Source organism: Mustela lutreola, chromosome 4 (genome assembly GCF_030435805.1).
Source record: "Mustela lutreola isolate mMusLut2 chromosome 4, mMusLut2.pri, whole genome shotgun sequence".
Lineage (NCBI taxonomy): Eukaryota > Metazoa > Chordata > Mammalia > Carnivora > Mustelidae > Mustela > Mustela lutreola.
Genome location: NC_081293.1, coordinates 169,345,647 through 169,489,825, shown reverse-complemented (window position 1 = coordinate 169,489,825; position 144,179 = coordinate 169,345,647). Strand labels below are relative to the sequence as shown.

At 38.2% G+C, this 144,179-nt stretch overlaps 1 protein-coding gene across 2 annotated transcripts; it reads right to left on the bottom strand.

Annotated features, from left to right (window-relative positions):
* Window positions 1–24,971: 24,971 nt before the first annotated feature.
* Window positions 24,972–137,635, bottom strand: MET (MET proto-oncogene, receptor tyrosine kinase). 2 transcript variants are annotated; one of them, XM_059171645.1, is made up of 21 exons: window positions 136,928–137,622; window positions 106,356–107,572; window positions 80,667–80,858; window positions 71,370–71,504; window positions 70,438–70,611; window positions 65,477–65,637; window positions 63,602–63,704; window positions 63,359–63,495; window positions 62,034–62,195; window positions 61,160–61,259; window positions 56,899–57,117; window positions 50,108–50,254; window positions 48,357–48,513; window positions 48,014–48,154; window positions 45,256–45,486; window positions 42,806–42,886; window positions 40,753–40,934; window positions 37,860–37,969; window positions 36,514–36,679; window positions 27,283–27,419; window positions 24,972–27,174 (listed from the first exon to the last, which is right to left on the bottom strand). In XM_059171645.1, exons 2-21 carry the CDS (start codon window positions 107,556–107,558, stop codon window positions 26,964–26,966), a joined length of 4,149 nt encoding a protein of 1,382 aa, XP_059027628.1. In that variant the 5' UTR covers window positions 107,559–107,572; window positions 136,928–137,622; the 3' UTR covers window positions 24,972–26,963. The 2 variants fall into 2 exon arrangements, with proteins under 2 accessions (XP_059027628.1, XP_059027630.1); XM_059171647.1 differs by lacking the exon at window positions 48,014–48,154 and having other exon boundaries at window positions 136,928–137,635.
* Window positions 137,636–144,179: the final 6,544 nt, after the last annotated feature.

The following is a 144,179-nucleotide window of genomic DNA, read 5'->3' as shown; positions in this document are numbered from 1 at the left end:
AGAGGAAAACGTTATGTGGGGAGATTCACCCAGGGAGAGCACCACGAAAGGACAGAAGCAGAGATGCAGTGGAAACAAAGGACCTCCAGGTCTCGAAGGCCACTGCCCTAAGCTCGGGAGAGGCAGGAAAGGATTCTGCTTAGTCTTGGAGCATATCCTCGCTGACACCTTGATTTTAGACTGTAGGAAAATTATTTCTGTAGTTTTAAGCCACCCAGTTTGTGGTACTTTATGGCAGCCCTATAAGAGTTAATACTGGGGCGCCTGGTTGGCTCAGTGGGTTAGAGCCTCTGCCTTCGGCTAGGGTCATGATCCTAGGGTTTGGGATTGAGCCCCACACTGGGCTCTCTGCTCAGTGGAGATCCTGTCTCCTCCTCTCTCTCTCTCTCTCTCTGCCTGCCTCTCTGCCTACTTGTGATCTCTGTCTGTCAAATAAATAAATAAAATCTTAAAAAAAAAAGGTAAATACTGAAGGATGCTGAGGTAATAAGTATTGTTACTATTAATTTACTACTAAAGAGTGGGGTTTTTTCCCCAGGCAGCTACTCACAGCTTTTTTAAACCTTTAGGTTGCCTTTATAAATAAAAGTCTTAGTAAATAGTTACTCTCAATAACACTATTATAATCTATTTTGTATCTGGCAAAAAGAATTTATTTAATGTAACAACTTCTTGCTGGTCAACCTTCAAGATTTCCATTTCTTACCTCTGACATTGCCACTTGTTTCTAGTTCAGGGATGAGGGGTCCCCGTGGACCATTCTAACCTACCATTCTGATTTTGTAGCATTTCCCACTCATTTCGTATGCTGTTCTGCAGGAGTCTGTTGGATATGGTGCTATTCCTCTCTGGTGTAGTTAAGAAAAAAAACCAAACACTGTGTTTTCATGCTGCTTCCTGCATTTCCATGGCAAAGCATTTCATTACTGTGGGTTTGCTCCCTAATTCTGACATTTTAGGAATTCTAGGTTTTTTGAGATTTTTCTCACACTTTCATTAAAAATGCAAATACAGGGTGGTCTCCTCCAGTCAGGTCTCACAGGAGGCACTGGAAGGAAAGCCAAGGCCCAGCTAGGAGCCTCCTAGAGTGTTTTTAATCTTTGATGCTTTTGTCACTCATTAACTCAGGAGCTCTCACTTGGCACTGCAAGATAAGCACAAAACAAAGACTACTTTTCTGTGTGGACTGAGCTCCTGGGAGTGTTGAGGCTGAATCCTAACTTTTTATCCAGAGTCACTTAGGGAGCCCTTGCTCTGACTCCTTCCTGTGCAAGTTTTAACCACCACTTTGTATGCAAAAATCAGGGCCCCCTCTTAGTCAAAAACAGACTGAATTTTGCTTCTAGTTCTCTCCTTCTCTTTTCAGCCTTCCTTGTCTGTCAAAATTTCCTGTTTCTTATCTTCCTGACCTCTCCAGGCAGCTGGTTTCTCTTTGGAAATCTGACAAATGAACAGTCATGAGAATTAATTTTTTCATGGAAGAAGCCTTCCTGGGTGCTTTTTAACAGGGATTTTATAAAGACAACATGGCTAAGTTTAGCGGTGGGTGGGATAGGCCTTAAGAGATAGGGGAAGATTGTTTTGTTTTCTTTTGAGCAACAGAGACCTTATAATACAGTTTAGAGGTACCTCTTATTTTATTAAGATGTTTCCAGGGGATAAAAACAAACAAAAAAGCTTATATTTATAGTGCACTTCTACTGTTCACACTGACGGGACTGCAACAGTTTGAGCCATTATTAGTGTTCACAGTATTTTCAGGCTCCACCAAAAGAACATCAAGCTTCTCTCTTTCTTTTGGCATCTGCTTGGTGGCTCTGTATTTCTAAGGACTATTAAAAGAACTGATTTGTGCATTTGGTTAAGGAATTCCAAAATAACCTAGAGCTCTCATAATAAGCAGACTGCTGGCAATTTTTTTTTTTAATCAAAGGAATTATAAGATGCATGACAAATACTCTGTTAACTGGCCATTTTCAAAGTGACAAATGGAGAGGAGAGGCACCGTGGTGACAAACAGTTCTCAAAACTTTGACTTCCAGCTTCTGAGCTCTGACTTAAATTATTATTATTATTATTATTATTATTTTATTTGACAGAGAGAGATCATAAGTAGGCAGAAAGGCAGACAGAGAGAGGCTGGGGGCGGGCGGGGGGCGGGGGAAGCAGGATCCCTGCTGAGCAGAGAGCCCAATGCAGGGTTCAATCCCAGGACCATGAGATCATGACCTGAGGGAAGGCAGAGACTTTAACCCACTGAGCCACTCAGGTGCCCTCTGACCTAAATTATTAAGCAGGGTTTCAGAATATAATATAGGTTTGAATTGTGTGGGTCCATTCGTATGTGGATATTTTATACTACAGTACTGTAAATCTATTTTCTCTTCCTATGATTTTCTTAATAACATTTCTCTAGCTAACTTTATTGTAAGAATATAGTATGTAATACATATCACATACGAAATAGTGGGCGGATTGTTTGCATTATGTAAGGCTTTCAGTCAACAGTAGACTAATAGTAAATTATTTTTTTGTTTTGTTTTGTTTTCATTTAGAAAAAAAGAAACCAAACCACCCAGTGTGGAGTCCAGCATAGGACTTGAACTCATGACCCTGAGATCAAGACCTGAATTAAGATCAAGGGTGATATCAAGAGTCAGATGCTCAACCAACTGAGCTACCCAGGAGCCCCACTATTAGTAAAGATTTTAGGGAGTCAACTTATATATGGACTTTTGACTATTCAGGGTTTGGTGCCCCACCTTCCCCGCTCCTACGTTGTTCACCAGTTAACTGTATATAATTTTTATTCTTCCATCACTCCTTTCTGGTAAACGCTGAAGAGTAATAGTATACAACCTCTTTCACTGGTACTTTCAAAATAATGATTTGAAAACAGAACTCACTATTTATAACGCACGTTTACTGAGTCGCTGAATGAATTGTCTTCAGCTTCTTTATTTTTCTATATCAACAAATGTTTATTAGTGACATTTAATTATATCTCAGACAGAGTGCTGGAGATGCAAAGATAAAACACGGTTCCTGTGTTTGAGGAGTTGACAATATGGATCAAGCTAATACATAATTGCTACATAGCTTGCAAAGTAAAATAACAAAAGTATGTATTTGTTTAAGAGGCAGCACAGCAAAAAAAAGGACCAACGTGGATTTGTCAGATTGGAGAGGATCTGGCAGAAGAGAGGTCCTTGAGTTGGGTATTGAAGGAGGAGTATGAGCTCAACATGCAGATAGGAGGGGTAGAGCTGATGGAAAGGGATTGCTAGCAGAAGGAACAGTCTACTCCACAGCAACATAGCGAAAGTTGGACAAATATTTAAAAGTCATTTCGGAATGGCTGGCGCATCTGGGGAAGCTGCGAACTGTGATGCTCACAAAAGACTGAGGCCCAATCACAGGGGACTTTTCCCCTTTCCCCACCTTACTTAGGAGTCTGTAGAAAAGGCAGAATCTCTGAAGGCTATTAGCTGATATCTGTATAGTAGGAGACATGGATATTGGGTTTAAGAATGCTGACACTGGAGGGAGGTCGACCAATTAGGAGATCATTTAGTGTTATGGTAAAAATGATGAAAGCCTGAGGAAAGGTAGTCAACAGGGCAGGAGAAGACAATGTAGAACTAAGAGATGTTTAAAAGGAAGAATTCAATGACTACATGAGCCTTGGGAAACCCTGACCTTTAAAATGTGTGTGGAAGCAGATAATGAGAAGAATAAGCATATAGATAAGGCAGAAGGAACTGGCCAAGTAGCAAAAGTTGGACCAAGAAGAGGGTGGATTCCATGGTCCCTGAGCCTCAGTTTTGCATGAAGGCAGAGCAATAACGAGTACTGTTCATACATTTACTCACTTGACACGTACTTTTGGGTGTCTGTTGTGTGTCAGGCTCTATCTAGGTGCTAAGGATACAGGGATGAATGAGAAAAGTCCATCCTTGCCTTCCTAGAGCTTATAATGCAACAGAGAGGAGAGAGATAATACAGAAGTAAACACATAGATGAACAGGAGAATTTGAAATAGCAATAAATAATAAAAAGAAAAGAAAGCGGGATTATGTGATGAGCATGACTGAGGGAGTGAGTGCTATTTTTGACTAGGTGATCAAGCAAGGTCTCCCTGAGAATGATGATAAGGGGTCAGCCAAGAAAAGATCTGAGGCAGAGAATTCCAGGCAGAGCATACAGCTAGAGCAAGACTCTGCAGGGGAGACAAGCATAGAGGAAAGAAGGAAGGCTGGCGAAACAGTGGGTACTGTGCTAAAGTGGGTGAGTAGAAGGAGGTGGGCTGGAGAAGAAGCTGAGACTACATCAAGTAAACCTTAATGAACCCTGGTACACAACTTGGACTTTATTCTAAGTGCAATGAGAAACTCTTAAAGGATTTTAGATGTCAAAGGGACACGACCTAACTTATGTTTCTGAAAGTTCACTGTGTTGCTATGGAATCTTGGAGGTCCTTCGAGCAGTAGTCCAGATAAGAAATAATGGTGGCTTCGTCTTGGGCTTTGGCAGCACAGACAAATCAGATCGTGGATATATTTTGGAAATGGAGCTAATAGCATGAGCTGAAGGGTGATTTTGGTAAGTACCACTGGGGGGATGATGGTGATGCTCTTTTACTAAGATGGTGGAGGACTTGAGTAGGAGAGGTCAAGAGTCCTATTTATTTGCCTGTTAAACTTGAGATGCTTATCACATGAAGATGTCAAGTAAGTAGCTGCACATACGAGTTTGGAACTCAGGGAAAGATGTACATTTGGGAGTCTCTAGATGTATTTAAAACCACAGGATGGATGTTACTTTGGAAGGAGTGAGGCCACAAAAGAAACGAGGATCCAGGACTGAACCTGAAATAATTGAGGTTGAGCTGGGAAAAAGAATCCAACAAAGAACCCTGAGAAGGTGTTTTCTGTGACATAGGGAGAAAGCCGGGATGGCGTGGTGTTGAAGCCACAAGAAGAAAGCTAACCACTGAAGGAGGAGTGATCACCTGGGTCAAATGCTGTGGAGATGTGGTACAAAATAAGAGATTTAACCCCACTGGTGACTTTTATCAAAGGCGACCCAGCAGAGTGGACAGATGAGAATCTTGATTGGAGTGAATTGAGAGAAGGAAGTGTGGACACTGAGAGACACAGAGATTGTAAGGAAAAAGAGAAATGTAATGCGGCTAATATTTACTGAGCACTACCCTATGCTAGGCATTTCTGCATATATTATTTATAATTCTCACAACAACTCTAGAAGTTAGGTATTTTAATTTTCATTGTTTAGGTAGTTAAAAGATGAAAAGGAGGGCGCCTGGGTGGCTCAGTGGGTTGGGCCTCTGCCTTTGGCTCAGGTCATGATCTCAGGGTCCTAGAATTGAGTCCTGCATCTGGCTCTCTGCTCAGCAGGGAGCCTGCTTCCCCCCCCCCTCTCTCTGCCTGTCTCTCTGCCTACTTGCGATCCTTCTCTGTCAAATAAATAAATAAAAATCTTAAAAAAAAAAAAAGATGAAAAGGATGAGCAATTTCCCTAAAGCCACATAATAGAGCTGGAATTCAAGCATAGGTCCATCTTGATGCAAGTGGTATCTTATTCCATTGCCCCACATCTGCCCCTCAACGCAAAGTAGCGGATTGCCCCATCAATGTGATTTTCTAGAGCCTAAGAATTCCTTCTCCATTTCTGGCCAGAAATATTTTTCCTGAGGCTTAGAGTGTCCTTGAAATTTCACTAACAGGGATTAAAAAAAATCCATTCTTGAAAAATTTTCAAACTTATCTTATTAATTAAAATGTTAATAACTAAGGGAAAGGTAACATCCTACAGTTTAATGTGGATTCCTATTATTTTAAGTGCCATCTAGGGGTGCCAGGGTGGCTGAGTCATTAAGCCTCTGCCTTTGGCTTGGGTCATGATCCCAAGGTCCTGGGATTGAGCCCCTCATTGGTTTCTCTGCTCAGTGGGAAGCCTGTTTCTCCCTTTCCCACTCCCCCTGCTTATGTTCCCTCTCGCTGTCAAATACACATTAAAAAACATTTTTTTTTTTAAGTGCCGTCTATAAGCTCATGACATCCCAATTTTTCTCTTCAAAAACTTTCCCATGTATTCATACCTCCACCTTGAAAAAATCAACATATCCCAAATGGTCTGGACTTCCACAACCCCTCTTCCAATTTCCCACATATGAGTAAGGAAATGGTGACACCATCCAAACAGTTGTCTATTGCAGAAACCTACTAGTCATCATCTACTTCCCTCTTTGCTTAGTCCCCACATCAGACCCATCCAGCTATGCCGGTTCTGCCTTTAAAAGAGACTTGACATCTTTACATCTGTCTGCCCTTCTCCATGTTCAGCATCCTTACTGCTACTCCAACCAAAGTGGATCCCTCCTACTCCATCAGCTCACTATTACTGTCAATTTCCTTCTGACCCTTAACCCATGTTATGATCATTTGGTGTCGTTTTTTTGTTTATTTTTTTGTTTATGTCCCCTCTAGAATGTTGTAATTGATAAGGGCAGAAGCCTGTGTTGGGCCTGCAGCCCTGACTCTGAGCCTGCTTTGCATTCCACCTGCTACACTTTTGAGTTTCTGTCAAAAGGACATCATACTTAGTTTCAAAGTACAGCAATGGTGCAAGGTCAGTGCCAGGTGATTTGCCCAAGCATAAATATTTCTGTTAAAAAAGGACATCTGCTGGGGCGCCTGGGTGGCTCAGTGGGTTAGGCCACTGCCTTCGGCTCAGGTCCTGATCTCAGGGTCCTGGGATCCAGCCCCACATCAGGCTCTCTGCTCTGCAGGGAGCCTGCTTCCCCTTCTCCCTCTGCTGCCTCTCTGCCTACTTGTGATGTCTCTCTCTCTGTCAAATAAATTTTTAAAAATGTTAAAAAAGAAAAAGGTGGGGGGACATCTGCTTTAGAGTTTTACTTAGAATTCATCTTGCTCATCTCTGAGAACCAGGAAAAACCCCTGAAAACTGTAATGATTTATCACTTACTGAAACCTTTACGAAATAGGTAGAGCAGGTTTATTACCCTCATATTTGAGATGTTATCTGAGTCTTAGGAAGGAAAGAGCTCAAGGTTACCTATTTACAGAACATTGATTAAAATGTTCTTGGAGGAACCCTGCCTATGTTTGATTCCTGGTCTGGCTATTTATTAGCTATGTAATCTTGGGCACGTTCAGTAAGGTGCTGTGCTCCGTTTCCTCATTTAAAAAATGGGGATAATAAGAACACGTACCTCATCAGATGATTGTGAGAATCATATGTGTTACTCCATGTAAAGCACTTTTTGTAATATTTGGTATGTGGTAAGTTCCTAATAAATGATAGCTATTAAAAAGTGGCTGGGCCATCCCTGGGGCCCAGTTTTCTGGCTCTGACTCTAGTGGTCTTCCTTTCATTAAGTTAGATGAGCAAGTTGAAATAACTTTCTTTTGGAATGCCCTTTTAAGGAACATCTGAGGCCAAGGGTGTTTTGTTTGGGTCCTTATTTAACTCACAAGTGGATTGCAGAGCACAGATAGGAACTTAACAGTGCTCCATCTTATGAAACCCCTGAACAGAATGTAGCTTTGGCCGAGAGTGTGCTGAAGATCACAGTGTCAGCATAAAGAGTTGCTCTTTTTCATTTTCATTTTTTTTTTCCTAGAATTTCAGACCTGGAGCAGATATGGCCATGCCTTTTTGTTATGACATAGACTTGGACTTATTATGTATTATCTAAGAAGAAAGCTTTCAAATTTGGACACTTAGCCTGATACTTGAGGCTGCATCTATTCTTATTACCTTTTCTGTCTTTTTAGGACTGTATCATAGAATAAAAGGCTGGAATATTAGATTTTATATATATATATATATATATATATATATTTGGCCGCATTGTTCATAATGTGAAATGAAACAACCACCAAAAAAGCTTGAAATCAACCTTACAGCCTGTGAAGAGGGGAATGATTACATGAAATTTTAAACATCCATTTTACAGAATATTAGGCAATGAAAAAGACAGAGTTACAAGCTGGAGGAAATACCTGCGGCATATTGTTAAGTGAGGAAGATCCCATCTCAGGAGCACCTAAATGGCTCAGTTGGTTAAGCATCTGCCTTCAGCTCAGGTCATGATTCTAGGATCCTGGGATCCAGCCCCAAATTGGGTTCCCTGATCAATGGGATCATGCTTCTGTCTCTCCTTCTGCCTCTTCCTCAGCAGCTTCCCCTGACTATGCTTTCTCTCTCTCTCTGTTAAATAAATAAAATCTTAAAAGAAGAAGAAGAGAAATTTCATCTCAGATTATGTTCATAGCATGATCTTATTTTTTTTTTAAGAACCCTATAATTACTGTAAATGTATATCTTTCTATGAGTATGAAAGGCATGAAAATATGAGGGTGAGAATCTTCTGGAACAGGCTAGGACTGGCAGGGATTGTTAGCATATGCAAGAATGCAAGCTTTTTACAAAGTTACATCTTGACCTTAATTGGCACCAAGGAAGCATGCATTGATTATGAAATAAAAAGTCTAATAGGAACAGATTTTTAAAACTGTTTTTCTTTAACAGTGGCTGATTTTTACATTCACTCTCCCAAAGCCCATTGATTTTGAGGAAACCTATTGAAAAGATGTCTCCAGGCACGCAACGGTGAAGCTGTTTGTCCTGTTTAGTAATCAAACCTCTGACCGTGGTCTCAATAGCACAGAACTTCAACTGAACTAGTAGTGTTACACCCTGTTTACAACACAATCATAGCAAACACAGGATCAGCTTGCAAGTTAAACAAACATACACTGATAGAGGATCACATACTTCCTCAATTAACCATGATTGAATAATGTTAGCTTTTTTTTTTTTTTTTAATTTTTTTTATTTATTTATCAGAGAGAGAGAGGGGGAGAGAGCAAGCACAGGCAGACAGAATGGCAGGCAGAGGCAGAGGGAGAAGCAGGCTCCCTGCTGAGCAAGGAGCCCGATGTGGGACTCGATCCCAGGACGCTGGGATCATGACCTGAGCCGAAGGCAGCTGCTTAACCAACTGAGCCACCCAGGCGTCCCTAATGTTAGCTTTTTAATTCATAAAAATGATCATACTTGGATTTCACTATAGTGCGAAGCTGGAACTATAAAATCTGAACCTCAGATATAATAAAGGTAATTGCTTTTTTCCCACTGATATTCCGGGTTTTCTTTAAAATGTGGGTTTGATGTCATTTAAGCCATATCTGCTATTGTCACAACAGCTTATAGGTTTCAGATTAGTAAAGCCTTTGAAATATGACTCTGCTCAGCAGAAAGGAATCCGTAGCACTTGGCATAGAGATTATAATCTTTGGCCTTCCTGTGGCAAGATTTACAACTGTGACCTTAGGCTCTATTTCTTTTGGAGTTTAGTCACTTTAAGTTACCGGTGATGATTGCTTTGAGTTACTAGGTCAGCGTGAATTGCCTAATATAATGTCAGATTCGTGCTTCCCGAGGGCTGGGCAGTATTAGGGACATGTAACAAAGTGAATTTTAATGTCTGCAGAAGGCAGAGCTCTGATATATGAGCCACCTCAGTAACAATGAATTTCCACGGCAAGAGATTTTAACACCAGCTCCTAACGTCTTCCATACTACCCACCCTTTATTTCATGAAGTATTATGAGCTCACTTTTCATTAGGTGACATAGTCTGAGATTACCCAGTTAAAGAGACAAAAAGAAAAGAAAGAAAAGCGAGCTCTACCTCAGGGCCAGCCTTTTCCTGGAAATGTGAAAAAGAGGTGGTTGTATCAGGGATGACGGAACGCTGAAAATAATGCCCTCCCATCCTAGGAACTCATCACTACCTAGAAATTGAACCGAAGTCTTCCTCACACTGCAGTTTCAAAACGAATATTGTGTTTGTTTAAAATTCATATCTATATCCGAATGGCAGGCAGTGAAAGCAGTTTGAGAGTTTGGTTCTAGTTAGTCTGACGATGACTAGTTTTCAACGGGGGAAATCCCATAGGGTATTTAAAAGTGGACCTTTCTTTGGCGCTCTGCATTTAAAAACGTTGTCAACACTAGATGGCACTCTAGGGTTGCTTTTCTAGTATGTTCCTCCAGGTCCAATGTCCTTCACCATTAATTTTCCTTTAGAAAGAGCAAACATGCTCTTTAAACAAAGGTCCCTGTAGTTGCTCTGTAGTTCTGTTTTTATATTTATAGTCATGTAATCAATATGTTGGAAGAGTAATTAATTTTTAACCTCAATCCATGGGGAGATCAAATGTTAGTGGAGTTAATGGATAGAACAGGCTTCATTATTCTAAGGTAACACTAATGATAAGGCAGAGAAGAAAGCGGAGGGTTGTAAACAATTGTGCCATCAAACGCGATCATAAAGTCACAGTGCAATGTGATCACAGGAGCCTGACCTATCGCCCCTCGCCTTCAGAATATAGTAGTTTCTGCTTTTGTCCACTAGACTAAATTGAAATAGTCTCCTAACTAGTCTTTAAAAATATTTCCTCTTCCAGTCAGTGCTGTTGGAGTTATTACTCCAGATAATCATTCGGATTTTGTTGTTCCTCTGTTTCGAAAGCCTGTTGTCATTTCCCATTTCCTAGCACCTTCAAGGCCCTTTGTGATTTGAGTCCTTTACATTCCTGGAGCATGTCAGCTTCTTAGCTCTGGGGGTGCTAAGCAATTCTTTATCCATGCCATTTTTTGCATAGCTAGGTCCTATGTTTTTATAAGAGAGGTAGCAACCTAGTGCAGCTTCTATATGGCACCACATCCAGGGGCATGGAAGGTTCTGGATGGGCTCACAGGACCCACACTGACAGACTGGAAGCCAAAAAGGACAAAGAACTCACTCTCTTTTATCCTAATTATATCCTCCCATCACCCAACACTATCCTTGAATTTCTGAGCGTACTAACCATGGTCACGAGACAATAAGAAAGATATTATGTTGTAGGCAAGGGAGACTTGCAGCTGATTGTTGGCTCAGGTTCATCTTCAGTAGACACACGACTGTTTGTTCCCCAAGTATTATTATGTTTAAACTAACCTCTCTTGTTCCTTTACCAGTCTTGTACTTTCCTGACCTGACTCTGTCCAGTGAAGTATCCTCTTCCTGTCTATTCATCTGGGCCAATCCAATAGGTTCACAAAACCTTTTACAACCCTCTTCTAGCATAATGAATCTCTTTTTATACGCTGAATTCCCAAATTGCTTAATTTATATGCTTATTACAATAACTTACCACAGTTAAGATTTTTGACCTTCTTTTTCTCTTTTCTAATACACATATAAATAACGGAAAGATTTGTAAATCTCTGTATTTCCTACATTGCCTAACCAAGTGCCTCATCAAATAATTTCGATCCATAAATGTTGAATGTACTGAAATTAGATAGGATAAAACCTGATCAAGGAAAAAAAAAAACAACCTGATCAAGGGACCCAGAATGGATAGCTGTGTCAGGGATAGTTCATATTTTTTGGATTAATCATTAAAAAAAGAAGATTCTTGGGCGCCTGGGTGGGTCAGTCTGTTGAGCATACAACTCTTTTTTTTTTTTTTTTTTAAAGATTTTATTTATTTATTTGACAGACAGAGATCACAAGTAGGCAGAGAGGCAGGCAGAGAGAGAGGAGGAAGCAGGCTCCCCGCTGAGCAGAGAGCCCGATGCGGGGCTCAATCCCAGGACCCTGAGATCATGACCCAAGCCGAAGGCAGCAGCTTAACCCACTGAGCCACCCAGGCGCCCGAGCATACAACTCTTAATTTCGGCTTACGTCATGATCTCAGGGTCCTGGGACTGAGCCCCGTGTCGGGCTCCATTCTCAGTGGGGTGTCTGCTTGAGGATTCTCTCTCTCTTTCTCCCTCCACCACTTCCCTAGTTCATGCTCTCTCTCTCGCTAAAATAAATAAAGAAAAAAAATTTTTTTTAAAGGAGACTCTTAAATGTTTTATTCCATAAAAAATACTAGTTGATAGTGGTATTGTAGATATGTGGTAAAAGAGATTATTAGTTGCCTATCTACATCCATTCTCCCCTTCATTAAAAGAACCCTGGCATTTAGCTGGGGATATTGGGGCCAAAACTAAGGCACTATACTTCTCAGTCACCCCTTGCATCTAGGGGTAGCTCTAAGTCTACATTCTGGCCACCTATAGCAGTGGAAGGGTTCTGCGGGCCTCTTAAAAAGGTTCTAAAAGGATGTTGACTCAGCCTTTCCTCCTTCTTTCTGTAATTCAGGAAGCCATCTAGACCACAGAGGTGACCAGGAGGATAGAAGCCATTCCCTGGGATGGCAGCCAGAAAGACGGGAGCCTGGGACCCTAACAACACCTTGTAGCTTCCATACCAGCCCCAACTGCCTGTCTTCCAACTTGTTTTGTGTAAAAGAAGGAAGCTCTTATCCCATTTAAGACACAATGGTTTGGGGGTTTTCCGAGCCCAGTCCTGATACCCACTCTAGCTTAACTGTGGATGATTACTTTTTTGTATTCAGGAACTTGCTTGAAGTATAATAATGATCATAGTAAAAGCAGGAATTAAGGTGTTTAAAGTGAGCAGGCAAATGCAGGATGCATATTTTTCCAATTTAAAATGAAAGAAGAAGGGGCGCCTGCGTGGCTCAGTGGGTTAAGCCGCTGCCTTCGGCTCAGGTCATGATCTCAGAGTCCTGGGATCGAGTCCCGCCTTGGGCTCTCTGCTCAGCAGAGAGCCTGCTTCCCTCTCTCTCTCTCTGCCTGCCTCTCCATCTACTTGTGATTTCTCTCTGTCAAATAAATAAATAAAATCTTTAAATTGAAAGAAGAGGGGTGCCTGGGTGGCTCAGTGAGTTAAAGCCTCTGCCTTCAGTTCAGGTCATGATCTCAGGGTCCTGGGATTGAGCCCCACATCGGGCTCTCTGCTCAGCGGGGAGCCTGCTCCCCCCCGCCCCCGCCTGCCTCTCTGCCTACTTGTGATCTCTGTCAAATAAATAAACAAAATCTTAAAAAAATAAAATGAAAGAAGAAACACTTGGATATAATTTGTGTAAACTTTTGAACAATTAGAATGACATGGAATTCTTCAGAAGGATAGAGACTCGTCATTGGGATTACTGTTTATGATACACATAAGAGAAAGCTTAGTGTATGACCTTTGCCTACTTCTTACATCACTTTGGATCTAGATAAATTGAGATAAAAGAAGAGCTAAGTTTTAATTCCTTTGGGTACACAGTGACTCCCTTCTTTTTAGAACCAGAGGTTGACTATATTTGAATAGTAGGGGTGAGTGAGCAAGAAAAGGGGCAGGAAAAAAAAAATGGAAGAAATCAACAATTGTTAAGTATCTTTAACCAACTAGTAGCAAAGCATACGTAATTTAAGTTTTCCATATGATAAGTTTGTATTTTATGATGATTTAAGTAACTTCTTCTCAATCTTACTTCCCTGCCCTCCACACATGTAGTGCCCTGTGGTTCCATCCTTGCTCTAACTTCTTTCCCTAGATGATCTCATCTGGCTCCATGGCTTTATACCACCAAATGTTGTTGGTTTGGTTCCTCCAAGCTTCAGATGTGCATATTCAAATGGCATTTCCAGTTCTTTGTCTAGAAGCCATCTTAAGTTGAAATGTCTGAAGCAGAACTCTTGGCTGACCTGTGGCTCGCCCAGCTTTCACACAATAGGTGGTGACACCGGCCGTCTATTTGTGTAAGCCAAAATCTAAGTGTCTAAGAGTTGCCTTTGTTCCCTTCCCTCCATATCCACAGAGTTCAAATGCATGTTTCATTCATTCTATCTGCAAAATGCATTTCAGATCTGTTTACCTATCTCTACCTCGACTGCTTCCATCCTACTTGGAGCTCACCATGATCTCATGTCAAATGTTACTCAATAGTCGCCTTGCTTCTCTCGCTTTGCTACAATCTATTTTCACTCAGCAGCTAGACTGATCTTTAAGAAACCTTGTTTAGGGGCTCCTGGGTGACTCAGTCAGATTAAGCGTCTGCCTTCAGCCCAGGTCATGATCTCAGGGTCCTGGGATCAGGCCCCACATCCAGCTTCCTGCTCATAGGGAAGTCTGCTTTTCTCTTTTATCTCCCCCAGCTTGTGCTTTTTCTCACTAGCTCTCTCTGTCCCTCTCAAATACATCAATAAAATATTAAAAAATAATAAAAATTAAAAAATCTTTTTAAATACCCTTTAGTTAAGCTTTCCACAGCTGTTAGAAATCTAGCTCGTTTGTTTATTTCTTACGTTTTCAACTTTGCTTGGTACCACGGTTCCCCACCCAGTCCAACAGATCACTGCCCTGTGGGTTTCCTGGGCCTCCAACAGGCCCTTTCCTGCCTCCGGAGACAGCCCTGGTGCCTGGTGATCTCACTGCCTCCGGGGCTCCGCACCAGCCCTGCACACTGGGGCTCATTCTCATCTTTCAGTCTCAGCTCACATTTTGCTTTCTTAGCAGGGTCTTTCCTGATTACCCTATGCCAAATAGCCATTTTAATCCTTACGTTTTATCCTATTTATTCCTTCCACAGCACTTCAAACAATTTGAAAATGATGTTTGTGTATCTATCTATACACCCGTCCTTTTTCTCTCTTTTCTTTTACTTCTTCCCTCCCTCTCTCCCTCCTTCTCTCCCTGCTTTTCCCTCTCTCCCTCCCTCTCTCTGTCTTTCTTCCTTTTTCCCTGTTTTGGAATAAATGCCCCATGGTGGCAACAATCTTGTCTAGTAGATTCCCTGCTGTGTTTTCCTTCCTTAGAACAGAGCCTATTATGTCAAAGTCTCTCACAAATATTTTAAAATTGAATAAAGGGGGACGCCTGGGTGGCTCAGTGGGTTAAGCGGCTGCCTTCGGCTCAGGTCATGATCCCAGCGTCCTGGGATCCAGTCCCACATCGGGCTCCTGGCTTGGCGGGGAGCCTGCTTCTCCCTCTGCCTCTGCCTGCCTCTCTGTCTGCCTGTGCTTGCTCTCGCTTCTCTCTCTATGACAAATAAATAAAATAAAATCTTTAAAAATAAATAAATAAAATTGAATAAAGGAAAATCCAAATTTTTCCTCTGGCAAATGGTGAGTCGTGGCAGAACGGGGATGGGAACCTGGCCCATTCTTGCTTCGAACCTTCATTCTTTCATTATAAGACCTCCTTATCAGTCAGTTAGGATTGGGTTTTTCTCTGCTATTAAAACAAGAACTGTTTTAGCTAAGTAAAATTGAAGCATTACAGTAATGATTCGTTAATTTGTGTTCCCCTCTACCCGATTTTAGTCAAACTCCACAGATGCTTTAATCATATATTTTTATTTGAATTGTTTAAATAATTATTCCAACTCTCACTTCTCTTTGCTATCGTTTGTTATTCTTTCTATGTATGAAAAACCATTTCCTTTTAAAAATAATGTTGTCCATACCCTTCTGAACTAGTTAATTTTCTTTCCAACATTTTCTTTTGGGCCATGTACATATGACCTAGCAGTAACTGCAATAATGCTGTTGTTTCAAAGGGTAGAGACCTTTTTTCTTATAAAAAAATTGAGTGTAAAAAAAAAAAAAAGGTCCCCTCATACAGTGTGGGAATGCCTGTTTTTCTTGGTAATATTTCATTTCCTTAGCAAGACTATTTTCTTCTGCTTTCCATTGTCAGCAGACGAAAAAGATACAATTAAATCAAGGAAACCTGGCAGGGCCGATTTTGGAAAATAAACTGAATTCAGTTTCTGATTTAAACAAAGAGTAATTTATTATGTTGGAAAAACACTGCCCTGATGAGATTGAAACTCAACTTATTTCATGTTAGCTCAGCACACCACTTCAGATCTGCATTTTTGTTTGTCTTTGTGAAGGGGCAGCAATTTCATCCCCAAAGTTTGAACTCCAAAGAGGACGCTGAGTTGTTTAAGGGTCAGCTAGCAAGGAGCACCCAGAACCCCCGAGCTGACTCCTGGGGCCAGATTCACGGACTTCTCCAGGTCTGAGCCCGCTGATTCTAAGTATGGATCTCTGCAAACAGTTCCAGCAATTATGCTGGAGCAAAGGAAGTGTTGGGGTTGGATAGAGGAAATTTTATTTCATACATCAGATGAATTCTAAGGAGATTTTTGAAATAAAAAAATATTTAGATGGATCTAATAACCATAATAATAGCTCTACTTGTATAAAACCTTATTATATTATTAAAGATTTACAGCTAGCATTGTGACTATAATTATCCTCATACTTTATAGGGAAGAACAATACAAGTTGAAAAGATTGAGTGACACTGAAAGTCACACAAGCAGTAGAGTCAGACTGGACTAGGGCCCCATTGTTCCTAACATCTAGGCTGGTACTACTAAAAAGCATGAAGAAAACCAGCATCTGTTTTCCCGGCTTTTGCTTTCATATATTTCTGGATTATGCCAAACTTTGGAGCAGTTTGGGGGGTACTTTTATTCTAGTGTCTTCCACATTGAATCTTCCTGTGGAGCAAGGTAGGTTATGAATGATGTTGAAGATGGTGATGATGATGATGATGATGATGATAAAGCCAAGCTCTCCAGAAATCCACTTATTGAGAGCTATGCATACACTGTTTCATTCCGTCCTCAAGCAATGTTATGAGGAAGTCACCACTTGCATTTCCACATTCTCCATGTGGAGACTGAGGCTAAGAAAGGTTGAGCAACTTGTCCAAAACCCCGCTGTTGAGTGGTGGCAATGATTCAAACCGACAGTGTCCGATCCCAAAGTATGTTCCCCTAACCTTTACACTATAGCACTAACCAGAAAGGGGGGAAAAGATGGGCCCACTGGGTCACTAGGCACTTCGTTATGGCTGGATTAAGTCAGTAATATGATGTCAGCTGATTCAGGTTTCCACATGTGGCTCCTTATGTAACGGACAAAATTAGGTTGGGTGTGCTCCTGCCAAAAAGACAGTTGGAGTGAAGCAAAATAACTTGCTACAGTAAACAACCCATCTCTGTGGTGTAAGTTTGCAACACGTTAAGTACAGTTCCAGTCACTTAAAACTTGTCTGTCAGCTGAAATTCTGAAAATGATCCCTTACAGAATGCTGTGTATCAGGAATGGGTGATTTATTTTTATTACCTTAGTTAAAATCCTGTATAATTTCCAAGCTGGTTAGGTTGGAATATTGCAAAAGAGAACTAGAATTTTAGAAAAGTATATTATTTTGCTGATTTTTTTAAGTATTTCGATTCTGCTTTGTTCCACAGAACTAAGCAAATCTGTTCCTTTTTTAAAATTGAAATAATTTTTTTGAAGATTTTATTTATTTATTTGACACACAGAGAAAGATCACAAGTAGGCAGAGAGGCAGGCAGAGAGAGAGAGGGAAGCAAGCAAGCTCCCCGCTGAGCAGAGAGGCCCATGCGGGACTCAATCCCAGGATCCTGAGATCATAACCTGAGCAGAGGCAGAGGCTTAATCCACCGAGCCACCCAGGCGCCCAGATCTGTTCCTTTAATTTTTGTATGAAAAGAACACAATTTCAATCTTCTATTTAGATAGAACTTGAGAAAATATTTAAATAATATCAGTTTGAAGGGACACCAAATTTTAAGTCAGGTTGGGTGAAGGCAGTGGCCCAAATGACTTAGTTTAGACCTGTTTGTATAGCTTATATCAGAAGGGGGCTATCTTTGGTGGAAGTTCAAAGTCACAAAGGTAGAGAGATAATCTCTCAGTTAGGAGATGAGGATGAACAACCATTTATTTGGTCCATAAAATGGAGGCTTTTGAAGGATGCCCTAAAAGTGTCTGGCTTAGTTTAGAACTGAAGCAAGGTGGAAATTTCTGGAAGAATATACAAGAAAGTGTTAACATTGTTTACTTTTGGGAAGCAAGGATGGAGGGTGTGAGAGAGTGGTCAGAAGCGATTTCCTGATTTCTACTTTATACCTTTTTGCCTAAAATTTTTTTCCATGAGGATATATACTATAAATAAAACAAAACAAGACATAACAACATAAAGAATTGATGCAAGGAACATCTAGGAATGGGTATAGGTTTTCAAGCTGGAGAACGATGTAATCAGATATATTATATAGTTTTGGCAGGCTGGTTTGGGATTAAAAGGAACAGTCAATATGGAGAGGACAGAATCGGGAGGCCAATTGTTAGAATTATCTTGGAATAAGATGTTGTGTAATGACTTTCTAAGCCAAATATAACTTGGAGACAATAATCTAAAGCCCACGTGGAGAATCTACTTCTTCCCATCATGGTATTTAAAATAAAATGATTCAAAGCAATCATAATTTTAAATTTGATACACCTGCACTAGAGGGGGTTTTATTTTCATTAACAGGTTAATTCTGTCAATAAAACAATTCGTAAATCAACATATCCCCAGAGGAAAAGTGGGAGATAGACGTATAAAAGAAAAAATGGTAAAGGATGCATATCTTTTTTCTGAATTGCAAATGAATAAAAAAGTAAGAGTAGCACATGGCACACTTTTGTGTGTAGCTTTTTTTTTTTTTTTATCCCTGTGAATCAACCACGCTTGGTGGTGACAGCCCTGATTTTTACCTTCTGTCATTTTAAGCATTTGTTTGCTAAACAAACAGCATTTCATTAGGCAAGACCAATTCCTGAGAGGATTACCTGAGCCCATTAGCCACCAGACAGTCATTAATTCCTGTGACGGGTCCTGGGATGAGATCATTACTATCATCACTATTATTTTTACCAATTAAGTTCATTTTCAGAAACAGTATCTGTGTAGTTTTAACAGTGGATATTTTCTTTCTGAAATATGTTTGGTTAGTATCTCTGGGACAGTGACTTCTTGCTTTCCCCACGTGTTTTCACAGACCCTTCGGCTACCACCGAAGATAATTTAAATTCTCCATGTTTTAATTCTCTAAGTCCAACAAAAAATTAGAAACAGCTTGCAAGAGTATTCTGATAGGATACTTGGGTTTCTCTGTAATTTTTCTTTATCGGGACTTCTGAAATAAAGTCTGCCGATCATATGACTGACTTCAGACATGTGTGGCAGGACTTCACAAAGGCTCTGAATTCAGCATTTCTTGTTTACAAGAACTGTTGCCCCTGATAAAGATGGGGGTTGTCTAGTACAGTTCTACAGCAGGAGAGGCCCAGTGACTATAATGGAAAGAACAGATGTCCCCGAGAACATAGGGGCAAACGTCAGTGACGGTTTCAGCTGGCAGAGAGCAGTCTGTCAATTACCACTTCCAATACTTTCAGAATTAGAGGCGGAAAGAAAACTCATAAGACAACTGTGAAAATTATAAACAACCAAGAAAGGTAAATGAAATGATGGTTCTTAAAAATTCTAGGCTGCCCAATAAAAGTAGGAACCGGTATTATAGGTCTCAGGGACCATGATGGGGAACACAAATGGCTTGGGGAGTCAGTGAAAAACAGTTCTGACATGTTTGGATGCCAAAGATTTTTAAAGTTGATCTCTTTTGGCCTGGTAAGATTTTATGCATTTTTGTCGTTCCAACCCAGAGGTCCAAGGATTAGTGGATGTTTTTGCCAGCCTGGAGTTCATGTGGTGAAAAGAATGTACGCATGTGACAGTGAAAAAGTGAACACATAAAGACAAAGGGCTTCTTTTCAAGAAAAGGATAAAAATTAGTTATCGTTGTAGTCTGGATCCAGAGCTTCAAGATAATGTTCAGTTAGAGCTAGTTTAGTTAAACATTCTGTTTATCCCTCCTAAATATGTCCAGTCCCATTTCAGAATTGCTCCTTTAACACTAACTGGTTTTCAGAATGCTTAGCCAGGTAGGGTTTTACTGCCCAGGAGAAAAGGACATGAGCCCTACTCTATATTAGTCTATAAGGGGAATTACCTCTTCAGTAAAAAAAAACAACAACAAAATAATAATAATAACAATAATAATAATAAAAGGATTAGGAGCCATTTGAATGTTTGGATGCTAATTTTATATGGGACTAATTAACTAATTCATATCAGTTTTTTGAAAACCTATACTTTTTATTGGTAAGAAGAGAAACATATTTATCAGAATAGATCAGAAGCACACAATGGAAAAAAGGAAGGCAAAATCCTTGTTTCCAGCATTTGTTAAATATTTGCCTTGAAGCCAACACAGTAACTACTCACATGACAGGATAGTAAGTTCCATTAATGATGGGCTTTTCATTACCATAGATATGCTTTTGCAATTTTCCTAGATTTCTGCTCCCAGGTCACATGGTAAGTCAATAGTAGTTATAAACCTCTCAGCATTGTGATCAATACCTTAGGCTGACGTAATCTAGACCTCTGGTATAATTTACAACAGAGGACAGTTTGGGCAAGCCTCTGTTTTATTACTTTCAATTCACCAACTGAAATATTTCACCGGTTTATGACTGAACTTATTTCCAATTTTTGATAGATAGGGAATTGAGATAGCCTTGAAGAAAAATGACAACTATGAAAAGGAAAACCATTTTATGGAATTATAAGCAATAAGCATTTATTACTTTGGGGCATAATGTCTGTGTACCTATCTCCTGAAATTGTCTAAATTGTATAGTTACCTTGTATGTCTAGTCATCCAGATGGATTACAATATTAATGAAGTATTCCTTATCTTCCAAACACTCATCATATAACTAAAACAATACTGTACTTAGCCCACTTTTTCCTGAATCTGAACAATCATTAACCATCCATTCGAGCAAACAAAGAACAGTAATAATCTCTAGACATGAATTGTGACTCCTGTCATTGTGCCTTTGTGAAACTTTCCTGTAGTTTAGACAGATTTTTTTTTTAATGTCTGTTGTATATTCTAGGTTCAAAGACTAAACAAGAAAAAAGGAAATTAGTCATTAGAGAAGTGATCAAATAAATAGCAGGGAATTTAAAGAAAGAAGAAGGGGTAGAGGTATTCTTCAGGTGTCTGGCATTAGGAGGAAAGGAGCTACCATTTTGTCACGATCTTGTCACCCTTCTCATCACCTGCCCCCACCCACCCCACACTGCCACATCAATTCTCAAGGATAAGGTGAAGTCACAGCTCTGCATCTACCGTTTAAAGCAGGTATGAGGTGTGTGGGGACAGGATTTGGAGTTAAATATCTATAAGGTCCTCCTTCAGGCTTAATTGCCCTTTTCAGTCAACCACAGGTTACCTTTACATGGGCTCTTATTGTCCGATACTGAAGAAAATAATATTACAATTAATGAGCAACTACAGTGTACTAGGTACCTTTCCATATTATTTTTTGTCTTTAAACAACTTCATGAAGGAAGTAGGGTTAGCTTATTTGAGAGATTTTCAGTATTTTGCCCAAGATAGGTCAGAGTTTGGTTTATTTGCCTAGAAGGCTTCACTTTGGAATGTTCAAACTGTGATTTCCTACTATATTACAAAGCTACAGCAATCAAAACAGTATGGTAGGGCGCCTGGGTGGCTCAGTGGGTTAAGTCGCTGCCTTCGGCTCAGGTCATGATCTCAGGGTCCTGGGATCGAGTCCCGCATCGGGCTCTCTGCTCAGCAGGGAGCCTGCTTCCCTCTCTCTCTCTCTGCCTGCCTCTCTCTCCGTTTACTTGTGATCTCTGTCAAATAAATAAAATCTTTAAAAAAATACCAGTATGGTATTGGATAAAAACAGACACATCAATCAGTGGAACAGAGTAGAGAGCTCAGAAATAAACCAATGCATATATGGTCAATTAATTTACAACAAAGGAGCCAAGAATATACAATGGGGAAAGGACAATTTTTTCAATAAATGGTGTTGAGAAAACCAAACAGCCACATGTAAAAGAAGGAAACTGACTACCATCTTACACCATACACAATAATTAACTCAAAATGAATTAAGACTTGAACATAAAATCTGAACCCATAAACTCCTAAAAGAAAACATAGGCAGTAAACTCTTTGATATAGGTTTGGCAATGATTTTTTGAGTCTTCATGCCTAAAGCAATGGCAACAAAAGCAAAAATAAGTGGGCCTACATTAAACTAAAAAGCTTCTGCACAGGGGTACCTAGGTGGCTCAGTTGATTGAGTATCTGGTCCTTGATTTCAGCTCAGGTCATGGTCTCAGGGTCTTGGGACTGAGCCCCATGTTGGGCTGTGTTGAGCATAGAGTCTGCTTGGGATTCTCTCTTTCTCTCTCTCTCTCCACCCTCCCCAGCTTGTGCATGCACAAGGACACACACTCTTTCTCTCTTTCAAAAACAAACAAGTAAACAAACAAGTTTCTGCACAGCAAAGGAAGCCACCAACAAAACAAAAAGTCAAGCTATAGAAAGAGAAAATATTTGCAAATCATTTATTTGATAAGGGGTTAATATCCAAAATATATAAAGAATTCAACCATTCAATAGCTCCCCCACCCCAAAAAATTAAAAAACGGCAGAGGATCTGAAAAGACATTTTCCCAAAGATAGATAGATGGCTAACAAGACACATGAAACGATGCTTAACATCACTAATAATCAGGGAAACAAAAATCAAAACCATAATGAGATATCACCTTACGCATTAGAACGGCTGTTCTCAAAAAGACAAAAAACAAGTGTTGATAAGGATATGGAGAAAAGGAAACCCTTGTGTGTTGTTGTTGGAAATGTAAATTGGAAAACAGTATGGAGGTTCTTCAAAAAATTAAAAATAGAACTACCTTTTGATTCAGTAACTTAACTTCTGGATATCTATCCAAAAGGGAAAAGAGCCTCTAATAACTCAAAAAAGATATATACATGTTCATTGCAGTATCACACACAAAAGCCAAGATATGGAAACCACTTTAGTGCCCATTCATAGATGAATGGATAAAGAAAATCTGGTATAGATATATAATGGACTATTATTCAGCTACAAAAAAAGCAAATGTTGCCATTTGCCACAACATGGGTGGACCTTGAGGGTATCATGCTAAGTGAAGTCAGACAGAGAATAAATACCATATTATCTTATTTATATGTGGAATCTCTAAAACAAACAAACAAATAAACAAAAAACCCCCAAAACTCACAGAAACAAAAGAACAACAACAAACACCCCCCCCCCCTGCTCATAGATTTGAAGAACAGATTCATGGTAGTCGCAGGTGGGAGATAAGATTGGGAGAAATGGGTGAAGGAGGTCCAAAGACACAAACTTTCACTTACAAGCTGTGATGGCTCTTCAAAATAGTTTACAGATCTGAGAAATGTATAGTTAACATATGTACCAGTTGTGTAATTTTGTCTCCATTAAATTCCTTGGGAGTGGGAATTCTTAGATCTCCATTACCTCGTACATGTGTTTGACATTTGTAGCTGCTCAATAAATTTTAGTTGAATTAAGCGAAATACTAATCAATTTCTTTCATATAATGCTAACTTGTTTTTTGAACCAAATTGGGTAGGTTAATAATGTAAGACGTTTGTGAACATTTGATGTGTTTTACAGGTTGTATGTTCCTTCTCTGTGTTTCTTTAAGGATGTAATCTGCTATGTAGGTCAAAAAGAACAAAAATATAATTGATGCCTACATGGTGGAGTGAAAAATCCTGTAATTAAAAATTCAGAGTGGGGCACCTGGATGGCTCAGTGGGTTAAGCCTCTGCCTTCAGCTCAGGTCATGATCTCAGCATCCTGAGATCAAGCCATGCATTGGGCTTTCTGCTCAGCAGGGAGCCCGCTCCCCTCATCCCCGCCTGCCTCTCTGTCTACTCGTGGTCTCTTTCTGTCCAATAAATAAATCTTAAAAAAAAAAAAAATTCAGAGTATCAGGGTGGCTCAGTCAGTTGGGTGTCTTACTCTTGATCCCAGGGTCGTGAATTCAAGCCCTGTGTTAGGCTCCACACTGGGCATGGAGCCTATTTAAAAAATAATAATAATAATAATAATAATCAGAGCATCAAGCAAAATTTGGTAAAGGAAGATCCTTTTATCCTTCTCCCTAGAAAGGTCCTACCCTCCCCAGGCACTGTTCACCAATATCATGCTACATCAGTAATAACAGCATCTGTGGTGGTTTAAAGTGATCAAGGACAGGAAAATCTGGCTTCAGTTCAGCACTTATTTCAGAATCTACTAAGTGCCAGGAGCATGGAGTCTGACTAAATTTCTTATAGAAGTGCATTTTTTGGCTGGGAGGGAGTTTGGCTGTGTACAAGGAGTGAATTCTCTCATAAAGGATCAGCCCCCATGTATGTTGCAGGCACCAGTTTAATTTTGGGTCTTTTGTGAAATCAGATTGCTCCAAAGTGCCACATGATTTTTAGATGACCGAAGTATCATATCTGAATTCCCTTACCATTCCAAGAATACTCACAGAGATAACCTGGAGGTATGTTCTCTAGTAGCTGGGGGCTCCTGAATGTTGTCAACCTATGTAGATAAAAGAGTAGTTTTAAGGGGCTAAGAAGGCCTCTTTCCTTCAACACCCAACTAGATATCTCTCAGCCGGCTACGGGTTTTTTTTTTTTTTTAAAGGAGAATCTTTTTTTTTTTAAATTTTATTTATTTATTTGACAGACATCACAAGTAGGCAGAGAGGCAGGCAGAGAGAGAAGAGGAAGCAGGCTCCCTGCTGAGCAGAGAGCCCGATGCAGGGCTCGATCCCAGGACCCCAGGACGATCCCAGGACCCCGGGACCACGACCTGAGCTGAAAGCAGAGGCTTTAACCCACTGAGCCACCCAGGCGCCCCCAGCTATGGCTTTTTAGCTTCATTGTTATACCTCTGGTCCAAGGCTGTAGCTTGCTGAAGAGCATCACGCTAATAGGAGTGCTCAAGCACTTGTTGAAAGACAGAGAAATGTGGGTGATTTGGCAACTTGCGGCAGACCATTCTTAGAAAGACAGATCTTCCTGAGATTCAAGGATGCAGATTCCTTTAGCTGCCCAGGAATTTACTAAGGTTCTCATATATAGATGATCTTGATGCCGCCAGATGAAATCAATCTTAGACTTCCTCTGTCATTATGTAAATGGAATAGATAATCAAGCATGACTAGCAATAACCAACTCTCAGTAACAAGATGATACATTATTTTAATTGTATGATTTATCAAAACAACAACTATTAACATACAAAGTACCATTCAGCTCGACTGCAGGTAAAGGCAGTGACAAGTATCTAATGCTTAGAAGAACCACTTACTCTCACAATCTGTCCAGATGCATTAACCTAAGGACATGTTTATAAATAGCAAACATGATTTTCACATTGCATCTTTCTCAAGCATATGTACAGGTGTGTCGTCTTGTTGATGGGTTGTTTCCACAAGCTCTTTCTGTTTTTGATGCATCACTCTCTGGATATTAGTAGAGGTATTTGTTTCTGCAGAGTTTTTTGTTACCCACCATTTGCAATATTTGTGCATCAGTATCACACTTTACTCTTCTGAAACAATATTTAAATTGGATATATCTCAACCGTACAATTCCTTGTGTCTTCTGGTAAAATCCACCTCTGTCAAGGAGTATGGGTTGTAATCGCTCTCTTGCAACATCAGCCCAGCTCTACTATTGGGCTTCAGTGTAACACACCCTCTTTAGAGCCTGCTGCTTTAACCCTTGGCTTCAAGTCCTGGTGATGTAATGAGGGTGGGGTGTACTGGCAATCAGCACATTTCCTTATCACTATTTACAGCCATTGAGAACTATGCTTTTAGTAATCCAAGCCTGACATACCTTTTCTGAAATGTTCACAGTGCAGTATATTTGTGACCTAACAAATGTTTTCTTATATCATTAAAAATAAAAATTTTTATAAAAATATAATACTTTAAAAGTCTACATTGACAAAAACAGAGTATCCTGTGCCACATGCACTATACAGTAGTAAGCACAAAATCCCACAGAACAAAACATTACAAAAGTCCTGCCCAGAATAACTGTTCATCCAGGTGAAATGGCCAGAACTCTCAGTTGCTTTTATTTCCCCATAAAATATGTTTTGCTTCACACAAAGCATGTCCTAATGAAAAACTGGACTCCCCGAAAGTTTTATTATCTCCAGTTGTTTGTGAGGTGGGGAGCTGCCACCTGAGAAAGAGGCTAATATTTCCAGTTCATTGACCCTTTCTCTGCCCTACATGAGCCATGATAGGAAACAATGAACCTTTTAGTTAGATGTATTCTGCTTTAACAACATGCTGAGTTACCTTTAAAAACACCTATTGCAAATCACTTGTTTTCTTTTCAGGGTCGTCATAAAAAAAAAAAAAAATAGACAAACGATCTAAATGTCCACAATCATCAGAACAGTATCATTCTCAGTTGATTTCTAAATGACAACTAAGTTTTTCATTGTGACTAAGCTATTTTATGAGAACCTTCTTAATGTCATCTATATACAATACATAAATGTCCCTATTAATTTATAAACACCTTTCATATCCTGCCATTTTGAAATGTTCACTGTGTTGTCTTTGGATATTTCTCCATTAAAAGGAATGTGATACAAAAATTTAAAAGGGAATGTTTGCCTAATGGGCAAATGACAACATCAGTAATAAAAAATACTAGTTACCATACAACTCATGAAAGTTCTTTGAAATACTTAAATCGCAAATGAATGGCTTGGTACTGAGGCCACATCTGTCCCGGACTTCACCATTTCTTCTGAATTTTCTGTGACCAAGAAGTCCTCAAAATTCATTGCCTCTGTTCCTCATATGGAATCATGTAGGATCCTGATTTTTAAAAATTTCGACCTGGAATTCAGGTTTTGGCCTGAAAGCACAGGAGCATCATCACAGCTGTGGGGTTTCTGTTGGTCACTGGCCCATGGTACAAAGCTTCTGGCTCTGATGCTCTGTCAGCTGAGAAATTTGCTAGAGTCCAGTCATTTTAAATAGCAATATAAAGTCCTATAATAGTGCAATCTTGGCAAAAGCAAAAATATCTGGTGCCCTTTCAATGGCCAGGCAGTGAAAAAAAAAAATTGAACAAAGTGTAGACTATTGTTTGGCAAGTTCTGTGATGCTTCTCAGAAGGGGGCTTGTGAGGTATCCATCTGTCATGTGTCCCCCTCGCCATCAATGATATCTTGTGATGACAACAGGGAAGGGTATGGAGCAACACATTTGACATTCACATAAGTAGCGTTCACATGGACGTAGTGCTCCCCAATAAAAGTAGAGAATATTGCTGATATCCTGGAGACCAGTTCAGAAAAAGATGGGCGCAGCTCAGCTTTAGGATGCCAGCACTTGAGCATCACTTCATATCTATTTCAAAAAGGAAGAAATGCTATGAGAGACATTGTAAAGGCAAGCGTTTTGGTAAAAGTCAAGAACATAGGAATGACAGAAGATTCTTTCAAAATTCCTACTTACAAGGGATCTGGGCAGTACTCGGGTTGTAGGAGCCTTCTGCCTTGCAACAAGTAAACTGTTATGTCAAAGGTATTGACATCAGGATAAGGTGGTGCTCCTCTTGTCATCAGTTCCCAGAGGAGCACGCCAAAGGACCACTAGTCAAACAATGGAAGGGAGAATCCAGGTGAGGACTGTGACCGTATGAACGTGAAAGGTGATTAGTAAGTCTTGATAACTTACTAAACTTGCCTTGATAACTTACTAAATTTACCTTAGTATATTCAATACTATTGGTTGTTGGTGCAAAAATTTCCTTAAAGGCAATTAGTAAGCTGTACATTTTATGATTACACCAGAATTAGATAAGGTTTAGATTATAAATAAATGCAAAGTTTTTAAAAAGAATATCTGAAGTCCACATGATGACTAAGATTTCATCTGTAGTTAGTACAGTACAGTTTCTAGGTTCTTAAAGGGTCAAAGCATTACCATGTTTCTATCCTTCTCCTTTCCAACAGTTTCACTACAAATTTACATTACTCATAAAAGAAGAAGATGAAGAAAGCTTTCCAAGATTTAAATTTGTTAAGCTTCTGAATGAATGTGAATACTCTTTTAAGAAATGTGACCATAAACAAAAAACCCAAGAAACAAAAAAGAGATGTAACCACATCTAACTGTTGATGTTAAAAGGCAAACTCTAAGTCAGTGTAAGTAGAAATCCATATTAAAAATCAGAAGTGATAAAATTGCTAGGCAAGAAGGTTCTCTATAAAACTCATTTCAATAAAATAAATGTAATTTAAAAATGTTAAAATACAAGATTGATATAAAACAGCTGTATTAGTACTTGGTAGGAATATTGTAGGGAGACAGAGAGGTTACGTGACGTGTTAGAAATTCCCCCAATAAATGTGAATTCATACCGATATAAACATTTAAGAGTTCCTAACTCTTGGGTCTTACTTGGTCTACTAAACTACACTAAGTATGCAATTTCTTGATTTAGAGCTACTCAGAATACACTAGGTCATGCATATTATCTCCTCCTGGACATGTGCCAAGGTGAGATGACACAAAGAGAGTACTTCGGCATGTGTCGGTCACCCCTGGCCAAAGACCCTGGAAATCAGCTCTTCCTTAGCAACATGTCTAGGTCACTCACAGACTAAGAACCATATGGGGGTTGAAATGAGGCCCTGAGATAAAGGAGGTTTGGAGGGAAAGGAGAACACAGACCAGATAGGCAGATCAGGAAAATCGAACATTGAAAGGCAAGTGCAGCTTCTAGCATTCAGCCAGGAGAATAAAGCATGTCTATCTGAACAATACCACAGTCTGAAAGAAACTAGGTAGATATTGTAGTTGCTGATACAAATCTCCATTAATGGTGATTTTGTTTGCCCAAGTGCAAGAACTCTTTAAGGCCACTGACTACCTTGATTTAAATAGAGAAAATACTCTTTCCCAGGTGGGAACTAGATAACTTTGCTGTCCCCTGAAGTCTCTCAAAATCTGAGTTTCCAAAGACTGAAAATCTTTATGAGTCACTTCTGACAACTTCACTGTGTTAACCTTTAAGTTCCAGAATTTGCATTAAAATTTAAATCAGTTTAACAGGTATCTACTGATAGTTGGTGCACAGGTAGGTTACTGTCCAAGTTACTAGATGGGCCTAAGGTTGATTTAACAGGGTTAAATCACTGTCACATATAACCAACTGTCATATAGAACAGTAAGACAGAATACCTAACACAGAGCAATAATAGAAAAGAGGTACAAATGCTGTGAAAAGTCGGAGATAATAGTGGGGTCCTGAGAAAGGCTTCAGAAAAAAGGCAACAATAAAGCAGATTTGGAAGAATGGGGAGCATTTGTTTTCCAAGTACATAGAATGTGAGGACAGGAAGAGTGTTCTGGATGGAGCGAATGGGCCCAGTGGTGAGAGAACAATAGGTCACTCTGCTTGATGTGTGGAGGGGAGGTACACCAGGGATGGATAAGGTTGAAACGGACCCTGTTGTGGGGTTTTCTGAATGCTGAAAGTGGGTTAAGATGAAATGGATGAGGCGTGCAGTTGAGCTCCCTGACCTACCTGTAAATACTACACTTTAGACAAATAGGAGAAGCCCATTCACATTAGAAGATTGCTGGAGGGAGTGTTCTGAACAAGAATAGGTGAGGGGTGCTACTGCATCTTGGCAACATGGAGTCCAATGAAACTAAACTACCAAATTAGGGTATATAAGCCAGGAACAGCCGTCATGTCCTTTAAGAAAAGATTATTTTATTTAATCCTTACAACAACCCTGTAATGTATTTGGTTTTGCAGATGCTTTAAGGATGAGGAAACCAAAGTTTTGAGAGGCTGATTACTTGTCTGTGATTAGGTCTCCTAACCTATAGCCTAGGATGTAGGTGGGTCTAGTGGCAAATTCACAAAAACGGGGGCAGAGCTGGGTAAATTCCTGAGGAATTACAGGATTGGGCACTGTCTGGGAATCAGAGGAGGGTTGGAAGAGTCAGGGGATAGGAGTGGTGAAAGAGAGAGGCAGCTTGCAGGGAAAGCACAGTACTGCCTACAATAGCTTGGGACTGACAAGGTAGTGAAGGAAGAGAATGAAGCTGACCTAGAAGAGAGAGAGGCTGGGGGTGAGGAAGGGAGAGAAAGAAGGAGAAACAAAGAAGGGGAAAGGGAGAAGGGGAGGAAGAAAGAGAGGGAGAGGTAAGTGCACTGTGCATTAGGAATGATGGAAAGAAGTCAGTTTTAGTTTCTAGACAGGAGAGCTCTGCCATTCATGTTTACTGTGTGGATGGACCAGCCCTTCTGAATATCTGAGCACTAGCAGTGGGCTTGTCTGAAGAATCTCTGCTTAACTTTATCAAAGGTGAAGATGGAAGAAGTTATTAGACATGAGAAACAAAGTCATAAAAAGTGATAAAAGTGACATAGCTGAGTGTGCAAGGAATGGAGACAGCCAGCTTTGAGGAATAAAGATTGGGTAAACTGAGATAGAACACATTTTGTAAAAAACCCACAACTGATTAAAAAATGGATAAATTCATAAAATTTTATCAACTGATAAACTGATAACATTTTCAATAAAATTTAAAACTTCTGCTCTTTGAAAGATACCAGTAAAAAAAATGAAAAGGCAAGGCACAGACTAGAAAAATATATTTGCAAAAACATGTATCTGATAACATGTGCCTGTAATCCAAAATATATAAGGAACTCTTAACAACTCGATAATAAAGAAACTGGGGAAAAAATCAAATACTTAAAAAAAATGGGGAAAGGACTTGAGCACACACTTCACTAAAGGAGACAGAAGGATGGTAAATTAGCACAAGAAAAGATGCGTAATGTTATTAGTCATTTGGGAAATATGAATTGAAAAGAAAATGAGACACCACTACAGCCTACTAGAATGGCTAAAACTCCCAAACTGACAATGCCAAGTGCAGGTGAGGATGCTGAACAACTACAACTCTTACATATTACTGTTAGGAATATAAAATGATATAGGTACTGTGGCAAACAGTAGACAGTTTCTTATAAAGTTAAATACACACTTATCTTACAACCCGGTAATCCTACTTTACCTGAAAGAAATAAACCTTCACACACAAAACCTTTAAGCAAATGTTTAGCAATAGTAACTATGTGTAAGAACTGCTTTAAACTGGAAAGAACGCAAATGTCCTTCAAACTGGTGAAGGGATAAACAAAATGTGGAATATCTGTACAATGGAATACCACTCAGAAGTAAAAAGGAATGACTTACTCTGTTGTGAAAAACGGTATGGAGATTCCTCAAAAAATTAAAAATAGAAATGACTGAAAAAAACACTACCATATGATCCAGCAATCTTCTGGGTACATATTCAAAGGAAATGAAATCAGCATCTTGAGATATTTTCACACACATGTTCATAGCTACATTATTCACCATAGCCCAGAGATGGAGGCAACCCTAATGCCTATCAACAGATGAATAAAGAATATGTGGTATATACATATAATCTAATATTCTTTAGCTTAAAAAAAATCCTGTCAGATGCTACATCAGTGGATCTTGAGAACATTATGCTAAATGAAATAAACCAGTCTCAAAAAGAACAATTACCACATGACTCCACTTGTATGAGGTATCTAAAGTAGTCAAGCTCTTAGAAACACATAGGCTGTCAGGAGGGGGGAAAGGGGAGTTATTCAATGGGTACAGAGTTTCAGTTTTGCAAGATGAAGAAGTTGTACAGATCAGTTGTACAACAACATGTATCTAGTTAACACTACAGCACCATACACTTAAAAATAGTTGAGATGGTCAATTTCCTCTTCTGTGTTATTTGACACAATTTAAAAAAAAGGGAGAACATCTAGACACACTGATACTACTGATACAACATGGATAACTCACATGGATTATGCTAAGTGAAAGGAGACAGATTCAAAGGCTATCTACTATATGACTCCATTTATAGGACACCTAGGAAAGGTAAAACTGTAGAGACACGAAACAGACCAGTGCTTTCTAGGCCCTAGGGATAGGCTAGGGGTTGACTACAAAGGGCACTGATAGAACAGTTCTATATCTTGGCTGTGGTGGTGATGTTCACACAACTGTAGGCATTCTTCAGAACTTGATGGACTATACATTAAAAAGTAGAGTTGGTATATTGCATAATGAGGATGCCTTTAATAGAAATAAAGAAGTGAAGAACTGATAGTTGGCAGGAAAGAACTGGACTTTGAACAGGGTAACTTTGTGATGCTGATGAAAACAATCCAGGAAGAGAGATTCAAAGGCAATTATAGAATGGTTGAAATGTTGAGGGAGGTTGATACATAAAGACCTCTCTCCACCCAAGGAAATTCCCGAGTGACAGTTGCATGTAGGATGTGAGAGAAAGAAGAGAAACCATCAAATCTGAAGAAAACATAACCCAGAAGCAAAAGGGAAACCAGATGGTACAGTGTCCCAGAAACCAGAGGAGGAGAACATTTTGGGAAGGAAGAGTTTGACACTGTTAAGTGCTGACATGGGGTGAAAGAGCTTGCTGATTGAACAACCGAGGAGTCAATACTGACGCTGATGGCTGCACTCTGTACAAGAATGGGTATGAGAAACTGCGGAGGGACACTTCTACCTGGTTTGAATGGGCTTCAAGAGAATTTCAGATTTTAGCTGAACTCCATTTGGACATTTGTGAGAAAGTGGACCTTTCCATAAGCAGGCAAGTTTTTGCTTATAGGAAGCTCTCTACGTACAAGCTTATCACATGCTTTTGAAAATGTTCCATGTCAACATTCAAAAGATTGTGCTATCTTGGAAATTAAAGCTAATACAAATTTGTCCATGCAGTCAATAACCATTTGCCAAAGCAGCACTGCACGTGGATTACTCTTGTTCCCCCTTTATGTAGTAGAATACAACATCTTTCAATGAGAGGGAAAGAGACATAGCACTTTGTATCTATAGAAGCCTCCATAAATTTCCAGTCAGGTATCAGAGTGACAGTTGCTGTTTGAGAAGTGCTGGCCTCTGTGTTGTGTGTACTTTTGTGGAGGTAGTAATGTGTGTGTGGGCTTGTCTAAAAGCTCAGAATCGCAACTCTTACCTTAAACATTTAAGATTTCATCAGATTCTTTTTTTTGTTTTGTCTTAAAATTTTTGCTGAGATGTTATTTATGTATTATAAAACTTGCCATTTTTTAGTGTGGGTCAATGATGTGTAGTGTACTTATTTGTGTGGCAATTGTCACAATTCGGTTTTTAAAAAATATTTTAAAAAAGATTTTATTTATTTATTTGATGGAGACATAGAGAACAAGCAGGGGTAGCAGCAGGCAGAGAGAGAAGCAGGCTTCCCGCTGAGCAGGGAGCCCGATGCGAGACTTGGTCCCAGGACACTGGGATCATGACCTGAGCTGAAGGCAGCTGCTTAACTGACAGAACCACCCAGGCACCCTAAAAGATTTATTTATTTTAGAGAGAGAGAGAGAGAGAGAAAGAACTTCAAGCAGGTTCCCCACTGAGCATGGAGTCTGAGGCCAGGCTGGATCTCATGACCCTGAGATCATTACCTGAGCCAAAAATCAAGAGTTGGCTGCTTACCAGACTGAGTCACCAAGACAGCCCCACGATTCAGTTTTTAGATGAATTCCAGTATCCCAGAAAGTTCCCCATGCGTGTTTTTAGTCAATCTTTGCTCTTGCCCTCAGACCCAGGCAACCCTTGATCTATATTTTTTGTCTGTCTAGATTTGCCTCTTTCTAGAAATTTCATATAAATTGAATCATTCAATATACAATCTTTTGAGTTTGTCTTCTTTTGCTGGACCTAATAGCTTTGAGGTTTATCCATGTTATAGCAGGCATTAGTTCCCTTATAGTACTGAATGGTATTATTCCATTGTGTGGAAATGACATGTTTTACTTATCCATTCACCAGCTGATGGACATTAGGATTGCTCCTTTTTTTTTTCTTATTATGAATACTACTATTATGAACATTCATGTTCAAGTCTTTGTGTGGGCACACGTTTCCATGTGCTTATTGCTAGCTATTCATATATCTCTTTGATAAAAGGTCTATTCAAATCTTTTGTCTATTTAAAAAATTTGAGTTATTTTGTCTTATTGAGTTGTAAGGGTCGGTCTGGTTCTTAATGGCAGACAAACAGTCCGGATGGAACGTATACTCTTTGAGGACAGGTTAATTCTCCCTACCTTATACCTTCACCTGCCACCATCACTAACATGTTCTGAGCCTACTTCTTTAGCACTCATTTCTTTGATCTCTTTCAGAATCTTTCAGGATCAAAATCCCAGGTGTTACACTCTAGCATGTACTATTACATTCTCTCATTAATCGTAGCCACTCCGAAGTCCCATCCCTCCACCAGGTCCTGCAACACATTTATTAAAAACAACTCCCAGTCACTCAACTTAGTCTTTAATGTCTTCCCCACTTCCTCAGGAACTGAAACTCTGCTTTCACTCGAAGACCACAGTGTCTTTGAAACCTGCTGACTCACTGGGAGGAGGGTAGATGACTTCTTGCTTCCCAATGCCACACTCAGATCTCTGTCCCCTGTCACCTCTTAACAGCTGCCAGCCCTTTCTCTTCTGAAGTCTATGCTCTCCATTATTATTATTTTTTGCCTACCTTGTTTGCTGATGTTGCCAGTTTACATTTTTTCCCTTTTCAATTCTTATCTTCAAGGACTGAAAATTCATATTTCTCTACCTCTATACATCACAGTCCTCTTGACTTACTACGAGCAAATAGAGTAAGAATACTCTCTATCCCATTCAACACCTAGGCTCCTCAACCCACTCTAGAACTCCAAATCATTCAAATCACTCAGTTTTCAAGGCTGTTTTTGTGTACTAAATAGCACTGGATCCTGATAAGAATACCCCATTTCTTCCTGAAACTTTCTCTTCCTCTGGCCCTCATGACAGCCTCTTCTAGGTCTCCTACCTCTCTGCTTTTCTCCTTCATTTCCTATGCATAGGTTCTCCTGAATAATTGTTTTTGGCCGCTAAAAAGTCTAGTTCTACCCGTGACCTCTGCTATGGAATTAACTGTGGACCCTCTACCCCCATTCATATATTGAAACTCTAATTCTCAGAGTGAGTGATGGTATTAGGAGGTGGGGACTCTGGGAGATAATTAATTTAGATGAAGGTGGAACCCTCCAGATGGCATTGGTGCCCTCATGAGAGGAGATACTGGAAGCTTACTCTTGCTCTTTCTCCTGCATGAGGACACAGTGCAAGCCAGGAAGCAGGCTTTCGCCAGAACCCGACCATGCTGGCACCGTGATCTCACACTTGTAGCCTCCAGAACTGTGAGAAATAAATGTCTATTGTTTAAGCTACCCAGTCTGTGGTATTTTGTTATGGCAGCCCGAGTTGAATAACATAACTAATTAGGCTGTACAAGCTGCAGAGCCACATTTCCAAATGCCTAATGGACATTTCTGCTTGGATATCTCACTCCCAAGTCAGACTCAGTAAGTTCAAGCCTCAACTGGTATTTTCCCCCCTCATCCAGCTTTTACTCCTTTGCTTCACATACGTGTTATTGCATTAGCATATAACTTTGCTAATTTTTGACTTTTATCAATTTCTTGCTATGTATTGTTGTTATTACCTCTGAGATGCTTTCCCTTCCATCTCTTTTCTGTTCTACATTTTCTGTATTATTTCAAGTTCTTTCTGAAATTTCATCTGCCTGCATCTACTCCTCTCAGAACACCTTACAGAATAAAGAAAGACTACAGTATTGTCTGATTACACTTTAATGTTTCCACATGGCCAGAGAAGAAATTCCAGACTCCCTAGTTCGCTTTCCAAGAACCATGATCTAGTATGAATATATTTTTCCCAGTTTATCCTTAGAACTTCCCCCTGTGCCTTCTATTTTTGTCAAATCATCCACTGCTTACTGTTTCCTTAGAACTTTAAAAATGCATATACTTTCCTGCCCCTTGGCCTCCCCTGGATTAGTAACGATTTCACTGCCCATTCTGTCCTCCTTTAAGGCCTATACCAAGCACCACCTCCTCTATGAGCTGGAGGGGAAGTAAGGAATCTGGCTGCCCACCAGAATCTCTCCCACCCTCAGGTCTCAGTGCATGCCTTTTGAAGCTTGTTCTATGCGAGGATGATCTTTGTAGATAAAAAAGGGCATGTTTCTAGATCTCTCTTTTTTTTAAAAGTAGACTGCCCGCCCAACATGAGGCCTGAACTTACCACCTGACCTTGAGCCAGCCAGGCACCAAGAAGGGCACATTTCTAGCTGGGTGCAGGAATAATGCCCTCACTGCTAGGCTTGTCTCAGGTATGGCTTTCAGAGTTCTCGAGGTGCATTTTAGCTGCTTTTGAGCGATGAGTGGCTGCACTAACCCCAAGTCTACTTTGTGTGACAGTTATTGACGGACATGCCTTCTCTTCCCTGCAGAGTCAAAGTTCCTGGAGTACAGACTTCAGGCCTGGTTCAGCTCTGGGCTTCCTAAGGACCTAGCATGGTGTGCTGCTAGACAAATGTTTTTTGATAAACGAATGGATTTATGAAAACAGACTATGGGTTAGACAATCAAGGTGATTTATACTTATGAAGAAACTGAAACAAAAGTTTTCCTTTTGTGAAAAAATAAAATAGCCATAAAACTACTAAGAATGTTGGGTATGATAGTAAAAGAGGAGAAGGCCAGGGATGATCAGTACATTACCACATCTGACTTGGTGGTAAACTTCTGAGTTTGCAGACTTTCTAAAGCCATCCACTTCACGGGCAGCTTGGCACCTGTTTTGTTGTGTACACTATAGTATTCTTTATCATACATGTCTCTGGCAAGACCAAAATCAGCAACCTTGACAGTGAATTTTTCATCCAGCCTATGGAAAGAACAAAAATTATTACTGGTGGCTGAAACAGGATAATTTACAGTGATGCTGAATATCTACAGGTCAGAACAATAGCTTCATATCTGAAATCCATAACTTTTGCAGAGTCATTAACACTAAATTACAACAGAATTCTTGAATGAAAATGCTCACCATTTTTATTACAAATTCAACAGGTCAAGGAAAGAGATCAATGAATGATGTGGTATAAGAAAATCCCTTTTGCTTTAATGGTGGTAAAGTTGGTCCTCCCCCTCCTAGTTTTCCTTGTTGCTAAATCAAGGATGCTAACTGACTCCCCCTAGCAATTGCAGATCTCTGCTTGTTATTTTACTAGTAATACTCAGCTTCTACGGGGGAGATATGACAGAGGACTTTTACTCTACTTTTTCTTTCTCAGATGGGTTAGGTTATTACATAAAACTCATATATCCCACCACTGTGTAACAGAGAAATAGGATACGTAGTAAATCCTCTAACAAAAACAGCAAGGCTCAACAAAAACCAATTTCCGCTATCTGAGGCTATGTATCCTTTGTTTAAGCTGGCTTTTATGTAGTTATATTGACCAAAACCAAGGTAGGAAATTAATAGCACAGCTCTCTCATTCACACATACCATAAGTCATGAATCAGTGCTATGTGAGGAAAGCACTGAATCCATTACAAACTGTTGATTGTTGAGTTATACAGCCCAGGCAGCCAGACACAAATAAAGCTCTTTGTATATTCATTCCCAAATACCATTTTTGGTATGGCTTCTGCAGGCTGACTTCAAATCCAGTCTTAGGAAGTTGCAATATGTTGGTATTTTTGTTACCAGCCCTCTCCTTTTCACTGTAAAATGCTGAAGATCAAATTCTCCCTCCCAAACACTAATGCAGTGTGAAACCACAACATTGGGGGCTACTGGTGGGAAGGGAAAAGAAAAGCAAAAGCACAGAACAGCTGTTTAAGACCCCCTCTGGAGAACTCCTTTTAAATTCTCCATTTGATAAAGCCTGAAAGCCCCGCCTACCTCCCCAGTGCTTACATATCAGATTTAAAACTATAACGGATATAAAGGACTTTTGCATAAGAACTGAAAACATCCTAACTAGTCTTCAACAGTGGGAAACAGATTCCTCTTTGTCACTTAATTTGGACCGTGGGCCAGAGATTCTTATACTTACATACAGTTTCTTGCAGCCAAGTCTCTGTGGACAAACTTTTTGCTTGCAAGATATTTCATGCCTTTGGCTACTTGAAGACCAAAGCCAATAAGATCTTTTACAGTTGGGTTCTGCAATCAAAGGGAATAGAAAACACATTTAGCCAAGTATCTGATGATCTAGCTATGATCTCAGAATTCTGAAATGTTTATAAAAATTATTTTGTTTCAACAGTAACTTGTGCCTTGTTGAGGGCAGCAATCGTTTATTAGATATTTATTATTTGCAAAGCACCAGGCTAGATGCTTTTGTGAATTTTGGCTAATCCTTATACACTTCTGTAGGATGGATTCCATTTTTCAGATGGGGAAATGAAGTGCTTTAAAGTTATTCTGGTATGGTGGGGCCAATAGATGGAAGACCACTGCCATTGAAAAGATAGCTAATAACTCACAATTCCCAAAGGAATGGGGCAAGCCATGCCAAGCAAGGCCACAGAAGAAAGCACCAGGGTTTGTCTAGGAAGCAGAGGGAGCAAGGGGAAAACACAGGCAAGAGGTTGTTTTGTGGTTTCTGAGGGAGGGTAAGCAGATTTAGGACTGGGTAGTTTGAATAATTTCAGCAGGTTCTGGGTTGTAGGGATTATCTGCAGTTGTCTGGTACCTGGCCCTGAACAGGTGGATAGTGTCTCAGAATGTGAGAGTTCTTTAAAGGAGGTGATTGGGGTATGGGCTCTGGATTGGTTGGTTTGCTTCTGAAAGAAGGAAGTTAAGTTGTTTACTATTTTTTGGAATTTGCTAGTTCTGGGAAAAGCAAGCCCTCCAAAGTCAGCAAGGGACCAGAAGTCAGAGCATTAGAGATATACAAGGTTAACCTAAAATTTGTTTGGAACCATAAAAGACCCCGAATAGCCAAAGCAATTTTGAAAAAGAAAAGCAAAGCTGGAGGCATCATGATTCCGGACTTCAAGCTCTATTACAAAGCTATAGTGATTGAGACAGCATGGTACTGGCACAAAAACAGACACATAGATCAATGGAACCGAATAGAAAACTCAGAAATGGACCCACAGCTGTATGGTCAACCAATCTGTGACAAAGCAGAAAAGAATACCCAATGGAAAAAAGACAGTCTCTTCAACAAATGGTGTTAGGAAAACCGGACAGCCACATGCAGAAGGATGAAACCGGACCACTTTCTTTCTTTTTTTTTTAGATTTTATTTATTTAACAGAGAGACACAGTGAGAGAGGGAACGCAAGCAGGGCGAGTGGGTGAGGGAGAAGCAGGTTTCCCACTGAGCACGGAGCTAGATGCAGGGCGCAATCCCAGGCCCCTGCCATTATGACCTGAACCATCCAGGTGCCCCTGAATCACCTTCTTATACTATACACAAAAATAAACTCAAAGATAAAACACCTAAATGTGAAATAGGAAACCATCAAAATCCTAGAGGAGAACATAGGCAGCGAGCTCTTTGACTTTGGCCACAGCAACTTCTTACTGATATGTCTCAGGAAGTAACAGAAACAAAAGAAAAATGAACTATTCGGACTTCATCAAGATAAAAAGCTACTATACAGCAAAGGAAACAATCAACAAAACTAAGAGGCAACCAATGGAATGGTAGAAGATATTTGCAAGTGACATATTGGATTAAGAACTGGTATCCAAAAATCTATAAAAACTTAACCAAACTCATCATCCCCACATAAATAATCCAGTTAAGAAATGGGCAGAAGACATTAGCAGACATTTTTGCAGAGAAGACATACAAATGGCTAAAAGGCATATGAAAACATGCTCAACATCACTCATCATCAGGGAAATACAAATCAAAGCTACAATGAGATCCCTCCTTACACCTGTTGGAACAGGTAAAATTAACAACACTGTAAACAACAGATGTTAGTGAGGATGCGGAGAAAAAAGGAACCCACTTACACTGTGGGTGGGAATGCAAACTGGTGCAGCCACTCTGGGAAACAGTATGGAGGTTCCTCAAAAAGTTAAAAGTAGAACTATCCTATGACCCAGTGATTGCAATACTAGGTATTTATCCAAAATTAATTTATTATTTACTGGGTATATGTATCTAAGGTACAAAAAATACTGATTTGAAGGGGTACATGCATCTGATGTTTACAACAGCATTATCAACAACAGCCAAATAAAGGAAAGAGCCTAAATATTCTTTTACACACACACACATACACACACACACGAATATTACTCAGCCATTAAAAAGAATGAAATTTGCCATTTGTCTTATGCAGATCTCCATGTGGATGGAACTAGAATATATTATGCTAAGTGAAAGAAGTCAATCAGAGAAAGATAAGTACCCTATGATTTTACTCATATGAGGAATTTAAGAAATGAAACAGATGACATTAGGGCAAAAAGCTGAAGCTGATGAGAAGTGGCATATGTGGCTATGTGGCAGAAAGTGTTCCAGGCAGATGGAACAGCAAATGCACAGGTCCTGAGTTAGGAGAGTGGGTGGTAAGTTTGAAGAATACTAAGGGACTCATTTGTAATTAATTCTTCATTGTTTTGTCTTCTGGAGTTAAAACTCCATTCTGCCTCTGTGCTTTGCTGTTTCTGGCACATGGTAGGGACTAAAAAATGATTAAATATACCTATCAGAGGGATGGTAGATCAAGGCAGCTTGCAGGACAGGTAAGAATCACTGTCCCTGGGAAACCCTTCTAGGTACCACTATCTTTCCACCAGGATAGGGGATCTTGAGGTGCAACTGAATTGAGTCAGGCCCTATATATCTGAATGGTAGAAACAATTTACATGTGTTTCTTTAACTAAATGCTTTTAAAAAGGTTCAAAACAGGAACATTTTGGAAGACTGGCTGGCTGACAGGTAGTTTACCAGTTAGTAAGCTTGGTAATATACTTACATGAGTTTCATTTCTAATGAAATTTCGAAGATCTCCATGTTTCATGTACGGTAGGACCACCAGTGGAGACCCCTCACTTCGAAGGCAGATTCCCAAGAGTGAAAGCACATTTGGATGACTGAAGTCCTTCATGATGATTCCCTCCGTCAGAAATTGGGAAACTTCGCCTATGTCAGTGATTCCTGAGAAATTTAGCAGTGGAGACATTAACTTCATTATGGACCAATAAATAATTCGTCAAGTTCAGATAGGAAGAGTTACAGAAAGTAAAACCACATGGATGAATCTTGTCCTGACACCCCATCCTCAGAGTGTTTTTTTATAATACATTTGAGTAAAAGATGTCACCCTGTAATGTGCCTTCAGGTCACCCCCAAACTCTAGCAGTTAATTTGTCTCATACAGAAAAAGAAGAGGGAAGTAGGCCAGTCCATTTCTGCTGTGGCTGTCTAGGGCAAGGGTCCGCAAACTTCTATAAAAAGCCAGAGAGTAAATATTTTTGGGCTTTGTGGGCCATATGGCCTCTGTCGCAAATACTCAACTCTTCCAGTGTAGTGCAAAAGCAGCCACAGACAATTATCTATGAAACAGTCACTGGACCATAGTTTTCTGGTCCCTGGAATAGTGGGGTTTGAAGACCAATTGTCATACAGTATCTAAATAGACTTTTCTGGTATAACATTTTCTAATCATGTCCAGATAGAGATCCTGAGGGCCTTATCCACTAGTCAGCATTGATGAAAGGTTAATGACCTTTAATTTATTTAATTTATTAATCTGACTAGTACAAGTGTCAGTGATGATTGAGATTATATATATATATAATTTTTTTTTTTTAACAAAGCAATGCATTCTGAGACCTGGAAGTCCTCAGGTATTTGGAAGAGAGATTATGTGGATGGGAGAGAGATGAACACACACCAGGGACAAACATGTATTTCCTGATGTTAGAATTGTTCTGAGTACAATGAGCACTGGTACCATTTTGTGAGGCAGATTTACTGATAATCCTTTACAGTTTATAGTTAGGTTTCATATAAACTGTCCCTTTAATTACGTTGTGGTCAGACTTCCAACAAAATCAACCATATAGAACACTGTTCAGCATAGGGACTTATGTAAAAAAGGTTGGAAAACTTCTGTCAATAACATATTTTAGAAGAAAACCTTTTATTTGTGCACCAACAGCTTATTAATTCTGATAAAAATTTGTACTATAGCTGGTTAACACTTTTCAGGCTACTGCAAATTGTAAGCAGAAATTTAGCAATATAAGTAGAAAAAGCAAACACTGACTTGATGTGTGAGACCTGCCAGCAAAGGTGGAGCCAGGAAAGTTCTAGTAGGATGAGTACATGGAGTTGTACAAGATTTATGACTCAATTATGGCTCCAGGTCATCAATAATCTTAATATGCATTAATATCTGGAGGCATTCCCTGTTTCTTAAACAGAGTATACATTCCATTTAATGAAGATTTTCTCAATAACATCTAAAATTTAAAAAAATTCTAGCATTAAAAGAGGTAAAATATGTATATTGTATATGTAGAATACCTTATTCCCCCCAAAAGGCAGATTAATGAGATATTGCCACATTTACGATTTCTCAGTTTCTGCCTACATATTTTTCTCCTATTTGTCTTTTTTCATTTTTAAGTCTTTTTAATGAAAGTTGTGGTAAAAAAATAATTATAGTAATTCTTTTCGGTAAAATGAGTCATTACTGCAGGATGTGCCAACATGGCTCCAATAGTTTCCATAAATGTCACTTGCAAAACAAATATTTTAAGCCAAACACAGTTAAATGACACTCAGTTCATCCAAGAACATCATTTCACCAAACTCTTATTTATGAGGGCTCTGAGAAATAATTTCTGAGGAAATATTTCAATAAGAATTTAGACGAACCAAATTTTCAGGATTAGACTCCTAATTCCAGCAGTAGCTGATTTTTCCACAAGGGAAAGTATAAATCAACATTTTATTATGAACTACTTAATAGTTAGTAAACCATGAAAGTGTACTCCATTGTTAAATTAAGTATCACTTACGATTCAAGGATTTCACAGCACAGTGAATTTTCTTGTCATCATTGTCCAACAAAGTCCCGTGATATACACACCCAAAATGTCCTACATGAAAGGGAATTTGGTTAGTGTTACATTACATTTATTTTTTATTTTTTTTAAAAAGATTTTTTTATTTATTTGACAGAGAGACCTCACAAGTAGGTTAGAGGCAGGCAGAGAGAGAGAGAGAAGCAGGCTCCTTGGTGAGTAGAGAGCCCGATGCAGGACTCGATCCCAGGACCCTGAGATCATGACCTGAGTGGAAGGCAGAGGCTTAACCCATTGAGCCACCCAGGCACCCAGTATTACATTACTTTTAATTAGGCAATTATCACTTGAAAAGCCCTTTATGGTTTTTATTTCCTTCTTTTTCCTACATGGCAAGAAAATACATTGTTTCTTATACTTTTGATTATTAGTACCACTGTGTATGTTTATAAAATATGTAGATGTAAGGTATTTTATCCTAAGATATAAACAATATGCTTATTCAGTACATGGTAAAAAAATTTAGGTGATATAACTGTCACTAAAGGCTAATACAGCAAAATATTCAACCACAGTGGACACTGAACACAAGAGTAACATCTGCCTTATAAAATAAATTTATTATTTCGGGGGCAGCTGGGTGGCTAAACTGGTTATGCATCCTGACTCCTGATTTCAGCTCAGGTCATAATCTCAGGGTCATGAGACTAAGCCGTGCATTGGGCTCTTGCTGACCGCAGAATTTGTTTACGATTCTCTCTCTCTCTCTCTGACCCTCCCCACTGTGCACACTTGCATGCTCTTTCTCTAAATTAAATAAATAAGTCTTAAAAAAAGAAATTCATTATTTTTAAGGATCAAATAATATCTTTAAAAAGTGAAAATAAAGTTTTATCTCCCGAAGAAATACAATAAAAGAAGCTCCCTCTATTCCAGTAAACTAAACTGAAATAAAAATGTCACCATTAGAAATAAGATTAGCATTATAGAATACGGATTTTCCCCATTAGTCACCGGTTAATACGTAATCCAGGTTGGCAAAAACTGAAAGCCAACTGCCCAAATGAAGCAAATTCAGTCTGAATCATTTCATCTAGTTCTCTCTGGCTTTAGCCACATCACTTTCCAATGGTAGCCTTTCATCTAGTGGCAGTAATTTTCCCCAGTGGTGCCAAATGTCTGGTAGCTGTGTAAGTCACTCATTAATTAGTTCATCCATCCAGCCAAGATTCCCTGAGTTCCTAGTATGTGTCAGGCATTAGCTTACCCTTTTAATGTAAAGATGAATAAAATAAAACCTATGCTCTTGAGGGTTCATTTTCTACTGGGAAAAATATAGAAATAATACTTAATATTTACAGAATCACTAATGGTTACTACTTCCTAAGAGAAATAATTGACATTTTATCCCCTTTACTGATGAAAATTAAAAATTCTAATTTTATAATGTATAGAATTAGAACATAATTGGGGAGGCCACATTACCTAAAACTGGCTCAATTTCTGGGATTTATAGGCTAGAAATAGAACTGTATATTACTCTGATGTAAAACAGGTTAACAGTGCAACTACTATTCGGGAAAGGAAACATGCTAAGCATTAAAATCTGGAATTTGTTGTAGAAGAATGTGTGGATGCTATCACAGGAAAATGGGAAAGCTGTGTGTTCATTGAAGGCAGACTGTCCCATCAGCTTCTGTTGCACCACGCTGGCAGATGCCTGCTACCTTTTGCAGCACATATAGAATAAAAAAGATCAGAGGCCATTCAGTATCAATGGCAAAAGCATTTTAGAAAAAAAAAAAAAAAAAAAAAAAAAAGAAGAAGAACGTAGTTCATTCCCTGGCTTCTGGTTGCTTTCTTTTCCTGCTAAATATTTCCTCCAACACTGTGTATGCAAGCTGTTACTGCTGCTCCGGCTGGCTTATTACAAATATTCATCCTCTTTGTATAAAGAAATTGGAGTGCATTGTAGAGATGATATATGTTGCTTCAGATCAGGGGAATGCTATAAATTCCATCTTTTGATGCTGTCCAGCAGTGTACAAACTGCTATAAACCAGAACTTGATAGATTTAGTCACTGTTCTCAGCGTAAAGAAAGACTAGAGGAAGATATGAGTAAAAATATTGGAACTTAATGATTTTCATAGACAAATGCACCTTCCAAGAAACTATAGTTGCCATTATGAAAAAGATGAGGAAAGAATGTGATTTATTTTTCATATGTTTAGGAGATTATCAAGTTGGCTCCCTGCACAGGGGCAAATCCCCATGGATATGATTTGTAGGGCCCTCTTTCTGCAGAACAGAAATCAAGTGCACTTGTTATCACTGCCTTGTCAGCTGCTTTCACCATTGTCTAAGCTCCTAATCTGCAAAGGCAGAAGATAAAATGCTTACTGGAAAACTGTATTTAACAGAGAGTTGAGTGGAAATACTTACCTCTTCCTATGACTTCATTGAAATGCACAATCAGGCTACTTGGCCCAATCACTACGTGCTGGACTGCCTGGACCAGTTCTGGATTTAGAGCACTGAGGTCAATGTGGACAGTATTTTGCAATAATGGACTGGATATATCAGAGTCCCCACTAGTAAGCATAGGGGACAGGTCCGTCAGAGGATACTGTACTTGTCTGCATGATCCATTCTGGGATGAGTTAGGAAACTGGTCTGCAAGATAAAGCAAAGTTATTAAAAACAAAGCGAAAACTCAGTAGAGACTACAACAGGGCAACAAATTAAGTTGATAATGAAGTCTGGATTTTATAATTTAAGGAATGGTAGTTTTATCATTGAATGAGGCTAGAAAAAGGCTTTACGAAAGAATTGGGTTAATAAAAATGATAATTTGGGAAAAGGTACTGGCTTACATATACAAGAGTTGGAACAAAATGTTTATAAATTTTCTTTTAAATAAACTAAGCATTAACTTTGAAACCTTGTTTATTCTCATTTCCTTAGACATTTATCTTTTAAAATATAGCAAAAAGCCATGCTTGAGATTTATTTTTTAATATTCTATATTCTTAAGATTGGGAAGCAGCAAAAGTAGTTTGCTTTTGAGAGAATAGTGTTCATTAGTAGAATTAATTAATATTGCTCAACATCTATATGGATTTCTGGCCAAGGAAAAGTATAGTATAGTGAAATTAGAAATATATAAATGGTTAAATTTTCGGAATTGAAGGCTTTTCACATTAGTGGTAAATTCTCCCCTGCATGTTGATGACAGCAGATATAATGGGATCTCCATTCAGAGAAGCCTAGGATTGGGTTAGTGTGCCATCCCTACTGCTTAATTGAGGGACTTGGAAAGGGATCAGCATTCTTTCTACATTGATCTTTACAACCAAAACTCTCTAAGAGTCTCAGGCAAGGTTCTCTACTGTAAGATGAAGCTTTTTCATAAGAAATTATGGGGTGAAGATAAATTTCTTAGTGAGAAAGAGGGCAGAGAAGCCACCAGCTGCATTGCTCTTTCCACTGGGAATCCAAACATAACAAGGAGACGGCATCATCTCTGCAACTGATATGAAGACGGACAAGGCAGGGTGTTGAAATATATCAGTATAAAACATGGGAAGAGGCGAGAGGGTTTGGAAGGGTCCCTGTTGGCACTAAAAGATAATATAGCTTGTTTGCAAATGGCCAGGAAAATCAGAACCTGAGAGTGGGGCATAAAAAGAAAGTTGATGGTACTCTATTTTTAATCCACTGAGCCACCCAGGCTCCCCCTACTCTGACTATTCTTAACCCTGTTTAAGCATTTTTAGTATTTACCATAGTGGACAGCTTAGTTATTGTCAATTTGGCTAAAGCAGCAAATCTCAACAGTGGTTCCACAAAAGCTTTGGGGGCCACTTATAATTATAGTAACTAACTGGAGATAAGACAGATACATCCTTACAGGAAGGATGCAGAAACTCAGGTGGGCACCTGGAATGTTGGATGGGCCAGGGAAGAAAGAAGCCTAGCTGGGTGCCTGGGTTCCTTTACCAGGCTCTGTCTGCTTCCATGCTTGAAGGTTCAGTGTAGGAAAGGTAATGAAACTCAAGCTTCTCAGCAATGTTGAGAGAGGTTTGTTCAATAACAAGGTTGAAGGATTAGATTAGCTTTAAAAAGAATTACTTGTGAATTGTAATGACTCAGATTAGAGCTATTAAGTGTCAAACATAAAATACTAATAGATGTAAATTTCAAAGCTATAAACTGGGTTTGATTTGTTCATGTTGTTAAGGGCATGGATTTTCAAAGGCAAATGGAGCCATGTGGGCAAAGACAGTATTTATATGTATCTCTATAGAACTAATATAAGCTTCAAAAATTAAGAGGCAGTGAAGGTTGAAAAAGTTAAAATATGAAGTGCCTCATTGCTCTTGTACTTGTTTTGATGACCAATTTCTAGTTTTCCAGTATCTCCAACCATCTGTGACTCATTTTATTTGTCTAATGGTAAATATTCAACCAGGGAAGGGCTTGTACCTGACTCACGTCCTGGAACTTCTAAAGATAATGAAGCAGATACAATACAGACATTTTGCTTTTACCAGGAGATTTGAAGTAAAACAATGTGAAATTCTCTGGTTAACCTGACCAGTATTAGGCCTAGTGTCTTGCAAAGCAGATGGTGCTAACCACTCCTTTTTAAATGGCATAATTGAAGGTTTTTATTGGATAAGACTCAGAATATATTCAAGTCCTAGAATGTTGGTGGGTAAAAGGCTGTGTACTGACAGCTCATTGAGAATCCTTTAAAGGGATAGTAAAGGTAGAAATTAAATGCTTGAGGATTAACAGGTTAAAAAAAAAGTATCAGTGTCCACTTATATTTAAATAAATATAAGGTTTGTATCTTAAAGATTCCTGGGTTGTTAAAGAGTGCTTCACAGTTTCTTAGCATTGAATTCAGATGATGAAGACCTTACCTTTGCAAAAATGATTTTTAAAATTAAAATTTTTGTGAAAGGAAAACTTAAAGACTTTAAAGATCTAATGCAATATGTAAACGATTCCATTTAAAAATAAGAGCCTTATAATTCTGTGTCAAATTAAATACTTCTTAGGCCAAAGAAGATGTAAATACTTCTTTTTTATTTTTATAAAAACTTATTAAGGCAAAACCAAAAATAAAAAACAATGCCACAACCCACTGAGGTATATGTATAGGTATTTCTTAGAACGATAAACTGAAATATACCTTCTGGAAAAGTAGCTCGGTAGTCTACAGATTCATTTGAAACCATTTCTGTAGTTGGGCTTACACTTCGGGCACTTACAAGCCTATCCAAATGAGGAGTGTGTACTCTTGCATCATAGCGAACTAATTCACTGCCCAGATCTTAAAACAGAGAGAGAGAAAGAGCTTGTTAAAGACTTGGCTATCATGGGTCCCAGTAGACCTTGACCCAGTAACCAGAACTCATGGGTTTGTGGATTGCATTTAAGACAACACACATGAATTGATGGCAATTTTAAATTGTAATGACTGTTTACTCGATGTAACTTTTTAAAGCAAATAGTAACAACAACAAAAAGTGCACCTTTAATTTGCTTTCTCCTTTTCAGCCACAGGAAAAGCCCAAGTAATAATAAGACTATTAATGATATTGAGATAACACCAACAATCAATCCTGTGAAATTCTGATCTGGTTGAACAATTACTTTTCCAAGGATGGTTGAAGAAACTGCTTGCTTCCACTAAAAATGACAAATACAGAAAAACAAGAATTTAGCCATGATAAATACAAAATGTACTACACAGGTTGAATCACTCTCCTTGGACCCCAGTACTAGCTGGTTATTAATGTTCTAGAAGTGGCATAATTGCCTTCAGAGCAGTAAGATAGTCCTTAATTCTGTTTCAGTGTTCAAATAATTAAGGGCTACTGATCCCTAAAGTACTTATATGACACTTAGCTGTTTGTACTTATAACTAAGTATTAGGGATGAAAAGATAAATAAAATCCAGTTTTTGATCTTGAGGAACTAAATTATAGAAAGGGAGACAAATATATAAATAAGTGATAACACAATATGAAATGCACCTTAGAAGTATGAATAATCAGTAAGAAACAGACCACTGGACATTCACTCTATCTTGAAGGGCTAGGTAGGGGGCAGAGAAGACTTTTTATAAGAGGTAAATAATCACATGGAATAATAAAGTTGCAAAATATTTTTATTCTAGTTTTGAGACAAAGAAGAAATCTTTGAGGATCCTTCTGGCTTTAAAATGGTTTGATTTTTAGGATTTATGGTCCTTTAGAACTTCAAACTCTGATATCATGATTCAGCTTTAAATTTTAGAATATTTTTGTATTTTCTTATTTCATTACTCTCTCCCCTCCATTTTATAATTTTTTAGAAGACCTCAGGAACCCTTTAAAATTAACTCATTCTTGGATAAACAAAATGTGGTCTATCCATCTGATAGAATATTACTTAGCCTTAAAAATAATGAAGTTCTGACACATACTAGAACACGTATGAACCATGAAAACATGCTTAGTAAAATAAGCCAAACACACAAGGACAAATACTGTATGATTCCACTTATATGAAATATTTAGAATAGGCAAATTCATAAAGACAGAAAATAGATTAGAGGTTACCCAGGGCTGGGGAAGAGGAGGGAATATGATAGGATGGCTTAATGGTTCCAAGGTTCCTCTTTGGGGTGATGAAAAAATTTGAGAATTAGTGGTGATGGCTGAAGAATACTGTGAATGTAATTAATGTCATGGAATTGTACACTAAAAAACAGCTAAAATGGCAAATTTTATGATACACATACTTTGCCATAATTTAAAAAATTAATAAGGTAATACACTCAAAACCAGTGAACTGTACACTTTAAGTGTATGAGTTGTATGGTGCAACATGAAAGAAGTTAATATATAATAGTTTAAGTCCTATTTTACTTTGTTCTTGCATTTGAGGTCACTGTCAAGATCAGCAGTATGTTGGCTCTGGCCTCCTAAGAAGTGTGGGGAGGGTACACTGGGATGTGCCCTTATCCCTCCTGAGAGTTACAATAAATTTTGGCAAAAGCGGGGGATGATGGAAAGGGAGTGTGGTTAGGAAGGACTTTTGAGATCTACTCTCTGGAGCTTGGGAAGGAGACAGTGCAACAAAACCTCACTAATTCTAAAATAACAACTAAGAATCGAGGCTGAGCTGATGAGCCAAAGCCAACACACAAATGAGCTTTAATGATTTATTTTAAGCCTGCAAGTGACATAATTACACTGGCATCTTTATTTACATCATGAGAGAAATGCAGGAATCCCACCTCTATATTTAGCTCGTTGTTCAACTTCAGCAGGTCATTGGGGACCTTGCATAAAACGGCTTCAGAATCTGAGTATATAGTCTCACAGCTCTTATTTCCAACTTTTAACACTTCACCTTTAACTGCTTCAGGGTCAATATCATTTCCCTGAAAGGAAAAAAGAGGTTGTTAACACTTCCCAGTTTTTCAGGAATGCTAACAATTGTGAAAGAACATAAATATACTGCAAACATAGGCCACATTGTTTGCCAAGGCATATGATTTTATGATACTCATTTTTGTGGGATTTGGGTAGTTGCAAGAGAGCATGGCCATTTTGGGGTACTAATTAGGATTCACAGCAAAGAGCTTTTTATTATTTTTTTAGATTTACAAGTAATCTCTACAGTCAACATGGGGCTCGAACTTACAACCCTGAGATCAAGAGTTGTATGCTTCACAGACTGAGTCAGCCAAGTGCCCTTACAGCTTTTCTATACAAATCCGATTTTAGAGCAAAGGAGAGATTTTTGTTCCACACCCTTCCAGCCAATGACCTCTTACGCATAATCAGCTTGTTTTTTTTTTTAAACTAGAAGAAATATCTTAAGCATTTTATTTTTACAACTGGCAATTCAGTATATGGTCTATCTTATTATTATATTCAGTTATATAAAGAATGAATCATTGAACACTACATCAAAAACTAACTGAACATAACCACCTTATTAATGTCTTTAGGGGGTATCAGTGGTTGGCAAAAAGGAAATACTAAGAGATTCAGTTGTTCCACTAATACTGCCTCATGCAATGACACAGAACCTTGGTTTTACTTTTAGAATCGTATTGAAAGAGCTTTCCAAAATAGTGATATCTGGGGCCCATCTCCAGAGATTCTGAACTAATTGATCTATGTTAATGTATTCCTTTTGTGTTTGAGTTGGGCAGTTTCTTTTCATCCTACCTGAGAAGCTGAATCTTACATATAAGTAAATTCATTTTTACAGAAATTTCTGTGAGATGCCATATAACTAACCCTCATTAGGATTTGAGAGCATGATTACATTATTTTGAACACTTAGTTACATGAGTATTTAAAAAAAATGCAACTAGACATACTTAGTTAATGAAGTAACTATTAGGAATTTTAAAAATACCAATATTTTGTTGAAGAAACCAATGATTAGCCTTGGGAAAGAAGTGAAAATGTAGGCACAACTTCTCATATCAAGACTTAATGAATACAGTTGTTTATTGAAAGTTAAAAGGAGAGTATATCAAAACATATTACTATTTTTCTTATGGACAAAGAGCAGCCAGTAATAACAACAGTACTGCTACTGTGTTTTGTGTGATCTTTAGTACTTGGCAAACTGCTTTTATGTACATTGTCTTACACGGATTTCAGTAGATTGGTAGGTCAGAAGTCATTCTGGGAAAAGAAGTTAAAAGAAAATACTTCTTTCTAAAATGAATCCGGAGTCTAAGAAAAAAAATGCATAGAGATGAACCCTATCCTTCTGTTTTTTAGATATTTCTAGAGGCAGTATGTGTATGTCATTGAACCAGGTCAGCCACACAGGGCAATTCAACATAAAAACACATAAATCTAACAGGTCACTTTGGGGCTCCAAATGACAACTTGTTGGTTAGGTCTGACGAGGGGTAAGGCACTCACTCACGTATTGGAGGGAATTCAGGGAATGACAAAGAAAAGAGATTAAAGAGTGGCAGGGCTTGATTTATGAGGGAATGACTAAAATGTGTCTTGCTTGCTTAGATGATAACCAGGGCTGGGGGAAGGGATGAACATACTGCATTTGCCTTCCAATACTCCTTTTAGGCACAGGTCTCCTTGGATGTGCATAAAGGCTTCCACTAAAACAAAAACAGGCCACTCAGCTAACACCGAACCCCTTTTCATTTGTGTCTAGTAGGGAACATATAAATCGTGACATACAAGTAATTACTATAAGCTTTGTATGTGTAATTGTTTTAAAAGTTTACCACCCAAGATGTCACAAAAGGGATACGGGCCATCTACTACTATATGCAGAGGGCTCTGAATCAGAAAAAAGTAAAAATAGATAGAGGGTCCTTTTTTTTTTTTAAAGATTTTATTTATTTATTTGACAGAAATCACAAGTAGGCAGAGAGGCAGGCAGAGAGAGGGGGGAGCACTGAACAGAGAGCCCCATGTGGGGCTCAATCCCAGGACCCTGACATCATGACCTGGGCTAAAGGCAGAGGCTTTATTTTTTTTATTTTTATTTTTTTTAGATTTTTATTTATTTATTTGAAAGAGAGAGATCACAAGTAGGCAGAGAGGCAGATGACAGAGAGATAGAGAGGAGGAAGTAGGTTCCCTGCTGAGCAGAGAGCCCGATGCGGGACCTCGATCCCAGGACCCTGGGATCATGACCCGAGCCGAAGGCAGAGGTTTTAACCCACTGAGCCACCCAGGGGCCACAGATAGAGGGTACTTTTTGTCATTTAAAATAAACATATCTTTATGGAGTTGTGGGAAAAATGCATATGTTTAGGACTTTTTAAATTTACTTTTAATTTTTTAATATTAACTATTATTAAAATAGAACATATAAATTAGCTCAGTTCCCCAGTCATTAAAATGGCAATATACTCTTTTAAATAAAGCAGTGCAGGAAAAACTTTCTGGTCTTTAATCCCCAACACAAATAGAGCATTTTAGAATTATAATTATCTCATTTTATCTTGTAAGGATAGCCCCCCGAGGTAGATATTATTGTCATTCCAGCTTTATGCATTGAGAACTTAGGTTCAAGAAGGGACTAGGTCATGAGGCAAATCAAATTTCATCTGATACAAAATCTGCTTATCATTTACTCTGTGTTAGACACTATTCTAGTTACTAAGAATATAAAGGTAAACAAGAGGTTTTTCTTTTCACTGTAATGTTAAAATAAATACTTTTCTAAAGTGAAAACTAATTACTCCTAATGTGTTATGTTAGGATGTCCCTTATTCCTTTCATCTCCAACTCTGGCCAGGTGTGACTCGGTGTTTCTATCCAGGATTCAGGCCTGGGGACCCATGTCTGTGCTGGTTACAGAACACAGTAGATGGTGACAGTAGGTAGAATTGGAAAACAGCATAATAGCAGGAGGGATCTTACAAGATTTCAGATATCCAGGTGGCCACAAGATTGAGTCTGGGAAAGCCAGCTAAAGCAATGAGGTGCAGGTTGGTAGAAGACCCAGAGAGGCAACAGTCCAGGGAGGTCCGCAAACAGAAAGTCAGCGCAAGTTGGTGCTGATAGGGTCAGAAGGGGGAGATTTACACTTCCTCCAGAGGATATGAGTCCCTCTGTTTAGAGACTAGGCAAAAGAACCTTCACAGAAGCCTTCCAGGGACGCCTGGGTGGCTCAGTTGGTTGGACGACTGCCTTCGGCTCAGGTCATGATCCCGGAGTCCCGGGATCGAGTCCCACATCGGGCTCCCGGCTGCATGGGGAGTCTGCTTCTCCCTCTGACCTCCTCGCTCATGCTCTCTCTCACTGTCTCTCTCTCTCTCAAATAAATAAATAAAATGTTAAAAACAAACAAATAAATAAATAAATAAAATCTTAAAAAAAAAAAACAACGGAGTTCCACAGGATATTAATAAGCATTTGCAAAAATTTCCTGGTCATTTGGGAAAAGCTGCATGAACGAAATTAAAATGGTTTCTTCATTGCCAGCTGGGGCACTGTAAAACTACTAATCTTCCTGCACCCCCCACCCCCACCCATTTTCCTGATTTAGCTCATTTTTCCAGACTGTACCTCTGAAGCATCGCGATGACCATATACATCAATATGCTCCAAAATAACATAAATCCCCAGGTCAGTGTCAGGTAGTCTTTGTTCCAGCATTACATACTGTACTTCTCTACCTTCCATAAAATATGCTCACGCACAAATGTCACATAATAAGATAATTATGGAAAAAAGTAGGGTTTCTTTACAAATATCTAAAAATCAATTCTGCTTAAGGAATTTAGAGCTATCTCACCTAAAGAATTGTATAGATTATATACCATACGATATATACCATATGATAGAAAATTTTGTCTGTTATGAAAGGTATTTTGGTATATATTAAATGAAAGTTGATATGAAAATCTACTGTAAAGATGAGATTTGGAATCGAGAGATGTGAGTCCTAGTCCTGCTATTTGCTCTGTAAGACAAATCACCCAAGCTTTCTAAGCCTATGTTTACTTATTCGTAAATGGGGATAATCATTACTGGACCTCTAAACCACATGGGTCCATATGAGTCTGAAATGAAATAATATACATCAAAGTACTATGTTGACTAATCTTCCAAAAATATGTGAGCTGCTATTGACATAAACATTGTGTCCTGGTGTGTACTCCAAAGGAGGTGTCTACTTTTGATGACCACTGTCCACAATTTGTCCTGACTAACTTGAAATCGTGGCCATAAACTACCTCCCACATCAATGGGATTTCTGGTTCATTCTGAGGGATAATTGATCCTTGGTCTCTGTTACATTTTTATTGATCCAAACTTGGCTGACCCTCTTGGTCATGGTGTACTGCTGACTGAGGCAATTCCCACAACTAGGGCTGGGGACTATCACAATCTCTTTTTAGCCAGGGAATTTCTGTAGGCATGGCTGATTGAGGACCATGAACTCTCGGCAATAAGGAACAACTTCTCTCTAAACACATAATTCTCTCCATAGCTTTCACTGATGGAATACAAACCTACTTCACACTCATGTTTTGAACAGTAATTGGACAAGCACAACATGAAATAAAATGGCATTCTTTCTTTTGATAAAAACAGTGCACTGCATGTCTAGAAGAGGACTTTTCTCATAAGGTTTGCTTTTGTTTCTATCCCAAGTGAGGCAGAGGTTTTAATGTGATCAACTTTAGAAACTGATAAAGGGTTAAATAGCTGTCACATAATCTTTTCTTACACCTTAGATTTCCTCATGTATAAAGAAAATGGACTATGGGAGACTGAATGATGATACCAAAATAATCCCCCTAAATCACCCTTTTCTCCCCAAACTGTCATTCTGTGACATGACAGATATTATACACTTGTTTGAGAAAAGAGTCAGAGAAAAAAAGAAAGTGTTTTGTGTCTGTTTCCAGAGACTCCCTTGGGCCATGCTGGGAAGAGCATTGAAAGGCTGAGGATGATGTCAAATCATGTTTTTTTAGGTCCAACAATTTTGAAGGACATTGAATAATTGGTATTTAATTTACAGAAAAAGAAGTTTTCACTTCTATATAAGACTGTGCTTGGAAGGGTAGATAAAGGACCATTTATTTCTAATCCTTCCATCAGAGATAGAGGAAGAGAAATATAGAGTTTATCTGGGCGTAAAAACATTTGCAAATAAACCTTTGTTTTCATTAAGAAAAACCAAATGGAATCTTTCAAATGGCAAACACAGTAATTGTTGAAAGCAAAAGGTCACAGTAGATTAGTTTTATTGAAAAAAAAAAAAGAAGTGATAAAAGCTCTTTCTCCTTTTCTAAAACTAATTAAAGAAGCAGATGAAAGAACTTTGCTGTGGTAAACATGCTGTTCACTGAAGCAGGCTTCCATTTAATTTCATGCTGGGCTTGCTTAATTATTGTGCAAAACACAATTCGAGGTGAGTAAACTTATATGAGTATGAACGTGTGCACGAATTTGGCTAAAGATAAAATCTCGTTGAAAAAGCAGAAAAACTTTAGCAGAAATGTGTTATTACTTAGATGGAGATGATCTACAGGAACATATATCTAAACAAGGATTATCCTATTACTTTGTATTTGTTCATATTTGCATTCAGGCTATCTTTCAGGGGAAAGTTCTGAATGTCTAAAACAACATAGTGAAGGGTAAGTATTTTGCTCTTTCTAGTGACGGGGCTACTGATAAAGTCTTGATGATTTTGCTGTTTTACTATTACTTGAAATAAAAATGACCGAAGTGACATAAGACAGCTGTATTCTAGTCTTTGTTTTGCCATGTCCCATCACTTGTCAAGCCACTTAACCTCTCTGCATTTGAGTGTTCTCTGTTTGCAACAGGCTGGGTTAGAAGAGATAATTTGTTATTCTCCAATTAAATTACATTTAGAGGTTACTATATTCCTACAGTAGAGGAAATCCAGCTCCATTTAGAAATCAGTTTAGAGATGACCATACCCAGATACAAAATTCTAAGTACTACAAGGAAGCACAGAACTACAACTGATGCATTTACTTTCTTTCTTTTTTAAAAAATTTTATTTATTTATTTGAGAGAGAGATCACAAGTAGGCAGAGAGGCAGGTGGGCGGAGGAGGGAAGTAGGCCCCCCACTGAGCAGAGAGCCCAATGCAGGGCTCTATCCCTGGACCCAGAGACCAGGACCTGAGTCAAATGCAGAGACTTAAACCCACTGAGCCATCCAGGTGCCCCATGCATTTACTTTCAAGGTTCTTACCTTTTATCTCATAATGAGCACATTTAGGTGTCCAGGGAAATGTATAACAGCAGCAGAATGATACATTACAGGCAGACTATTTAATAGATTGTGTCCCACATTTGCTACTTTTTAGTACACACACAAGAAAGAATTTTTAAATGCTTCATTAAAAAGTAGTCCATGATTATACTTAACTTTTAGTCTTATGCCAAAAAGATTTGTTTTACAGAGTTTAGATATTCGCTGATGTAGTATAAGATAATGACCCAGTACAACAATTCTATTCAGACAGCTATGAAGTCAATTAAGTTCAAGTTGAAAATTTAAGAGGGCATTTTTATGCATTTCTTACCTTAATTTCCAGTACATTTTCATTGCCTATTGAGATCATCACTGGCTTTTCAAAAGGCTTAAACACAGGATTATGTACATAAATGAGATCAAAGTATTTGGAATGGATCCCATCTAACATGAAAAAGGCTTTGGTTTTCAGAGGGAGCTGCAGACTCAGCTGTTGCAGTGAAGGAGTTGTACAGCAGATTATCTCTGAATTAGAGCGATGTTGACATGCCTATAGTAAGACACAATTATCCACTGTAGACAGAAGATAGCTTGACAACATCAATAGCAACTTCCACATTTCACTGTTTTAGACAATCAATTAAAAATATGTAATATTTGAAAAAAAATCAGCATTTAATTTCTTAATGTTGAAGAACACATTTCTGGTAACATGAGAGATGCAAAATTATCCTAACACAATCTTTAAAGGAGCACAGGGCTTCACTGGCCTGGAATAAGCTATTCTGATCTAATTGAAGATGGCTCTCCCTCCTCCATCAATTTTATTTTCCTTAAGATGACAGGACAGTCAGTCACCTGGAGGGGACTGTCTCTTTGTTTATGAAACAGAAATGGCAGCGTGAGAGCTGGACTTTGTGTGATTAGAAGTCCTTGATTCACACCATACCTCGAAAATAAGTTGTGAGAATCCAAAGCCCTTAGAAGGAGACTCAGTGTCCTCAATTAAGAATTAAGATTAAAATGTTACTCACAATGTGTGATACTACATGTTAAGAACTTTGCCAACTACTGTGCACCATACTGATGACATTATAATTAGCTATGTAGTCAGGTCATCTTATTAATGTGTTTCAAGCTATCAATTTTTGATGCCAGGTTCTGTGCAAAATACTTTATAGGCTGGTCTCATTTCATCCTCAAAACAGTCCTAAGAGATAGGTACTATGATTCCCCACATTTTACAAATGAAGAAACAGCTTTTTGAGCTAATGTCAGGTCACACAACTCTGCATGGCAGAGTAGGGAACATAAATCCTAGGCCATTGGCTTAAATTCACTGCCTTAACCCTGTGCTCTATGACTTCTTACTCACTCTATATTCTATATCAGCAGATCTTTTCTTATACTATTTTACAAAGGCTCTGCTTTTATTACTTCATGTGCTTTTATCTTTCACTTCAAATCTTCCCCTTTGGAATTCTGATTTATGGAAGTTTGGAAAATGTGGCTTCCTCTCGATTGTGCTTAGACTAAACCAGCAACACAAAGTGGCACATTTGAGGTTAAATGGTTGCATTTTTTCCCCCAAGAAAAAGACAAACAAGCAACAACATCCTTAGATTTCCTTTTCTTTGACAAGTAGAGTTGTAGATATAACAATTAGTTATGCCCACAATAGAAAAAGGACTCAGGATATACATAAAAAGCACAAGCAAAATTGGGTATTCTATATTTTCTTCTAAAAATAATTAAAAATAATTATTCTACATTTTAAAATGCATGTTATAAGCAGATAGAGAAAACAGATACATACAGACACATACAGACAAAATGGAAACAAAGTATTAGTTTTATGTCAAATTCATATTATAAGGCCAAAAGCTATTTATTATCATCTTGAAACATGGAAATGAATAATTTTACTGCCAACACAATAATTCTCTATTAACAATAAAAATTTTGAAAACTATACAATAAACTGCTGGCTTCTGCGCCATACTGTGAATTAATTAATATTAATCTTGTTAAGATGATGTATTTTTATTTTATTTTTTTTAGTATTTTTTATTTTAAAAGATTTAGAATTTGTTGGACTTAAAAGTTATCATGGCTGGATCGGTATATCTAAATCAGATCTGGCCAAGAGTTTTTATTTGTTTTTTCTTTTTGTTAAAGATTTATTTATTTATTTATTTGACAGACAGAGATCACAAGTAGGCACAGAGGCAGGCAGAGAGAGAGAGGAGGAAGCAAGCTCCCTGCTGAGCAGAGAGCCCGATGCGGGGCTCGATCCCAGGACCCTGGGATCATGACCTGAGCTGAAGGCAGAGGCTTTAACCCACTAAGCCACCCGGCCCCCCCAAGAGTTTTTATTTGTTAAATAATAAATGGGTTCATGGTCATGGTCAGCTTCAAATTCTATAAGCACCAAGAAACACACAGTTCTTTATAAGGAATTTTCCAAACAATAGTCAAATTGAATTGTTCATTCTCACCTAATTCTAATATATTCTTCTATTGTGATAATACATTTGTGGTGAAAACAAGAGAAGTTTACATTTCCAGATACGTAGAGGTAAGATTTTTATCTTCTATCACTGTTTGAATCTTCCTTGGGTTATGGAACTCATGTTTAACATCTAGGAGGTTTTTAAAGAAATGTTTGATTACAAATGAATGAATAAAGCCAAAAGGTGTCTACATGTCATCATAATGGTTATGAGGGAGAAGGAAATTTAGCTATAATTTTAATAACTTGGGCTCAGCATGATTAAATAATAATTTCTCAGATTTCTAGATAGTCACACGCCAACACCAAAAAGGGTACTCTTATTTTGTTAATGAAAAATTGTTCTGTTTAGCTGTGGAGAAGTGATACTCTTTAAACTAATAGCAGTGGTGTTCTAACTTTATTTGTGGCCATGTGTGGGGATTGGTTTTAAAGCTCTCTACTTCATCCGGTAACTCCCTGGAGTACAATCTCGCAGGAATATGATAAAAATCTAATAATACTCTTTAGAGGTGATGCAATATGGCTGATAGAGAAGGTCAGGAAAAATCTCATTGGAGATGACCTTATTGTTTGGTGATTTGGCTTGACATTTTTAGCCCCAAATTGGTTTTTGTAATTAAAGAACACTGTGGCCTTAGTCTTCAAGAAATATTGGATGGAGAATCTAAAAGAAAGTGCTTTAATTCAATCTATCACCTGCCCAATTGAGACCCTGCTTGAAAGGGGGCACTTAGAACTTTCATTTTTAGTTGAGTGCACAAGTCCAACTAGATTATGGTATTTTATATTAGAGAAAAACATCAACAAAAATATGAAATCCTTGTAAATAACTCCAACCTTCCTAAAGTCTAAACTAAAATTACCATTTCAATGTAATCTATATAAATTGTTAGGCCACAAGATAGGTCAATCACTTTTAAGGAGGCCTTCGTTTAATTTTAATCAACTTTGCAAATAAAAGAAGGGAAGGTAGAGAAATACCAAATAACATACACTCTAGGACATCAGTCTTCTAATGGTCTTTCTCATTATTTGATAACATGCTAACAAAGGTACAAGAAGAACAATAACAACACTGGGATGTAAGATGTGTGCTGCCATTTAGAAAAACAAGGATGCTGCAGCAAGATTAAAGCAAAAGAGCAATGTTCTTTGGTACCTTTAAAAAAGGGAGAGAAGAATTCTATGGACTGAATGTTTGTGCCCCTCTCAAAGTCACATGTTGTAACTCTAATCCTCAGCACGATGGTATTTGGAGATGGGGCCTCAGGAAGGTCATTAGGTTATAAGAATTGAGTGCTTATGGAGTTAGTGCCCTTATAAGAAGAGATTCAAGGGGCACCTGGGTGGCTCAGTGAGTTAAGCATCTGACTTTGGCTCAGGTCATGATCTCAGGGTCCTGGAACTGAGCCTCTCTTGGGCTCCCCACTTAGCAGGGATTGCTTTCCTCCTGTGTCCCTCCTTCTCCCCACCCCCCTGGTTATGTGTAGGCGTGCTCTCTTGCTCTTTCTTTCCTCTCTCTCTCAAATATTAACAAAAAAAAAAATAGAAGAGACCCAAGAGAGCTTGCTTCTCTTTCTCTTTCTGCCATGTGAGGATGTAATCCCAAGGTGGTCTTCTGCAAATCAGAAACCATGCCCTCACCAGACACCTGGATCTGCTGGTACCTTAATCTTACACTTCCCAACTTCCAGAACTGCGAGAAATAAATGTTTGTTGTTTAACATTTATTGTTAAACACCCAGTCTACGGTATTTCTGTTATAGCATCCTGAACTAAGACAAGGAATGACGAAGTTTCTATCTGTATCAACTATCTTTAAAAACACTGTCTCAAGTTGGTAATCATCATTTGTGTCTAGCATTGTATGAGTGTGTGTGTGTGTGTGTGTGCATTTTATGTTTGCCTGAGGCAAGATAATTTTAGTTGTTTTATAAAATATACTGTTGGATCTGTGTTGCAAGGAAGGTAACTAGCAAAATTAAAAGCAAAACCCGAATGTCCTATATACCCAGAAAGCTAGTGGTAAAAGCAGGGATGCAGAGTTTTAAGCACAACCATCTCTCAAAGCACTTACCACTGTAAAGTTCCTTCTTGCTTCATGTACATTTATTCCCATCCTCAGGACACTAACTGAATGCAAGTTTTTTCCAATAGCTGTTATTGTGCTCCCACCACTGGCAAAATAAAATAGAAAAACAGTAATATTGAGAAGTCCTTTCTCTACCAAGTATTTTAAGAAAGAAGTTAAATTATATCCCATGTAGTGACTGAAATTTACAGTCACAACCAAAGTCACATGGAAGTTCTGTGGTAACTATTTTTTTGGAAACAAAGTTATTGAACTTGAAAATATATTTTAAAATTTCTATTTTATAAGTTGAAGAAATGTATTTTTCTTTTACTCACAAAATATACAAAAGAAATATTTTTTCTCTTTTAAAAATAAATCCAAATGAAATGAACTTAATTATTATTAGACAGAATTGATGGAAACAAGGCAGACTGAACTGGGCCCAAAGAAATACTTATTCAAAGGAAGTCTGGTATGGGAGAAGGTTGTGTCCAAAGTAGGCAGAGCAAAAATACACTGAAGAATGGAGGGAAAAAAGGTAACTCCACTTTTGGGCACTAAAGTTAGTACAGACTTGATATGTACATAATGTAATTACATAAATACTAAGGTGTCACATTAAACTGTTGCACTGAAATCCATTTAACATGTAATAGAGTAGGATAAAAAGTTTCTTGGCATGAACCTAGCAATGATAAAGTCAAATTGTACTCAGAACCTGAATGTAGTTTTCACTCCTGAATTAGAAAGGTGGCCTTTAAAAGAAATGCAACTGCATCAAAGCTAGAGATAAAACTGCAATTCCTCTTGACTATTTGACAGACAAATCATTCTTATGTTCATTATTTTCTTACACTCATCAGAAGCTTTTACTTACCTAATAAAAGATTTGGTTGGATGAATTGCATAGACAATGGGGTCTTCCTGGTAACTGAAGCTGTTCATCTCTCGGTTGGCTAAGTCAATTTTCAATTTAATGGGAAACTCAGTTGGAGTGGTTTGAGCTGGGGTATAACATTCGAGAATACTATCTGACACACTGAACAAAAAAATTAAGAAAATTGACCTTAGCTGTTAGATGCACATATTTTAGAATTATATGCATAAATCAAAAGTGTATCACTCATTGGCTCCTAAATGAGAATTTCCAGATGTGTTAAGAAAAAAGTTCTTTTTTGGGACGCCTGGGTGGCTCAGTTGGTTAAGCAGCTGCCTTCGGCTCAGGTCATGATCCCAGCGTCCTGGGATCGAGTCCCACATCGGGCTCCTTGCTCAGCAGGGAGCCTGCTTCTCCCTCTGCCTCTGCCTGCCTGTGCTTGCTCTCGCTTCTCTCTCTATGACAAATAAATAAATAAAATCTTTAAAAAAAAAAAAAAGAAAAAAGTTCTTTTTTTATTTTTAAAGATTTTATTTATTTATTTGACAGAGAGAGATCACAAGTAGGCAGAGCAGCAGGCACAGAGAGAGGGGGAAGCAGGCTCCCTTTGAGCAGAGAGCCTGATGCGATGCGCGGCTGGATCCCAGCACCCTGAGATCATGACCTGAGTGGAATCATGACCTAAGCAGAATCATGACCTAAGCGGAATCATGACCTGAGCTGAAGGCAGAGGCTTAACCCACTGAGCCAAACAAAGGCCTCCCAAAAAGCTCTTTCTAATGTAGCCTATTTACATTTGACTGGATCCCAACCTGAACCTTGTTGTAGACAAACCATCTATGACTTCAAAACATTTGGGATTTTAAGCAATTTTTAAAGTATCTTTTTGATATTTGATTAAACTGAGTTCTTTCATCTCTAAGAATCAGAAACCCAACTTCCCTCTAGACCCAAGCTCCCTCACGTTTCTCACGTCCCCAAAGTGATTTAGCCAAATTGTAAATCTTGATGGAAATGTTTAATTTACTGTCAATTATCAGAATCTCACAGCTCATAGCATAGCCAGAATAATAAGACGTAAAACTAGAGAAGGTAGAAGGGAAGACAAACTTAAAAAGTGGAATTAATCAACACAAGGGAAGGGTAGAAAGATCAGCAAAAAGGTAGATGGATATGGGAAGGAGGAAGTTTTGTCAGTAGGGGAGTAAATAATATACATCTTGATTTTCCTCCTCACACACACAAAAAGAACAATCTTTTCTTGATTTGTTAGGTGTAGATACTAATCCTATTTGATTGATGCAACAAAAAATAATTTACAATACCTTTTTAAAGTACATGTTTCTCTACCAATTGAAATGTGTCTAGAATTCCCACTGTTCAGGTACTTTCCATTTAAAGTTAGCAAGGTGCCACCAGTCTTAGGTCCGTAACTTGGAGAAATACTTGTTATTATAGGATCCTGAAAAGGAAATAAAAACAAAACAAAGTAACTTGTTAATTTTATGACTCTAAATAGATTAAGTAACAAATATCCTATGTTCTCAAGAATTAGTGCTTCGACTTACCACATAGGAAAATTTACTGTATTGTGCTGTCCCTCGACCATTTGCAATAATTATAGATATATTGAAATGCTCATTCACTGCAGGACCAACTGTGCATTTCAGCCTGAAAAAAACCCCAAAGTTTAATATGTTGCAAGTCCAAAGGCATTTTCTGGTTTGGCTGTTTTATGTGAAGAAACATTAACTATAAATTGTGAGCTGGCTAATCTGAATAGCAAGCAGAGTTTTGTGGTAAGCATTAGGGCTAAATATCATATATTTCCATTTCTGTACTATTACACGTCACATAGGCAACACAGGAACTGTTAAACCTCATCAATATAGACTTCTCCAATAGAAAAATTCATAATAATCTAAGTTGAAACCTCTAAAATTATAGGCATAATGTTTGGGATACTTAAGATAAAGAAATATTTCAATACCATATGAAACAATGGGCTAATTATAAATAAACCAAATCTCTTCATTAAAGTATGTCAACAGTACATTTCTATGGTTACACATGTCATCTTAAAAATAGTGAAGTTGTAACAGACTTTCCACAGGATTATTTTTGAATTAATAATCTTAATAGTCCTCAGAGTGTATAAATGTTATTTGTTTTATTAAGCAAATTTTTAAAAAAGAGAATGAATTATGTCTTACTTTTACAGGTTCTAACATATAAAACAAGGAATAAGGACTCACAAGGAAGATTTCTAGAAAGAATTTGTTTACCCTTTAGCCTAAACACGTACAACATTAATTGATGTTTTGGTCTTGGTAAATGAGTACATTTAGACCTCTGTGTGATCCTGGAAGGAATTCTACAAAGCATAAAATAAACACTTGATATAAGAGGTTCAACCATAAAGCTTGAAATGTTTGGCTGTTATTACTACTACCTGATAACTAAAAATTTCCAGATCCTCCATTCAGTATGGGATTTACATTTGATAGAAGGCGAATGGAGAAAATGATAGAACAAGCGCACCCCCTGAATCAGGAGAGCGGAGTCTGAAGGCCTGTTAAGTTCTCACTCTCTGGGTTGCCTCTGCTAAACAAAGCTCCACCTCTTTTTTTTTTTTTCTTTTTAAAGATTTATTGATTTATTTGTCAGAGTGAGAGAGCACAAGCAGGGGGAGTGGCAAGCAGAGGGAGAAGTAGGCTCTCTCCTTAGCAAGATCCCTGATGTGGGGCTCATTCCCAGGACTCTGGGATCATGACCTGAGCCAAAGGCAGATAGATGCTCAACTGGCTGAACCACCCAGGCGCCCCTGCATTCCACCTTTCTGAACTTCAGACAATACCTTTGTAAAATCCGTATGGTATTGCTATCTTCTGGGACGAATGGCTATATGAGATACTCTCCTTACATTATAATACCAATAAATATCAGCTGAATATAAATTTAGATGCATCAAAAAAAGAAAGAAAGAAGTCTCAAAAATGTGACTGAGCTGTTTTACTACATTTCTGAGGTTTTGAAAGTAAATTTAGAAGAGAGGGTCTTTATTGAGCTCTTTTACTGATTTTTATAGAAAAAGCCATTGGAGTTTCTGTATTTGAAGACTTTAAAGATGGAGCAACTTCGCCCAGTACTGTTCTTTCAAATCTACCCAAACTATTTCTAAAGAAATGTTACAAAAATGGCTGAAAAATTCCCTGATGCTGCACCCTTCTTCTTTTTACCTAGGTAATGTCACCTTTCTCCTTTTTAAATCCTGGTAAGTAAACAGGATTAAGAACAAAAACAGTTCTGCAAGTGAAGTTAGAGGGCCAAGACTCTTTCTGATTCAAGATGTGGACTTTTGGGACAGTCTTTATAAGCATTCATTCTAAAATACAACCTGTTTTTTCCAACCACACCCCAGAAAAACATTTTTAGATCCTTACATATTTGTTGTGCTCTCACTTAAGGTCAAGGTGCAGCTCTCATTTCCAAGGAGAACTTTGGTTTTCTTTAAATCAAATTTATTATTCCTCCTGAATCCGAAGTCCCAGCCACATATGGTCAGCATCGTCCCTCCTTCCAAGGGTGCGCTAGTTGGGAAAACCTACAAGGACAACCGAGAACTTTAAAAAAAACTCAAGACATTATTTTTTGTTTGTGTGCAAAACAAACACTACATGTATTCTCACTGAAATTTTTCTATTCTGCCACTGTCTTTTTTTTTTTTTTTAAAGATTTTATCTATTTATTTGTCAGAGAGAGAGCAGAAACACAGAGAGCAGCAGGCAGAAGAGGCAGAAAGAGAAGCAGGCTCCCCACCAAGCAAGGAGCCAGATGTGGGACTTGATCCCAGAACCCTGGGATCATGACCTGAGCTGAAGGCAAATACTTAACCAACCGAGCCACCCAGGCATCCCTCTGCCACTGTCTTAAATAAATCTCCACTGCAGGAAAAAGGGTCACAAATTTCACAGATGCTGGAACAAATATTAAAACTATCTAAGATGTGCTGATGAAATAAGTTGTTTTCAGGAGATTCACAGATGGGAGAGAGAGCAGATTCAACCGGGGTGGAAATGAAGGGCCTTCTTGGGCCACTCTGAAGTGAATTCAGATGGTAATCTTCTAGGGTGGAGTAGACAGTTTGAGCCCAGACTCGTACATTCTTGTAACTCTCATTATAACTCTTTCATGGGCCTCCAGTTCAAACTCTGATCAAAAATCTTTCAAGGGCCCTAGAAGTCAAGCACCAATATATGTCTCTTTCTGTGCATAAGCTGGGTGTTTGCTACAATCTTATGCTACGGTATTCCCCAATGAGAGAAGTAAAAATACCTCTTGGTATCCAGTGTTTTCACAGTTGCTTCAACAGCTATCACAATACCGGACACATAGATGGTATTCAATATACATCTACCATTCCCTCATTCATTATAAATCATCTACTACATGCCAAGCACTAACAAATGAATAAATGAATCTATTTCTTTGTACTTGTTAATTCATATTTATTACCGATCTGGGATTTCCTTTCTTTCTTTAAATGTGGTCACCGTTTGATATATACCAGCTGGTTAGCTGACACACCCAGCTTTTAAAAAATTACATAATTTTAAATAAATACATATAATATATAATTTCTATTAGAAATAGATAATTAAAAAAACTAGAAAGAGCCCCAAATGTGATCTTTATTGCAGCAATGTTTCTAATTATCTCTCTTGGCACTATTTTACATCTCATTTCTAGGGCTGATTCTTTTCTGCCCCATGTTCAATGTTAAATAAATAGGTTCATTTTTCTATTGCAGGCTTACTTTTGGTGTGTTGAAAGTAAAATGTGAGCTCATTAATAAAATTTTAGCAAGTGTGACATAAGATAGCAGTAGGTTCTTATGAAGTCTATAAGACAACTCTCTTTAGGCTAAAACTATTAAAACAAAACAAATTTCCAAGTTAAAAATAAGCTTCTCTTCAGCAGCTTTGTCACAATTGAGAAAGGAAATGCTCTTTGGGGGGGAGGGGCATATTGTAAATTGTGCTGTAAAGTACAATGGTGGGAAAACATAGCATCACCATAGAGGCAACTCAAAAACCAGTAAGGGTGTTTGCTAAAGGCCAGTTAGTAAAAGTCCAAAAGTGATTCTTTTACAATTTAAAAGGGCTTTTAGCAAAATTCAAATTTGTAAATGTTTTCACTCATCCCAAGTAAACAATTGCAAATCAAAGTTTTAACTTACCCTTGCTACTAAATCCAGTTAAAGTCTTAGTTTAATGCTTTTATGATAGCTATTTTATGCGTAAAATCCATTACACACTTGTGCTGTCCATGAAAACTTACCTTGTCCATGTCTAGGCAAAGGAGAACTGGTCGAGAAAAAAAATGCCTGTTTATTACTATGTTAGAAATCCAGTAGGAGAGAGCCGGCATCTAACCCTCCCCACTCTCTTCAGCCTGAGGCAGCACACAGCTGACTTTCCCTCCTTTCAGGAGGAGATTCCCCATCCCCTAAGGCTGATGTTGGCCCGATTCTGCCCCTTAGATTCCCCCTTTCTATGTAAAAATTGAAGTCTGTCACTTTACAGACATCATCACTTTCTACAGAAGGCAAATGGATTGGGTGATTATTTGAGAAAAGACTCGGAGAGTTGTCCCGTTGGTGTGCAGGCAGCAGAAATGGAGATTATAAAACCTTTGCTAGTCGGTTGGTCAGGATTCAAAAGTACAGCTCAACTTAGCTTTCCTCCCTGGGCTGAGATATTAGAGGAGGGCATTGGAACATTTCCCCCTTAGCTTGTGGGGTAATGTTCACTCTTCCAGGGGAAAAGGAAGGAAGCGGTTTTGGACAACACACCCTCGGATAAACCAACAATGAGCTGGCAAACTCTGAGTTATCCTGAGGGGAGGGAAACTTTGTGGGAAGGAAATGAGTGTCCGGTATAAAGCCACAGAGGCCAGGTCTCCCACCTGTCTGGATAGGGGAGAAACAGCTACCAAAGCAATTAGCACACTTTCACAGGTGAAAATGATTTAAATGATCACATTTTCAAAACCCACCAAGATAATACATGAGAACGCTAAAACAACAATAAACCCTCCCTGGAAAATTAGAATTTGCCTCTTAAGTAGTTAAAAAAGTTATAAATATATTGGTGGTTGGCTGAATAACACCCCTACCCCCACTCTGCCCCATAAGATATCACTGTTGCTTCTTATCTGAGTCTTCCAATCAATTAATAAATCATTTTATTGTCTCACTGGGACTGAATTCAATCCTACAAGATATGACAATTTTATCTTAATAAATTCAGAACACATTGGAGAGTGCTCTTCCTTTTCTGAAGCATTTCTCATTGCTCTTTAAGTATGAGATCAGATAACATGTTTGAAACAAAATAATGGGCTTGCAATCCTGAAATCTCTCTTACGTGGAATTGCAAAGAATTTCAGCCACTGAACATCATGTACCTTGCAAAGTAGGTTAATTCACATTTACTGGAAAGTGAAACTATACACTAGTTGGGTTTTGTGCCTATAGTGTTTAAGACAGATAAGAAATAGATGAATAATCTGTCTTATTTTTTTGCAGTAAGAATGCTAAATGTTACGGTCTAGTGCAGCATGAAATCTTCCTAACAACTATGAACCGAAAGGGATTTATGGACTCAGCTGCACTACTTTCCTCCTAACTGTGCAGCCCAAGCCTCACTGACTCGTGCACAATGCAATGCAACCTTTTAAATTCACCAACTACAGAAAGTTAGGAAAGGTGAGAACAGAGGGAGATTTAATACTGTGAGAGATTCTCTGGTTCCAGAAAATCCTAAAATATTTGGTTGTCTTTAAAAAACCATTTTAATATGGCTTTCATAAATAACAGAAGGAAGTATATTGGTCAAATTAAATGTTCCATTTGTACAGGCTCTAAACCTTCCCTGTATTTAAAACACAAGTTTAGCTATTTTTGAAATAAAATTGTTGTGATTCAATTGAATGTGTAATACCCCCCCCCCCCCCCCCACACACACACACACATGTACTCTCCCCATATCTCTTTCACGGAATTTCTGAGTTCAGATTTCTAGTGTCTCAAATTGCCAAGGCTGTGTTTAAAAAAGTATAAAATTGCACATGGTTTTAAAAATATACTAAACCAAAAAAAGTGTGCATACTACCACAGTATAGATTTAAGTTTTCTTACTATCTTCCAATCAAGCTAAATCTTAACCACTGTGTTTCACCTAACAGAAAATGATTTAAAATCCAGTCACCCTGCACAAATCTTGCCCCAAACCGTAACTAAATGAAAACAGCCATGCGCTTGGGGGGCGGTTCTTGTTCTGACTTGGACACTTTGTTTACTTGGGCTTGAACCAGGCGACCAAGACCTTTAATTTGAGTCTTTCACAAGAATCATTTACTAAAGTCCAACTGTTCTATACGTGAGCAGGGAAGGTACATACTGTGTCTTCATAGGGAATTATTTTCAAGCAAAAATGCATTTGGATCGAGACATTTAAAAAATTGCCATGGAGATTTTCACAGTACTGGCTATCTGCTTAAATGAATAAGGCAGCAGAGAGTTGGAATAAGCGCGGCCACAATGCCATGACTGGGCTCACTGCTAGAAGCTGAGTTCTCCAATAGGAGGAGGCACTTTTTTCTTGTTCAGACCACACTTCCTTAATGTCTAGAAGAGTGCAGCTATATGGTATGCAGTTAATAAATATTTTTGGAATGAATTAAAGAATGAAGTGGCTCACAGAGTATAGATGTTAGCATTAGTAATCAGTTGCACCTACACTGTTCTTCCAGGAACTCTGAGAGAAGGCACATAGCCACCATGGGTGTTCACCGTCCACCTGCCTCCTACACTGGCCTGTGAAGTAACCTCTAGCCTTATGTGTGATGAGACAAGGTCACCATCCATACATAGAGAGGAAGAAATCTTCTGCCCTTGCTGCCACAGCATGGCATCCCTAGCTTGCATGGTTCAGCTTAAGAGTCTGGGTTGTGCCATGAGCAGATCTATGTGTGCTTGAGGCTCATGTTTGGGCACCTGGTAGATTAAGTGGGTGGTGAGCAATCACTGAGTCAGATTTGGTCAGGAGGGAAAATGTCCCAGGGTGAGGAAATGGGAAGCAAAGTTGCTCAGCAGCCACCACTCTTTTATTCATAAAGCACTAAGGGAGAGCAACTGGCTCAAGGAGAGAACTACTTAGTGAGTATAAAGCAAGTATTTCAGGTACAGGACTCAAGTATGTCACCCGGAAGGAAAACCTTGGAAAAAGATGGTGCTTTTGCTGATGTCTCAGAGCTAAATGAAGAAACTGAATTTAGAATTTTTTCGTTAATGGGATTTATGTTTACCAAAAAACATACATGACGGCTGACAGATTCCTACCTCATAGATTGTAGGCAGACAGATCTCCTGAGTCCATGTTCCAGTGGGGCATTCCTCCAACTGCACACATTTATCATGGCACCAGCCGCACTGCACAAAGGGAGGCGCGGAGAGACACTGACTGCAGGACTGGAAATGTTCACAGCCTAAGCCGTTCAGTGGGATCTTGGTGATCTGTGAAGAAAAGTGATGGAAAGAGCTTCCAGAGGGTTTTTTTGTTTGTTTGTTCAATGAAAACTAAATACACCAAAGATACATGTAAATATAATTGTATGGAGTCTACTAGGGATAGCACCTGTGTGTGAAAATCTTGTAATAATGATTAAGTGCTTTAAACAAAAACCCAAATTCCTTCCTTCCCTCTGTTGTTAGTGCATATGTGATAATCACCACCATTACTGTCCAGGGAACACAAGGACTGTCATGCATTGTTAGAGGTTTTATTTAGTAGGGGCATTTTGCTCTGTCTGAGATAATTTTAAAATACCAAGAGAGTATAATTTAAGCGGCTGGAAAACACACCTGATCCCCTGGGAAATTCTAAGTAAGTTTACATATCATTTGGCATCAAGATGCACCTCCTTCTCTCAGAGAAGAGGGATTACCCGTTGGTGACAGGTTCCAATGTACCTTTCAGGACTTATCTACTTGCACTAGAGTTCTGCCCTTAGGACCGTAATTCTCATTCTGTGTGTTTTTCTCATTGAGAAATACAGGACAAAAGGAGAAATACACATTATGAAAAGCACCTCCCTTTGGTCCGATCTTTCTGAATAAAAATCTAACTTCGTTTCAGAACATCTCTGGAATAATAATAATAATCAGAGGGAGAAGAGGTGAATCCAAGACCAAGAGAGAAGTGAAAAAGGACCATATAAAGCAAACTGTACATATCCACTCGGGAAAAACCTTCCTGTGGAAATAGGGCTTACCTTCTTCCCAGTGACAACCAGTGTGTAGCCATTTTGGTTTAATGGGTGCTCCACAATGGCTTCAGGAGACACAGGGTGGGAATCTAGGCGAAAATTCACATGAGGGGTTGATGATCCTGATCGAGAAACCACAACCTGAGAGACAAAACAGAAATGACTTCAGTCCAACAAGCTCAGTTTAAACATAGTGGAAAATGTGGATGATAATGCTAATAACAGATTAGAAGAGCTCATGGGTATTTGAACTAAAGGCCCAGTAGTTGATCTCATTGTAAATCAATACGACATCTCCTAATCTCCTGTCTTGAAGACAGTTTATCTGAACCCCCAAGGCAGACTTTTGTATATGATCTTTTAATTGTGTATAGGGAAGGAGATCTTTCAGTCAATCAGCCAGCACATACAGATAAATCCTCACAATTTCATTGGGAACTGGAGGAGCCAAAGCTCTCCCCAGAACAGAAGACTTCACTTATGTTACAAGGATTTCAGATAACTTTTTAAAAATTTATTCTCCTTCCCTGCCCCAATGGGCAGCTTTCCTTGATGTAATGGAACAGAGAGTGGATGGGGAGTCTGGAGGATCTGGGTTTAGTTCCAACTTTGCTACTCTTAAGCCATATTTATGGATCTTCTGAGGTCAAAATAGGCCTTCAGGTGCTTTAAAATAATGTGCTGTTGTTTTTATAAACCATTGTCTAATCAGATGTTATTATGTCATTTCTTGGATTACGAAGTTCTGCTTCTTGACCTGGTTTTATAATAAGGTCTGATGGTTTTAACAATGCTTTGGAAAGAAGGTTTGATGACTTGTGTCATTCTTGCTTTCAGGTATTTCTAATTTGGGATGTTTCTCAGCTATATAATTTACATCTTCTCTAACTGCTAGAACCCAGTAATAATGATGTCCAGGGATAAAATCAGAATGACTAGGGTGCCTGGGTGGCTCAGTTGGTTAAGGTCTATCTTTGGCTCAGGTCATGATCTCAGGGTCCAGGGATCAAGCCCTGCTCTTCAAGGAGTCTGCTTCTCCCTCTCCCTCTGCCCGTCCCCCCCCCACCCAACCCCTACTCCCTCTCTCTCAAATAAATAAATCTTTTTAAAAATTTTTAAAAAGTCAGAATCACTATCAGAGATGAACACTAAGACCTTCAGAGAGTTTAGGAGTGCTCAGAAAGCATTTTATTCTTAAATAGGCAATAGGTTTATATCTATATGAGGTGCAGGAGGCTGAGTAAAGCCTTGGGCTTGAAACTGCCTTTGTCCAACATTCCAAATACCCTTTTATGTTTCATTGAAAGTATACTCATTTGTCATGGGTATGAAATCATGGTACAAACATGGGAATCTGTGAGATGATGATTAAATAACCATTCCCTCCACCTCAGTCTTTTCATTTGTAAAATGGGAATAAAAATTACGGGTGTAATTAAATGCTTAATACTCTAACAAACTTACACACAACATATAAATGTTTTGGGGAACTAGTTGCAAATTTTTCTTCAGCACAAGGAGTCTAGACGCTTGAAACAATTTGGGAAGATTCCCAAAGTATCTAATTTGCTCCCAGACAGTGGGTTGTTGATAGAGAAATGAACCAAACTCACATACATCCATAAAAGCTAAACATCATGACATTTTGTTCTAACACTTGTTCTATCCCAAACACTCAGCACTTTCAAAACATCTCCATTAAGCAGGGTGGCTTATATTTGCACAGAAGTTAAATGATGCATCAAAGGTCATTTGGTCAGGATGAGAAAGGATGAAAACTGTTGTTATTCCTAAATGTAGGGCCAAATAGTTATCTCTGACTTTTGTAGCCAAAGCAAAAAGATGTTCAATTACCAGTCCTACCTCCTCGCTGGGTGCAGGTTACAAGCAGAGTATCAGGCTATCAGACTTTTAACACCTCTATCCCAAATTATCCAGATTTCAGTTATTCAGTTTTTTAGTTTTGACTCACTTCTGGTGCTCACCACTTGTTTTTCCTACCTGCCCACCCCCATTTTTTTTTTTTTTTCATATTTGATGTTGCCAATCACTTCCAACTACGAAGGTGAAAAAAAAAAATCTGTTCCTCTCACACACAAATCAAAATCAAAATCAAACCCCAGCCTCTCTAATAACTAGACTCTATTCTATGCCTTATTCTGTAGTTTTCACTTACTGAAGATTATTCACCCCTCTGAACCTTCCTATGAACATTTGCATTTTGCCTCTCTCTTGTAGCTTCCTTTCTATTCAGACCTGCTACATAACAATCAACTCCTAGCACTCTCCTTTTTGTTCTCTTTAATATCATTTCCCATATTTATAATAAGTAATCCCTTCCTAATTACTAGGTCATCTTTGACTTTATCAGGTATCCGAAGCCCATTCAAATGTTCATTGCCCAGAAAGGATTAACGTTTGTCTTTTTTTTCATAAAGAATCTCTTTGAATCTCTGGAAGTTGGGAAGATTGATTTAACGTATTCCCTGTTGAGACTTTTTGTCTGGAGAGCACCATACGTGGGGTGACCGAGCCAGTCACTGTGCTAAGAGCTTTACATGGTTTTTTGTTTACTTCTCACAATAATCCTACAATGTAGGTACTATTAGTTTTTCCATAAAGAAAATATAACAGAAAATTTCAGCTAGAAAGTATAAGAGTCATGTTTACAAGGAGCTTTATCTAATGCCAGAATCCGATTTGCTTGACCTCTTCTTAAAAACACTCAACTGCTACGCTCTTGGAGCACCAGAGTAAATACCAATAAAAAGCTTCAACTCCGAGCTCTCAAGAGTCATTCGTGAGTCCAAGCATTAAAACAAATTTCACAATATATTTGCCTTGCCAAATACTCCTTGTTTCAGTAATCTTGGCTGCAAGTGTGCCTAAGGAGAGAGACTCTACATCTAAATAGTTTTTGATGGCACAGAGGAAATGTTACTACTAGAGCCAGTGAGATCTACTTTTGATCACGAGCTAGGATGAGTGTGGCTTCAAGCAGAAAATGGAATGAATCAGAGAAGACAGGAAGGCTGTAGGGAAAAGTGAAATACCTGGAGTTTTAAGCAGAGGCCATATCTCAGATGGAAATACCTTTGTGTTGATCATTAGCCCTTTCTCTGCAGGGACACCTACTGCTATAAAATGCCAAGAATGCTTTTCTATCATTAAATCCTCCCTTTATCTTATTGCTAGAATTCCAAATAATGGAGTAACCACTTTAACCTCAAAATATCCCTGTAGCAAGTTTTCTTTCTTTCTTTTTTTTTTTTTTTTGTAAAGAAATTTGAAGTTCCTTTTGGTTGTCATGGAGATACTTCTAAGGACAGAACTGAATCTAGCATTTAAATTTAATTCTTAGGATAATTAGTATGAATAGAAGACTGGCAATTATCTATGACTATGTTGAGAACTAATCTTTAATGCTTAGGTTTCAAACTGCTCCCCCCCACAAACCCTTTTTCTTTAATGCTTCTGAAAATGCAAGACTAATATATTTGGGTGTGAGGGAGTTAGGAAGGAATCCAAAGGTACTTGATTGTTGTAGCTATGATCTCAAATTATCTGGGAGTGGACATGAGGAAGAAATACATGTACAAGTAAAATAAAACCTTTGTGGCTAGGCTCTAAAAATCCATAAACCTAAATAAATTAATTTTGTGTGATATATCTTCAAAACATTAAGGCCAGATTCTTAGCCCATACACAGAGATTTATTTTTCAAATTCTTATTTATTTTATAGATTTTATTATTTATTTGTCAGAGAGAGAGAGTGGGAGAGAGTGAGTGCGTGTGCACAAGGAGGGGAAACAGCAGGCAGAGGGAGAAGCAGGTTCCTCACAAGCAAAAAAAGCCCAAGTCAGGACACAATCCCAGGACCCTGGAATCATGACCTGAGGTGAAGGCAGACACTTAACTGACTGAGCCAGCCTGGCATTCTGAGATTTATTTTTGGTTAAATTGTTTTAAAATTTAATTTTCCTTAAGAATGACGAATATAGTTTAACATGAGATGTTTGTATGTGGCTTTCTCTCCTTTTTTTTTTTTTTTTTTTTTTTTGGTTTGTTTTTTTTTAAGTGCTCCATGCTGGGCCAGAATTCATGACCCTGAGATCAGGACCCAAGCCAATCAAGGGTCAGACACTTAACCCACTGAGACAGTTAGGTGCCCTACTCTCCATTTTTAAAAAATGCACAATTCAGTGGTTTTTGGTATTGTCACAGATTTGTGCTACTATCACCAAAATCATTATGGAACACTGTCATTATCTCAAACAGAAACTCAGCACCCTATAGCCACCACCTTCTTCATCTGCTCATGCCCTCCAGTCCCTTGCAACCACTAATCTACATTCTATCTCTACGGATTTTCTTATTCCAGATATTTTACACGAATGGAATCCTACAATATCTTGTCTTTTGTGACTGGCTTCTTTCACTCAGCATAATGTTTTCAAGGTTCATCATGTTGGAACATGTATCAGTACTTCACTACTTTTTACTGCTGAATAATGTTCCATTATATGGACATAACATATTTTATTTATCCATTCATTTGGGTTATTTCCACTGTTGTGAATACTGCTACACTGAACATTCACATGCAACTTTTTATAAGAACATATATATTTTCATTTCTCGGGTATACACTTAGGAGTAGAATTATTGGATTTTGTGGTAACTCTATACTTAATCTTTTGAGGAACTGCCATGCCATTTCCATAGGTGTGTATAATCCTACATTCCCACCAACAATGTGTGAGGGTTTTAATTTCTCCACAACTTCACTGACATTTGTTATTTTCCGTTTTCTTGATTATAGCCAACCCACTGCGTGTGAAGTGATACTTTATTGTGATTTTGGTTTGTATTTCTTGGCCAATTTTTTTTTTTTTTAAAGATTTTATTTGAGAGAGAGAGAATGAGAGAGAGTGAGCATGAGAGGGGGAAGGAAGGTCGGAGGTAGAAGCAGACCCCCAGCTGAGCAGGGAGCCCAACGTGGGACTCAATTCTGGGACTCTAGGATCATGACCTGAGCTGAAGGCAGTTGCTCAACCAACTGAGCCACTCAGGTGCCTCTTGCCAATATTTTCTTAAATTAAGTAAAATGCAAGCTTACTTCTGGAGGTTCACAGTCTTCCATCCATTCCTTCTGCCCAAGACTGAGTACCTGGGTATCACCTACTTAGCCTCCCAACCAGTGTTCTGAATATCCCTTCAGAGTCAGACTGGGTTTTTGTAAAACAAAGTCCTAAAGATGCTGGAGGTGGGGAAAGTGACAGTGCCCAGGCAGTGGCCACTGTATGCACACAAGATAGCTGCCCAATAAGTGTTTGTGGAGTTGAACTTGAAACAAGTCTTGAAAGTGCCTCCCCACCCCCAGCACACCTGATATAGGATACAATCCCTCTCCCTGGCCTGACAATCATGCACGAATATTTTAACAGCAATGCCTTGCATCTAGAGATTAAAGGCCTTATACAAGAGATGTTAAAAAAAAAATTATAATATATATGAGGCATTGTTTTTGCAAGTTGATTAGATGAGGAGCTCAGAAGGGGAGACGTAGGCAATCCCTGTGATTAGTCCTGTGATCTTCATGAGTAACTGTCTTCCCTCTCCCACGTAGCCCTGCACACAGCACTAGTGTTCCAGAGCTTTGTTCTCTTCAACATCCCCTCCCCCTCTAAAATTTGTAAGAAGCTCTGTTCTCACTGTTTACTTATACTATCCTGAATAGGACTTATCATATTATTTTACTTCAAAGCATCCCAAGAGGGTGATCACATAAATAAAAACTGGTTTTGAAATCTGCATCTATGTTGAGCAGCAGCTACAGATAAACTCTAATACATGTACACATCAGTATATTTCAGTATATGGAGTTGCACCTGTATGAGATAAGTTACACATGTTTAAATGTTAGGAACATGTAAAACATGTCTTTTCTGCCATACATAAAATGTTGTTAGCTAAACAATATAATTCTTTCTAACCAAATAACCACTGTGAAATACCTGATTCACTTTACACCCGACAGCTGGGGCTGAAGCTTGTATTCCCAGCCAGAGCTGAACATAAGCACAATAGGAAAGGCAGAAACAGCTGCAAACTCTTGAGAGAAAACATTTGCAAAGCAACTTTGACTTTAGGCTTCAGGGTAGGAAGGAAGTAAAAATCATTTTTCTGTTCCTTTTCATATATGACAGCTGTCTTTGGAAAAAAAAAATTATGTTCATTCTATTTTATAACAGAAACTCCACAGTATTATTAAGACACGAATTGTAGGAACTTAGTCCTGTCCACAGATTTAGCACTTTATAGCAGTCAAAACATTTACAGAACTGGTAGTACTGCTTGGCAAGCTTAAGCTGGAAGGTCTTTACTGCATGCCATGACTGACTCCTCCCCCAACATTATTTGCTGTAAACAAACTGGATTTTAGTGATGTTGATTATTTGATCCTTCAAGTGCCTTGAGTTTATTTACATAAAATTTAAGGGAATGGAATTCTCTTGGACAAGTGTCAGAGAAATGAATCCTATGTGGGTCTCAACAGCCCTTTGTCTGTGTGTCTTTGTCTTTTGCTATCTTGATATCAGGTGCAGGTTTTTATCTCTCATACTAAAGTTTCAGGGGCTCCTGGGTGGCTCAGTGGCTAAGTGTCTGTCTTCAGCTAAGTCATGATCCCGGGGTCCAGGGATCCAAACCCATAATAGGCTCCCCACTCAGTGGGCAGTCTGCTCCTCCCTTTCCCTCTGCCCCTCCCCTGTCTTGTGCTCTCTCTTGTTCACTCGCTCAAATAAATAAAATCCTTTTTTAAAAAATTAAACTTTAGTTCCTTAAAGGCAGGTTCTGTGTCACTGCTTCCTTTGCTTTCCTTATTTGCCTAGTAGAGCAAAGTTAGTAAGTTCCCAATATATATCTGATGAATTAAGAACCATGTGGTTTAAAAAAAAAATCAGTGATATCAGCACTTCACATAAAGTAAGTATCTACTTACTTATTTTCATCTTTAATGTTTTGGATGCACAGATAATGGGCATAATATAGCTTCTTTTATGAAAATGCTGGGAGACAAGAATAAAACACTTGTCACAGCATTTCTGTTACAATGAGACTGATGCACAACATAGCACTTAGGCGGTAGAATCTGTCACACAGCAGAATTTACTCAGTTATTAGAGAAATCTACCTAAAAATGGGATTTTATTATAACTTTAGAATCTGGAAATAGGCCAAGAACTTTCTGATGTAAAAGAATGTAAGACCTAAAGTGACTTTGGAAAGCTTATTATTAATATGAAACTGGGTGGATGAGGTAATAAACAATTTAGAAAAAAAGCAAAAGTAAAGATAAAAAGTCAATATAGTGAATATATTAAGAATTCAACAGATGCCAGATTCTCTCATGCTCCTTCAAATTCCTTAGAATTCTAGAGAATATTATAAAAAATGTCAATTAAAAACATTGAAAATAACAGTATGTATTTTACAAGGATAACTGATACAATTATATTTCAAATACTTTGAAATATAGGGGGGGACTAGATATCCAGCCTTCAGATTTTAAGGAGTTGAGACACAACGAAATGGTTGGAGTGGGTAAATAAGAACACTGGGCTGGGGGAGAGAGAGGAGTGGGGAGAAAGTATAATAATGAAGCAGTGGGAGGATGGGAGATCAGGTGTGGGAGCATTTAGATAACAAGATCTACATGATTAGTTTTGAGCTAGGAAGTTTTTGTTTTGTTTTGTTTTTGTTAGATTTATTTATTTATTTATTTGACAGACAGAGGTCACAAGTAGGCAGAGAGGCAGGCAGAGAGAGAGGAGGAAGCAGGCTCCCCGCTGAACACAGAGCCTGATGCGGGGTTCAATCCCAGGACTCTGGGATCATGACCAGAGCCGAAGGCAGAGGCTTTAACCCACTGAGCCACCCAGGCACCCCTGAACTAGGAAGGTTTTATTTAGATGTTTTATGACTTTGAAAAAAATCCCACTGTGCCCAACTAGTACAAGAAAAGCATGATTTAAATTATGGCAATAACCAGTATCCATACACTATAAACACAGTGGTAATTAAAAAAAATATGTATTATAATAGAATACAGATAGAGGATGTGCAGATGGCCAAGTCATAGGAAAACATCATTGTCCTCAACTGGTTTTCTAGAAGTCACTGTCTGACTAGGATGTTAATTAGATCAGATGATTTTGGAGTAAGACTCTCTCTTTAGAAGAAATTTCTAGTATTTGTAGAAAGTCAACATTTCCATGGATGCTATGGTCATTGTGCATTAATCAAGAACTTACTGGGAAGCCTGGGTGGCTCAGTTGGTTAAGCAGCTGCCTTCGGCTCAGGTCATGATCCCAGCATCCTGGGATCGAGTCCCACATCTGGCTCCTTGCTCAGCAGGGAGCCTGCTTCTCCCTCTGCCTCTGCCTGCCATTCTGTCTGCCTGTGCTCACTCTCTCCCCCTCTCTCTCTCTGATAAATTAAAAAAAAAACAACAAAAAAAAAACCCAAAACTTTTAAATCAAGAACTTACTGAAGAACTCATGTTGAAAGCACTACCCAATAACTATTAAAGCAGTCAAAGAGATTCAACACAAGAACATTTTAATTTCTGCAAAGTACTGATTCTTATATCTAGGGAACACAATAACTGCAAGTCTGAAATGTGAATTTTTATTGTATGGAAGTATGTTGCTATCCATTAAAAGCATTTCTTAATAAAATCTGTATTTTCCCCCCCAGTATTTGAACTTCTTTGTGTCTGACTACATCGTTTTGCAGAATCAGAAGAGCTGGAGTTACAATGGGATCTTGATGATAACGTCCTTTTCTAACTCCTGCCAATATTTCTCAATGATGTGAATGTTTCTTCTCATGGAGACACACGGTTCACACAATAGCTCTCCTTTGATCCGTAGCTTCCCTTGAAATAGGAAAACATCGCCTGGAAGTGCTTTAATTGTTTCATTTTATTCCAATCATGTGATGGAAATCATGAATGGAAAATAACAACAACAAACAAAATCCCAAACCATTCTGGGGAAGAAAACTTTTAACCACATTTAAGCTGAAAGCTTCAAGAACTTAATAAAAATAGGCCATAAACTTCATAATGAGTAGACCCGGCTTCATTGTTTTGTTCTCAGTCTGTCTCTAGCTTTTACTGTGATTTTCACTTTATAATATTTCCAAATGCCTTACTATAAAAAACAAACAAACAAAACACCAAACTAATTGCACCATACCAGGTAAAACAGACACAGCCACTCTTAGAAAGCATTTACCTGCATGAAGCGACCCTCTGACGTCCCAAGATTAGCAATGGTAAGGTCTCCTTTAATGAAGGTAGATATAGATGTTAAGAGGACTTGGTTGAATTGGCCCATGAATAAGTCAACACGCTGCAAAGCTGTGGTAAACTCCGTTCGATATTCATCACTGCGCACTTCACAGCCGGATGAATTTCTCAAAAGTGTCTGGAATAAAATATGGTCATAGAATCAATGTGAGTCCAGATGCGAACAAGCTGGTAAAAAAACTTCTCAGTGTGTCTTTTCACAGCTTGGAGAACGGCAAGGATAGCCGTACAAATAAACAGAGTGCCCCAGATGGGCTAGAAATTACTCTAGTGATCTACATGGCTCCAGGACTGCTAGGTGCTGCCATGTGTGTACAGATACGTTACCTGGGATAAACCTTACTATTGAGGTTTGCACTCTGGATGAGTATGTGCATACATAAATATGAAACTTAGTGGTGCTAGTAAAAGAAAAACAAAAACAAACCAAAACTGGGCGTGAAGGTAATGCTTCTAGCAGACATGTCCAATAAGATGGATTTCAACTGGAATAAATGTTAGAGTCATACATAATACATTATATATCTTAAAATGTGTGCCTTTGTGCATTTGTGTGCAATGAGGTGGTAGGGGGGGATAGCTAATAGATAATTCACAGGGAGGCAGTAGAGCACAGACCCCAAACTCAAGTTCCTGCATCAAATCCTAGTCTTTCATGCTTATTTACCTTACATAGTCCCTATAATCTCTCTGTGTTTGTGAAATTCAGGTTATCCATTCCACAAGTAAAATCGAGAGAATTATAGAGATTTGCCTACCTTGCAGAGCTGTTGTAAAGGTTACATGAGCTAATATATAGAACTTTATTACCATAGAACCTAGGACCTAGAGAATACCCCTGAAGTATTTGTCACCATTACAGTGAAAGGCTCAAAAGAATGTAAAAGCTGTGCATCAAATGCCATAGTTACCAACTTATAAAAAAGGCAATTGTCACTCAGTCAGGTATTTTTCTTTTAGGCTCAGCTTCAGATTTTTATTTTTATTTATTTTTTATTTTTTATTATTATTTTAAAAAGATTTTATTTATTTATTTGTCAGAGAGAGAGAGAAAGAGAGAGAGGGAGAAAGAGAGTACAAGCAGGCAGAGTGGCAGGCAGAGGCAGAGAGAGAAGCAGGCTCCCCACTGAGGAAGGATGCCAATGCAGGACTCGATCCCAGGACTCTGGTATCATGACCTGAGCTGAAGGCAATGGCTTAACCAACTGAGCCACCCAGGCATCCCTCAGCTTCAGATTTTTAAAAAAATATTGTTCAGTAATATATGTCAGTTAAGCACCATGGATCTCTTCCTTCACCTGGACACCTGCCTTTCCTTCTGCTTCTCAGATTACAACACTGAGTCCTTGAGCAGGACCATCTGTGCCTGGCTATCAGTGTCAGGGGTTCTCAAGGCTCCATTCGAGGGCTATTCCTCTCCTCACCCTTCACACTCTCCCTAGGCAGCCTCAGTCTCTCCTGTGATGTCTATCACTATTCAGTTGACATACACATTTGTACCTTCACCCTACACTCTCCTCTGCACTGACTGTGCATTTATCAAATTGCCTGTGAAATACAGATGTCTCAGATGTCTCCAAGACCTCAGGCTCAACATGACCAAAGTAGAAATCACATTCTACCCCCATGCCTGAGGTGATGATGCAACACCCCCCCAGTGAATGGCTCTACCATTTCTCCAGAGGCACAAGTCATAAATCTAGGTGCCATCCCTGATTCCTCCCCATGTACAGTCCATCACCAATTTTCATCAATTGTTCTTTCTAAATATTTCCAGGATCCATCCAGTTTTCTCTATCTCCATGCTCTGACCCTCATCCAAACCACCCCTTCTAATTCCTGAACTACTACAATGGCTTCCAAATTAGATCTGCCATATCTGATCTCATCCATTCTCTACACTGCAGGCAGATTTTTTTCCCCCTAAAACACAAATCTTGTCATGTTACTCTGTTTAAAACAATGTCTTCCTATTGCTCTCAGGATAAAAGACAAAAATTTTTAACATGGCCTGGTGAGCTCAGTATCATCTGGATCCTACTGAACATTCCAAATTCATCCTCATGGTGCCCTCCTTTGCACTCAGTGCTACAGTGAGTTGGCATTCTCTCAGTTATGCCATGTGTCCTCCCATTACAGGGCCTCTGTACATGTTACTAGAGTGATCCTTCCACTATTAACTGCTATGCCTCCTTCAGATTGTAGTGTGTCATCATTTACTTAGGAGGCCTATTCTGATCTTAAATCTAGGTCAAATGATTCTATTATCTACTGTCATAATACATTTTACTTAAGTATCATAGCACTCATAGCTGCAACTACTATTTGCTTGTGGATTATATGACGGATGTCCCTGCCATCAGAGACCATACTTTTTACCACTGTATTGTTAGTAGTAGGTGAAATATCACACATATATCCTTAATAAATATCGAGTGAATGAACAAGTAAGTGAATCAATTATGAGTAGATGGGGGACAAATGTGGAGATATAAACTACTATTGCTAAAGCTCTTTTTTTCTTCCAGGAATAGGTGTAGTTAAGAGTTCATAATAAGAGACAAATAGAGTGTTTGGCTCCTGACTGTACTTGTAAGACATCTGGAAATTGGTAAATTTGGGGAAGAAAACAGGAGGCAAGAGGATATAATAAGGAACTTCGTCTAACTTGGAAGAAAAAGTTTATTTTTACATTTTTTTTTTAAGATTTTATTTTTTTTTTGTTTATTTGACAGAGAGAGATCACAAGTAGGCAGAGAGGCAGGCAGAGAGAGAGAGAGAGGAGGAAGCAGGCTCCCTGCCGAGCAGAGAGCCTGATGCGGGACTTGATCCCAGGACCCTGAGATCATGACCTGAGCCGAAGGCAGCCTGGAGCTACCCAGGCGCCCCTATTTTTACATATTTTTGTATGTAGTTTCAAGTTAAGGAAAATGACTTGAAGATTAGGAGTTCTCTATTATCATCTTACTGTATTTATAATAATCAGAAAGCTGCCATAGTACATTTCGGACTTAGTGTTGAACAACAAAGTGAAATAGAGAATTTAGGTATCTTTATGTAAAACAGCCTTACTCCTTAATATCAAAATTCTGTCACATGGAATACACAGAATATTTCCTCATTATAAGTGGAAATAATTAACAAAGTCTCAGAGATGCTAAACTTACTCACTCTTGTAATTGATGAAATGTTCTGGTTCTAGACATTTATTTTGATATATTAATGAATGCTATTTCACTATTTAATTAGAAGCTTTTCTTCACTGAAGTACTATGGATTGCTCTAAGGAGTGGCAGATAACTGAAACGGACCAGCAATTCAATAGTAACCGATTAATTGGTAATTAAGTTTCCATTGGTGATCAATCATCCATTTGGCAGAGATAGACACAGCCATGGAAGCTGCTTAAAGGAGCAAAGACCAGTTTTAAATCAAAGATCCTCTCAAGTATCCATTTCAGAGGTGACTGCTCTTCAGGGTCAGCATTGTGGTTATTTTGTTCCTTTTCTTGCTTGTTTTTACTTTTTCTATGTCTAGCAGGCATCTTGGTAACTTAAAGCCTCAAATTTGACCTTGCAGAGATATGATGGATTCATTGGAACACAAAAACAATTTGCTGCATGTGGAGTAGTCATAGATTGTAAATTAGAGGCAGCTTTCTATCAACAAGAGGTCAGAAATGGTCTCATTCATCTTTTATCATCCTACCCTGTATTGTGTGCTTAACACACAGTAGGCATTTAATAATAGCTTCCTTAGAAATTACTCTATCTAAAGGTACCCAGAGATAAGGTACCCATCTGCCTACCCAGCTTGCTTCCTTGTCTGCTTTGCGGAACCCGGCCAGCAAAAGAATGGAGCTGAGAGAGCTCTCCAAGTGCCTACAATCCGGCAAGAACTCCTGGATCTTTTTTAAATGGAGGGAAAGTAACACAACCAAACTTCAGCCAGTTTGTGCCTTCATATGTCAGGCATAAATGTAGAACTCTGTACTGACTCAATTAATATTTATGTATATTTATTCATACTTAACTTTCAGACTTCTTCAGGAAATTAAAAGGTCTCTAAATGGTGACTCTTCAAGGACTGATTGGATAATATCCCTACTTCTCCCCAGACAAATTCCCAAGTTTAAAATCATTGCACAGGAATAGGATCTACAGAACTGCTTGATCTTGAAAGGTTATGCAATTTTGAGCTAAAAAACAAACATCATGTCAGGTCCAAGTGACATTTAAATTTTATAAGCCAGGGGATCCCAACCTTATACTTTTTCATTTTCTCCATAGCTGAGATCTGCAAGAGAGGGATGGGGGCAATAGCTACTAGGAGAAAGTACCATTCCAGTATTCACTGCAGGAGAGGGGACTACTCCTTGTCTCTTCCTGCTGAGAATCTTGATGAACTCAGTGATTGGGATCAGGGTGGGAGGAACTAGCTTACAGAGCCCCATGCTGTCTTTGAGTTTGAATTGTGGTATTTTAACCACCAGGGAGCCTTGGTTTAAGCTCTTGGCATTGCAAAGGTACAGCATGTATAAATATGACTAAAATCAGTCTGATTCACTATATCCCTTGAAGATAATAAGCAAATGTGTTTGAGGCTCATTTGTGCAGGGAAGATGGGGTGGGTTCTCACCCTTTACACACAGTTCTTGGGTGCAGCATTTGGCGTGGGGTTGGGTCCAGAAGGAAAACCAACTATAGACCTGCTGCCAGGGGTCTCCCGGTCATTTGTGGTTCCCTCAAAGCCAGGAAGACTTCTGCTCTGAGGTAAAACTGCACATAGCTGGTGGAAGGCAGTTCTCTGGAAAAATAGCCAAGGAAGGGTCTGCAAAGGTTTCACCCCAGCACTAGCTGGGGAGTCAGACTAACACTCTCTTTTTGGTAACAAAGGGAGAAGGAGGAAGAAAAGAAGGGAAGGAGGAAATCAATCTTCACCCCGCATCTACACTGTGCCAGGCACGGAGTTGGGCGTTTTCAGGTATAAGCCGACTCACAGCCCTGTCAGGTTTTCAGTTTTCAGGAGGAAGAGACTCAGAGCACACAAGGATGCAGCTACAGTGGCTGATTCACACTGGAACTGGCATCAGAACTAGAACAGTCATTAGAATTCAGCTCTATCTGATTCTCAAGCTCATGAATTTCTTCTGCTACTGTTTACTATTCTGGGCAAAATTCCAAGAACTGTATAATTACAGTAATGGAAAGGGCCTTAGGGACCGTCTTACCTCAGCCCCTCATTTTAAGTAAGAGAAACCGAAAGTCAGGGAAATTGTAACTCTCCAAGAGTTGGAATCAGTCAACAAAAATTATCAATTAGCATGTAAAAAACCCTACAACTCTTCAAAGTTGAAAATATAGATTTACCCACTTCTGATTCCTTTTCTGAGAGAAAAGCTGGAATTAATCACTGTTTTCTGGATAACAGCATAAAGATGACCACTAGTATTTTGGGCTATTCTGATCAGCTTGGCTCTCAAATCTTCCTCTCTGTTGCCTATTTTGGTTTGTGAACATGACTATGTTTCCATCTAGGTAATTCTAAAATTTTAGTCATCACCAACTCCCCTCTCTTGAGCATTTCTCACATCCAACTACTTAGTTGCTCAGTCCCTCTGAAATCTGGTTACAGTCCTCCAGCCGCCCCCCCTGCCCCAGGCTAGCTGTTTGCTCACGGCCTTCCTGTCTCCGATCTCATCTGCCTTGAAGCAGTTATGAGCTGTCACTCCTTTCTTCAAAACCTTTAGTTGCTTCCCAAACGCCTGCAGGGAAAGGCCAAACTCCTTACTATGACATCCAGACCTGCCTCAATTTGTTTCTAAGTCTTTTTTTCCATTAAGGAGAAAGATCCAGAGAACATGGAGGAATCTAAGGAGTGGCTATGCTGACATGAGATGCTTCCTATTTTTGCATTCTTGCATTTGCTTTAGCAGCTGATGCCCCAGCTCCTGAGTTAGGGACACCCACTCCTGGCCATGTAAACCAGAAGTCTGGCTCTTTTCTAAAGTCTCTCCTTACAGGGTCTGTGGAAAGACAGAAGTAATACATTTTATTGGGCTAGGAGAGGGGAGAAGGTGACAAAGAATAAGGCAGTTAGTATAAGGGTACAGAGAGATACCATATGGCTTGAGATATCTGAGTCAGGAGGGAAAAAGAAATAAGAAAAAAATTCACTCAATACAATATATTGTTAGGCATGTACACATGTATAGTGGAACTAAAGGCAAGGGAAAGACAATTCACAATTATTGTTTATCCACTTTTCAGAGAGGGAGAGGGATATGATTGAGGTGGGACATACAGGGGACTTAAAGGCTTTAGTAATATTCTCTTTTTTCAGCCTGATGATGGAGAACTCAGCATTTTATTTTATTGCTTACACACACATGCACACACACATACACACGCACAGAGTACATGATTCTTTTGTATATATAACAAAAATAAAATTTAACAGAAAGCAGTGAATAAAAAGGAAGTGAAAAAGTGGAAAGAGCCTGTTAAGAACTCTCCCCAGCTCAATTTCTTGACATCATAAGCAGGTCTGAGACATTCTCATGGCTTTTCTCAATTCACAGGAGCTCGCAGTAATAATGTTAAATATCATCTACATAGTGGGTTACAGTTTTTTAACTACATTATTCCATCTGATCCTTTAAATATGTCTGTGAATTGGATTTGTTATGGTCATCATATTTCTACAGATGAAGAAACTAAAGTTCAAAGAGTTGTCAGTAAATATCAGAGCTTGAATCCTACTTGTTTTATTTTTTTTACAAGATTTTACTTATCTATTTGACAGAAAGAGAAGGATCATAAATAGGCAAAGAGGCAGGCAGAGAGATAGAGGAGGAAGCAGGTTCCCTGCTGAGCTGAGAGCCAGATGCGGGGCTTGATCCCAGGACCCTGAGATCATGACCTGAGTCAAAGGCAGAGGCTTAACCCACTGAGCCACCCAGGGGCTCCTTGAATCCTAGTTGTTGATTTCAAATCCTATGTTCCTTATACTGCATTATACTCCTACTTACAGGTTCCTACAGTATTTCTGAGACAAACCCACATTCCAGGGATGGCCCAAGGCCTTGGTGGAAGAGAATGAGCATGCATACAGCACAGTGCCTACAGCACAGGGCTGGTTCTACTCACCTGGGACTTGATGACCACATGACCTTAGGCAAATCGAGTCATCTCTTTGGGTCTGGGTTTTATTTTACTTATATAACAAACATTTGTCCAGAGTATTTATAATGTATCAGACACTCTTCTAAATACTTTACAAATATTAATTCACTGAATCCTCATAAGAATGCTAGGAGGAAACTGAGGCACTGTGTGGTTACATGATCAACAGCTGCACAGGGCAAGGACCAAACTTAGGTTGCACAGCACAAGGGTCTTCAATCCGACCCCCTCCCTCAGGTGTGACTATAAAGGAAGGGGTTGAGTGAATTGATCTCAAAGTTCTCTTTCGATTCTGCGATGCAAGGGGTCTATGAGATGGCTTTCCAATGCTTCCCCTGGGCTTGAAATTACCTAACTGCCTTTAGCCTGCTGCTGGAATGAATAAATGCTCAGGATATTTAAGATGCCACCAGTAAACAATCAATGTCCCCCAACACCGTAGGCTACTCCAAAAGAACCTCAACAATTCTACATGGCTATCCCTTAAGAAATTCTGGAAAGCATTTAATTGTTGAAGGTTTATCTTTCTCTAAAATAATTCTGTGGGGGCTCCAGGATGGCTCAACTGGTTAAGCATCAGACTCTTGATTTCTGTGCAGGCTGTGATCTCCAGGAGGTGAGATCAAGGCCTGCCTGGAGCTCTGCACTGAGCCAAAAGTCTGCTTAAGATTCTCTCTCCCTCTGCTCCTCCCCCATCTTGCATGTGCGTGTTCTCTCTCCTGTCTCTTAAAAAAGAAATGATAATAATAGTAATTATATGAAGTCCACTCTGAAAACCAATGGTAAACACTTTTTAAAAAACCTCTTTTCTTAACTCAAGGGCTTATATACTGTCATAGAGCTAAATAATGGGAATTATCTAAAATTTGTAAGCTTTGAAACAATGATTTAGTCTTTCTTTACTTTTCCATGAGTACTTGGCAGGAATTTTTTTTTTTTTTTTACCTCAGACACATACATTTTTTTATAAAAAAAAAAATTGAAGTGCTGATACCTCAATGTATTTGATTCAAACTGTTTTCCCTAATTAACATTATGATGCATGCAGTGAATATGCATTTACATTTAATTCAGTATAATTAAGAATGTGATATATTTAAAATAGTGATTCCTTTAATTGATCTATAGGACAGATTTAGCTCATCTATAGATAATTTAAATCAGTCTTGCAGATAGATTTTTAAAAATGTATCATTTTGTAAAATCTTTGCCAGTTCACTCACACCAGCCTTTTTTCCTTCTTGCCCATGACTAAATTAACAGAAGCATTTTAATATAAACTTTATCATAATCACCCTTTCTCCAAATTCTATTGACAAGTGATGGTTTTCTGAGGGGATATATATTTCAAAATAGATAGTTCCTCTTTGCCTAGAACTTTTTATATAGCTGGCTAAAAACTGCTTTAATCTCAGGAATTCCACATAACTTACTCCCCTAAATTTCATTCATGTGCTCTCTTCTGTTTATTTAGTGAGATGGGGAGAGGTGCTGTTGAACTCACAGCAGGCAGGGGCAAGAGCTTTGAACATCAGTGTCTGGTTATGTTTCTTTCAGATATATTTAACTTCTATCAGTCTGTACTCAAATGTCTAAGATGTCAACATTGAAGCCCGATTCTCTGTAAAATGCAGAAGAGTCAACTCTCTGAAAAAGCAGGCCCTTCTCTTTGGGGTCCTTAATGCAAGGCCAGACTGTTAGGCCTGTGTGGTCAAATGCTAAGAATGTGACTATGTTGTTTTGTGCTACAAAGACAACTGCTTGATGTTGTGCTCAGCGGGCCGCTGAAAAGAAAGATGCTTTCTCAATACTTTTGCTGCCACGGGCTCCCCTCGATGAAGTAATCCTGCCTCACGACTTCAACAGCCACGGAGTTCTTTATAATCAGAGACCTCAAGCAGGGGAGCAAAGCTGGGGAGCAGTTAAAGAAGAGCTGATGTGTCTCCAGGAAGGGAGAAAGGGTCTCATCTCTGGCCCCGATCAATTCAGACGGCCCCGAACGTAATACAACAAGGCATCTGGCCAACCAGCTGCTGGCTCCACACTAGTGATTCATGAGGTGATAGATGCTGCCTCGTGGGGATGACCTAACTTCATAGGCCCAGCAGCATTCTCTCTTCTGAGGACTAGCCCTGTCTCTGCAACTGCCTTTAGGTCAAGTTTGAATGTGCCCTTGATGTCATTCAAACTCATCGCTTTTCTTTCCAAACTAATTCACTCTTCTAGATTCCCATTTCTTTATGGCATCAATAGCCGCCCTCTCCCTTTAGGTTTCAGATACCTTTGACTTCTCCTTTTCTTTTATTGTGTATATCCACCTATCAATTCTTATAAATATTTCTATTGATTTAAAGAAAATCTCATACTTGGCCTCCTATAATCTAATTTTCTTGATTCCAGAATCTCCTTGTTCAATTCCACTTCTATAACTTTTTAGTGTAAGGTTCCCCAAACACCTTCTTAGTTGCATCCAGAGGTGACTATCCCAGTCTAGAGAAGAGCAGGGGCTCTGGAGTGGTCCTGCCCTTATCAGCTGTGCAAACTTAGAGAGAATACTCGGGACCTCCAAGACTCACTTCTTCACTTGTGAAATAGGAAAATATACACCTATCTAATATAACTTTTTTGAGGTTTAAAAAAAAAAATGAATCCAGTGCCATAGGCAGACACACAGAATAGTAAAAATGCAAAATACAAAGAACATCGCTGATAGATACGTTCCAAAAACACTGGTACAGGTGGTAAATGCTTTAAGATCAGGAAAAAAAATTAGTGTGGGCTTCAATAGCTAGAGAAGGCTCATGGCGGAGGCCAAAGTTGATGCAGGTCTTGACAGAAATTGGATTAGTGAAGAAGGAAGAGAGAAATACTTGGAGCAGGATGTATTTTATGTATACGTGTGTATGGATTTCTATACATGTGTACAAATGCATTTACATATAAATGAAATAAAAATACATCTATCTTCTTCTTGAGGTATCTCTGGGATTCAAAAGACAGAATTCTACAATGATAGGGGTTCTGGAATTCTAAGGGTTAAAATGTTTGCTTCTTTATCATCATTTCCTAAGGTGAATCAGATCTGAAACAGACCAAGTCCATGTGGTTTGGCTTTAATAGGCTTCATACCTCACCTCAATCAGAGCCAGAGTGACAGGGTGATTCATAAAGAAAGTTGCTCCAAGTGAAGCACATTTTAATGCTTAGTGTATATAATTTTTCTGCTTTCTTCAATTTAGTTAATAGAAAACAAATTTTAATGTACTCACTCACTGAATTTTAAGTGCTACTCAAAGGACAGAGCACCAGTTACCCTGCACTAAGCAATACAACAAAAGCAGTTCTTTCTTTAGAGTATAAGAGCCTTAGCCTGTTTATATGCTGAGCAGTCACACTCAATAGAAACCAGGCTGATGAATGTCTTAGTGGAGAGCCAGGAGAGGTGAAAGATAGATGAAACCAGAGTTCTTCAATTGGGCCCCATTATATTGTTTAAACCTATGACTATATCCTAGCCTGCCATGACTGTCATCACTTCTTGTCCCTTCTTTCCTCTTTACCATTGTGCTGTGAGACTCTTTACTCATTTTTTCCCCTTGTTACTGACCAGATCTGTGTACCAGAAATCTCAATCTGTGGGCAACCCTACTCACTGACCAAAGTCCCCAAGGCTCTAATCAAACTCTCTTCTATTCTTACTGCATCTACATCAAGGCAAAGCTCATTCTCTGTACTAAGAATGTATCTGGGACTCGTGAAGTGATGCCATTGTGGAGTCTAATCCTGTGGCATAATAAGGGTGTTATTGAAAAATACCTTCACTCTTGACTTCTTTTCCTTAACCCACGCATTATTTTCAACCTGAAATTACAGAGTGGTGGTTTGTAGTGAGAAAAAAAATCAATGTATTCAAAAAGCAAACTTCATGGAGGGCACCTCTACTGGTAGTAGTGCCTGAGGAATGTCCACCAGAAGGTGTGTCCTAAAGTGCTTTATATAGACAGTAACACACACTCAAAGGGGAAGCTCTGTTGAAAGGCTCAAGAAAGCCTTAAGGAGCAGAGAAGTTATTCTACCTTTCTCCCTTTAATTGCCTGAATTATGTTTTCCCAATTTGGATTAAGCATAAAGCTCTGGAATTCCTGTCTTTTCATCCTACCTATCTTCAACTTTTCTTCTCCTCTCATTTTTCTCCTTCTTTGTTTTTTGATCCATCTTCATTCCAAACTAGTGGATGATGGAGTGTGTGTGTGTGTGTGTGTGTGTGTGTGTGTGTATTTGTGTAAGGAAGAGACTGAAACATCCTAGAATTTCTTCAATGCTAATTTAACTTTTGGAAACTCTCCAATTGTATAAGTTAGTTTTTAGAGACTTGGGGGAGAGAATGAAAAATGATTTTATCTAAAAATTACTTTTATTAATCAGCATTTTATTATTTTATTTGAAATATGAGGCTTTGTCATAACTATGTGCCCATTTGATAAACAGGTATTTTATCCAGATAAGGATAACTTTGTTAGGTACTAAGATCGAAAAGTCATAGCCCATATTCTCAAGTGGCTAATGAGGAAACCAGTGAAGATATTACCACAGAATGTGGTAAGAATGATGGTAGGAATAAGCAAAGGGTGCTACTGGAGTACTCAGGAAAGGCAGCTTATCCAGAATGGAGGGCTAAGGGAAAACTAGAGATTTCCCGGGGCCAGAAATGCCTGAGTAGAATTGTAAAGAATGGGGAGAAAAGTGCTAACCTGACAAAATGAATGTTTAAGGAAATTTGAGGCAGACTAAGTATCATGTGTTAAGGCAGAGTTATGAGAAATACTGGGAACTAAAAGAATGATAGGTTGACACATAACTGATAAATGCACACATTGCACTTAATATCCAAAATATATAAGGAAATCATGTAACTCAGTAGCAGCAAAAAAAGGAAAAAAAAAAAAAACAGGCAAAGAAACTGAATAGAAATTTTTCTAAAGAAAGTATGAACATGAAAAGGTGCTTAACATCACTAATTAGGGAACTGCAAATCAAAACCACTATGAGATCTCACCTTATACCTGTTAGAATGGGTATTATCAAAAAGACATGAGAGAACAAATGCTGGTGGGGATATTAAGGGAATCCTTGCACAGTTTGAGTGGGAATGCAAACTGGTACAGCCAATAAACAGCATGGAGTTTCCTCAAGAAATTAAAAATAGAACTACCATATGATCCAGCAATCCCACTTCTGGGTATTTATCCAAAGGGGAAGAAAAAGAGAAACAAATCATTATCTCTAGAGATATCTGTACTTCCATGTCAATTGCTGCCCTATTCACGATAGCCAAGACATAGAAACAACCTAAGTATTTATCAGTGGATGAATGAAGATGAGGTGTATATGTCTATTCAGACTAAAAAAAAAAAAAGTATCCTGTGATTTGCCACAATATAAATGAACCCAGAGGGCATTATGTTAAGTGAAATAAGCCAGACAGAGAAAGAAAAATATTGTATGTTATCATTTTTATGTGGAATCTAAAAGAAAATGTTGTGCTCAGAAAGAGACAGTAGAAAACTGGTTGCCAAGGGCTGGAATCGCAGGGGGTGGGAGTGGAGAGAGCAGCAAAAATAGGGAGACATTGGTAAAAGGGTACAAATTTTTTCAGTTAAAAAAAAGTCTGAGGATCTAATGCATAACATGGGACCATATTATATAAATGAAATTTGCAAAGGGAGTTTAGAATGATAGGCTGAGGAGAGGGTGCCACTGGTGTGCCTGAGCTATCTCGTATTAGCTTACAGAGCCAGTTGTGACTGTTTATTTCTAATTCTTGTTCAGTGACTACCTTGATGGCTTGAAATGGCTTGGTGGGGTTGTTTACACCACAGAAATTGGCAAGCACTACAGATCAGGGGCTTCTACTCCCCTTCCCCGAGAGTTAGACATTTGCCAGCACACTAGTAGGCTTGAAGACCAGGAATAGCCAAGGCCAGGGTAGGAAACTTCTTGAATACATACTAAAGAGTCTGGATTTTACTCTGAAACCATTGGGGAGCACTCAAATTATTTTAAGGAACACAGTAACATAAATGGGTTTGCTTTCAAGAAAGATTACTTACTCCAGCAGCAGTCTGGAGACAAATAGATTGGTTGGGGAGGAGGACGGAGCCAGGGAGATCTACTTTTATCTTACTGGCATCATTTTCAACATACTAATAAAAGAAAATCTATCTGGAATGATAACATACAATTTTCTGTTTCTCCTTTGTGTATCTGCAGAAGGGGAGAAGAAGTAAAGCTTTTTAAGCTTGATATTTACTATAAATGAGTCTAGGTTTTACTCTGAAGAAGGAATTAGAAGAAGCAAGCTGAATTAAATTGTGCTAATGGAGAAGGGTGAAATAGGCTGAAAGATTCTTTGGAAATATTAAGTTCCTTGATTAAATAGGTGTTGTTATTTGCTCCCAAAAACAGCAGCTGGAGAAGGTGCTTAGAAAGTCTTAAATAAGGCTGGTACACAGAATGAGAATGTCAACTTGGGTTAATGAATGAGAGAGGTTGTGTAAACTATTACTTAATCCCAGTTGAGGGTTTCCTGACCCACTGGGGAATGGGGCTGAGGTTGATAGACAAAAATAAGGTTAGAAGGAAATAGAGCATTAAACAAACAACAGTTCAGTTTAACTTGTAATTTAGCCAGAGTTCAGAGTATAAAATAAGAACCTTGCTAGTAGCAAGACAGAGAAAATGAAGCAGTGATAATATCATTATTAAAATAATTGTCCACCCATTCACTGGAACAGAGATTTTATTATATTTCTACAGTGAAAATAGAAAATTTGACTATTTCTTAGCCGGTTTCTGAATCCCCAGCATATAGAGTATTAAGTAAGGCAGTGGGAATTGTAACAGCTGGTTCTAAGGGCCCAGAGAATGGAGGAAAACTTTAATATCTAAAGCTCACACAAATACTAAATTAATATTTACTTATGAAAATTTAGATGTTTACTTTTCAAATATTTCATAATCTCTTTTTTTTAAGAGTTCGTCTGCATTCAATTGGATTGTTATTATTAGGGTCATAATATACTCAGTATCATATAGTTTATACCACAACTACCCTGGATCCTGAAAAATACAATTTATTTTTTTAAATAAAGAGCTTTCTTATTAGGTGTGATAAAGTCCTGGTGTTTGTTTTTCTGTGATCTGTAGTTGCGCCACAAATGATGAACTTCAGATTTTCAATAGTGTCACCATACCATATACCCAGGATCACAAAAAGTATTGTTTGCTTAAAAATCTGAAATTAGTGCTTATGTTTTCTTAGCATTTGATTCTAAAAAAAAAGTATCTAGCTAGAAAATACCATAATTACCGTCACAATTTATCACAATATATATATTTTTAATCAGGTACATATTCTGGTCTTATTTGTACATGTCCAAAACCTGACGCTACAAGGTTAATACTATTGTTAAACTACTGCTTACATATTACTCATTATTTTGCAAATACTGACTACTAGTCTCTCTCTCTCTTTCTTTTTTTTTTTCTGTTTACTATTCTTAATATTGGACCAGTAACAGAATGGATCTTGTGTTTTGTCTGCCCAATTCTACTTGGAATCAATACCTTTGTTATGAACCTTCAGAAATCAGAATGTTTAGTTGAGCGTAAGGAACACTGCCCATTTTTTTTTTTCCGTATCAGGTCTAGAAAAACCCAACGCACTTGGTATTTTCAAATTAGAAGTATTTCTCAATTACCCTTACTAATACATTTGCTGGATCTTGTTTGCCATGATGTTGGAGCCACAAATAAGCTTACATTAATGAATTATCAGATATATTATAATGAATCATCAGATATATTCTATTATAAATTCATCTTCTTTATTCACCTAATTCAGTTCCTTAAGTATTGGGATCACCTAAGTTGACCTCATATTTGCCTGTATTACTGTACTTCAGAACATTTCCACAGTCTTGGACCTTCTCATATTGTGGATATATGAAAAAAAAAAAAATAATCTCACCTCCCTATTATCTTTCCTAAGGTTTTGTATAACTTTGCCACCCCCGCCAACCTCAGACACACACTGTACTCTTATAAACAATCTCTTATATTTAAGATTTTGGTTACTTTACTGGAAAATAAATAGTCCTTTGCTATAATTATAGCCTTCAGGAAGGGGCAAACCAATGACCTCCCTGACTTGCAGGCATAGGAATGAGCCCTGAGGATTAAATGCCTCCTATTCCCTCATCTTTTCCCGTGGTAGAGTCCACTTCTCTTTTGACCAAACAAAAGTGAACAAAGTGAGCAAGGAAAAGGTATTTCTTTCAATTCCTCACATGTATTTTTTGCACTTGCATTTCAAATCTTCATGAATTGTGGGGATGGCAAAAACAGTGCCTTTTACAACCCAGTCATAAAAAACATTTGTAGATTTTATCAAGGGCCTTTATCCAAACCCTCAGCAATTTAGATGGTCTCTATTTACTATGTAAATATATAGGTTTCTTTTGAAAGACAACATTTTTTTTTTTTTTTCAAATAAAATCAACACTGTTGTCTGTGGTCTGCAAGGCATACACTTAAGTACAAAGAAGCAGGACAAACTGCCTGCCCTCTAAGACCTTAAACTTATTTAGATGTTTGCATGATTAAGTATATATAAATGAACATGATTAAAATGAAAGAGAAAGGCAAAATATCTGCAGTTAGGGATGCATTAGAACAACATAAGGCAGCACTAACTAGAGGGCATGCCCCTGTACCTTCCTTCAGTAGACACTCATGACATCCTCGTGAGTCCTGGGAGCTCTTGCCTCTCACTTTGCCCTCTAGGCCACATGAGTCACATGAGAAGGAAATAGTCTAAAATGAAGATAGCTGTACAGAGGACAGGATATAGATGCAGAAAGAGAGTATGATTTGGGCCCACTTCAGCATTAGCACCACGGTCCCTTGAATTCCATCAACTTTTATAATTCTAATAGCTTCAAAGGAGCTTATTTTGTGGCTTTTTTTGGAATTATGATTCACTTTGTCATAGGACATACTGGTAATAGGACAATCCCTTCCATCCCTGGGAAATGCAGGTCCTTCTGATGCATAGGTTCACCAGTGTTGGCCACAGGAGAAAGATGAGGGGCATAAGAAAGAAACAACCTGGACAGATAAAAGACATCTCTATGTTTCAAAGCTGATTTAAGTGATAGGCTGGGAGAGGCAGTAAGTGCTCCTACATTATGCCCTTAGCTTCTAGAAATCTACACATTATCTTCCTCATACTAAGAATTACTTAATAAAAAGGAACTTAATTCACTTAGAAATAGAAGAAAAGACAAACTTAAAAAAATCCAAACTGTTAAAAAAGTTAAAATCTCTGTGATAGTTCTAGCTCTTGTGATACGTTTTTCTAAGTGTAAAATAATATGCACTCATGTCCAGAATTCACTTTAAAAAGCTGGCTTAATGCAGCACCACATAGTTAAGTCCTAAAGTTTATTAAATAGGTAATAACTATTAGTTTATTAAATAATGGCTATGTAGTTGCCTATGTATGTACTAAGGACAGACAGCTTTTTCTAAAAGTTTGGGCTTTATGTAAAAGTTAACTTTTAGCCTCTGGACAAGTTAACTGTCACCTCCTCAGGGTGGCCTTCTGTAACTATGCTATCAAATTAACATATTCCTCCTTATTTGCATTCACAGGCCTCCCTTTCCCCCACACTGTATTTCGTGAACTATCATGATGTATTTACTGGTGTGTCTGAGTTTTTATTATCATTTCTTCCCCTGTGTGTTCACTTCATATAGACAAGAACCATGCCTAGATCATTCACCACTGTAATACCTGAAAGGTTAGGGACTCTTAACCAAGAAATCTATTCTATTCAATTTCTTCTTGAATCTTGATTGTATGAACAACTCCATTCCTCCGTCTTTTGCTGAAAACAATGATCACAAGTTTTTGGTCATTTATGACTAGGCTTCCAGAACTTGGCTTAAACTAATAAGATGAAAGAACAAGCGTGTCATGTAATTAGCTTAAAATAAATGGAAAATATTGCACATTTTACTGTCAAGATAATTTTCAGAGATATTAGTTTTTGCTATTGACTACCACTGCATTAGTGCTTGTATCTGCTTAGTGCATTAGCACTAAATACTATTGATTCACTCAGCTCACAGACCAATTTAATCTTTGCATATGTCTCGTTTGAGCACCACCTCACCTAAGTTCAGTTAGTAAGAGTGGCTGCTAGATGCAAGTGTTAATCAGATTTTGAATTTAAAACACAATTAGAAAATTTAATATCATACAAATTTACACTTTTTAGGTACATGGACATAAATTCTAGCTAATCATGAATAATCCATATATTTTGAGAAGACAACTAAGCAAACTTAATTTTCACAAAATCAGCTTCAGAAAAGATTGCTTTCCAAATCAAAACTGACCTTAATTCACCCCTTTTACCTAGAGCATGATTTGAAATATCACCAACCATTTTAATGTCCTCTGATTGATGAACATTTTGATGATTTACCCATATAAGACAACTGAGGTCAGACTTCAGTCTGAATTTGCAGTTTTTATTTTTTGTTTTATAGTTACTATTCATAAGGCATTTTGCCTTTTTGTGAGTATCAAGCAGGTGAAAAGAGCCTTTATTTTATATCATTCTGCATCTATAAGACATTTTTCTGTCCTCTTGTTAAAAAACTAGAGAATATTTTTGAAATACAGAGGGTAGATGCACTTCATCTGCTCTATGTTAGCCTAGGTCTGGGTGAAGTGCAGTAAACCTCTCCCCCAAGGCTTTTAAGATAGGAAGTCAACCCTGCTGAGAGAGTAATTCATATGCAAATGAACCAGCCCGGAACTTTTTAGTTAGAAAACATACATAATTAGCAGACTGGAATGTATTCAGGATCTTAGAATCACTTACCACATTCACCATTATTAAAAACAAAACAAGACAAAACAAAACAACACAACAACAAAACACCAAGGCAGTTTTAATAACTTCAAGAGTACCTGAGCCCTTGGTTTCATTCCCCTGATAAATGAGCCCTTTTACAGCCCTCCCTTGGCGGCTGGAGATGTGACATACAGCACATATCTGGGCCTTGAGTCATTCTGGACTCCATGTGCCCACTGACTCAGTATCTGTGCCAATCCATGAATAAGCAACAGCAAAAATTCCTCGTGGGTATTCTATCCAAATTTTAACAGATCCTCCTTTTTCTTATTAGAGGAGATAAGAAGGCGGGGTGGGATGACCACTGATAAAACAGAAGTAAGAGTGAAACATCCAAAATTTGATATATTATTCTGAGTAAAAAAATCCATTATTACTTAAGAAGGTTAACAGTCTTATCAAAATGCAGGATCGCACATGCTTTTATTTGTTTCTAACCATGTAGTACTATGACAATGAAAATATCATGTATTAGAGTTGTCTTCCAAGTACTGTTAACACCAGCTTTTCAAAAGCCAACTTTAAACATTTTTTTGCATGAACTCTTTATTGTTTGCTACATTCATTTTACCAAGTGAATCTCCTTGTAGAAACCAACTACTTATGTAAAATAACATTATACCACCTACTTCAAAAGACAGTAAGAAGAATGAATAATTAATTTAGAATGCATTTATCACATCATGAAAAAATGTAACCCACAGGTAAAGCCTACCTATATTTTTGGTGACAGTTTAAGCAATAACAGTATTTCTTTGCTGTTAGCTTATAAAAATGTCAGGCCTTTACTATTTATTCTTTCCTGGGGTGAACCTGTGAATAAGCTACCAAATCATTTAAAGAAGGATTAGCAGGAGGAAGAGAAACCCTAGAAGACATACATTAGGGGCTCACTCTGTAGCACATTTTCAATACTCTGTGGGTGTGCCCAACAATCTCAGAGAGCATTACAAAATTCTGGAAAGAAAATCATTCAAAATTCTTTTTAATAAAATAATGCAGTATGCTACTTTTCATGGGACAGTAGCATGTAATTCTAATAAGTAAGTTAGGGATCAGTGACTCCCTGAGCCTGGGTGAGAATGAAGAAGAATTTACAGGAGGAGAGGAATCAAGTGTCAAATTAAAAAATTTCTACTTAGGTTTTTTTTTTTTTTTTTTTAAGTATATTGAATCCTTATACCTCGAGGATTTTCTTTCTTTCAAAATTTTGCTTTGGTAGCTCTTGCATTTGGCATAAGGCCAAGGTATCTAGTGTTTAGAATGAAGAATCCTCAATAACATTTTTCCTGTAGGATAAAATTCTCTTGTTTCCCAGTAGAGGAAGTAAAAAACCCCTGAAGTTTGACTTCACATTTTTCATCCCTAATACAAAAATACTCTCTTGAGAGTGCTAGATTGTTTAAATAAGACATGCCAAACCAGTATAATTACATGGATGTTATTTGTAACACTGACTCCACATTCCCTGTTCAAATGGTGCGGTGTGTGGGAGATTACAGATATATGGCCTATAAAGAGTTATAAATCTTTGTTTATATTATTAAATATTATGAGACATGCCCTGAGGATGACAGATCAATAATGGTCCTTGTGGTTTCCTGATGGAAGGCTGCAATTATTTTCTTCCATTACAACTTAAATGTAACCCAATTTTACTCATCTATCATCTTTATAATAGAAATAAAGAAACATCACGGTATGTTTATTTTTCTGCCTATTCCTATTATTCCTTGTTTGCATCTTGTTTTGATTTTGCTTTCATTCAAAATTGTTCTAGTCACTTTGCTTTCTTCCTCTGATGGCTCTGAGCGGTGACCCTTTAACTTTGGCACTCCTTGAAACGGAGATGGAAAATTACTACTTTAAGTTTCCTTTATTTTGGGAAGTGGTTGGCTACTCTTTGAATTTGAGTATAAATGATATTCAAAAACAAAGAAGCTTGATACAAACAACCTGTGAGGCTGACTTTTTCTGAAACTGCACTATCTGCAAATTCTTGAATGCACATAATTTAAGTTATGGAAGCACAGTATCTCACAGTGCTATAGGTAGTTAGAATTGAAGGTTGGGGAAAGGAGCATACCTTACACCTTTCAGCTTGACTAGGGTACAATTCTGTTTCAGTTCTCTTTCTCTCCAGCCCAAACCACCACCACCGCCCACCTCTTTCTCTTTCTCCCCCTCTTTTTTTTTTTTTTTAAACTATTAAGTTTTAAGAAGGACTTACACAAATTAAGTATAGTGGAGGTGGGTCACTCCTAATAGGTAGGAAGGTAACACCTTCATGAGCCATAGAACAAGAGTGTGCCCCTTCCAGAAAATTCAATAATCTAAATTTGTCTTTCTTCACGTAAGTATTCCTTACAATAATAGTTTACTATTTATTATGTGCCAAGGACTAAGTTAGGGTCTTTTGTAAACATTATTGCACTTGTTCTCCCAATGGCCCTGCATGGAGGGAAAATGTGTTCAGAGAGTTTAAACAATGCTCTTGTGACCAGAAGGTTATAAAATGGTGGAGTATACATCTGAACCCAGATCTCTTTGACTTCAGTCTTGTTCCTTTAGGCTGTGTAGTCTCCCAAAGAGCTAAATTTATGGTCACCTTATTGTGCCAGGTACTTTATATATATTACCCCCAAGTTTTACAAAACCCTAAGAAGTAGGTTTTGTTCTGTGCATGTTACGAATGAGGAGATTGAGACTCTAAGCAGTCAAGTCACGGAGCAGAAGTCACACAGCTGGTATGCAATAAGCTGGAACTTGCATCTAGGTGCACCTGGCACCAAACTGCATGTTTCACCCCTTCAACTGATCAATCACTGGTCATTAAGATGTTGGTGAAAATATTTTTTACTACAAGTCTACTCTTTCTTATTTTTTAAAATTCTTTCCAATGCTTACATATAGAGCAAAACTTTGATATTGGAAATGCAAGAAAAAGTGTAATGTGATTAATTATATTTTCTGATTAGATGAGAGATATTTCAACAAAACTTTTCCAAATTTCAACTCTGATTGAAAATCTTTCGGGACGCTTGGGTGGCTCAGTTGGTTGGACGACTGCCTTCGGCTCAGGTCATGATCCTGGATTCCTGGGATCGAGTCCCGCATCAGGCTCCCAGCTCCATGGGGAGTCTGCTTCTCTCTCTGACCTTCTCCTCGCTCATGCTCTCTCTCACTGTCTCTCTCTCAAATAAATAAATAAAATATTAAAAAAAAAAAAAAAAGAAAATCTTTCAAAAATGTATTAATCCACTTCTCTTATTAAGTATAATTTAGGGAAGAGGACCTTTACTGACCTAGGGATTACAATTTTTTTTTTTTTAGTCAATATTGATCTCATTTGTGGGAAACTGGGCAAAGGTGTACTGATTCTATTTTTTCCCTAGAATAGCTGTCATGTTAGTAAATCCTTTATATGTATGAAACTGTTGGAGAGTCCCATCAATGTGCTTAAAATGAAATGAATTTTATTTTATTTATTTATTTTTAAGATTTTATTTATTTATTTGTCAGAGAGAGTGAGCACAGGCAGAGTGGCAGAGAGAGGCAGAGGGAGAAGCAGGCTCCCTGCTGAGCAAGGAGCCTGATGTGGGACTCAATTCCAGGACGCTGGGCTCATGACCAGAGCTGAAGGCAGCCGCTTAACCAACTGAGCCACCCAGGCATCCCTAAAATGAAATGAATTTTAAAACTGTCTATCCCCAAAGAGAAAGTGATGGATTTTCTTTTTCCCCCAAATTTGGAAATTTAAAAAAGTCTCCTTATTATGGATAGTTTCTCAACTATTTTATTTTGAATAGCTGTTTTGAATGTGCTGTTTAGGGAATACACATTAGACTAAAACAACTTCAACCAAATACCAGTTTAGGATGTTTACAGAAGTCAAATGATGAATGACTATAAAGTAAAGATATTTAAGACTAAAGACTTAGTGATTATTTGTGGATATGTAATCTTATAATTCTAAGTGTTAGAAATCACTGTAAACGTATCCCTTAAGAATTATTTTCAAAAGCAACATAGAAAATGGTTATATTTTGAAGACCATGAATTTATTTTTATTGAACTGATACAATCAACTCTAATATTACATGAATGGGTACCTGAGGCTTAGGATAAGTTTCCAGAAACAACATCATATGCAGAATCAAGGAGTTCTGAAGCACACATAACTTGGATATGAAGATGATATGGTCTGGAAACTATCAAATGACTCAAAAGAGGGTTTTAGAGATGTCATCAATATGAGAAGCTGTATATGAAGAGTCTACATAGATGGGTTTCATAAAATGTGAGAGTGGGAAACCCAACCAAATATGTGATCTGAAGTAAGTAAATCGGGCCTAAATACTGGCTTGACCCCTAGAATTTAAAAGACCCCCCCCCCCCTCTTTTGGGCACTCTCTCTGTCTGATCCTGTGACAGAAACTCTCTGTACATGGTAGAAGCTCGGACAGGGCCAGAAAACCCCTGCCATGGCTTTGCTTACACACTGAGGACCAGGCAGAAGCCTCAGCAGAAAATTACTGCTGCAGCTTTCCTTCTCTACAGAGCACACAATAGCCTCTCCATAAAGATCTGCTGGACTAGAAATGTTAATAACAAAACTACAATATATGTGTTTATTCACCAAACTTTATGCCAAAACAAAAGCTCTGTTCCAAGAAATTGTCAAAAGTGTCACCTGATATCTTCCCAAATAAAGCTGCCAAGACAAAATGGAGTCGTCTTATTGTATAGTCTTTCCAAACAGGTTTGATTTTGTAAATCATTGTTTTGTGTGAGTAATGGCTCTCTTGGTGCTTTCATTTCAAGATGAAGCTAGGAAATGATTGTATGCTGATTATTGGAACAATCTAGGTCTTTTTGTGAACTGGTATATGAAAACTGAGAATGTGGGTAGTCTCATTCTCAGAAGAATTTCAATTGTTAGTAACCAGAGAAGATAAACAGGCAAATAAGTAGAAGAGGTTTGAAGGTATTTGTTTTTATGGAATTTGGCCAGTGCAAAACTTGGCTTCCCTTATAAGAAGGTTATGTTGGCAAGCTCCATCTTGTTTTCCACAGGAATTTTTGTGATGGAAATGATAATGGTTTCAGGTGCAGTTGGTGCATTTGGGGCATTTTTCCTGGGTGATAAAACTGACCTGAATTTCATCAGATAATCCTGCCTGTTTGTTTCTTTTGGAACACTAAAAGAGTGAAAGGGGTAGAAAAGCTCAAATGTATTTTGACAATTTCTAGAATTGATAAATACTTTTACATCAGAGGGTTGAAATGCACAAAATAATGAAATAGGATACCAATATACCCTCATACGGCAAAGTCTCTTTTTAAATTTTTAACAGAACAAGATTTAGATAGCAAAGTCATGAGCTTTCTTAGAGGCCCTAGAGGAACTCCTAATAGAATCTTTTTAAACTTGTGTTTCTGATGCAATTTATTGGATACAAAAAAGTGTTTTTTCTGGAATGATATTAATATTCATTTTTTCCATAATTCCAGGTTTCTGAAAGTCTTTTTATTTCTTCTCATTCTTTTGTATTTTCTAGTGAAGAAAAGGGGCAGCCACATGAGAAATCCTGTAGCTTCTTACAGAGTTTGCAACATATATGACATGAATGCAGGAAGAAGTAAGTCTTAATTGGGACTTATGCATGTATATTATTTTTTATTCCTAGACTTCAGAGGGGTAAGGAGGGAAGTTATGTCTTTAGTTCACTAAAACATGAATTCATTTTCTCAGAAGTATTTTTTTAGCTTTATAAAAAGTAATTTGGGATATGCCTGGGTGGCTCAGTAGAATAAGCATCCAACTCTTGATTTAAGCTCAGGTCATTAACTCAGAATCCTGAGACTGAGTCTTGTGACCCGCTCTGCACTCAGGAGTCTGCTTGAGATTCTCTCTCTCTCCCTATGCCCTTCCCCTGCTCACATGAGCGCTCTTTCTCAAATTAAAATAAATAAACAAACAAATAAAATCTTAAGCAAATGTTATTTGGAGTTTCCATTTGGGGTAGTATCACAGATATTTTAGCAAGAGTGAACCAAATGTTTCTGAATTCATATGTCGTTGGTACCCTTTAGCATATTATATACTTTCTTTTTATCAAAGGTATGTTTAATGTCCTTTTGCTTACAATTATAACCATTATTACAGAGATTAAAGACTGCTAAAGTAGTGAGATGTGGATTTCCAAAGTCAAACCATCTTAGAAAAGCTGTATTATTTGTTTATCCAGTTAGGATCACTAGTGGTTGTTACGTTAGGTGGTGTAGCCAGGTTCACATGTTTGAATGTGGGTCCAAACCAAGGGAGCCCAAGGCTGCAGAGAATTCCTGATTTGGTGCTCTTCCTCTAGCGCCAAGTGATCTGATGGCTAGTAGGATAAATCGATCCTCTGGGTATAGCTGGTAGCTTTTACTGTATCTAAAACAAAGCAACAAAGAATGTCCCTAACATTTCATGTGAAAATACACTTTCATATAGGTATAAACAAGTATTGATCAAAATACTTGTATTTATAAATATCAAATACCAACCAGGTAAAAAATACCTAACTAGAAGGTGGTAGACACGTCTATTCATGTAGAAAATACAAGGAAGGATTTGGGAATATAAACTTCCTCTCTAGTTTTCTAAGTTATTCAGAGAAGTGTATTAGTTCATTTAAAAATATTTTATTTACCAACATTTTAGAAGTTTTTTGTTTGTTTTTAGTTTAATTTTCTTTATATAATGCCCAAAATATAAACCATTCACTTGTATATCAGTAAGTGAATGGCGTTTCATAAAGAAAAAGCCTTCAAACCCACAAATTAACTTAAGCTTCTCATTTTAAATGTTGTAAAGACTACATGGGGATCTCAATAATTGTGTTTTACAGGAACTGCTATTGTGTTAAGCTTTGTTTAAATCTGACCAGAACTATTAAAGCTTATATGAGAAATAAAGTTAATAAAGGTTGACAAACATGTAAAGCCAAACTGTAAAATATTTCCTCTTTTTTTTTTTTTTTAATTTTATTTATTTATTTGACAGACTGAGATCACAAGTAGACAGAAAGGCAGGCAGAGAGAGAGGAGCAGAGCAGAGAGCCCGATGTGGGGCTGGATCGTAGGACCCTGGGATCATGACCTGAGTTGAAGGCAGAGGCTTTAACCCACTGAGCCACCCAGGTGCCCCAATATTTCTTCTTTTAGAACCAGGTGCCCCAATATTTCTTCTTTTAGAACCACATTAATCTTTTCTCAAGCTATGATTTTATATTTAAATCAAGATTCAAATTCTAAATTTTCTTGCAAAGAATGTACAAATATTTCAGATAAAGATCATTTACCAAGCACCAAAAAGTCCTTGATACTCTTTTCTAGACTGCTACTTATTCTGACTTATACTTTATAGTTTATAAATGGGAAATAAATGTGACTTACCCTATTAAAGCAGTGTTCATGGTTGGGTCCATAAAAATGTTGAAGACATCTCACGTTGTTTTTGTTGACAATCTTGTTGAAGAATTCATTGACATATTTGATAGGGAATGCACAGACAGCAGAGCGATTCATTGGTTCAGCTGAATCTGGCTGGCTTCGTGCAAACACTCCATAGAGAATGTCATCATTCAGGTTGGCACCTATTTGCTTAGCGAGGTGGGCCCCAGGCTTACCAACATATGCAGCTTGGAGAATATTAAAGACTTCCTCCCTTGTGGATCTCTTTCTTCTTTTTTCTGTGAGAATACACTCCAGAGGCATTTCCATGTAGGAATGCAATCCAGAGTCTACAGAACAGAACCTGATTACTCTTGTGTGAAAAGTCTGGGCATCTAGAGTTTCTCGTTGGACAGTTAAAAAGTAAATAAAATGATTGCTTTCAAAGGCATGGACATATTTAATAGGGTAGGAATCTCTGAACTCAGGTAGAACATCAATATAAGATTGGTCTGTCAAAAACTTGAAACCATCTTGCGTTTCCTTTAGCCTTCTCACTGATATTGAATGCAATGAATGGTCTGGATGGGACGAGGAATTTATGGTATTGCCCACGAAGAAGTTGATGAACCGAGTCTTTTCAGATATCAGGACTTTGGTTCCCAGGGCACTCACCACACAGTCAGGGCACTGGCCAGGCTCTTCATCTGCCTGTGGGGAGTACATGCAATGGACTTCCGACTGTATATCAGCAGTATTGCTGCGTGGAAGGACATGTCGCTGGCAGGTCCCTCTCTGGACACTGCCACAACTAATGAGCTGGTCATCATAGTAAATGTCAATAAGTAGAGCCATGTTGATGTTATCTTTCCAAACAGCGCCCGATAAATTGGCTTTGTGGCTGCAGTCCTGACATGGGGAACAATCTGGGTGTTCCAGCACGGGCCCAGTCTTGTACTCAGCAACCTTCTGAAGGTCTTTGTCATTTAAAACGTAAATATAGTTAACTGCACCGAGGTAAATATGATGCTTGTGTAAAACAACATTCTGGATGGGTGTTTCTGCAGTAAAGTTGGGAAGCTGGTACTTCATGTTCACATTCATCTCAGACTTCACTAGTGCCTCTTTGCACTCCCCACAGCTCCTCTGCACCAAGGTAAACAGAAGTACAAGGATGCCAGGTGCCAGCACAGCAGGGGCCCTCATGGTGAGAAGCTTATCTGCCAAAACATGTTCAAGGCGAGAGCAGTTTAGTTGTCATTAGAAACAAAGAAGAAACTGAAAGAACCATACCAGTTAAACTATTAGAAACAAATCTTCCTAACTGGAATTTTTACATCAAGTGAAAACAAAAAACTAACGATTTCACATAAAGATGCATTGTGCAGATGGACATGACTCTACATAGTTTAATTTTAGACTCAAGCCATGAACAAGTAATTTTAGAGAACCATTATGAGATGCAAACAATGTTCTGTATTAAAGACAATACAGAAACTAAGTTAGACTCATTTAGCAATGAAGTCAGAAACAGCAAATTTCTTTCTTAACCCCTTGCTGTTGTTTAATGTGGTTTAATATCTGTGGTAATGACTAGGTTGATATTTAAACTTTTTTAGTTAGTCAAGTAAAAGAACTGTGGTTCAGATTCATTTATTCTAGAAATCACAGCAGGCATTGTTTCCTTGGGAGCATGTAGAATTACTAGGCTAAATTTAGCTTCCTTGTGGAAGAAAACAATCATAAATTCTAGAAGCAATATGATCACATGCTGTTTATAGGATTTTGTGTGCAGAGGAAAGGTATGGTTATAATTTGGCTATAGCTGACCTATTGTTTTGGATAGACAAATGCTTAACTTAGTGTAAGATCACTGGAAACATAAAAACAATAAGCTGAAAATGTATAACATAAAATATAATGTTCAAGACTAAAGTCCTAGAATTATTTCTCAGGGAAAAACAACATATTGCTCATTACCAAGTCAAAAGCTATTTAGTAAAAAAAAAAAAAAAAAACCACATTATTTTAACATTCCATTGTATGCACATGGACAATATTTCTAACTAGTTATCATGAATGCATTTGTTTTTCACTTTTGAAAAACTTAAGGTACATGAGTTATAAACACTGTTAGTTCTACTTATAAAAGTTGTAGGCAGGGTGGTAGGTTAACAAGGAGAGGCCTCAGAAGGAATAGAACCAAATAGCTATTACTTTTTTCCCCTCCTTTTTTAGTGCATAATTCTGACAAGACAAAAGGAACTTTAAAAAACTTACTAGGCATTATAACCATGCCAAAGACTAACCCTAGGTCTACAAAATCACAGCAGAATTCGCTAACAACTAGTATGTGCACAGCTCTGTATTTGCATTATGGAAATGGGTGTGGCACTTTCAGTGAACCTACGCTGTGGTGGAGAGGCAATGCACATATGCAAATAACTATAGTACACAGCATTATAATATCCTGCATAGCACAAATCAAGAGCTAAAAGCATCAAGGGAGGGAGATACGACTTATACTTAGAATTTCTATGATAATGAGAAATAGGGACAAGTCCACTATGTTGTGAGGTTCAGGAAAGGAAGGACAATGTTTGTTTGACTCATCACTCTTTCCCAAGGATCTGATATAGAGGCTAGAACACTGTAGGTGACAAATAAATATATGTTGAATAAATAAGTGAAAAAAAAGGAGCCTGGGTGGCTCAGTTGTTAAGCATCTGCCTCCAGTTCAGGTCATGATCCCAGGGTCCTGGGATCAAGCCCTGCATTGAGCTCCTGCTCTGCAAGAAGCCAGCTTCTCCCTCTCCCACTTTGCTGCTTTTGTTCTCTCTCTTCCTGTCACTCTCTGTCAAATATCTAAGTGAATAAAAATCTGCCAATAAGCTCAAAGTTATAGAAAAGGTTAAGTGTAGTAGCCAGAACGTGAATCCAAATCTTTTTTGACTCCAAAATCAAAGATAATTTTACCCTACCAAATTGACAGGAATTGTAGACATTATTTAAAAGGTAATAGAAGGTAATAGAAAAGTCAAGGATTTTGAGCTGGAGAATCATACTTGAAGTTTTACTTTAGAAAGACTGATCTGGAAGCAATGTGGCTGAGAGTAGGGTGTAGAACATAGCAACAGGAAGACCAGGTGATAGGATATTATTTAGTCCATAACCTCATTATCTATAAGGGCCAGAACCAAGATGGTATCCCCAAGAATAGAAAGGAAGCAATTAATGAGAGAATATTTGAGTAAATAAGATTTGACATCTCAGTTGGTGGAGTACAAAAGAGAATGCAAAGATGACTAACAGTTATCTGGGAAAAGGGGGAATGATTTAAAAACTAGGGTAGTCAATAGGAGGAAGTTAGGCTAAAGATGGACAAATATGATAAGTTGGTTTTAAATATGTTGAGTTTCATGTGTTATTGGGAAATGAGTGAAAACGTTCTACTACAGGGATGACTAGTAGGTTTTACATTGTTCATCAGGAAGTAGATGCCTCAAGTAAGTGAGGAATAAGGATTTCAACAGAGCATCTGTGCCAACCAATAGAGGCAAATGACAAGGATTCTGAGGAGAAGTCTGCCCTTACTAGGAAGGTGGAGTGATCAGTCTTAGGTAAGACAATATCTGCCTGGGGTGAGACAGTGGTAAGTGGAAGTATGAGTGCTTGGTAGAGTAATTGGGACTTGAGTTGGATTAGGAATAAACTTTGCATGTTATCTACACAGAGATAATGGTTAAAATCAAGAGTAAGTTCATGGAGGGACAAGGTGAAGGAAGAAAAAAGTTGTATGAAGGAAATCTTGGGATTATTCACATTGGAGAAACAAAGGAAGGCATCAAGGGAGGTAAGTTCAGTGAGGTGTCAAGACAGCCGATGTTGTACTGTGTCACAGAAACCAGGTGAGGGACTTGAGGAGGACATGACTTTCAAGAGAGTAAGCTCAGTAGATTCATTAGTTGTACTGGATACTAAATTACAAGGAAATGTATGGTAAGGAAGTAGAATGTTTATCAAAGGAAGGGCAAGCAAATCAGGGTCAAGAAAGATTTATTGTTTTTAAAGATTTTATTAATCTGTCTGAGAGAGAGAGAGAACATGCACAAGCGGGGGTAGTGGCAGAAAGAGGAAGAAGCAGGCTCTCCACTGAGTAAGTTGCTCAACGTGGGACTTGATGGCAGAACTCTGGAATCACGACCTGAGCCAAAGGCAGACACTTAACTGACTGAGCCACCCAGGCATCTCTTCCAAAGTTTATTCTTAAGTTGTAGGAAAGAAATGTGTTTATTTGTAGATCTTTCTCCCACTAATATTTATTGGGTATCTACTAAGGACTAGGCATGGTGGTAGGTTCTGGGAATACAGAGGTATGGTGCCTTTCTCTAGGAAGCTCAGAGTCACTTGATGGAGGACTGAGAGACAGTTATGAGAATGCAAAAAAAGGGCAGCCAACCACATAGGAAAAGATGCTAGAGCTGAGCCTTGAAGGAGGAAGATGATGAAAGGAAATTCCTGGTAGGCACAGCAGTTTGTATGAAAATATACAGAGGCAGGAAAGAACATATGGCATGGTCAGAAGAACCGCAAGTAGCTGAGCCCAGAGAAATGGGAGAAACCAAGGCAAGCAAATGGGGGGAAATAAAATTTGTTGAAGCAGTATTCCAAAAGAGTTAAAAGAGGCATTACTAAGAGCCTGAAACATAAGAAAGATCATTTTCTGATACAGCGGGTGAGGAAGTCAGATAAAGTACAGAGACACTGGGCTTCAGGGCATATGATCTCAACATTATAAAAATAAATTAGGGTATATGACCACATTGAAATAGTTACAGAAGAGGTACTAGGATCTTCAGAGCAGAGAAAGAGGTTTAGAATAGCTACAACAAGGCATGCAAAAAGAGGTCAGCAAGAAATGAAAAGGATTACATAATAGTTCTAAGTTCTCCTTTAAGATAAAGCACAATGTGTTGTGACTTTCTCTTCACATAGAAAGAGTTTTCATCGGACCAGAGGGCGAAGCAAAAGCAAAGTGTGTCATTAAGGTGAAGAATTGAAAGAGGTATAAGCCATATAATAATACAAATAATATAACATGTACGGAATGCTTACTATGTATGTGCTAGGCATTCTGCTAAATCCTCTGATTTACTCCTTATAAACACACTTTGAAGTAGAGAGTAGTATTATTCTCCTCTTCTAGATGAGCAAGCTTGCCAAGAGTCACACAGAACTGAATTCAATCCCACATCTGGCTGACAAGAATCTGTCCAGGCTCTTAAATGCTTCACTAGTACTGAAGCAGCTTCCTGAGGTAAGAGAGTACACTGGAGTAGAAGTCAGATAATCAGAGCTCTGGTTCTTGCTCTTTTCCTCTCCAGCTCTAAGACTCTGGGTGACTCATTTGCCTCTAAGTCCAGGGTCCAATCCTCACAGGATTGTTTTAAGTATCGAAAAGAAATCTCATATTTGAAAGCTTTGACCATTATATAGTGTATGCATATATAAATGCAGAGTGTTGTACTTGCTATTTATGTATTTAATTCTCATTGTTTTGAAATGTACTAGAAAACTTTGGGGGGTGCTTGGGTGGCTCAGTTGGTTAAGTGTCTGACTTCAGCTGACATCATGATTCCAGAGCCCAGGGAGCCCTGCATCAGGCTCTTTGCTTGGTGGAGAGTCTGCTTCCCAGCCTGCTCATGCTCATTCCCTCCATCTCTCTCTTTCAAATAAATAAAATCTTAAAAAAAAATTTTTTTTGGCCATAGTGGGGGAAATGACAAGGAGTATAGTGGGGGGAATGACAAAGAATAGAAGAAAAGAAGGGTTTAAGACAAGTTGTCCTATTAGAAGATAAAAACAAATTCCAAGCAAACTATATATGCATCTAAAACTTCTAGAATATATTATGGGGAAAAATTAAATGAACTTCTCAATATGATATTAGCATGTCTTCTAAAATTTGGAACATTAGCCCACTACATAATTTATCACTATATTTTCTTTAGGAAAAGTAATAAAGGAAGAAAAGAAATGAACCATTACTGCCAAAAGAAAAAAAGCATTACAATCAATTTGCATCTTAGTTGATACCCATTAATGCAGTGTAGAGGGTGAATTTTTTTTTCTTTTAGGCTTTTTTTTTTTTTTAAAGATTTTATTTATTTATTTGACAGACAGAGATCACAAGTAGGCCGAGATGCAGGCAGAGAGAGAGGGGAAAGCAGGCTCCCTGCTGAGCAGAGAGCCTGATGTGGGGCTCCATCCCAGGACCCTGGCAAAGGCAGGGCTTTAACCCACTGAGCCACCCAAGCACTCTTCTTTTAGGCTTTTTGAAGGGGCCTTTAAAATGATCTTATTTTTAAAAAATCTGTACTATTATATTATGGTTTAAAAATAAGGTTCATATCTTAAAGTTGGCATATAAATCACTGACAATACTAATTCTCAATTAATTAAGAATCGAAGAAAATGTACAAATATACTAAAGGGCTTTTTTGTTATCTCACTTGAGGCGATGGCAAGTCATAAGAAAACCAGAAGGGAAAGAGGATATTTTTTTGTTTTAGGAAAAAAAATTACAGAATATCCCTGGAGTTTGTTAACTCAGTCTCCCTCATCTTTTTTTACATTTTCTTGATAGCAAACAGTGATGCACTTTTCAAACTGAAAAATCAAAGAAAGATTAATTTTTTAAAAAAATTAAAGCAAAAAAATAGAACTAAAACCCATTGTCAACAACAGGATTTTAAATTAAAATACAGGTTTCTGTTTAATCCTCAGATAATGAGAAAATGTAAACACCCCATTTCCTTGATCATTTCAATTAATTAAGTCTCCTTCCCATTAGCAAAGATATGTATTGGTCAGACTAGATCTCCTTCAGGAAATAACTTTCATAAGGAATGGAGGGAAACCTTTTGGAAGTATTTATTGCTGAGCGGTATAGCCTAATGACACTGTTGGTTAAATAAGGGACAGCTAAGTGTTCAAGTGCACAAACTCAGGAGACAGACTGTGAGGTTTATATCCATTTGCTGTCTGTGAGTCCTTTTGGCAAATAACTTCTCTGAGCCTCCGTTTTCTCATCTGAGATATGGGAGTGATTATAATACCTACCTCACTTGTTGTGATGGTTACTCTGACAGCTCAATGAGTAAAGGCATGTAAACCGCGCTTGACAGGGAGGAGGTCAATAAATGTTCTCTAGTACTCTTGTTTGTTCATATACTCAAATACACTATGTTCCAGATAGTTTGTATTGTGATGATACAAAAATGAATAAAATGTTTCACAACTGTCCATGAGATCTCAGACTAGTAGAGAAGACAGACAAACAGACCACAGTTTAAACTCAGTGTGGAAAGGTCTACGGGAATCTCTGAGGGGAGCTTCATGAGGCTAGGGGAGCCAGGCAGGCATCAATCAATCATGATCCCTTCCTCATAAGGCACTCACACCCTGAGATGTAGCATGAGGGAGAACCTGAGTTTGAGTTGAGGCAGTGCAGCTGAGCAGTTGTATGCCCAAAGCCAGTCTCCCAACTACTTTGGCCTCAGCTGCTTTCTTATTTGTAAAATAATAGTGTTGATCGAGTCATGTGCTGGTGGTGCCCTCTGTGGAGTATTTACACCACAGAAATTGGCAAGTATTACAAATCAGGACTTTTTTTCTCCCTGAAAGCATGAAGATTAAATATTTACAAGCACACTCCTAGGCTGAACTAATGACCTTCAAAATTATTTTCTAACTGTAATAATTTTCAACTCTGAGATTGTTTTTCTAAAATAACATTTTACTTCAATATGTGCTGGCACATATTGCTTTTTCTTTTCTATCTATATAATCTGCCAGATCGGGATGTGTGAGCAATTTTAATATTTATATTGGTAGTGACTCCAGAAATACTTTCACTTTTCATATATTTTTGTCTTGATACATTTATTCCTGTGATATGCCTAGATCAGGCTTTCAATATACAATGTTTTCTTTTTCTTTCTTTCTTTTTTTTTTTTTTTACTGTTTCTGTTTTTTCTTTCTTTCTGAAATAGTGCTGGCCATTTAGCCAACTTTGTGCTCCTTACTAAAAGGAAAACGTAAAGATGATTCAGACAGATTGACTAATTCATTCTCTTAAAATGTTGTACACATAGCAGGTGAAACTGAATCATCCATAAAACATTTTTTATTTCTTTTCAGTTGATAGTTAAGATAATCTCACTGGCAAAATATTTCCTGGGAGTAATTACCAGAATGGCACCTTGGCCATTAAACTGTTGGTATTTAGGAGTATTTCCTTTAAAGAGGATTGTTCTGTTAGCTAGGAGGATCAGCTCAGCCTAAACTTAAGACCAGTTACTCCACTCTGTCTGCCATCTATCTGCCTCTAGTTTTTTCACTAAACTGCCTTACATAGGTTTTTCATTCTCTAGAAATACATTTAATTCCCTAAGAGTTTATTGAGTAGCCACCTGTGACTATCATACTACTACTGTTGTCACTATTGTTCTCCTCATCAGTAAAAACCTATTACAAAGCACTTGTGTGTTAGGTTCAAGCACTGATTCCTCAGGAAAAAACACCACAGGTGTAATGGGATATATTTGTAAGAGACTCTCCAGACTTTGACAGGAGTAACTTTGCTTTTTTAGGAACTTATTTTCTTAGAAATTATAATACTTTATAATTAGATAGCACTGTAGAGTTTACAAAGGACTGTAAGTCACATCCTCACCTCTAATCTGCATAATTGTCTTACAAGGTGAGCATTATTTCCTTTCAGATGACAAAACTGAGATTCAAAGATTAAAAATTATCTAAAATGTCCTAGCCAGGGGCACCTGGGTGGCTCAGTGGGTTAAGCCTCTGCCTCTCACTCAGGTCATGGTCTCAGGGTGCTGGGATCGAGCCCGGCATTGGGCTCTCTGCTCAGTGGGGAGCCTGCTTCCCCCTCTCTCTCTGCCTGCCTCTCTGCCTACTTGTGATCTCTCTTTCTGTCAAATAAATAAATAAAACCTTAAAAAAATAAGTAAATAAAATAAAATGTCCTAACCATGTAATACAGTTCTTATAAGTGTATTTCTAATGCTTTTAAAAAATGTATCTTGTTTATTTGAGCTGTTTTAAATTATTTCATTTCCTGAAAATAATTTTTATTCAAAAGGTATAATATTTTAGTAAATATTTGTTTTAACCAATTTAACTACTTTAACTCTCACTGTCTCTAATACTGGCAACTCTTTTGAAAACTCTCCCTCCTCTCTTAATGGGGCTGTCATCACATGGCTTACCTCCCTTACCACAAGGTGAGCTTGCAAACCAAGCTGGCCTTTCAATGAACTTTTCTTTTGATGCAGAGCTTAGTGGGGATAAGCACATGACCAAAGCAAGACCAGTCAGTCTTTTTGAGATTTAATATAGATTTAATATAATACTGAGAAAGGACCTCTCTCTTTGAAAGATCACAAGTACTAAAGATGATGTTAATTTAGAATGTCTGATGCCCAACTTTGCCATTAGGTGGAGAAATCCTGCCTGAACAGAAAACTGACACAAAGGGCAGGAGAACCCAGACATGGAGAAAGGCAGGTTCCCCATGTTAGTGTTTGAAGATCTGTACCCACCTGGTCTTAAGCTAATAGGAAATCTTTTCTTCCTTTCACTCTTCTCCCCCCGCCTCCCCTTTTGGAGATACTACAAACCTGTGAGTTCAAACACAAAGTCAAGTGCATAAAAGCAATTTTAAGTAAAATATTCAAGTAATTAGAATGAAAAACAAAGGTGGGTCCCTTACTTACTTGAATAATTACTTTAAATATTTCATTTATTAGTTAAATTAGTTTCATCTATTAGTTAAAATTTCTGAGGTAGTATACTATTTTCTCCCTGCCATACAATTTCAAAAAAAAATTTTTACAATAGTTACATAACATAATCTCAAGACAGAAATAATGTATGTAAGTGAAGAGGCAAGATATAAAAAGTGGAAAAAATTTCAAGCCTGCTTTTAAGTATATAAAAGGGATTTATGATGATGGAAAATGGCTGAGGCCCCATATTAAGGAAATTGCAGCCATAAAAAACAGTAATAGTTAAATCTCCAGGAGGACTTGCCAGAGTGAAATCCTAAGAAAAATTCTCAGCCCTCTCTACACTTACACTAGTTCTATTAACTTTAAAAGTAGGCGCAGAAAAGCGCGAGAGAGAAAGAATACAAGTGGGGTGAGACGCAGAAGGAGAAGCAGACTGCCCATAGAGCACGGAACCTGAGCTGGAGGTCCAACCCTGGGACTTCAGGATAGCGATCTGAGCCAAAGGCAGATGCTTAACTGACTGAGTCACGCAGGTGCCCCAGGAAAGAAGATTCTAATAGGAGGTTCCTGATGGTAATTACAATACTGTATTATAAACATTCACTGTTTATGAAGAATCATATTATATCACACAATAGTTAATGAAATATTTGTGAGGATCCACTGTATACCATACACTTATCTAGATACTGAGAATTCCAACTTTCAAAAAACTATATAGTCTGTGGATTTGAAGACAGCAAGATAAATGCTAAAAACCTAAGTTTGTAACCTAAAGTGAAAAGTGACGGGATCTACTGGGCTGTAGAGAAAGCAAATTCTAAAACATGTTTTGTTGAACATTCGAGTCTTATGCCTAAAGATTTCACAGTGTTACGATCATTAAAAAAATGTCTAAACTGACTTTAGAAAGATAAAACAATTTGCTGCATCAAAACATCCCATCTAGTTTAGCCAGATATTACTTTGACAATGATTTTTTTTTCCTTTTCTTTCTTTTTTTTTTTTTTTTTTTTTTTTTTAGAGAGGGAGAGAGGGAGAGAGTGGAAGGAGGAGCAGAGGGAAAGGAAGAAAGAGAATCCTGGAGTAGGCTCCGTGCCCCACAATCCCACAACCTCGAGATCATGACTCGAGCTGAAATCAAGAGTTGGACACTTAACCAATGGAGCCACCCAGATGCCTCTACTTTGAGACAATGATTTCTAACAGAAGTTGGGAGGACCGAGGAAATCTTGAGGATTTTTCAGCATCCAACTACTTTTTCATATGAACACATTTAAATGATCTAAATACTCATAAGTTAGTCCTATGTCTAATATTTACAGACAAATTTGCTTGATAACATTCTTCCCAATAACTCATAACACTTTCTAGAGAAGAGGTGAGGTGCAGTGGAGAGAGTATGGGGCTTTGTTATCAGATGGACTTTGATGTGATGTGAATCTGGGCTTAACCATTTACATATTTTATGACTAAAGTGTTATAACGTGTCAGTTGCTTTATCTAAAACATGGGGATAATGGTATATGTCTTGGGGTTGCCCATGAGGGTTAGGGATAAATCATGAGACCATGGAATTTAATCATGCAGCATATACTGACATTCAATAAATGTAGCTACATGCTTATCCTAAGTTGTGTTTTAGCCAGTTTTTTCATGCCTTCATCAAATATGAGGAACCTGGCACAGTCTACTGGGTCAGCCCACTCCAAATACTTGGTGACTGTTTCATCACTATAATTTTCTCAGTTTAAATATTATTATTTCTTATTTTCCCATCCTTTGGCCATTTGTGGTTTTCCTCTAAACCTGTCTCAAGTTCTTGAAGTCCTTCTTAAGTTGTCCTCTAAGGCAAAGCCATGGTAAGGGTCGTCTATGCTAAAAACAACAAAAAGGGAACCATTACTTTACCACTTTAAAAGATGAGCAAACTTATACACCCACTTAAGTTTAGCAAATAAAGATATAGTATTCCCAGTTAATTTGTATTCCCAGTTAAATTTGAATCTCAGATAAATAATGCCTAATTTTTTTAGTATAAATACTTCCCATGAATATATTTTATGTGACAATCTTAGTTACAAGCAAATGAAGAAAAATAAAGGAATAATTATCCTTTTTATTAACAAAACTCAGAATGAAAACATTTTGGCCAAACATATTTATCTATTGCTGTAGAATAATATTTTTAAGGTTTTTGTAGCACATACATGTTGCAAAACTGCATACGATTATTTTTGTTTTTGTTGTATTATTCCTGTGTGTTTAAAACATGCTGTTTTCTCTTTTTAAAGATTTTTTTTATTTTTTATTTTTTATTTAAGAGACAGAGATCACAAGCAGGCAGAGAGGCAGGCAGAGAGAGAGGAAGGGAAGCAGGCTCCCTGCTGAGCAGAGAGCCTGATGTGGGGCTTGATCCCAGGACCCTGGGATCATGACCTGAGCTGAAGGCAGAGGCTTTAACCCACTAAGCCACCCAGGCGCCCCTAAAACATGCTGTTTTCAAAATGATTACCAGAGCAAACTGTTCTTAACAGGTGATTTTTAAATATCATGTGAAGGTGTAACTATATGAAAGGGAGTAAAAATTCTTTTTTTTTTTTAAATTAAAAATCAAGGGAAAGATTTGTGTGCTTATGGATAAAAGTTATACCATGTATGGCAGCCTGTTATTGACATGAAATTTCTAAAACAAAAAATATCCTTTGATTGTATATTTTATTTGTAACAAATAGTTTAAAAATTTATTTATTGGTGGCTAGAGGGGAAAAGAAGTTAAACATGGTGCAAGGATAATTTTCATGTATTATAATTAATTAATGTTTTAGGAGCTCCTTTAAACACTGATGCTTGATTATTATACCAATGTTATTTCTTTGAAAGAGACCTAAATAGTGCTTTTATTCAGATTCTTATCCAATACTGCATCCCTTCTTCTTCCAATAAACACTTAAAAGCTGAAAATGATTGAATTAAAACATCAGAAAAGGCCAACTGTGCATTTTTTAGTTGTAACATATGACTGAGACCATTGTCCAACTCTGATCTGGTAAGAAAAAAGATAAAAAGAAGAGAACTTCATTATATTCTTAAGATTATCCTTCATACATTCATAATCTGTGAGTAAACATCTTTGTCTTTTTAAGAATTGTTGAAAGTATTCAAGTTCTGGGCAAGGAGAATGAATGGGCATTTGTTTTAACATTGTACATATTGTAAAAAGTCCTGTTGAAAAAATACATAGTCCTGAATGACTAGACAGGCTTTTGTCCCATTAATAAGTTGTAGGTCAGACAAGAATGTTTCATTGTCCTTGAATATGTGTACATTGAAATTTCACTGTTAAGAAAGTGCTAAGATGGGCGCCTGGGTGGCTCAGTGGGTTAAGCTGCTGCCTTCGGCTCAGGTCATGATCTCAGGGTCCTGGGATCGAGTCCCACATTGGGCTCTCTGCTCAACGAGGAGCCTGCTTCCCTCTCTCTCTCTCTTTCTGCCTACCTCTCTGCCTACTTGTGATCTCTCTCTGTCAAATAAATAAATAAATAAATAAATAAATAAATAAATAAAAGTGCTAAGATGCTTGAATCCTATAAAAGTTCTTAAAAATAACTGTCAGCCTAGTGGATAGGTGTAATTTTATAGTCCAGATTTTGTAGAAGTGCTACCTGATTTTCTTCAATTAATCCAGGAACAGCAAATAACATTAAACTACAAATTACATATGAGAAACATCTTCCCAAGTAAGTAAGTGAAAATAAAATAAGCTTAGCAACTTTTTCCAGTCATATTCAAACACAGGGTTGGAACAGGCTAAACCTGACTGAACAGTCAGAATGTGAAACACTAAAGGGAGACAAGTTAGAGAGGAAGCTGGTACATTACTCATTAATGAATCAGCCATTTCCCTCCCTCAGTGCTTGAAAATGTCCTCAGCACAAGGCATGGTAAATTCCAAATGGAGGGGGGGAGATGTGCTCAGAATGAATTGGGATTATATAACTGATCAATCTCTCTGGTATTGTGTAAAGCAGAAATCAAATACTCGTGAGAAATGGTGGTGGTGAATGGACTCCATTTGCACCCTGGTGGCTGTCATGTAAAGACAAACCAGTATCCAGGGAGAGAGAGAGACAAGGTGAGAGGCATAGGGGTGTTAAAGGCCAGGCCTTAACCCCCAAATAGGAGTTATATCCATATGAGATGGTCATTACCCTATATCTCTGTTTTCACTTAGTTCTTAGCGTAAGTCTGAGTTTTATTTTGCTCCCACCTGAGAGCCTCTCTTGGAAATCAGAGTAGATTCTCTGCCAGGGGAATGAACTAGGGACCTTTCTCAAGGTAAATTGTCAGATTGTAATATTTTCCTTTCCAGAAATCATAAAAATACTGTGAATGGAAGGAATATCCAAACCTAGTCATATTTTATATAGATGTGGATCCCTTGGGTGAACGTAATGCAATTCTAACAGTGTTGGGAGAAAAATTAAAAGCATATAAATATCACTATGTTGAGATCAATATATAATCAGAGAATAAAAGAACTAAACAAAACTTTCTATAAAAAATACTTTCAAGGGGCACCTGTGTGGCTCCGTGGGTTAAGCCTTTGCCTTTGGCTCAGGTCACGATCTCAAGGTCCTGGGATGGAGCCCTGCATCAGGCTTTCTGCTCAGCAGGGAGCCTGCTTCCCCATCCCCCTCTGCTGGCCTCTCTGCCTACTTGTGATCTCTCTCTCTGTGAAATAAATAAATAAAATATTAAAAAAAAATACTTTCAAAGGGATAATGAATGCCAAGCAAAAGCTATCCTTGTTAAAAAAAAAAGAAAAAAGAAAAAAGAAAAAAAAAGAACAGTACAGGGTACAGGTACGCCTGAGTGGCTCAGTTGGTTAAGTACCTGCTTTCAGTTGAAGTCATGATCTCAGGGTCCTGGGATCCGCTCAGAGGGGAGCCTGCTTCTCCCCTTCCCTCCACCCTCTTGTGCTCACACTCTCTTTCTCTCTCTTTTTCAAATAAATCAATAAAATCTTAAAGAAAAATAGAACAGTACAGAAAAATAAGTACATAAGTACAAAATCCAATTTCTAAAAGTCAGTAAACACTTTGGATCCTTGAAAAATCAATAAACTGAAAGGTTAGGACAAGTTAAAGACAACTGTACTCAGGACTACATTTATATAACTGATCAATTCAAAGAAAAATAATCCAAGGCAGTTGTGTGTGTGCACGTAGGAGGTAGGTGTGTTTGAGGGAGAGAGAAACAGAAAGAGAACAGAGAGGGCAAGACATTAAAAAAAATCAAAAACTTTTCAATCCTATCAGTGTTGGTTACTGATTGGCAGTCCCAGCCTTCTGTACCACTGTGCTATAAAGTGCTATAAAGACAGAAGCACATTGCTGAAGGAACACAGAAGGAAGAACAGGTAATTGTGGCAGACAGAGGTATGGTCAAGGAATACATTAGCATGGTGATATTACTTGACCTGGGTTTTGCAGGTTAAGTTGGAGTTGCTTAGGCATAGTAAAAGCAGGGGACAGACAGGGCACACAGCTAGGCACCGCAGGGAGAAGGTGCAGGCTGTTCAGGAAGCTGTAACTGGCGCAGAGACTATGTGGGTTGGGCTGGTTATGGATGAAACAGGGAAGTTTAGGCTGGGGCCACATCATAGAAAGCCTTATACATCTTGTTGAGGATCTACAGCTTATCTGTAGTGAAGGGTCACTGGGAGGTTTTAAACAGGAGATGGAAATAAGCATAGTAATAACAGCTATGTATTAGACAATTTTGGTGACATTGTGGTGAATGGACTGATGTGGAAAGAATCTAGAGGCCAGAAGACATGATGGAAAGTCACTCCATCTGTCCAGACAATAGAAGATGAAGATTAATAAGAGTGAAGATTCCCCAATCTGTATCTTCATCTTTTTGTTTCCAGACAGTATAGAAATCCATTTCTCAAGTATCAGTTTTGTATATCCAACAGTTATTTAAGACTAAATCTCACAAGATATTTGCAAACGACATATCAGATAAAGGACTTGTGTCCAAAATCTATAAAGAACTTAGCAAACTCAACACCCAAAGAACAAATAATCCAATCAAGAAATGGGCAGAGGCCATGAACAGACATTTCTGCAAAGAAGACATCCAGATGGCCAACAGACACATGAAAAAGTGCTCCATATTACTCGGCATCAGGGAAATACAAATCAAAACCACACACCTCACACCAGTCAGAATGGCTAAAATCAACAAGTCAGGAAATGACAGTTGCTGGCAAGGATGCGGAGAAAGGGGAACCCTCCTACACTGTTGGTGGGAATGCAAGCTGGTGCAGCCACTCTGGAAAACAGCATGGAGGTTCCTCAAAATGTTGAAAATAGAACTGCCCTATGACCCAGCAATTGCACTATTGGGTATTTACCCTAAAGATACAAACATAGTGATCCAAAGGGGCACGTGCACCCGAATGTTTATAGCAGCAATGTCCACAATAGCCAAACTATGGAAAGAACCTAGATGTCCATCAACAGATGAATGGATCAAGAAGATGTGGTATATATACACAATGGAATACTATGCAGCCATCAAAAGAAATGAAATCTTGCCATTTGCGACAACATGCATGGAACTAGAGCGTATCATGCTTAGCGAAATAAGTGAAGCAGAGAAAGACAACTATCATATGATCTCACTGATATGAGGAAGTGGTGATGCAACATGGGGGCTTAAGTGGGTAGAAGAAGAATCAATGAAACAAGATGGAATTGGGAGGGAGACAAACCACAAGTGACTCTTAATCTCACAAAACAAACTGAGGGTTGCTGGGGGAAGGGGGGTTGGGAGAAGGGGGTGGGATTATGGACATTGGGGAGGGTATGTGCTTTGGTGAGTGCTGTGAAGTGTGTAAACCTGATGATTCACAGACTTGTACCCCTGGGGATAAAAATATATGTTTATAAAAAATAAAAAATAAAAAAAAAAGACTAAATCTCACAAATATTAACTGAAGCCTTAATATATGGGAGGTGCTTGGGAGGGTACATCAGTAAACAAAACAAACACCCTGCTCTTGTGGAACTTACTTTCTAGCAGTTAGATCCAGACAACAAATTATACATGTGGTGTGTTACATGTTGATGAGTGTTGTGTTACTGGCAAAAAAAAAAAAAAAAAAAAAAAAAAAGGAGAGAGAGAGAAAGAGAAAGAAAACAGGGTGAAAGGCTCAGGAGCACTTAGAAGGAAGGTGGTGGGAGAGGTCTGCAGCTTTGAAAAATTGGGTAGTTGGCTTTTAAGCAAAGAGTTGAAGGAGGATAGGACTTAGCCACCTGAGATGTGAAAGATAACTTTTTCTTCTTACAGAGGCCAAAGGAACCAAACTGTGAGAAAAGATCAGAGAGGAAAAAAAGAATCAGACCGTATAGGGCATTGTAGGTCACTTGGGCTTTTCCTAGAGTGAATGAAGAGCTATTGTAGGGTGTTGAGCATGGGAGTGAATAAATTTGAATGGAATCACCTTGACTGTGTATGGAAGAAGACTGGTGGTGGCAGGAGAATGGGACAGGGTAAAAATGGAGAAGTAAGATCAGTTTGGAGGCTGCTGCAGTAGTCCAGTGAGTGATGGCAGTGGCTTGCTGAATTCTGGTTATATCTGAGACAGAGCTATGAGGATTTGCTAATGGATTTGGAGATGAGGTGTGTGAGAAAAAAGGAGTCATGAATACTCCAAATATTTTTTTGTAACAGAGAGAAGGATTTTGCCAGTTACTGGTAGGTAGAGAAGCTGATATAGAGCAAGTTTGGCAGGAATGTGTGACGATCAGGGCATGTAGTTCTGTTCATGTTTGAGATACTTTTTGGGTATCCAATTGGAGATACTGAGTATGCAGTTGGATATCTGAGTCCTTGATTTAAGGAGAAAGATCTGTACTAGAAATTTAGGCCGGGAGGCTGTCTGCATATTGATGTTATGAAAAGCCATGAAATTGGATGAGACCACCAAGGAAAGGAGAATGTAGAGGAGGTCTGTGTGCTGGGGCACACCAAAGCTAGGAAGAAGAAGGCAAATGAGACAAAACAGTCAGATGTTCTTTCTGGCACCTCCATTTACTCTCATGAAAACTTGTTCTACCACTCCATATCCTCTCTCAATGTCTAACATTTCTTACTTTTCCAGGACATCATTCTTGACTCCCATTTACAGGTGTTTTAAATATGTCCATCTGCTTCCAACCCCACTGCCACCCATAGTTGAGGGCAGTGTCACTTCTTGCCTGGATAATGAAAACAGCTTCCTATTTGGTATTCCGACTCCATTCTTGTTCCTCATCATCCATTCCCCAATGTACCAGAGATATCTTTCTAAATTGACAATTTGATTATGTAACTTTGCTCTTTAAAAATAGTTTAACTCCTTAGCATTTGAGATCCATGCATGATTTGGACTCTGCCTAACTCTCCAGCCTTGCCTCTTGCAATCACTGCTCCTCTCCCCCAAGGTTCTGGCCACCTTGCCCTTCTTCAAGTTGCTGAAGCAAGTTATGTGCTCTCTTGTTCAGCACACATGGGTCCCTTTTTATGGAATACTCTTGTCCTCACAATCACCCGGTTAACTTACTCTCTCCTCAAGTCTTATCACAGGTGACACTTCTTTCAGGAAGCCTTCTCTTATACCTCTCTCACCCTCTAGGAATGGATTAGAAACTGTTCCACATGCTTCCATATCAAACCTCTCTTCTCTTTAGTTAGACTTTATTATGTTTTGTTGTAATTTACTTATCTGTATCTCCCACTAGACTGAAAGATCCATTTTTAGTTCCTAGCATAGTGTCATTACATAGAACCTGGCAAGGATTTGAAGAATGGATAATGAAATGAATTAATAAAGAATGACTCTGAACAAAGACTTTGGCAGTATGGATATGATAGGGGAAAAAAGATAGATTAGAAAGATATTAAAGAGAAAATTTATATGACAATGATTCAACACGGATTTTGATCATAGGGGAACACTAGGAAGTCAGGGAGGTCTAAAAATGTCATAAACAAAGGTAAGGTAAAAGGCAGAGAAAAGTTTTGGGGCAAAAAAAAAGTTCAGTTAATAACTCTGAGATATCTTTTGGTTATTCAAGTGGAAGTATCCATAAGGTAGCTAATAACATGGGCATGGTGCTCTAGAGCAGAGGGAGTTAGAGCAATTATGAACCACTGGCCTATTAGTGTAGTTGAAGTTATGGATGTAAGTGAGATCACCTATAGGCATGTTCAGTATGCAGAAAGAAGGAATTCAAACTTTATATGTAAAGTTTAAATCTAAATTTAAATGTAAAAAGGAAAGTCTGGTATTTCAGATGCTAGAAGTTTCAAAAAGAAGGAGCAATATGTAAAGGGTCAGATATCACAGAGGGTCAAGTGGGATAAAAACAGAAGTGTCCATCAGATTTGGCAATGAGGAGGTTGATGGTTATTAGAGAGAAGATATCTTCTTGGTAGTTGGGAATAGACTGCTAGAGTGGAATGAATTAAAGAATGAATGAGAGTAGAGACAATAAATAAGAAGTTATTTTAAAGAATTCTAAATTTATTTAACAGGTAAGGTAGAAGCAGGAGCGAATGCTTAAGGTAATTGTACAGTAAAAATCCTATCAGGATATCCGCATATGTTCTTTTTTGCTTGAAGCAGCATCGAGTAAGGACTGAATGAAAAAAAGTGAGGGAGATTTTAAAAGGTGGGAAGGTTTGGTAGGAAGGGAAAAATGGAGCAAGGTGCTCTAAGATGTTGGGGACGTATGGAATCAAGACCATAACGCTGAAAAGACTTATCATTTGAACATGCAGGAAGGTAATAACAGGTGACATGGAAGCCATCTGGGATTCTGTTTATTCTCTAAACTATAAAGGGAAATATCACATGGAGAATAAAGAAAGCCAAAGAGATTTCAAGAGCTTAAGAAAATGGTGAAAGTTTGGAATCATTGTGGAAATGAGGAAAATGGAAAATGACTAAAAGTTTGCTTGAGATGACACTCACCCTAACATAAAATGCTGATTCCAGTGGTGTGTCCAAGCAGTCAGCAAGGTAGATTTGGGAATTAAATGGTTCCACAATCATGACCTTGATAGTGAATTCCTTGCAATATTTATATAACTCATCAGATCTATGGGCCTTTATTAAAGGCCAACATTTGATTATTTTTATTTCAAAACAAATTTTATTAAAATCTGCAAGGAATAATTTCAGGGAAAAGAAAAACACATGAGATAGTTACTCTGTTCTCTTTTCAATAAAGCAACAATCTGAAAATGTTAAAGAAATGAATCAGATATAGTGATCATCTAACTCTGAAAATTAAAACCCACTTAGGAATTGTGAAGGAGGCTTGATCTCAAATACCAGTCTAGTTATTCATTCAGAATCTTTAATAACATTTGGAAAGTAATTAATTAACTTATGACATAGACTCAAGGGCTGTCACCTTTCATTGCTGTTAATGAAACTGTCTGGGGTTTTATCTGCACTCTCTGGTAATTTAAAGAATACTCTCTTTTTTGTAAGCTCTTTGAAGAGCAGTAGTATGTTTAAAATCACTGAATTCTCATGTATAGATCTCAACAAAGAATCCAAGTTATGTTTTAGTAAAACTGAAATAAAATTTAAAAGTATCTTAATTTTGACATGACAGAAAATGAATTTCTGAAAAATCCAAAATGTGTATTCATTTCTGTTAGGAAGATACTTTTTTTCCATCAACAAACTTTATTTTGGCTGCTGCTTTATATACTATTTCATACTTAATAAAAAAACAACTAGTGTAATAATATTTTAACCCCAAAGGTTTGTTTGGGCCCTAAACGATTCTATCTCTTTCCTGTCTTTAGCTTAACTAGACGTGGTCAGAACATGATCAAAACTTGGACAGTACAGCAGAAGCTGAAGGGATTCTACCTGGATGTGAGGCCACAGTCAGGTGACAGCTGCCTATCTAAGACTCTCAGAGGAGCAAAAAGACAGAAGGTAAAGGCAGAGCCTGATATAAGTTTTCCTCAAGTTTAGCGCACGGAGTTTGTGTTTAGAACATAACATATAGTTACTACACATACTCCAGCATGAACTCTGCATAATCAAAGTCCAAGAAATAGCCTTAAGATAATAACCTGAAAGAAATATATATCTCCAGCAGATGATATTTTAATGAAGAATAGTTATGCATATAGTTTTGAGGGCTGCAACTTTTGATCCCAACATTAATTGATTATAATGAGCTGATGTACTAGAAAATTCTAGTTAAGAACATGGTGTAAAAAATTTGTAGGGGAGTTTGGGTGGCTCAGATGGTTAAGCATCTGCCTTTGGCTCAAGTCATGATCCCCAGGTCATGATCCCCAGGTCCTGGGCTCCCAGATCAGTGGGGAGTCTGCTTCTCCCTTTCCCTCTCCCCTGCTTGTATCTCTCTCTCTCTCTAAACCAAATAAAATCTTTTAAAAATTTTGTAAGTTTTCTTGGTTTTTCTTTTAATACTATGAATTCTATGAATATAGAATTTCATTTGTAGTGTTTGCAAGTAGCTAATAGAATGCTTAGAATGTGTTTTGAACACTCAGAATAAAAGTTCCTTCTGCCTCCTGCTGCATAATGCTGCTATTCTTACTGGTATCTGAAGGTAGAATAGACTAAGAAGCCTGATCTAGGTAGGACTGGGCAGATGATAGCCTCTTCTCCCAGAATTAAACCATGTGACAGAGGAAGTTCAGACTTTGTTTCACCTATCACATGCTCCACCATTTTCCTGGGAGTGTCCCTTGATTACCCACTCAGTTTTGACTAGCCTTTTTCCTATTTGGAAAGCAGCAGCCTGATTCTTAATTGTGACATAGTCTTCACTACTTGCAACGCACCCAAGCCTGTGACCTTTCAGCATATCCACCACTTCTCCCCTCCTGTAACCTCAATGATCTAACATCCCATTAAAACTTCTAAGTCTTCTCCTTCATTATCTATTTTCTCTATTTGTGGCAAAAGAGTTATCATAAAAACCTTCTTAAATTGAACTACAGTTTCCCAAATGTATAAATACAAAGGCATTTGGCTGCTTATTTATCAAATTATGAGAACTTTTAATTAGCTTTAAAAAATCACCTACATTTGAATATGTACATATTGATATATGATTATTACTCATGGTTTGATTAACCATTGATATAGAAATTAAGCATGTCAAAACTATATAAATAAGTTACTCCTTATACAGTGCTATCCATAATTAAGTTTTAAAACAAGTTTCATGATGGTGTATGTATTCAGTAGACCTTCAGGTTCACCTAAAAGAACCTCTACTTAAAGACCATAATAACACAATTTTCCTTTTTCTCCCCACCAAGATATAAGAAATCACCAAATTCTGTCACCCTAATGTCATATAGAAACAACACTTGTGATCAGGAAAAGTTTCCTGAGGACAAAATGTGGGGAGTAGTTAGACATATACACCATGATACCAAGAAAAATCTCAATGCCCATGTTTCATTACTATGCCTTCTTCTAAATACTACTTTATTTCTTTTAGAAAGAAGGAGTTGCTGTCTCCATAGCCATCAATACTTTAATCATGTGCATTTCAGCAGCACTTGGAGCTACATATTTGTGCTGAGTCCATATGGGAAGTCTAGTCACCAGAAAATACACACTCATAAACAGGAAGTCTAACTACAGTAAGAAGGTGTTTTTCTCCACACAATAGAGTTCAAAGATGTGTCATCTATGTAATCTGGAGTAAAACCCAACACCCCCATTATTGTTGAGTATCCCTCTCTTCCCTCCTACATTATGGCAACTTATGATTATAGCATTACATTTTCTAAGCCTGTTTGAACTTGCTTATAGATACAAACGACCTGCCCTTTTTGTGCATAGCTTTCAATCAGTAAGCATGTCAAGGTGGGAGGAAGAATGGCAGGAAAAGTAAGAGGGAAAAAAATCAATTTTCAGAAAGCATATGGTAACAACTGAATATTTAATCTAATTAGCCTAGAAATGCCTTCCTATTTTCAGCACTCTTTGCAAGGCAGTTGCTTCATGGTACAGAATGAATTTCAATAAATGTCATATATTTAGTTTGATGGCTTATTTTTAAAATTTGTTGAACCAGGTCACCGACTCAGAATAGATTCATTCTAAGATATGACAGATGGATTCTGCTATTGAATAGAAAGACTGACATTAGCTGGGAAGGTCTGGGCAGAAGAAAAAGTCATTCATTTAACATTCAACAAAACATTTATTGAGTACCTACTGTGTGTTAGGATAAAATGGTAAATATTTGAACTTTATCTTTTTTTATAATAGAAAAAGGAGTGGTGCCAAAATAATTTCCTTGGGGTTAGTAAGGATTACAACTAAATACTACTCTGGGTCTTTAATAGTACTTACATTTTTCACATTGCATCAGAAAACTGCATTAGCACTCATTCAAATACTCATTCTGTTATGGTTGTGAGATTTTAGACCTAATTCAGATTTTTGAAGATGCTGTTTACTGACCCTTAGCAAAAACCAACTTCCTATTCTTCTGGAACAAAAAGGCCTTACACGGCTTCAAAGATTTCTTAGACATCAAAGAGCTTAGAGAGACATACAGTTTATGGGTAATGATTTAGGATTTAGTGAATCAAAAACACATGGATTAAATTTCCTTTAAAAGACCCTTAGGTTTAAATTTAAGAGCTAAAATGTGGGTCTAAACACACGTTGGTCTTAAGAAAAGCCAAAACTTATTTTTAAAGATAGTCTGAATTGTCTTGTGGACCCAAAACTTGGCTGGATTTTCCTTTCTCACATGATTAGACTTCAAAGGAGACAACCTGCCTTCCTTTAAACAAATTTACTCCACTTCTCTCCTTTACTGCTTTGTGAAGACTACATTACAGCTGACCCTTCAACAACATGGCTGGAACTGCTTGGGTCTACTTACAGAGTACTGTAAATATATTTTCTCTTTCTTATGAATTTCTTAACATTTTTTCACTTTATTGTAAGAATACAGTATATAATACATGTAACATAATATATGTTAACTGCCTAATTTTGTTATTGGTCAAGATTTCCAGTCAAAGTAGGCTACTAGTAGTTAAGTTTTGGGGGAATCAAAAGTTATATGCAGATTCAAGGGTCAACTGTGTTTCAAAGGTCTCCAGCTTTAAATATTCTTCTTGATATTTTCAAAAAAATATTAAAAGTTAGAAATATCCCATGGTCTTATGGAACAATTGCAGTACTTTTCAGTTCCTTCAAGTCAATTCTTTTTTCTTACATACAACTTCAAAACTGGACTGGGATTTTAGATCCAACTATTGCGGAACACAGGATCACTTCAAAACAGGAAAAAGGCACTGATATTAGTATGTGTACTGTTTCATGATATATCATTATATTTGCATTTAAAACAGTAGGAAGAAATACAGTACATAATCTTCTGTTCTAACACAATGGCTTTCCAGAAGACCACTAGCCTGGACATTTCACTGAGTTTTTAGGATTTAAGGAAATAAGTTAGTGCACAACCTGTGAGTTTTCATTCCTTTGGAAAAATAGATTGCCATACTGATCTGATGGCTTCTAAAGGGCACTTGAAACCAATGCTGTACATGCTTTGAATTTCAATGGTAGAGAAATAACAACTAGTGAAGTTCGGGCAGATCAAAACAAAACAAAAGCATGGTATTCCGAAGAGGGAGTTTATCCTGAATGAGAACATGGAAATGAAATCTGAATAAAGTTAGGATGAACTGAGGTTTCAGAAAGTGATTGCTTCATGTTAAGAATGAAAAGATTAGCCTTTAGTTCACAAATATATATAGTTTGATAGAAAGTATATTGATTGATGAGTTTAGAAAAACAAATACGTGCCAATGGGTAATGAACTCTCTCTCTCTCAATCTCTCTTTTAATTGCCAAACTGATTTTCCAGAGGAAGAAAAACCTGAGAACTCTAGAAGATAAAATACAAGACAGAAGTGGCTCTGGGACTCTTCCGCCAAACATGCTGCTGAATTTAACAACACCTGACGGTGACACAGGGGACCAATAGGCAGGTAGCGCCATGGCTAAGGATTGCAAATAGGACCACCAGAAGCCAAATCTGGCACACACACTTTTTGTCTATCCTGCACAGTGTTTTAAAGGATGCTGAGTCGACATTTTAAAGTGGAGAGGTTTTTGCTTCTGAAAATTTGAAAGATACTACCATAGGGGCCCATGACACATACTGGGCTTCATGGCTACTCTGATGATGCCAAATGCTGGTTGCCTCCTGTTAGGTGGGGCTTTTTCTAAGCAGGCTGTTGGTCCCTAGTGAAATGGTTAGTTTCATTCATTTAGGTTACCTGTGGCAAATCTTTCTTTCCTTTCTTTTTTTCATAATAATCTCTATGGCCCATGAACGTCTCAAACTTAACAACCCTGAGATCGAGTTGCATGTTCTACTGACTGAGCCAGCCAGGCGTGCCCTTTCTTCTTCTTTTTTTTTCTTCCCCGCTTTCAAATCTTGATACATGACATAGGCAGGGCACAAAGGGACAGGAAGAAAAGAAGAAGAAAATCCACACAGTGGTTTAAAATTGGAAAGGGAAAAGAAAGGAGAGAAAGAAAGAAGTGCACAGCAAACACAGGCTGCTTACATAGACAGCAACTGTCTCTTTTGCTGTCTCCAAATATTTGCTATGCAAGGGACTGGAGACAAAGGCTGTGGGTATTACTCTCAACAAATCCTTTTGAGCTAGGCTCACAGTGTAGAAAATAAGAAGGAAAACTGAATGTAGCAATAACCTTGATCAAGGATGGCATGCAGACATGGGACCAGGTGAATGCAGAAAAATACCATGATTTTGCTTCTTCCATATACCATAAACCGAGGGATGTGAGTCACTGCTTCACTGCCACCTTTGAGACTGCAATAAACTATGGCAGGCACTGTCCAGGTACTTCCCATAAAAAGTCAGGGACTCCAAGTAGAGCTGTGTAGGCTGTGTACTGCACAATTCCAGAGACAACAAAATGAGAATGGCACTCCCAGGAAGTACAAAGTAGAAGCCCTGCTCCAGATATCCACATAGCTCATTTTCTTATCTCCTTCAGGTTCTAGTTCAAAGCCCTGACTCTACTACTGAATTTTTCAATTACCACTGTACCTTCTCTAATCCTTGACAATTTTCAATTTGCTTCCTTGCAGCTCTCATCACCACTCACACATTTTTATTTATGTATTTTATTTATTGTTTGCCTTCCTCAATATTGAACAGAGCATCAGAATCTTAAGAGATCTTAGACTGTTTTATTCTCTACTGCTTTGCCAGAGTGCTCAATAAATTACTCTGAATGACTAAATCCTCAATCACATTCTTAAGAGTATAGGAACTTGGCTTTCTCTAGAACTTGTGATTCTCTGACCACATTTCATAACTGCCCTGACCATATTCATAATAGTACTTTGTTGTATTAGAAGAAATACATTTTCTGGGCGCCTGGATGGCTCAGTCATTAAACATCAGCCTTTGGCTCAGGTCATGATCCTAGGGTCCTGGGACAGAACTCCCCTCCCCCTGCCGTCGGGCTCCCTGCTCACCAGGAAGCTTGCTTCTCCCTCTGCCACTCCCCCTGCTATGTTTCCTTTCTTGCTGTCTCTCTCTGTCAAATAAATAAATAAGATCTTTAAAAGAAAATATATTTAGATATCTTTATTCATTTTATTTGAGTGAGAGAGAGAGAGAACATAAGCTGGGGGAGAAACAGAGGGAAAGGGAGAAGCAGACTCCCCACTGAGCAAGGGAGCCTGATGTGGGGCTGGATCCCTGGACTCCAGGATCATGACCTGAGCCAGAGGCAGAAGCCTAACTGACTGAGCCACCCAGGTACCCCAGGAGAAATACATTTTCAAATTCTATGGATCATTATATAGTTTATATGACCCACACCCTCCTTTTTTTTTTTTTTTTAAGATTTTATTTGTTTTTAAGTAATTTCTATACCCAACATGGAGCTGGAACTCACAAACTCAGGATCAAAAGTCACATGCTCTACCAACAGAGCCTGAAGAGCCCCTAAATGGCTCACAGGCTCTTACTATGAATTCTATGGGCTCTAATAGCTACACAATTAAAGAAATTAAAAACAACATGCATAACCTGCATAAATATACTTGTGCAAATTTACACAATCATAGAAGAAATATGTATTCCTGGATATGCAATTATTAACTATTTTTTTTCCTCTGAGCTCACACCTATTGCTACAAATGCCACACATGTGATTTTTCTCTCAATTACATTTTACAGCTTATAAAAACACTTTCTTCATTTTGTCCCTTGAAAAGCAAAGGATCTGTAGTAAGATTTTACTGGATGTTTTTATTGAAACAAATCCCAAGGGGAATATACTAAACTGTTAAACACAGCTGAAGAGATATCTGAGAATGAGCTTTCTGATAGTAGGATAGATTACAAAATTACTCACAGCTCTTAATCTGATAACAAGAGCAGAATGCCTCACACATATGAATGAAGGCTTTTTCTGGTAGGCTTTACCACAAAAAGAGAAAGAACAAAAAAGAGAACTGGAGAAACAGAAGGTGAGAAAAACTCTAGAGACTAGAAATGTTACATTCATCATTATCACTAACCTAAGGATCCCAAGCTATGCTTCAGCAGAAAATGCTTCAAATAGTTAACCTTTATTGATGGCTGGGCAGAGGTGCTGTTGAGATAGCATGGAGGCTAGCCTCAAACACAATTTCCTTACCTATAGGCAGGAAAGGTTACAATATTGATATCAGCCTTGTCTATTTTGTAAGGTTGTTGTAGTAACAGAAAGAGGATATGCTCAGAAACAGCTTGAAAATTTTAAGAGGTCTTTAAGTTCCATTCTTTAGATTAAAAAATTTTTTTTCTATTATTTAAATGGGATGATTTCTAATATCATTTTCAGGTTATATCCCCTTCATAATTATGGATCTTAGTTCCATTTTATATGAGTTATTTATCTGAATATCTAGATTGTAAACTCTTCAAGGGCAGAGATTTCATTTCTCCTTTTTTAAAAAATATTTCTCTAGTGCCAAACACATATGACGCTGAACATACAGTTCTTAGCTATTTTTGGTGAGGCAAATGTGAGCCTGGCATCAACTTGGTGCCAGTTAAGAAAAGGGAATCAAAGAGATCCTAAATTGACATTAGTCAGTATATTTATCATTCATTACTAAGAGGTTACTATTTATTTTGCATTTAGCAAAGCCCATGAGAAAACTGCCCTGAGGGCTCTATGTCAAACACACCAGTTTCAACATATACCAGAGAGGTAAAGAAGGTTAATTTCCTGGTACTTGAGTTTCTTCATATTTTCTTCCCTTAAGGCAGTGCAATTAGGATATTTGGTATCCCCTTAACAAGCACAGCAGCCTGAGGAAAATATTAGGAATAATGGGGAAAAGAAAGCATAGCTGGCTCTGGTGAGCCTAATGACAGCGAAGGAGAAACCATGAAATTAAAAGAGTGGAAAAATGGGGGCACAGAAGGGTTTGGAAGCAACTCTGATATAACCAAGGGGAAGGAATGAAGTGGAAAGGGTAGAGAGATGGGAAGTGTTCTGAATGTGTACGTGTACGGAGCCCTGTACTTTTCATGGGTGTGTCACCATAGGCACTGGTGCAGTCACCTAGAGAAAGTTGTGTTTTCAAAGGAATAACCCTTTTGAGTTATTCACTTTGTTTTGAGATGACCACATTTGAGAAAAAGTTTATTTGAGGCTATTGTATATATCTGTAAAATGAAAAAGTTGTACTATTATTTTGAATTTTTTTTAACCAACAACTAAGAAAGTTGACTTTTGAACTGTATTTCTTAGTCTAACCCACATCAAGACAAATTTTAAAAATATTGAGATTACAGTGGGACATATGCTTGTACAGTCTTAAAGGAATGTATTTGTATTTCTCCTGCTTAGAAATGTGTCATTTTCCTTTTATTACAGTATTAAAAGTCACAAAAATATTATCAGCTTTCATACTGACTTGTGTTTAATCTTGTATGTCTTTATCATTCAGATAAAACTCACACATTAATTCTGAAGGCATGGAGTACACATCTAATGTAAACATTTACTGTGATATATAAAGAACAAAGCAATCTTTCAAAAACCGTACTCAGCAGATCATCTTCTACATGCTATGAAGTCCATCATGTTAAAGTCAAAATATATTTAGGTATATAATTTTAGGCTTATGCACAGTTAAGATTGAAACCTGAACAGATTTTCTAAAACACCAGTATATTTTATAGGTACTCACACACATTTTTGGTACTACAAAAATTTCTTAGGAATAATAGAAGTGTTAAGAAATAGAAGTGTTACGGGTATTTTTCAGCAGTTCAAAAATCATGAACATTGAATACATCACAGACTTGCAGTATATGATTGGAACCAAAGCACCTCACTTCTGTTCTATTATGGAAGTATACATATTAAAACAAAGCCCAATAAGCTTAGAGATAGAAAGGAAAGCTATATACATGTAAATTACCTAAGCACCACTTAACAGTTTACATAAAAACACAATTTATGTCCCTGTAGCACAGAGAAAGATGATGTACAACATTTTCAGATCATCTTCATGCAGAAAAAATGCATTAGTCAGCTATAATACTTCAGCTATAAAGGAAAATAATATTTTTCTGGATCTATTTGCATGGCAATGTCCATGTGACTGGCTGATGAAAACGACAGAAAAAACCTCCACCCAACTCTACAAAATGTGAACAGTGTTCTTAAAATTCAGGAGAGGTTCCACACAGTCTATATTCTCTCTAATGTCAGTTTTTACAACCTCTCATATTCATTGACCATCTTAACTTGGCAATTACAGTATCCTGGTTATTTTGCCTAAGAGAGTTGACAATATTTCAATCTGCCCCAGAGCTCCTCTGAACATTAAACTGTGATAAGGTAAAAAAACACTGGGCAACAGTGAATAACCACTGGAAATCTCTCCAAATGCCAAATTAGTAAATGGCTCTTAAAACATAAAAGGTATGAAATGGGAAACCACACTTTAGAGTAAATCCTGTATTGGCAATAGTAGGTGAAAATACTTTCACTGGTGCTTAAATTATTGGGTCAATACCTGTACTAGCTAGACCGACCGACCTCTGGTTATAATCTAGTTCACCTAATAAGATAGATGTCCTTCCCGCAGCCCCAGCAAAGAGATAAGGTAAGATTGAAAATGATGGATCACAAGCCCTGTGTATTTGCCAGAAATGTAGAATTCAGACCTTCACGAAAACACCTGCCCCTTGTTAAGATCCTCACGTATTACAGATAAAGCGAGTTGGGAACAAGGAAACCTACGGGGCTTGGATCTTGCCTGCCGCATCACCCTAGGGCAGGGTGACCAAATCCCTTTTCTAAGGGCTGAGTCAGATCACAGTCTCAAAACATGCCAGGCCATAACAGTCGTACATCACCCCTTACTCCAATGCCCCTCTCTCTCCTGAGTCCTACAGGTGGCCGTCAGCAGCAAACCCCTAAAAAGAAAAGCCCCACTCTAGTTTACACCTCTCCCCGGGCACATCCCTTCAGTTTCTGAAGCCCCTAACTCGCCCACCTCCTTAGTCGTGCCCTCTGAATAGCTCTCAGGTCCCTCTGGGGAACAAAGAGCAGAACGCTGGGGCCGAAGGGTGGGGTGCGGGGTCCCAAGCAAGCTGTAGCTTTACCTTGCGGTGTCCGAGAGCCGCGAAGTCAGTCGCGCAGAGACCCCCCGCGTACTCCGCGCCTCGCTGCCGCAAGTCAGCTGTCTCCCCACATCTGGCTCGCGCCCTCCACTGGGTTCCGCATCTGGTCACAAAGCGCTCGGGGCGCTCTGGGCGGCGAGAGCGTCCGGGTCACCTGCGGCGGGGCCGAGCCGAGTGCCGGGTCCGTCAGCCGGCCGCGCTCCCTCCGCCCCTTCTCACCCGCGCGCTACCCGGCGGGTGACTCAGCCGGGCATCGGCGCGCGCGGCCCGCGGCCGTCCCGGGCGCGTCCAGGCGGGAAGCACGGCCAGGCGACCCGACCGAAGAGCTCTCCCGCCTGCCCGCCCCAGCACGTGTCCGTCTGTCTCGCGCGGGGTAGTTCGCCTCGTCCGCTGGTCCTAGGACCGCTGAGGTGGGGACTGGCACCACCCAGAGGGGGAAATCGGCCCCCGCCCTTCCTGCCGCCCGCGAGCAGCGCCAGTCCCGGCGGGGGTCGCGTTTCCTCCCGCCCCTCCCCCGCCCCCGCCAAGGTGAAACTTTCTAGGTGGAGAAGTTTTCTCGCCCTGTCTGCGCGCTCTCAACTCCCCCAGCCGGGGCAGTTTGAAGTTAGCACAGCGGGAGATAAGCGAGTCCGAGTCTCCCCCTCCTGGTGCTCGCGCGGCGAGCGTCAGCAGGCGCGCAGGACGCCAGGGGCGCCTATTCCGCGCACACTCCGCACACCCCCGCGCGCTGCCAGAGGGAAGAGCGCGACGCCCAGTTCCCAGTCTCTCCCAGGGCTGACTTAGCTGCTGGGCACCGGAGCAGGGTAGAGAGAGTTGGACACCACAGAGACAAGGAATTCATTGTCCGAGATGGAGGTAGGAGTGGATGGAGAATTGTCCCAATGATTTCATTATGCAAGCATTATCCCCTACTATAATAACTCAGATTTCTGGGAGGAAGAACAACACAGGAGTTTAGCCCTGAGGAAACCTCAGCTTCTTTCATTTTTTTTTTTTTTTTAATAGCGGAAACAGGCTGATTAAATAACTAGGCAAACAGCAATGAACAAGCAAAACAGAACAAAAGTTTAATTCTTGAGTGTTGAGATCCCATGATTTTAAAAAAAAAAAAAGGTTGTGGGGGCCTGGTGAATTGTATTGGGATTGTGTCAGAATAACTTTTTTATACTTCACATGTCTGACTATCGAAATTGACATTAACCTTTGAGAGAAAATTAACTCTCAAAGGTAACAGAACCTAAGGAACAGGACTGCCTGTTAGGTCTTAACATTCTCCTTGGGCTTGTCAGACAATGTTATTGAGTCATGGGACAAAACAACACTTACTGTGCAAGTTCAGGAATTATTTACTACAGAATGAAAAATAGAAACATATGATAAGAATAGCTGCCTTTTTCCTAAGAGCTTACTATGTGCCAGGTACTTTCTCAGGGACTATACACAGCAATCTGAATCCTCAAATGTTATTATCTCATGACTGCCCAATTTTATGGAAAAGGATCTTTTCTATTACATAATACTACAGCTCTACATCGAACCATTTTGCAGGTGAGGAACCTGGGTGCCTAAGAGGAGTTCCTAAGGGGATCACACAGTTGGTTAAAGAGGTGAGGTTAGAACCCAGCTCTCAAATCCCAGTCAGGTGTTCCTCATACCATGCCAAAAGGCCGAAGGCTGACAAGGGTAAATAAACAACACAGACCTACTGAAGATCTCCTGATATCACATGGTTATTGGTTATCTAATGATATTGGTTACATGCTTATTAAGTGCTGATTTACAGGTTGGACAGCACTAGTCATATTTATGGACAGATCATTATAGATTTGGAATTCAGTACCAGTTTTTTTAATCTTTCCAATTAAAGGTGAATAAACTAATGAATTCACACGCATACTCGCACACACAATTAACCATAGTTGTCCAAAGGAATGACTAGAGTGCTGTTTCTGTTTCCTGGTTTCCATAGCTATATGTTAACTGGATATTTAGGCTGCATTATATAGTTACCTTAACAGGTTTTCTGAGTTTGCATGCCATGATAAAAACAAAAAAGAAAAAAACGTACAGGTAAAGTAATAGAAAGACACAGAAGAGCCAGTACAAAATGGAAAATAGATTGTAAATCCAAATAATGTATTATATATCTTCAGCATTGAAGTTTCCTAGTTTCTAGTTTCTGACAAATTTCAATCCAATTTTGAAATTGCATTAGAAATCATCATTTTGATTTATAAGCCATGAGTAAATATTTTATTAAAGATAACCAAGAATAGCATAATAAAATTATCTGAGTGTGTGAATATCAAATAATGAGTTTTTACATACTATGTAGACAGGTTTGATCAGGGAAAGGTGGGGCATCATTTCACATATTTGGAAATGGATAGAAACAAACACTTTGAAAAGGCAATAGGAGTTCTACAGTTTAGTTTTGGTTTTGTGGCCAACTTTAATTGTTGCTGTTTAACTTTCCTTGGGTCATGGCATGGGTGACACACTGTATGATGAAATTCTTTCAGTATTTTCTTAACCAAACCAAACTCCGGTGGCCAACATTGTTGGCTGGCTAAGCCAGCACCTGTTGTCAACCAGATATTCCTTTGCCTGCCTCTACTCTTGAGGCTAGAGAAGAGAAATACTTCTTTCCCAGACTCCTTTGCAGCCAGACATGGCCCTGTGATGTTATTCTAGCAATGAAGTTAAGCTAAAGTCTGTTGGGGACTTCTGGGAAAGAGTTTAGTTTTCTAATTAAAGATATCTAATAAGCTTGTACACCTTCCTACTTCTTGCTTTCTTGATTTCATATATATAGTGCCCAGGAGAGAGCTAGCCATCTTGTGACCATGAAGAGAGAAGTTGGCTCTGACATTGCTGAGCTGCAGCACCAATGCCAGTAGACCCCTGCTTCCAGATTTCTTATTTTGTGGAAAAATACTTGTTCTGGACACTGTTAGCTGGGATTTCTGTCACCTGCAGCCCAAAGCATTCAAAACTGATCTATCCCTCAAATGGGGAGCAAGACATCTCCAAGACCGAGTTTAGAATAATGGTCATGAGTGTGGATTTTAGGGGGTGCCTGGTGGGCTCAGCTGGAGAGCATGTGACTCTTGATCTCAGAGTCATAAATTCAAGTGACTCCTACTTAAATAATAGGAAAGAAAGAAAGAAAAAAAAAAAAAGAGTGTGGATTTTAGAACCGGACACCTGGGATTTCAATCCCAGTTCTACTGCTTGCTGGTTGTGTAACTTATAGGCTGGTGGCTTGAACTGTGCCTTATCTGCAAAACGAGAATAATAGGGTTATTGTGAGGATGAAATGAAGAACTATAAGTAAAGCACATGGAATAGTGTGTAGGGAAATATAAGTGCTCAAAAGACATGAGCTATTCTTACCACATATTTGAGGACAACACAGTGCTAAACTATAAACAGAACCCCATCTCTTAACCCTGAAGTAGGTCTAATGGTAGCGATGGTCAAGACTGAGAACAAGGGGATGGTATCCTTCTCTCTATATGTCATATCCTTTCTGCTCTCCCTTTAAAATGTTAAAATTTGGATCTTAAAAGGTACTCTTTAAGTTTACTTGCTGGTACTGTATTCAAAACAAAAATGAAAGTGATCTTTTTAGAACAGGGGCTTCATGCTGGAAAACTGGAGGGCAGGAGCCACAAACATGTAACAGGCCCACAGAATATTTTGTAATAGTTGGAATTGTGGTAGAGAGAACATACATTCTGCAGTTTGCTGTCATCTTACCATCTTCTCCCGTAACGCATCCATGCTACTTCTGATCTTGATAACATTTTCTCCTGTAGGCATTAGGATTTGTGACTCTTACAGAGTATTAATTCTTGGATTTACTCTCTCTGCTTTTCCTCCTTCCCCAGCCCCATTGCCCCTATTATTGTGCCTGTGGAAATGTCTCCACAAAAGGACAAAATAATTCAGATGACAGTTCTTCAACTCATCTTTGTGGGTAAACAGAATTTGGGGATGTAGGACTCATTTTACCTTTTTAGAGATACCTCATGTGCAATAGAATTTTTAAGGTTCTGAAAACTCACGTGGAAAACCACAACAGAACAAAACAAAAATAAAAACATGTTTTTTTCTTCTTAACATCTTCAATAACGATCTTCTGTAAAATTAATAATAGGGAACACACTTTGGGAAACCTGTCACAGGGAAAGGAAAGCCAGATATGAAGGGTTAGAACAGGGCACTTTCAGTATTAACTGCTTTTGTGTTAATTTGTATTGGTCATTTGTTTGGTGGCTGGGTCTCTAAAAATAAAACATGCAATGTTAAGTTATCTAAGAATATGACTAAGCATATTCAATATTGAGGACTAGTACATGACTGCTAGGCTCTTGAAGCTGTAAGTGTCATGATTTTTCTCAGAAGCCTATGAAACTGGACACAGAAAAACAAAAAAAATAAAAAATAAAAAAAAATTGCCGTCTCCAACAGGGTGCTGCAGTTTTATTAGTGATTTGGCTCATTTTCACATTGAGCTTATTGCTTCTCTCCTAAAATCAAGCAAAGGAATAATGTATTTAGCTCTCATTTATTAAATATCTGCCATGTATTAGTCATGTGCTTGAGTTCTACTTATGTCCTCATAACAAAACTCCAGGATAGGAATCATCCTTCTCAGATTACATCCAGGGAAATGAGGCTCAGAGATCAGGTAACTTATCCGGGGTCATACCTCAGACCTAAGTCTGTCTCTTTGCAGAGCTCCTGCATTTTCCATTGTAACTCTTATAAATTGTTCCTGGTCGTCTGGAGAATGACATAGTCATTTAACATGGAACAGCAGAACTTAAAGCTTCTTCTTATTTTCTTTTCTTCTCTGTACACAAAGTCAGCTGCAACTTAAGGCATAGTCACGCCTCTGGTTGTTTTACCCTTCAGTACTGGATATTGGCATGCAGGATAAAGGTGCTGGTACTACCTACATTGTCCATCTGCAAAGCACTGCAAAGGTTGGGTGAGGCAAGGATCCTGAGCAGTCAGGGTGGCCTGGGCTGTGAATGTAGAACTCAGACCTCCCGAGTGTGAAAAGGAACTGTGATGCTCTCTCCAATGTTTTTGTTTTCACAACTCTTCAGCCCTTCTTTGGGGATATAGGAAATATGAGAGAGAAAGGGAGAGTCAGGAGTATTTAAAGGTTTGTTGGAGGGTCACTTTCTTCTATGAAGGTGAAAAATAAAGGGAAAGACTTTCAGAAAGTCCCAGAAGACTCTTAAAATTGTTTCTGCTATCAATACTTTCCTCCCCGAGGTTGTGTTAATTTTTCTTTCCCTTTTTCCTTTTCTTTTACCTTATGGTGAATTGGTTAAAAAAAAAAACATTTGGTAAATAAAATGAGGAAAATCTTTCATTTTTATATAGTATAGTATAACATTATTTCTTTTTTTTAAGATAGCATTATTTCTTAACTAGCTTATCCATTTCCTCTCTATTTTAAACAGTTTGACACTAATAGAAATGGATTAGCCCTGCTTGTGAAATAATGCACTAAAAAAATAAACACTTTTTCCTTCATTGATCAGCATTTCTTTATAGATAGGTCTTTAAAAATGCATATGTGAGTATATGTGTTTGTGTAATTATAACAATTCTAGATTTTACCACTAAATGATTGCTTTAGCACTTAGCCCCTGTGCATCAATTCCTTCAGCTATAAAACCAGTTCTGAAGTTGAAAGAAATTATTTTTAAAAATTAAGTATCAACAGTTTTACTGGAACCAGTCCATTTGGAGCAAACATACCAAATAATTTACTAGTTATTTGTACACAAAGGGATATTAAATTAGAAAGAAAGTACTCCAGTGTGTGGTTCTTATTAACTATTGTCTTGTATTAGATCCAAATATGATAAAGTTCTTTTTTCTATTTCAATGATTGGCTGATTTAATAATCAACTTAAGGATGGTATGTTTGGTGAGTCCAAAGGTAAATCAGGCATTTTAGAAATGGCTACAAAATTTAACAGTTTAAGAGGGAATATATAGGTCTTAGCAGCATTGAAAAATGATAGAATGAATGGTTTAATTAGAATTACTCTATTACAGGTAACTAATGTATTCTGAGGTATAACAAAGATGGTTCCAACACTCTCGTATTGGCCAAATTTCAATGTTTTGTCTAACAACTTCAGTGTTTAAACATAATTACTATTGATATATGTACACAGAAGAAATGGCAGTAACTTTGGATTAACCTTGGTTTACCAATGTATAGTTTAAAAAACTAAGATGGCTGACAAATTGTGACCAGTCAAAGGTCATGTTCAGAAAGTCAGTGGTGATGCAAAATGCTTTGGACTTTCAGTTTGTTGGTCTACTATAAACATTCCTGCTTTACTTACTTTGAAAAAAATCCGACCAAACTGTCCCCAAGAGGCAATTGCAAACTAACCTCTGACAGAACTGTCAGAGCCAATAAAATCTTCTGCAAACTTTATGCTTATGTTGAAGGAACTTTCAAGGAGTGTGTAACCTGAATTAGAAAAGACATCTTTTTAGAGCTTTCCCTGAAGTGACTCGGCCATCTGTTTTGGCCCAGGCTCCCCAAGTTAGAGCTGTTATCAAGTACTGCTGGCTCTCCCATTGCTACTGTTAACAAATGGATTTGTCACCCCAAAGTTAAGAAAAACCAGATGTTTCCTTTGTTGTTCTATGTTCTGATGGCAGGTCAAGACTATGTTTGAACAGCACCGGTGAAACTGAGATTTAGAAATTGAGATCTTATTAGTCTGGTCAATGAGGTCATATGATTTAGGGCCATTTCAAGATTTAGACTGAATTTCAGTATTTGGCCATCTACATTTATTGAATTACCTCCAAATTAATCAGTTCTTTATAAATATAAGCCTATATTTTATGGGAATCATAATTTATATGGAAGCAGTTTTAAATATGGAATAAAATATTTAAACATGTCAGGTCTTGTAATCCATCAGTTAATTTCTTAACCAAATGTTTATTGAGCCCATAGCATGTGCCAGGGAAGTGTTAGCGTCTGAGGCTACAAAGATGAATGAGAGGTAGTCTTTACCATTGAGGAATTCATAGTCCAGCATGAAAAACCAGCATGTAAGCCAGCAAGCCCAGTATAATGAGTCAAGTGCTTAACACTGTTAGGGGAGTGTCACAGACTAAGTTTCAGGATCAGGAGGAGGTGAGGAAACATTAGAAGAAACCAAAAGGAAGGCCACAT

Excerpts from the sequence above, each read along its gene's own strand:
- MET (XM_059171645.1), bottom strand. The coding sequence starts at position 107,558 with ATGAGGGCCCCTGCTGTGCTGGCACCTGGCATCCTTGTACTTCTGTTT. Across the intron at positions 65,638-70,437 it reads GTCTGCCTACAATCTATGAG|GTTTTCCCAACTAGCGCACC; the intron begins GTAGGAATCTGT and ends TTGTCCTTGTAG. Across the intron at positions 63,496-63,601 it reads ACAGTAAATTTTCCTATGTG|GATCCTATAATAACAAGTAT; the intron begins GTAAGTCGAAGC and ends TTTCCTTTTCAG.